The sequence below is a fragment of the Ochotona princeps genome, chromosome 19 (assembly GCF_030435755.1).
Source record: "Ochotona princeps isolate mOchPri1 chromosome 19, mOchPri1.hap1, whole genome shotgun sequence".
NCBI lineage: Eukaryota > Metazoa > Chordata > Mammalia > Lagomorpha > Ochotonidae > Ochotona > Ochotona princeps.
In genome coordinates this window covers 48715708-48844073 of record NC_080850.1, presented here as the reverse complement: position 1 = coordinate 48844073, position 128366 = coordinate 48715708, and the positions used below count along the sequence as shown (strand labels likewise).

General features: G+C 47.6%; 1 protein-coding gene and 1 pseudogene across 1 annotated transcript; both read left to right on the top strand.

The window, feature by feature from the left end:
* Nucleotides 1–21678: 21678 nt before the first annotated feature.
* Nucleotides 21679–74222, top strand: YTHDC2 (YTH N6-methyladenosine RNA binding protein C2). Its single transcript, XM_012927329.3, has 29 exons — nucleotides 21679–22036; nucleotides 22607–22697; nucleotides 27484–27680; nucleotides 28847–29046; nucleotides 32567–32733; nucleotides 33673–33775; nucleotides 34572–34728; nucleotides 37992–38099; nucleotides 39059–39207; nucleotides 40315–40450; nucleotides 43620–43746; nucleotides 43953–44018; nucleotides 45833–46011; nucleotides 46236–46332; nucleotides 46414–46501; nucleotides 46586–46666; nucleotides 48639–48721; nucleotides 50208–50313; nucleotides 51335–51454; nucleotides 51742–52014; nucleotides 55669–55795; nucleotides 57074–57279; nucleotides 57601–57796; nucleotides 62052–62161; nucleotides 64703–64995; nucleotides 69161–69338; nucleotides 71751–71954; nucleotides 72848–73030; nucleotides 74132–74222. Exons 1-29 carry the CDS (start codon nucleotides 21868–21870, stop codon nucleotides 74207–74209), a joined length of 4272 nt encoding a protein of 1423 aa, XP_012782783.3. The 5' UTR covers nucleotides 21679–21867; the 3' UTR covers nucleotides 74210–74222.
* On the top strand, nucleotides 25993–26121 carry LOC118760152 (U2 spliceosomal RNA; annotated as a pseudogene).
* Nucleotides 74223–128366: the final 54144 nt, after the last annotated feature.

The window sequence follows — 128366 nt, the reverse complement described above, 5'->3', positions numbered from 1 at the left end:
GAGATTTCCCACCGGTTTACTCCCCAGATGAAGGTAAGAGCAGGGCTGGGCCTGGCAGAAGTCAGGATTCTAGAACTCCATCTGGGTCACCACAGGGACGCCAGGGTCCCATGAAGTTGAACCATCCTCCACTACCTTCCAGAGCCATTAGCAGGGGGCTCAATCAGAAGTGGAGCAGCTGGGACTTGAACCAGTGTTCACACAGGATGCAGGCTTCGCAGTCGCTGGCCCAGAACATGGCTTTTCTAGAGTGTAGTGGCACAGATATCACATACTGAAGGTCAGTGTCACGGCTGTTCTGAAATGAGATCAACTCAATCACAGACTGCTGAGCCAATGTTGACACAGTCGCAAAGCTGTTAGTGCCAGAGGGAGGGAGAGGCTGTGCCAGTGGGCCGGCCTGGAGCTCCCCAGCAGTGTAGGAGCCCGCCTCCCCGCTCCTGCCAGCCTGGGGGAAGCTGTATCACTTCCAAACGGAAATTTCTGGCATTATCACTAATGGGCAGTAACTGTCAGTTGCTATAAGCCAAAGGAGACTGTAAACATCAATTAAACTCTAGCTAAATCCTGCCGCCTACCCAAAGCTCCAGTCCTGGGGTCTGTGAACGGGGCTCACAGAGGAATCAGAGACCTTCTTGCACCCAAATGAGGCTTTTCTCCAAATGTAAACATGAAGAATGAAGAACTGCAAGGGGACCCTGCCCCTGTCACATGACATGGTCTTGTTGGTGCCACAGGCCTGTGCCAGCTGGAGTTCCAGCTGGCCCCCGTGGCGCGCTGGCTGGACACTGGAAGGGAGCTGGAGGCAAGGAACTGAGCGGCTTTGATTGTTTTCGAAATCAACATCAACTTCGCAGGAAAGAACCTGTGTCCAATCTGAGACCAAGTCTAAAACACAGCATGTGGCCACCCCCCCGAGGTCCACCGCCCTCATGTGTCCAGCTCCAGAACCACATACAGCAGTTTGCCCAGCTCCATGGCTCACGGCCCGGGGAGCCCTCCCACAGGCACCAGCGGGCCCCTCTCATGAACAACCCCGGCAGCCTCCCAGAGTGTCGCCTGGGTATGCATGCGCTTCCAAGGTTATTTCTCAATTGCGCTGGGTTTCTCCCTGCTTCCGTAGAAAGCACATAGCGATGGGCTGACCAGTGCCACACGAAGGTCACCACTGTGAACAATTAAAAAACAAACTGCACACATCACATAGAAGGACCGAAAGATATTTTCTCATCCTTTCTGCAAACTAATTTTGTTCCCTAACCGTTTACTGGCTGACTCACTGACATATACATACACATATATATTTATGAATTTCTGAAAAATTCACACTCTAGTCTGTGTTTACACGCAATAAGTAACATTTTCCCAGAGAAAAAACATTCTCATGTGCACATGCTGACCATCTTGAACAAATTTCAGAGATGGGGGGGCAATGGAATTTTTAAAATATTTATTTAATTTTTTATTAGAAAGTCAGATTGATAGAAAGAATGAGAGACAGAAAGATCTTCCATGCGCTAGTTCATTCCCAAGTGGCCGCACAGCCAGAGCTGAGCCGATCCAAAGCCGGGAGCTTCTTCCAGGTCTCCCATGTGAGTGCAGGGTCCCAAGGCTTTGGGCCGTCCTCTACTGCTTTCCCAGGCCACAAGCAGGGAGCTGGATGGGAAGTGGGGCAGCCAGGATTGGAACTGGTGCCCATATGGGATCCCAGCAAGTGCGTGCAAGATGAGGACTTTAGCCACTAGGCTACCATGCCAGGTCCAGGGGCAATGGATTTTAAAGAAATGCATACACACAAAAAATGTGAATTCAGAATTATGTCAACAAACAGATTTTCACATTGATGAATTACACAAATGGAAAGGAAATGCCCTGGGCAGGGATCAGGTAGCAAGTCAAGCCCCAGTGTCCCTAATGAGTATTGGTTTCAGTCCTGGCTATTCTACTGCCAATCCACTTCTGCTAATGGCCTGCAAAAGCAGCAGCTGACCTGGCTGTCTGGGGCCTGCCCTCCATTTGGGAGCCCTAAATGAAGCCCTGGGTTCCTGGCTCACTGTTGACTTTCATAGCTATATGGAGAAGGAACCAGCACTTGGAAGATTTCTATCTCTGTCTTTCCTCCTCTGTCTGTAACTTGTTAAAAATAAATCTTTAAGAAAGAAAAGGGAAAAAAGATCCACCAGGGTTGCTGCAGAAAAATCAAGCAGTTTAAATATCACCCAAGAGGAAGAGTCAGCTGGCCCGAGCAGCCTGATAACCCGCAAGGCCTCTGCTTGTAGCAAATATTGATATTTCCGGGGACCTGCTGTTTATTTTAGAATTAGGCAAGCACACCGCACACATGCTGAACCCTTCAGGAGCCAGCTACCAGCCTAATTCTCAGCAGGATTCCTGGACAAACTACTGCTTCAGAGACGCGGGCCTCCCACGTCATCTCATCCTCACCGGCCAAGCCTGGCCCGGGGACCGCCACCCACCACTGAGGGCTGGCAGGGCTGGCAGGGCTGCCCGTCGCTCCATCGCCCACAAGCAGAGTGCAGGCGTCACACTTTCACTGATTTCCAAGAGAACTCCCCTCCTTTCCAGGTTGGCACAAACAGAAAAAGCATTTCAGAAAAGCTGCCGTCATTCCCTAAGGCAAAGGGATGGTATTTCCTCAGCTCACGGCCCCGTCCCTTCTCTCCGGGGCAGCTGGCATCCGCAGAACTGCCACTGTGGGAGGGGGTGAGGTGGCGTGGGGTGGGGGGCAGAAACAGGCTCACAGGCCATGCCCACTTCTGCTCCGATCTGAAAACCTCGAATGTCTATTTTCAACTTGATGTCTAGAAATGAAACTAACATACATCTTTTCCAAAGCGAATTTTACAATCCACACTTCTGAAATAAAGCAAACAGGGCCATGTACTCCTAAAACAGGAGATAAGTACGGTTCTCCACATCACATCTCCGGATGTCTGGCCTCACTCGGCACCTCCTGGTTTATGGAAGGGCTCTGGCCCTTTGCGCTCTCCACACCTGGGGGTGAGGTGGTATGAGAGGAGTCACACTGGGCACTGGGCACAGGTGGAGGCCGGGGCAGTGAATTCAAGGAGGGTGAGGAGGTTGCCTAGTGGATGGGTGGATTGCCCCAGCCTAGGTAGGAACGCACCTTCTCAGGGTCTGGGCCACCTCCCATGATCCTAGAGGAGTGGCCCTGCTCCCACGTTGCTCAGCACTCCATCACTGACCTGCCACAGAGCTGCTGAGAGGCCAGCATGGATCCCCGTGGCTGAGACGCATGAGTGGGGGTAAGGATGCCACCAAGGGGCAACACAAGCAGGACACGAGGGGAACTCATCCGTGGCCTCCCGGAATTTGCCACGCAGTGGAAAAGGCGAGTCCACTTGCAGTGGCGAAACCACAAGTCAATGTGACCCTCGGTGTGGCCTCAGACCTGCCCACTCTCTGGTTCTCGGAAGTCTTCTAGCAAGCTTCTTTCTGTTTGATTCTTTGAGCTACAACTTCTTTTCATGAGCACAATGCACTAGTGATTGTATAAAATCCTACACAAAAAGACATTAAAACACCTGTTGTGACTGTTCCTTTTTTTAAAAAAAAACAGATTTATTCATTTTTATTAGAAAGGCAGATTTTACAGAGTGATGGAGAAAGAGAAAAAAAATGTTTCATCTGCTTGTTCACTCCCCAGATGGCCGCAACAGTCACAGCTGAGCTGATCTAAAGTCAGGAACCAGGAGCTCCTTCCAGGTCCCCTAATCGGGGGCAGGGTCCCAAGGCTTTGGGCTATTCTCTGCTGCTTTCCCAGGCCACAAGCAGGGAGCTGGATGGAAAGAGGGGCAGCCGGGATATGAACCGGCGCCCATATGCAGCCCTGGTGCATGCAAGGCGAGGATTTAGCCACAAAGCCATCACGCTGGGCCCATGACAGTTTCATTTTTTTAAAATGTATTTATTTATTTTAAAATATGTATCTAATTTTTAAAATCTATTCATTTTTACTGGAAAGACTTAAAGACAGGAAACACAGCAGAGAGTGCCCCCATTTGCTGGTTTACTCCTCAGAGGGCCGCAACGGCCGGCCTTGTTCCGAAGCTTAGGACTCCTGGGTTGTGTGCGCAGGGCCTGAGGACCTGGACCTTCTTCTGCTGCTTTCCCAGGTCATCAGCAAGGAGCTGGGTAGCAACCGGAGCAGCCAGGACTTGAACTGGTATGCATGTGGGATGCCAGAAGAGCAGGCAAGATTAACCTACTATGCCATGGCCCTGAAAGTCTTCATCTTAAAAACAATCGGGAGGAGCTGGCACAGAGGCTGCCAACTGTGATGTTGGCATACTAGACCCCAGTTAGAGTCTCAGCTGTTCTGCTTCTGATCCAGCACCCCGCTAATGTGCCTGGGAAAGCAGCGGGAGTTGACCCAAGGTCTCGGGCACCTGCAGGCATGTGGGAGACCTGGTAGAGCAGTGGTCACGCTGGGGCCATCCTGGACCTTGAGAGTCTCCTGCACGGAAGAAAGCCAGCGGCCAGGCTATGGAAGGACACAGGCAGCCTACAGAGGGATTCTCACAGCAACAAACGCGGGCCTGCGGCCAGTGGCCAACAGTGGCCGGCCGAGTATCCAGTGGGCCATGCTGGGGGCAGAGTCTGCAGCGCTGGAGGGGGCCTTCGGGCAAATAAACATTGAATGCCAACAATGTGCTAGGCATGGAGCTGCATGCAGCCTTCTGGCAACCTTGCAAGAGACCCCAAATGGGGAGCACTTGGCCAGGCAGTCCCTGGGTGGCCCGTCCACAGACGTTAGATCAGACAGACTGGTGTTGTAAGCCACCAAGGTCTGGGTACTTGGCTGCGCTTCGCTAGATAAATACAAATGCGAAGGCAAGAGCACACCTCCCTCAACAGGGCAGTCAGAAAGTGTTGCTGGAGTAGGAGGTGGGAGAGCAGGATGAGGACCAACCCCCACAAACATGGGGGCCAGGCTGGCATGCGAAGGCCTGGCCAAGTAGCAGAGCACTTTCCTAGAGGAGGTGGGGTGGTCTCGGCTGCCAATTAACAGTGCTGCTCGAAGCAGTCGGTGTTCTCAGGATCCCGGGAGCCTGTCCCTGTGGACCTGGGGCAGCATGCTGTCGGTGCTGCAGAGGATGGAGCAAAGGGGGACGGGAGGGCAGACCCCAGAGCAGCCCCTGCTAAAGCTGACCTCCAGATTCCGAGGCAGCTCTCGGCTTGCCAAGCTCAACACACTAATGCAGAACGAGCACAACCTGACGGTACGAACGCTTACTCTATGGTGTGGGTGTGAGTAAAAAAAAAAAAAAACAGAAATTCCTATTTTTGTTATTAGGCAAACAACGTTTATGGTTTAGAGAAATGAGCACTTGTTATGCACATAAGAGAACACTGGCAGAAAAACTAAGACATAAAAATGCAGGGAAGCTACCCATCATTGCACCTGCTCCTCGAGGGACACGTGGGGGGCGTCCTGTAGGACCCTGCAGCCTGCTTGTGAGTACAAGGAGCTCCCAAAAAGGGCAGCCGAGATGCCCAGCACTACCACCTATGCCCTAAGATGAGCACTGCTTTTCTAAAATGTCACTTGTTTTTCTTCTTTTCTCTCCTCTTCCTTCTCGCTCCCTTTCAGCTGAGAGGGAGAGAGCGAAAGCAACCACTGGGTGATTCACATCCCATATACCAGTGGCTGCTCAGGGACAGCCACAGCTGGGCCTAGGCTGCAGGCACGGGGCTGGTGCTCAGTCCCAGCCTCCCCCACATGTGGCAGGATCCCGACAACTTCAACTACCACTGCTACTCTATAGCAGCAACCTAGAGCCAGGAACAGGAGTCAGATATTGTACCCCAGGACTCTGATATAGGATGAGATACCTTAACTGCTAGGACAAACATCTGCCCCTAGACTTAAACTTCTTTATTTGAATGAAGATTTATTTGAGAGGCAGAGCAACAGAGAGAGAGGGGAGCCGGAGAAACAAAGGGAAAGGCTCTGCAATCTGCTGGTTCACTCCCCAAATGGCCACAGCAGTCAGATCTGTGCCAGGAGCCCGGAAGCTGCATTTCCACAAGCATGGCACGTGCCAACCACTTGGGCCACCATCTGCTGCCTTCCTAGGCACACCAGCAGGAAGCTGGCTTGGAAGTGGAGGAGTCAGAATCTGTGCTAGCGTTCCAACACGGCATGCTGGTGTTTGCGAGCTGTGTCCCAATCCCCAAGCCACAGCACCAGCCCTGAACTCAGTCCACACGCTTTTTGAGATACCCCTGTATACTGGCTGGAACCATGAATGTCTTTTAAAGCTTGCTTCTCCTTCTCCACTACAAAGAGCCTGAGTGATGGCTTTAGGCCAATCTCAAAGAGGCAGAAAATAAATAGATCATAAGTGGTAGGAGGCTCCTCTTGCTTCCTAAGTCTAACGGCAGCTGCCAATGCATTCAAGTCCGTGGTCCTTCTGAGCAGCCATTTTACAGGCGTTCACTTGATGTCATCCTGCTCATTTTATTAGAAAAGGAAAAGAAAAGCTGGGGACTGCTCAATATGGGAAGAGTTCAGCATCTCCCAGTATGATGAGTAAGCTACAGCGTAAAAGAGGCATGTTAGGGTAATACCGGGCAGGAATTCCAGGGCTCCCTTCCCCACAAACCCTCATCAGCAACCACTTTAGTGGAGAGCAGCTTAATAATTCACAGTACAGACACTAACTGAATCTTCAGCTTCAAAATAAAACGTGTTTGGAGAAGTAAATTCTGTTTCCTTTTTAAAAGAGTTTTTATTTATTTGAAAGGTAGAGCAACAGAGAGAGGGAGAAATGGGCAGCAAGAAAGCTCCTCCCTCCCCCAGTTCGCTCTCCGCAGGGTTAGAGCAGCAGGTCTGGGTCAGGTGGAAGCTGGGGCCCCAAGCACTCGGGCGGTGTTCTGTGGACGCTCAGGCACAGTGGCAGGGAGCTGGGTCAGAACGGAGCAGCCAAAACTCAGGCCAGGACTCCCATAAGGGACACCCGTGTTGTATGTGGCAGCTTAATTCATGCACCGTAACGCCAGCCCTGAATTCTGAGTTTCGTTCCAAAAGTTTCTCCCGACTGACCTGAAGACAGAGGGCTCTGCCTCCCCGACCGCAGCACTGTTTCCACAGGGTTCCTCACACTTCCACTCAAGCAGCCACCCCAGATCCCAGACACCGTGGCCCAGAGCAACCTGCGTCTCCACAGCGAGTGCATGCTGAACAACCCGGAGTTGGTCACTTCACGGATCCCAATGCAAACGGGGGCATCACTTGAAGGCACTTTCCTGAATGGAAGCCTGCATTTGGCTCAGGGAAGAGGCCACTGGGCAGCTGAACCTCCCAGGAATTTCAACCTATTGATCCACAGCCAATACCCATTCAGTTTTACCCACTTTGAAGCATAGCTGGCTATGGGGCAGGCCGGGAGGCAAGCAGCAACCGCCTGAGTTAGGGTCTCGTGTATGCCTGTGGCTGTGAATGCGCATGTCTCCTGATCGAAGCCACCCGCAGGCAAAACGTGTTCCGGTGGGATGAGGTTTGAATGCCACACACCTAAGCAGGACAGAAGAGCCCAGGCTGACCCAGAGCTGCACCTTATTATTTTTAGGATGAATGAATGAATGAATGAATTTGTACATTTTTTGAAAGGCAGAGTGAGAGAGAGAGGGAGAGACTCAGCTCTTTCCTCCACTGGTTCACACTCCACTGGTTCACACTCCACTGGTTCACACTCTGCAATGGCCACTTCTGAGCCAGACTCAAGCAGGGGTCGGAGAGCTCCACCCAGGTGTCTGACATGGGTCGCAGTCACACATATACATGTGTGTATGTGTTCACATGTGTGTGTACAGCAGAGGGTCTCCGTCTGCAGGCTGTAGAGCAGGGGCTGTCGCAAGGGGACAGGTCACCTTCCTCCCACCCCAACCTCCCGCAGAGAGGCAAAGAACAGCATCTTAACTCCTCCCATACTGAAGAGCAAGCGTAGTGAACTAACACGGCCTCTCTCTCTCTCCAGAGCAAATCCTCTTTCTAGGCTCCACATATCGCATCAAAGCCAGGCTCATAAATAATCCCCCGGCATCTGTCACGTCCCTGCACTCTCCTCCTGAAATCCATTACCCTCGGCCATTCAGCTGCGCCGCCCCTACACCGTCCACTCCCAGCCCATCCCCTCGGCCCCAGCTCGAGGGGGCGGGACAGCGGGCAGCTCTGAGGGGCCTCGTCCCTCTGTGGGAGCATTGCAGCCTTGCTGGCTGCAGTTTGTGCCTCTCTGCCTCTGGTGAATGAAACCTGGCCAAGAACATCTCCGTGAGTCCTAACAGATGGAGCTGCCCTCTCGGGAAGGACACTGGCGGCAGAAAGGCTAATTTACACTTCTCTAACAAATAGCTGAGTCTGCTATGATCACAGCAGCTGAGCTCCATGCAAGGTCAGAGCCACCAGCAGCACAGTGGGCTGGTCCCCTCCGGCTTTGTCCACCAAGGCTGCCCACCCACGTGGCTGGCTGCAGAGCCCTGGGCTTGAGGGCAGGAGGTCCAGTTTGTGAACCCAGTTCTGCTCACTTAGCCTGCTAAAGTTCATCCATCTAAAGCTTTCCCCCGCCCCTTAAAAATTATTTCCATTTATTTGAAAGGCAGAGACCATACTCTATTGGTTCACTCCCTAAAGACCTACAGGAGCTGGGTCGGGTCAGGCACAAGTCAAAGGGTGGGACTTCCAGAAGCTGAGGTCTTCCGTGGGGGTGGCAGGGACCCGGCTGCTAGAGCCACTGCTCATTGCCTCTCAGGGTGTGCGTGAGCACAGGGCTGCATCGGGGGGACGAGTGAGCCCTGACTGCACTCTGTCACGGACAAGGCGTCCTAACTGCTACCCCAGACGCCTGTCCCTAAGGCTTTTCTTTCAACACCTCTACAATGTAAGCTACAGCTGTACATCACTCTATTTGTATACATTCTTCTCCTTTTTGTTTTTTTAGGATTTATTCATTTTTACTGGAAAGTCAGACTCACAGAGAGGAGACACATAAAGAAGATCACTCCTAAATAGCTGTAACAGCCAGAGCTGATTCAAAGCCAGGAGCTTCTTCCAGGTCTCTCACACGAGTGCAAGGTCCTAAGGGCTTGAGCCATCCTCCACTGCTTTCCCAGGTCATAAGCAGGGAGCTGGAAGTGGAGGAGCTGGGACTCGAACTGCTGCCCATATGGGATGCTGGTGTGGCAAGTAGATTAGACTGCATAATGCCGGGCCCTTCTCACTCTTAATTCATGACTTTATTCTCAAATACGAAGTATAAAGATAGAAAATCTTGCTACCCAGATTAGCAATGTGTATTTCCTATTTCTCGCTCATCTTTCCTTCACAGAATAAGCCATTGGGATGCTAACAGCAGTTCAACAGTCCAAGCCCCAGGGACAAGAGCCACCTGGCTGACTCCCAGGACGGAGGGGCACGTTGCCCTGATGTGCTGTGTGTGCACGCTGGGGGCCACGGCACGCAGAGAGAGTGCCCTTGCCTTCCGCTGCAGCCAAGGCCAGGCAGGGAAGGGCCGGTGGCAGGTGTCTGGCTGTGGACCACTGCCCCCTAGCGGACGTTGCTCAAAGCCAGTAGCTGAGAGAACACATCCTGAACCGGTGGGGAAACTGGTGGTCAGAGACACCTGGTGTCTCAGCCGACTGCTGGTGCCCACTCTCTTCGGGGCCTAGGGACCAGCTCCAGGGAAAGGGCAGAAGCAGCAGTGTTTCCCAGTTGGTGTGGCAAAAACTCCAGTCCATCACCACAGATCCTGGAGAGGCCAGTGGCCACAGTGCCGGCCCACTGTGCCAGGTCAGCACTGGCTTCACTGGCACTGACCCATGTGAGTGTATGTGTGAGGGGTCCTGGGGAGAAGGCCCAGGCGGTTAACGCAGCAGGGGCCCGCATGGCTGTCATGAGTTCAACAAGCGGCCATGGGCACCACGGTGCTCTGGCTGGACATCAGCTCTGCAGAGGATGCAGACAGTACTTCAAAATCATGAACAAAACAGTGCCCAAACTTTCCCTCTGTTTCTCAGATAAGTTTAGTCTATACTAGCATACATAAAAAAGTATTTCCTGGGCCCGGCGGCGTGGCCTAGCGGCTAAAGTCCTCGCCTTGAAAGCCCCGGGATCCCATATGGGTGCCGGTTCTAATCCCGGCAGCTCCACTTCCCATCCAGCTCCCTGCTTGTGGCCTGGGAAAGCAGTTGAGGACAGCCCAATGCATTGGGACACTGTACCCGCGTGGGAGACCCGGAAGAGGTTCCTGGTTCCCGGCTTCGGATCGGCGCGCACCGGCCCGTTGTGGCTCACTTGGGGAGTGAATCATCGGTTGGAAGATCTTCCTCTCTGTCTCTCCTCCTCTCTGTATATCTGACTTTGTAATAAAAATAAGTATTTAAAAAAAAAAAGTATTTCCTATTAGGTCTGGGGAGTCCAGGGGTATCCCAGCAGCAGAAAGATGTGTCAGGAGATCCCAGTAATTAAATGTGCACCAGCTACAGACTTTACCCAGAAGGCCTTGTGAGACATCAGAACCCGGTCTAAGTGCCAGTGAGCGGGCACTGCTGGGAGGGGACTGTGCTGAGCGCCTGCTTGGAACACTCAGGCCTTTAGACGCATTCTGGCAACTGGACGATACTTACTGTGCTGGCCAGCTCCAGGGAGCGTCCTTGGTCCAAGCCGTTCCAGGGTGGGGCTTCCGCTGCTGGTGCAGGGAGGGCCATGTGCCAGGGCACAGGGCTTCTGCCACACCCCAGCAGCTTCTGGGGGGCAGATCCACTCTGCAGCTCCAGGTTATGCAGGTCACTGGTGCCCGAGTCATGTTCCCAGCTTTCCCTGGTCACTGAGCAGGCACCTGGGTCCAGGAGCCAGAGAGAAGGCACAGGCATTTCAATCACTTAGCCTGGTGGTGGCGGCCAACAAGCCAAGATATGGAACCTCCTGGCCCCTGCATACCCACATGGTGCTCAAAGGAGGAGGAAGCAAGTGAGGGGTCGGCACGTCGGGATACACCTGGCATGGCCAGCCCGGGTGGATGGACTCTGACCTGTGGGTGGCTACAGAGAGCTCCTTGTGATTCCCAGTGAAATAGTTCGGCTGGGTGTTGGGCGAGGAAGAGGAGCAAGAAGGACAAGCATCACCCAGGCCTCACTCCGAAGCCCCAGTATGTGATTCTCCACATCCCAGCCACCTTGGAGGTCACATGGCACAGATACCAGAGCCACAAGGGGAAGATGCGTGGGTCCCTGGACCGTGTCTTACAGGACACGTGTCTGTTCATGCTGACTACTGCACGTTGACTTCTGCTAGGACAGAAATGTCCACTGCACATGGCTCCCCATAAGCTGGTGTGTTGATATCAGCCCCCGTTAACATCTTAACTACAGCACACCTAGCAGAAAGTGCTAAAAGTTGCAACACAATGGGGGGGGGGTGTCAGTCTGTGACACTGGCATCCTTTACGAGCAAGAGTTCGGGTCCCAGCCACTTCACTTCCAGCTCAGCCCCCGGCTACTGTGCCTGAGGAAGCAGTGGGAGATGGCTCAAACACTTGGGGCTCTGCTCCCCACATCCACGCAGGAGACCCAGCAGCAGTCCCTGGTATTTCACCATTCAGCAAACCACACGAGACAGGTGGCAACCTCGGATGTTTAGGAAACACATCTCAAACCTTGCTTCTCAGTGTGCTCGCACACAGCCTGGCATGGAAGCTGTCCCGCTGGCTAAACCTGGGACTTGAATCTACTTTCAAAGAGCCACCCAGGTTGGGTGGTAAGGCCTGCCCTGACGGGTGCCGCCAAGTCAGTAGGGCAGGCCTCCAGCGGGAACAAGGCCAGCATGGCCTCTGGCGGCCCTGGGCCCACCTGCCAGGCAGCAGTGGCAGTCAGTGTGCTGCGAGCTAGGCACCGCTCCAACGACTCACAGCTTTACCTAGTCAGTCCTGCCAACCGCCTACACACAGATGCAACGCTTCTCTTGCTGGCTTAATTGTGCAGACCTTGGCGTGGGGTAGTGGCTAATGGCTGGGTTTATAGTCACATCGCTTGGGTTCAAGCTGGCCACACATCACTTACCCAGCTCTTAATCTCTTTATCTTTGATATGCAGACAACAGGTGCTTCCAGGTTTGCCATGAGGACTGAAACACAGAGCACTGAAGACACTCCGGCAAATAGTGAGCAGGTCAAAAAACACTGGCAATCAAAACTCTCACATTTAAAAATTTATTTAAATTCATTTATTTGAGAAGCATAGAGAAGTCTCCCACGTACTGGTTCACTCTCAGATCCGTGGTGGCAGGGGCGGATCAGCACCGGAGCAGGGCTCCCCTTCTTGTATGGGGAAGCCAACTGAGTCATCACTGTGCCTTTGAGGGCACCCATCAGCCGGAAGCGGGAGCCAGAGCCAGAGACGCTGTAACACAAGGCAGGTATTCCAGCCGTGAGCACCCACAACCCATGACTTTATTGGTTTGGAATCCACGTTGGACAACTGAACGGTAAGTAAATATACACCTAAGTTGCACACTCAATTCTAGCTACTGAGAAGTACCTGCTACAGCCACTAATTATATATACATATATATATTTTATTTTATTTTATTTTTGATGATGTTCACATAGTTGAGAAGATGGAACCCATGTGGACCACTGACTAGGGTAGGAAAGGTTGAGGAATGGGAGGAAGTGAATGAGACTATTTTTTTTTCTTCCTGTATCTTGAAGAAGGGAGGAGAGAACGGGGGGCTGCTCCCAACAGCCTAACTGCGTCAGTACTTGGGAATGTGGGACGCCCACTCAATGTCATCCCAGGGTCCCCAGTTTGGAGTATGTTCTGAGGGTTCTGCCCAGGTGATTTTGGTAGTTCTGACGTGTTGTTGATTTCGTTGTTCCAAGGTTGAGGAAATTCTTCCAAGGTCCATTTACTGACAGCGTCCACCTTAAAGTCTCCATTCACCCAGATACTTGCTGTCAACACTTGGCCAGGAGACAATCACCAATTCTTACAAACGAATGACGCAGCACCAATCATGGCCTAGGATTTCACACAATGGTTTTGTACTTAACATTAGCATCACTGTAAAGAAACGTGAAGACAGTCAATTCACATTTCTCTGAGTATGGAATATTTTCTCATTTTCTTAACATCTATTTTTACATCTGCTTGAAAGGCAAAATTATCTATTTATCTATCTCTCTATCTAATCATTTCTCTCTCTAATCTGAGAGGTCTTCTATCTGCTGGTCCCCTTAAATGCTCACACCAAGCGGTCCTGCTTGAGTTCCCCACAAGCGCACAGGGCACAGCGTGTGAACCATCACCTGCCTTCTCCTGAGGACACATTAGCAGGAAGCTAGATCCGAAGTAACGCAGCCAGGACCCCACACCCAATACAAGATGCAACCATCTTAGCCACGGTGCCGCAACGTCTGCCTGTAGACATGCTCTCAGCTGGGCCTGATGGACTCTGCTCCCTGAGCGCCCACAAACAAGGAGACCTAAGGCCCACGGGGAGGGTGTGCTCCCCCAAGCAGCGGTGCTCAGACAGGTACGCCAAGCAGCACGCGCCTCCTACACTGTATTCCAAAAGACCAGGGCTATGCAGAAACAAAAATGCTTTCCAGAGCCGGAGAGAGGACTTCCAAGTCAAACACGTTAGCCACCTGTTTGCAAATGCCTCCAAAGGGACAGTAGGGTTAAGGGAGGATTCCATTTCCAAACTGTATAGCTAACAGGGACATGTTTCCAGGCATACCCACCCCATAAGCGATGATGAGAAGCGATGGTGGACGGGGCCCAGAGGTGCACAGGGATCAAGGGTGGGTGTTGTGGTTCAGGGTCACCTCCCACTGGGGAGACCTGCGCTGCCCGTTGGAGGGCCTCGTCGGAGTCCCACCTCTGCCTCCTGTCCAGCTCCCTGCCTGGCGGAGCACACCACGGGCAACTCGGGCACTTGGGTCCCGGCCTATCCTGCAGGAGGCCCAGAGCCGCGGCCTGGCCGAGTCGTGGCTGCTGACAGCGTTGGAGGAGCAAGCCAGCAGGTGGAAGGTTTTTGTGTGTGTCTGCCTCTCATTAAACGACAACAAAATTCGTGAACAGATTCGTGGTGACAACAGGCTGTGTGAAATTCATCCTACTATTCTGATATCTTGGGCTTTGAAATTGCCGTGCAAACTTGAAAACCTCTCTTGGAATGGCTTTATCATTCATTCTTGTTGTCGATCCAGCGTGGGCTGATGTCACCTCAGACTCACGTGGCCTCGCCGGACAACCTCAGTTTCCAGAATGACACCTGCCCCGTCATCATGCTTATCAGCGAGAAGGCCACTAGATGGGGCTGCTGGCCTTGTGCACCAGGCATTCAAGCCCTGCAGCGTTTCCCCGCCGGCCCGCCAGCCAGTCTCTGTCCCCCAGAGACCTTCTCGGGGGGCCTCTGTAGGTGTAACACGGGGGCCTTTTATGTCGGCGGTGCATTGACGGTTACGCAGCCTGTCTAGGCCGTACCAGAGCTTGCTGCAGAGCGAATTACGAACGGAGGCGGTAGGGTGGTAACGGTCAGCAAGTCAACCTGTGCAGTTGCTTTAACTGGAAGCCACAGTCCAGTGCTGGGGGCCCAAGATGACTTAAAGTGTGGCCGGGCTGCCCAGGGCTGGAAGACGAAAGCTTCCTGGCAAGGCAGTGTCCAGCTGGACGGCCTCCTTGCTAACAGGTGTAAGATGCCAGAGGCTGCCCTTGACATCTGGTGAAGTGAGGCAGGGCTGGAGCAGTTGGTCTTGTCACTGCACCGTGTCCTTTCATTTCCCAGACGTTAATGACCTCATCGGTCGCTAACGGTCCCTTCTGCTTCTAAAATGCCATTACGTCTTTGCCACAGTGGAAGTTTCGCTCACCCATGACCTTGGAGACAGCTGGCAGGGCAGAGCTTGCCCCTGCTCATGTGCTTCCTCACTCAGGACAGGGGACGGTCCCTCCTCCCTTGCTGCGGTATTTGGAGCACACGGGAGTCTCACTCGCAAACTCCTCCGCAGCTGTAGCATTTCCTGAAGGGACGCCAGAGGAGAGTGACGTGTTTGTGCTGCGGACATTCCTCTTTCTACACCCTGATTGAAGTGGAGCTCCTGGGAGGGATGTCCACTGCCAGACAACCACGTGCGAGTCGCTTGTTGGAGACTTCCAGCCACCTGTAATGAAAGGGCGTACCGACACAGGGGCGCATCCAGTGCCTCCAGCCCTGTGCCCCTGCGCCTGGAGGGACAGGGCAGTCGCTGCTGGAAGGGAAGCAGGAGGCAGGAGGAGGGATTGTTGGGGCAGGTGTGACGAGGCTGGCATCACACACAGCTCTGAAGGCCCTCACCTGGAGCCACGTGTTGAAGTCCGAACCTCCAGTGTGGTGTAGTTGAGGACAGAACCTCCTGAAAGAAGTTGGTATTAGATGAGGTTATGGGGTGGCACCAAGAAAAGGCCATGTGAGCACACTGCCAGCAGGTGGCAGAAGAGTCTGTTCCGGACACTGGGCTGGGACAGAACTGCCAAGAACAGACTCCCAGGCCACAGGGCTTTGTGCCAGCCTCAGCTGACTTTCAGTCACACGGTTCCCTTCCCTGTTGGTGTTAATCATGAGCCACTGTGCCAAATCCAACGTGAACCAACGTCCCCAGGACACCTGACAAGGGGGAGCTTTCCCACAGTACTCCTGTCTCGGAGGGCGCCAAGATGGCCGTTCTTCTGACGCTGTGGCTCTGGGTGATGCTGGATGCCCATTCAAACACAGCGGCCGCGTTTTCTGAAGCAATACCTCACTCAACCTATCGTGCATACGTAAGTGTGTTTGTGAATTGAATCTATGTGGAGGCTAGACTGTTCATGGCTTTTTTTTTTTAAAGATTTATTTATTTCATTACAAAGTCAGATATACAGCGAGGAGGAGAGACAGAGAGGAAGATCTTCCATCCGATGTTTCACTCCCCAAGTGAGCTGCAACGGGTCGGTGCGCGCCGATCCGAAGCCAGGAGCCAGGAACCTCTTCCGGGTCTCCCACGCGGGTGCAGGGTCCCAATGCATTGGGCCGTCCTCGACTGCTTTCCCAGGCCACAAGCAGGGAGCTGGATGGGAAGTGGAGCTGCCGGGATTAGAACTGGCGCCCATATGGGATCCCGGGGCTTTCAAGGCGAGGACTTTAGCCACTAGGCCACGCCGCCGGGCCCTGTTCATGGCTTTTTAAAAAATGTCTTTTCAGAATGCACAAACTGAAAAGAACTGGACCCACAGCACTCAGCTGTGCATGACCCACATTCAGTGACTTGTGAGTTTTGAAGAAAAGGGTCAATAAAAAGCAAAAGTATTTACAAACAGCTGAGCAGGCCGTGGGGGAAATTAAACCATTATTTTGTGGGATGGAAACACATCGTCAAACAGAACAAAAATGCTTCCAACCCTCCAACTACCCACAAGTCCATTTTGGCTGGGCTTTACAAACTGGAACCTTCGGAAAAATGAAAACAGTAATTAACGACCAATAACCTTTGTTGCTTGCAGATTTTTAAAAAAGGATTTATTTATTTAATTTGAAAAGCAGAATAGCAAAGATATATATGGAGACAAATATTCTGTTTGCTTACTTCCCAAAGAGCCACAACACCCAAGTCTGGGCCAGGCCAGACACGACCCAGGAACTTGACGCAGGTATCCTAGCTAGCTGGCTGGCAGGGACCCAAGGCTGGCAGCACCTGCCTCCCCAGGGGCGTTAGCAGGGAGCGCGAGTGGAGGTGGAGCAGCTGAGGTGCCAGTTGCCACTCCTGGTGATGCCAGCCTCTCAGATGGCAGCTCAAAGCGAGGCATCCCAACTCCAGCCCTTCGTGATTGAGTTTTGCACAGCTGGGATCTCCTGCCACATGTTCGTACAGAAGAAATAGGAAAAATACACACTAGTAGATGCTTCTCCTAGAGTCAATACAGAGCATCAGTTACTGCCTTCTCAACTTTATAATACGACAATTGCTGAGGTTACAGCAGTTCACCAGGCTTAGAGGCTGCCTGAAGACCTAGGACCACAAGCAAAAGGTAGCCTCTAGCACCCTCTTGTGGCCAATGTGCTAGTATGCATGAAGGTAAACATGCAAATCTGGAGTCGAACAAATTATCCCATTTTTGATGTACATGATATCGTAAAGTTGCTTCAAAACTTTTGCGGAAAATAGAGTCAAAAGATAATATTACTCTAGCGCAAATAATGTTGAAATCCATGCACAACTTTGACATGATTTGCAGTTTCTACTTGACACAGAGAACTCCATCCCATCTGCTGATTCATTGCTTGAATGTCAGAGCAGCTGTGCCTGGCCAGAGCCGGGAGTCAGGAGCTCCAGCCAGGTTCCCCAGGTGGGTGGCAGGGACCCCAGCCCCCCAGCCATCATGTACTGCCTCCCAGGGTGCGCATTAGCCGGAAGCTGGAGTCTGGAACCGGGGTTAGGGTCAAGCCCTGATTCTCATGCTGTGAGACTTGAATGCACTGCTGGGCTCAAGGCCTGCGCCTCCCTTCTATGGAGCAGGCAACAGTTCAGGAAGTAATTTTCTAATTCTTCAAGCCTTGGGTAGTGGGACAAATTTCATAGATTCAGAATGAGCAGGGCTTAACATTTCTGTAATTAATCTTGATGAAGGCAGCGTCCCCTGGTTGTAGTCCTGCTTTAAAGTTCAGGGGGACCTGCGGGGTGTGGAGGCATCAGGGAGAGAGAGGAAGGGACTCTGTCCCTGCTGTAGCTAGCCACCAATTCCCACTGTGTCCCTGGGTCTCCTGAACCACCCGGGGCCGTCCTTCTGTCCTTCCCTACGAGAGTTTTAATGATTCCCTGGAATGTTACCATGTGACTTCTCCCTCTTTCCAATTCTAGAAAACTGAAACCAACTCAAGACCCTGTTTCTTCCCAGAACCCGTGGACTCAAACGCCCTCGCTCAGAATGGGGTGAGGCAGGGGCCACAGCCACTGGGCTGGCAAGGGATGCAGAGGCAATGCCCATGGCAGCAGTAGCAAACGCGCGGTGGGTCACATGTAGGGGCTGCCCCTCTGGCACGTGGGCCTTGCAGTTGAGGAGGGGCTGCCCAGCTGTTTGCAGAGCCAGGGACCTGCGGAGACGTTGGAGCTGCAGAAGCCATTCTCTTGGGTGTCTCTTCTGGTGGGGACCAGCCTGACCCCCGCCTCACCACACTAGCCAGAAACCCCTCAGTTACCAGTGGCTGTGTACCAAACCCCACCTGAGCCGTGGCAACCTAGAGTCTGCATTGCAGCACAATACCATAAAGTGGTGCCACGAAATAGGAAAAGACTAAAATAAGGAACGGGATGCAGAGCTCATTGGCGCGTCAGTTCCAGTCCAGGGGCCTTCAGTCCTGGGTAGTCCCCTAGGCTGGACACCCTCAGCTGCACCAAGGCTGTGTCTTGGCCTTATTGCCAGGAACAAGTTCATGGAAAGAACACAGGAGAGCAGCACCAACAGTAGCCGAGCCAACAGGTAGGGGGTGCTCAGGGACCCTGTCCTCTGGGCCCTCCAGGCCAGCTGCCCACGGGTGAGAGCCCTGGTGTGTGCAGCTGACAGTGAGCCTTGCTGAAGGACAAGTACCTCTGAGGAGCAGACACAGTCGATCTTGACTCCCCCTTCTGATGACTGTTGTCGCAAGAGTACTGTCTGTGCCTGGTCCTCGAGACATGTTGGCGAAGTCTTCTTCAGAAACGGGGCAGCTCCCTTGTCCCAGCTCCTCGTGCTGCAACTCTGTGCCACAGCTGTCCCCTCCCTCCTCTCCTGTCGGGTCACGGCCCTTCCCGCCCACCGGGCTCACCGAGGAGCGCTGCAGCCTCGTGGCTGTTTCTCCTCTCTCTTCCGGTTTCACTGTCTTGTGGCCATGAGGAATGGGGCACATGCACACGGAGGGACCAGCAAGGCAGAGCAGGTTTCCAGCAGCCAGGAGGGGTCCTGAAAGGGCTGCCTGCCTTCTGTGTGTTGCTAAAGCAGGAAGGTCATACGCTCAGGTGTATGCTAATGAGGTATTCCATGGGAACCAATCAGGGGACTGACATCAGAGTAAACCATTTTATTTTATTTAAGATTTATTTTATTTTTATTGCAAAGTCAGATATACACACAGGTCTCAGCCTGGCGCGGTGGCCTAGTGGCTAAAGTCCTCACCTTGAATGCGCTGGGATCCCATATGGGCGCCGGATCTAATCCCGGCAGCCCTGTCTCCCATCCAGCTCCCTGCTTGTGGCCTGGGAAAGCAGTCGAGGACAGCCCAGAGCCTTGGGGTCCTGTACCCACATGGGAGACCTGGAGGAAGTTCCTGGCTCCTGGCGCAGCACTGGCCGTTGATGTCACTTGGGGAGTGAATCATCGGACGGAAGATCTTCCTCTCCTCTCTGTATATCTGACTTTCCAATAAAAATAAAAAAAGTCTCAAAAAAAAAAAAAAAAAAGACGAAGTTCTTCGTGCTCAGACAGGTCCCAGATACACCTGAAGGGTTGGATTGTAAGCGTTTCTGCTCACTGTCTCAGGTCTGCCAGGAGGTTGTCAGTGCCCCCCCCCCGCCCCGCTTCACCACAAAGCAGGGCCGGAAATGCGGTGACTGTGGGAGAACAGTGGGCTTACGTGCTCAGGGTGCAAAGCAGTCCCCAAGGCTGTCCATCCTTCACACGCCCGGGCCACATGAGAATTAGTTTCCTTTGCTGTGTACCCTGAGGTAAAGTCAGACAGACTACAGAACTAGTTCAAATTAAGGAGTAGGTAGCTTTCTCCCAGTTGAATCATATTGCCTAATTAGTGCTGGAAATAATTTTATTATTATGTTTATTTAGAAAATTTCTAATATGTAAAGAATTTTTATATAAAAAGGAAGTCAATGAAACCTACCAAAACTTACTTTTAGGAAGTAAGATAAGATTTTTTTCCCCTTAAAGATAGATTTATTTATTTATTTATTTATTTGAAAGGCAGATTTACAGAGAGAGGAGAGACAGAAAAATCTTCCATCTGCTGGTTCACTCTCCCAGTGTTCACAATGGCTGGAGCAGAGCCAATCCGAAGCCAGGAGCTTCTTCCAGGTCTCCCACGCGGGTCTCAATGCATTGGGCCGTCCTCAACTACTTTCCCAGGACACAAGCAGGAAGTTGGATGGGAACTGGAGTAGGTGAGACACAAACTGACACGTATTTGGGATCCCAGGGGACGCAAGGTGAGGATTTAGCCACTGAGTCATTGCACCGGGCCCAGGAAGTGAGATTTAAATTTACACATTTCCACTGGCAATTTCTTTTTTGGTTGTTGTTTTAAAGAAAAAAATATATTTCTTTACATTTGAGTAACTGAGTCAGAGACACAGAAAGAGATCTCTCACCTTGTTCTTCCACAAACGTGCATAACCATCACGGGGTCCAGCTCTCCCCTGTATGGCAGTGACCCCGGAGTCAGCACCTGTGGCTCCTCAGGGTGTGTTAGCAGGAAGCCGGGTGAAAGTAAGCCAAGGCATGAACCCAGGCACTGTAAATGGGACACAGGGATCATAAGTGGCAAATCAACTGAAGGCCTACCACTCCCTTCAGTCTCCAAAACAAATAAAACTCCTAGTATCCATGCAAGTGTGTCTCTAGGGTGTGCTCTTTTTAGCGCCCAAATTATCATTATTTCTAGATCTAAGACTTCCTTGTAAGAACCCTAAAGAAGATGAGGTGGCAATTGCTCTCTGCTGCCGATTGCCAAGCCCATTGTATACAGATGCCAGGGGTTACACGGTTTGTTTTACACCTGCGTCAGTAAAGGCTATTACTGCTTTCTGTGGCATCCTTTCTTGGTAAATCTTGTTCTGGAAACCAGTCAACTCCACCCTCCTGCCTATCTATAGATCCTCCTGGGATCTATTTCTGCTTCTAACTTTCAGTAGTCAGCCAAGGACGTAAGGCGCTCAAGGATTATGATGGAAAGCTTCCAAGAACAGAGATGGCCAATCCTAATCCCAGATTTTAAGATATTTATTGTATAAATACCAAATAATATTTGTTTTCTGCCTACTCAGTTCCGGGTGCTAATCAGACCACAAACAAGGGAGGAGTGAACAAGTTTCCTGCTTTTAAGAGCGCTAACAAGTGGCCCTGAGTGAGGGAGGCATCCGTGGACGTTCTGGGCAGGGGGCAGCTCTGCGGCTGGCGCTGGGCTTGGTTTGCTGTGCTCAGCCACGCCTGGTGCGCAGCCACCCACGGACAGACCAGACGGAGGTCCGGGCTCGGCGACTCTGGGCATTTAGCAGGTGACCTGCCAGGTGGGCGATTAGTCCCATTCCCATCCCATTAAAGAAAAATTCCTCGTTTTTGTCAGAACTGGTCATGCTGTCTTCTCTACTGTGACTGGAGTGTCAACTCCGTGAGGGCAGGACGCTAGTAGACCTCCTCAGAGCATAGCGGAAGCCGGCGGCAGCAGCCATGACAGGCTTTCTGAGCGAACTTACACTCCCAAGGCTGTAAATCCGTGGGGAGCGAGGCCTGACCAGCGAGGCCAGCCGGGCAGTGAAGCCTGACCAGCGAGGCCCGACGAGCGAGCCAGTGAGTCCTCCCGCGGGCGCCGCGGCTGTGACGTCAACATCGCGCGCCCCGCCGCGCCGCGGCTGAGGTGGCGGCGGTACCGGCGCCTTGGCCTTCGCGGCTGCTGTGGCGACCGGCGGCTTTCCCGAGAGCCGGGCCCAGCGCAGCCGCCTGCGGAGCCGTCAGGCCCCGGCGGAGGCCCCGAGGCCCGCGGTGCCCGTTCCCGGCTGCCAGCCAGCCAGCCTGGCGGCTCCGGGCCGAGGAGAAGCGCCCCTCAGGGCCATGTCCCGGCCGAGCAGCGTCTCCCCGCGGCCGCCGGCTCCCGGAGGTGGCGGCGGCGGCCCGGCGGGCGGCGGCCGGGCCAAGGGGCTGAAGGACATTCGCATCGACGAGGAAGTGAAGATCGCCGTCAACATCGCGCTGGAACGCTTCCGCTATGGGGACCAGAGAGGTGAGGCTCCCGCCGCCGGGCGCGGGGAGGCGGGTCTCCCGCGGGGGCCGAGCCTTCTGCCCTGTCCCGAGGAAGCGTTGAAGGACTTGGGCGCTGTGAAAACAAACAGAAAGCTCTGCGTGCACGGACGGACGGATGGGCTTTTCTTGCACCAGTTCCACTCCGGAAGTGTGTTCCCAGAGAGGCAGGAGGCGGTTGGGGAGCGTCACGCCCCGATCTCGTGTTGGGCCCCAGGTGTAGACCCCCTACTCGGGGTCACCTGCGACCCGCGCCCAGGCGGCCAGGGAGCGAGCCCGGGGGACGCCCAGCCCCCCGTGGAGAAGGGAAACGGAGTCACCGGTCACCCAGCTGACCCCAAGGGGAGTGACAGGCCCAGCATCAGCGGCCACTTCTAGGAATTAACGTTTAATTCTGGTGGGCGTTATTATTGGGTTAATACCTACTTGTTGCAGAAAACGTAAATTTGTGTTTTTTTCTCTGCCTTGTATCTGTGTGTACACTGCTTGAAAGAAAATTGCCTGTGTACACTGATACTACCATGTTGTTGTTGTTTTCTTTTTTCCGATATAGAAATGGAATTTCCTTCTTCTTTGACCAGTACTGAGAGAGCCTTTATCCACCGACTGAGCCAGTCTCTGGGTTTGGTGTCTAAAAGTAAAGGGTAAGCTGATAGCTTTCGTATTTAAAAGAACTGTTTACCAAAAAGAGGTGTGGCAGAGAGACCTGTTTTTAACTGTATTTAAATAGTTATTACCGTTTGTCATCACATTCTTAATGATCTTGCATGTAGAGGAACTGATGAGGTCTCCCAAATTCAGCTCTTTCTTCCTAGGTACCCCGTTATTATTCCAAGCTTAAAAAAAAGAGAACATGGGAGAAAAATTTTCCACCATTCTTTTAGGTTCACTGGCTGAGACCCTATAAACTTGGCTGATAAAAGAGATTGCAAAGCAAAAGCAAATTTATCAAAATGTGCATTGGTCACACAGGAAAAAGCTGAATGATGCCTAATTCAACTCTGGGGCTTGCGGAACGACAGTGAAGACTGCTACACGTGTAGGAAGTGACAAGATAGAGGAGAAGCGCTTTGGGCGTGTAGGTGTGGCAGTTTGTGCTTGGGCAAGTGGCTGCGAAGGAGTTCTAGCCAGGTGCCCTCTGGGCTCTGGGAGGAGAACTCTCCGCTTCCTCTTGAAGAGGGTGAGGACACAGTTTTTTCTTGAGTCTTTTTCTCAGTTGCCCTTGAAGTAATCCTTACTGCCAGAGTGACATGTTTAGGGTTGAAGCTTTGAACCCATTCAAAGGTAGAATGTAAGATGCAAGAAAAAAGTTGGAGTTGATTGCTTATGAGAAAAATTTTTCATTCTTAAGTCCTCAGAGCTTGCCTTCCAGGGTGTGCGTTCGCAGGAAGCTGGAGTGGAAGCAGAGGAGCTGGCGTCCTAACTGGTCCTCGGAGGGGGATGTGGGTATCCCGCGTGGCAAACCACTGGGCCAGTGCCCCTACCCGAGTGTTTTCATTGTTGATGGGAGCAAAATCCCTTTCTGGTGAGCTGATGTGTGAAAGATAACAGTCGAATTATTTAGAGAACGTCTTTTCTTGAATGCTACTGTACCACAATGGTCAGCTTTAGAATGTATGTTTTGATGTTTTCTTTCCTACCAAGTTAGTAACTGGACAGTTAGGATTACAGAGGAGAAGCCTGAGCTGGTGCTTCGTTGCTTGGGGGTCGTTGACTCGGACTATCCAGACTAACGAATGCTCACACTCCATCGCTTGGGAATTCCGATGATGGGATCCATGTAGTGCTGTTGATACTTATGTTTTAAATTGGCAAATATTAGAATATATTTATGGGGTGTGTTGTGATGTTTTCACGCATGTGCATGTTATGGAATTTGAGTCATTGGAAAGTCCATCACTTCAAATGTGTATTTTTTTGGTGAAAACATTTTAAATTTGATTTTGTAGTTGGTTATTTATTTAATTTTATTATTGCTATTTTGAAATATACCCTACTGCGCAATGCAACACCGGACCTCAGTCTTTCTGATTAACTTTAAATCCACTGATCACTGTCTTCTGTATTGATTTTTTTAAAAAAAGATTTATTTATTTTTATTGCAAAGTCAGATATACAGAGAAGAGGAGAGACAGAGAGGAAGATCTTCTGTTCACTGATTCACTTCCCAAGCAGCCACAGTAGCTGGAGCTGCACTGACCCGAAGCCAGGAGCCCGGAGCCTCCTCTGGTCTCCCAGGCGGGTGTAGGATGCCAAGGCCTTGGGCCATCCTCGACTGCCTCGCCATGTTGTATTACACAGCAGAGCAGATCTCTAGCTGGCTTGCATCCAGCCCTCTGCCAACGTGCCAGGGGAAGGTGGCCCCTGTGCTCCCCATCCCCCCGTGCCCCATCTCTCTGTGCCTCCGTCCCCCATCCCCCTGGGAGACCCGCATGAAGCTCCTGGCTTTGGCTTGGTCATTTGGAGAGTGAACCAGTGGATGGAGCTTCCGTGTGTGTCCCTGTCTTTATTTCTGTCTGTAAACTCTGCCTTTAAAATAAGTAAAACAAATCTTACACACTATGTTGGATGCTCCATCCTCACAGTGATGAGGTGACTGACCCACAGTTTGTTCATCTGATACAGAAGTGAGCACTGGTAGCCACAAGCAGAATTTTGTACTAAAACAGAAACTGTCAGGTTGTTGCTGTCTTCTTATCTTGCCTTCTGTGTTGAAACTGAATTCATGAAATTTTAAAAGGTGCTGCCCCTGCTTAGTGTGAGTTGGTTTTCCGTGTACAGGCTACATTATTCTTAAGCAACCCGTGTAAAGGTTTTAGTTTGATCCTTTACTTTAGTTGGTACCTTGTTGAGAAAAGAGAATGTATCTTGCTATATTTTATAATCCCAGCTTCTAAAGTACCTGGCATACAGTAAGTGCTTAATATATGCTGAATGAATGAAAAGACAATTAGTTCAAAGGTAAAATTTTGCAAAGCCTTCCTGAAATAATTTTTAAGGAAAGCCCTTGGAGCCTGGATGATGGACTGTTGGCTAAATCTTTGCCTTGCATGCTTTCATGTGCCCATATGGGCACCAGTTTGTGTCCTGGCTACTCTGCTTGCAGCCAGTTCCCTGCCTGTGGCCTGGGAAAGCAGTCGAGAATGGCCCGAAGTAGAGGATGGGTTGTTGCTGCCTGTAACACTGGCAACCGGTATTGGAGCAGTTGTACTTCCAGTGCAGCTCCTTGCTATGTGTCTTCGAAAGCAGTCGAAGCAGATCCAAGTCCTTGGCCCCTGCACCCACGTGGGAGACACAGATGGAGTTCCAGGCAGCTGGCATGGGACTGACCCAGGCCATCTGGGTAATAAACAGCAGATGGAAGCTCTCAATCTCCCTCTCTCCCTTTCACATTACTAAAGAAAATCTTAATAAGTCAGTAACTTTACTTCCCTAACACTGTATACTGGTTGATAAAAAAGATCTCTAATATTTCTGTTTGTTCTGAAAGCTTTTTCTTTTTTTTTATATTTATTTTATCTTTGTTTTAAAGGCAGATTTACAGAAAGGAGGATAGACAGATCTGTCTGCTGATTCACACCCCACGTGGCCCCAACAGCTGGAGCTGAGCTGATCCTAAGCCAGGAGCCAGGAGCTTCTTCTGGGTCTCCTATGTGGGTACAGGGTCCCAAGGCCTTGGGCTGTGCTTGACTGCTTTCCCAGACCACAGGCAGGGAGCTGGATGGGAAGTGGAGCAGCCAGGACTCAAACTGGCGCCCATATGGGATCCCGGCAGATACAAGTCAAGAATTTAGCTACTACTAGGCTGTTGTACATGGCCCAAAATGGTTTGTTTCTAATTGTACAGCTCCTTAATTGAAAAGTTTTTGAGGCTGAATGCCAGCTTCCTGACTTTTGCAGTGGTGTTTTTTTTTTTTTTCTCTCTATTTTACACTACACATTGCTTCTCGGCCTTTTGGCTAAGATCAGGTGTAGTATCTATTTTACACTACACCACTTGCCTGCTGTAGTTAACATTTTCTAAGGGAAAAGGCACTGAAGTAGGATGAATGATTGAATGTAACAATTGTTTTGAGGCTTCAAAAATATCTACGGGGAAGAAACCTAGTACAGAGAATGTCTCTAGAATCCTGTAGTTCTAACTTGCCATAGAAATAACCAAGATTATGTTATAACCAAGGTTATGTTTCAGCTATTTTATCTTTGTAGCATCATTAATTAAGAACCACTCCGTAGCTGTTCAGGAGTGACAACGTGTAAAGCTTATAGTTCATTATAACATAGTTTCTAAGAAAGTATAAATCTTAATAAATTGAAGATTTCACTTAAAAGATTTAAATAGCTAAAGCTGTGTAGGTATATCCTTAATATCAATCATGATGAAGATGCCGACAAAATTCTAATTTAATGAACAGTATAAAATCATACATGTAATTTTCACTGTCTTTATGAGTGTTGCTTATTTCTGTAAGTGTCATAGTGACTAACGAATAGTAAAGCATTTTATGAAGTATTCTGGATAAAGTTTGCGAGGCGATCATTTGTCCTGATTGTGGTAGCTTTCAGTGGCGGAGAGGATCCCTGACGGAGCCTGTGCGGCGTTTGCGGGGTCTTGTCTACGTGTGAGTGTCCTTGGGATAGGAGCTACTATCTTAGTTGCAGAAACGTGAAGGAATTTGTGCCTGCCTGCCCAGCTAGCAAGGAGGGGAGCTGGGATTCGGACCCAGAGCCGTGTGCCTGCGGAGCCGAGTTCCTACCCGCTGCTAGGTTACAGACATGGACCAGCTGAAGGAACAAATACACTTACACCCGACACCGGGAGTGATTACAGATCATCACTGTCTTAGAATTCAGGGGTCAAACCGGAAGCTCTGAAAGATTTATTTCACTTGAAAAAAAAATGTGTGTAAGAAGAGTGAGCATTAATTCAGATTTACATATTTTTGGTCCAGCCAGAACACTTGGCTGTCTTACGAGGTTTTCGTGGGTGCGACGTTCCCAGCTCTGTGGAGGCATGTAGGGGACATCGGTCAGAGCAGTGAGCCGCACCACTGTTCCCTAACCTACTCTTCAGGTTCTGCAGCTCAGGAGGTTTCTTCCCCTCTATGCTTCCCAGTGCGTATTAACTTGGGGTGATGTTTCACCCACCATGAAGTCTGCTCAAGACAGAATGTAACTTTGTGGGTAAGTAGACCTTTTGCTGATTTTAAAATTGGATTTACAGCAGTTTGAAATTTAAATTGGAGATAGTCTTGCAGTTATTTGAGTCACAAACCTTGCTGTCCTGAATATTTTGGGATTTTCATCTTATTACAAAGCATTTTGTTTTTTTTTTCATTGTTTAGAGACATATTTCCTAAATGGGCATATACTATCTGTGAAAAAGTTGACTATATATATAGTAAATAAATGATTTTTATTAATATTCAGAAAGGGAGCAAATAGATACCTAACTGTGAAGAAGAGAGATGGATCAGAAACCACTCATGCCATGATGACGTGTAATTTGACCCATCATACAAAACATGCTGTTAGGAGCCTGATTCAGAGATTTCCTGTCACCAACAAGGAGCGGACTGAACTTCTGCCTAAGACAGAAAGAGGAAATGTGTTTGCGGTTGAAGCTGGTATGTATTTTCTGGGGAGCATTTTTATTTGCCTTATTATTTGATTGTTCTTTTCCATTTTAGTCTTGTGTTTAAAACCTGAGATGATAGAAGTTTTGTCAGTTTGAATAGTGACAAATGACTAAGAAAGAGTTAGAAAACACAGCAGTAAGGCAGGTTACAGAGTTGAAACAGTTTGGTTTTTAAAGTGTTATAACAATAGCTGATGTCTGTTAAGCACTTAGCATGTGCCAGGGAACGCGTTAGCGTTATTGCAGAGCTCCCAGCAGCAGTCGTGGCACGGTGGAGTGCTCCGTTCCACAGACGCAGAGACTGGGCTGGGGACGCGGTGCTGGGCTCCAGGCCTCTCCCTCGGCTGGTAAGATAGGGGTGACGCTGACCCTGAGCCCGGGCTCTGTGTGGGACCCAGTGCCCAGGCCTGCAGTGAGGCGTGAATGGGGCTTTCCTCCTGGTAAGGGATGGGGCAGACTCTGTTGCTCTAAATTGCTCAAAGGTGGATAAACAGATACATTATAAAATGAAATTGTATTTGTACTATTTAGAAAGGTAAGTTCCCTAATGAGAAGTTTGTTTTATTGATCATGTGATTGATTTGCTCAATTACTCTGTTAGAAAGCAGCTTATTCTGGATGTCACGCAAACATATTTTCAACTAGATGAAGATTACAAAGTGTGTCAAGCTTCTTTTTTCTTTGTGGATGTTGAGTCTTAGGAACTTGTATTTATACATGCCACTTAGTTTGATCACCTAGTCTTACATGTATAACTTGACATTTGTGCATGATTTTTCCTTTTTAAAAAATATATTTTCATATTATATATAACAGTTATTATATGCATAAATTTCCTGCTGTAAGGTTTTGGTACTCTGTGACATTAATAGAAACTTACAGCAGGCTTGAAAATCATTTAGATGATCAAAATTGTGTTTAAAACAAATTTAAGTTATTGAATGATTCATTTTTGTTCATTCCCCATCAGAAATCCTGTGAAGGTTTACTTTCTAGAATAGCAAGTGTGGTAGGTAGTGCAGTAATTGAGGCCTGCTGGCTCACATCTAGACTGAGAAGAAATATTTAAAAGTACATCAGAAACTACAGGTGCTTATTTTTAATGCTTTTTTTCAGTGTTAGTCATAAATTTTGTTCTTTTTTTCATTTTCAAAGAAAACCGAGAAATGAGCAAGACGAGTGGACGGCTCAACAACGGCATCCCTCAGGTCCCAGGGAAGAGAGGAGAATCGGAGTTTGACTCTTTCAGACAGTCTTTGCCAGTGTTTGAGAAGCAAGAAGAAATTGTGAAAATAATAAAGGAAAACAAAGTAGTTTTGATTGTGGGAGAAACTGGATCTGGAAAGACGACTCAGGTTTGCTTCTTGTTGTTTATACAAGAAATTTGAAATATGTTGAGATTTTGTGCAATTTGTATTACATGTATTTTTAAAAATACAGAAAAGAAAATATCTGGTTAGTCTAATGGCTATTTCAGAAATAGATTACTACAGGAGAACATTTTGAGAGTTTGTAGAAAGCAAGTGGCTTTGGGCTTTATTTAAACAGAAACAAAGATGGTTGGGATTCCTGTAGGAACATAGGATGGTCTTGGCCCAGGCTCTGGTTGCCTGTCTTTCTAGCTGTGAAGTTAAGGATGCTTATACCCTCTGAGCCTGAGTCTGTCACGAAGGATCACAGCCTGTAAAGGCGATGTTAGAGACCTCTACAGTGTCTGTTGGTGTTTCACACTTAGGAGCCGAGGCTAAAGTAAAAGCAGTAGCAACAAAAATATTAGTTTAAGGCCTGTCACGATGCGTCAGTTGGCTAATCCTTTCCCTGCAAGCACCGGATCCCATGGGGTGCTGGTTTGTGTCCCAGTTGCTCTGCTTCCCACCCAGCTCCCTGCTTGTGGCCTGGGAGGCAGCGGAGGATGGCCATGGCTTTGGGACCCTGCACACCCACCTGAGAGACCTGCAGGAAGCTCCTCGCTTGGCTTTATGGGCTCAACTGCCACCCTTGCAGCCATTTGGAGAGTGAACCAGCAGATGAACGATTTCTCTGTCTCTCCTTTCTTTGTAAATCTGATTTCAAATAAAAATAAATATTTAAATAAATATTTAAAGCATGGGATAATGTTCATTTTCACTTAACAGAAACTGGATGCTTTCCCCTATATACCTAGAAATACACTGATTTTTGAAAGATCTGCGTAGAATTCTTGTGCCATTTTGTAATGATAGAAAGGTATATTTCTTTTTTTTTAAAGATTTATTTATTTTATTACAAAGTCAGATATACAGAGAGGAGAGACAGAGAGGAAGATCTTCCGTCCGATGATTCACTCCACAAGTGAGCCTCAATGGGCCGGTGCGCGCCGATCCATAGCTAGGAACCAGGAACCTCTTCCGGGTCTCCCACGCGGGTGCAGGGTCCCAATGCATTGGGCCGTCCTCGACTGCTTTCCCAGGCCACAAGCAGGGAGCTGGATGGGAAGTGGAGCTGCCGGGATTAGAACCGGCGCCCATATGGGATCCCGGGGCTTTCAAGGCGAGGACTTTAGCCGCTAGGCCACGCCGCCGGGCCCAGAAAGGTACATTTCTGATGGTGACTGTGCTCCCTCCCCCTCTTTACAAGGATGGTCTAATTCCAGCCTCTCAACCCTAGGATATGGTAGACCCTCTGATTTTTTTTTAAAGATTTAATTTTAATTGGAAAGCTAGGTTTACAGAGAGAAGGAGAGACAGAGAGGAAAATCTTGTATGTGCTGGTCCACTCCCCAAACGGCCATTATGGCCGGTGCTGAGCTGATTTGAATCCAGGAGCCAGGAGCTTTTCGGGGTCTCCCACATGGGTGCAGAGTCCCAAGGCTTTGGGCCGTCCTCGACTGCTTTCCCAGGCCACATGCAGGGAGCTGGAAAGGAACTGGGTCCGCCTGGATACAAATCAACGCCCAAAAGGGATTCTGGTGAGATATAAACTGGTGCCCACATAGGGTTCTGGTGGATGCAAGGTGAGGATTTACCCACTAATTCCTGTGCTGGGCCCATGTTATCCCTTACGTGTAAGGAATGAAAATTAGAGTTCATGGATGTAGTTTCTTATATTGTATCTTACTATTTCTTTCCTCCTTTTTGAAAGTCTTTCAATAGGGCAAATTCCAAGAAGGAATTTCCAAGATTAAGGAAATTTAATAGCTGTTTTAACTAGGTACTGTTTAATAATTCTGAACAGTTTCATATACAGTATTGAAAGTTCTTATTTTCCTAAAACTTGGGCAAAATAAATATTACTGTATTTTTGCCTTTATCTACCTGATAAGCAAACAGTGTTTAAATTTAAATTTCCTTTCCGGTGTAGTGGCCTAGCGGCTAAAGTCCTCGCCTTGAACCTGCTGGGATCCCATATGGGCACTGGTTCTAATCCTGGCAGCCCTGCTTCCCATCCAGCTCCCTGCTTATGGCCTGGAAAGCAGTCAAGGACAACCCAAAGCCTTGGGACCCTGCACCCATGTGGGAGACCTGAAAGTGGATCTGGGCTCCTGGCTTTGTATCAGCTAGGCACAGGCCATTGTGGTCACTTAGGAAGTGAATTATCAGGCGGAAGATATTTCTCTGTCTCTCTCCCTCTCTGTATATATCTGACTTTGCAATAAAAAGAAATATAATCTAAAAAAAAAATTTAGATTTCCTTGATTCTTAACTAGAGTTGAGTATATTTTTTGCTTATTATGCATTTGTTTATCTTCAGTTGAGTTTCTTATTTATATTCATTTTTTGGCTAAATTATTTTGAATTGACTTTTTAGAACGTGTTAGCATTCATATCTGTTGTTAAGAATATTAAAAATAATTTCTCCAAGTTTTTGTTTGCTTTTAGCTTTGTTTATGGTGCCTTTTTTGGTACTTTTATATTTTTATTTAGTCAGTTACATTTGTGTTTAGGCTTTTGTTCATGCTAAGCATTTTCTATCCCCAGATTTAAAAAAAAAATCAACGTTTTTGTTCTTGTTTTTAATTATTTTCTTGATTCCTTATTTATTTGAAATGCAGAATAACAATAACAACAACAATAACAAAAAAAGACAGTGGCTTCCTTCTAGCCTATTTTCCTTCTCTAAAGAACTTTAAAATAAGTTTTGAGGGGCTGATGCTGTGGTGTGGCAGGCTAAGCCTCTGTGACACCAGCAGCCCATGTGGGCACCCATTTGTCTACCTGCTGCTCTGCTTCCTGCCCAGCCCTTGCTTGTGGCCTGGGAAAGCAGCAGATGATTCAAGTCCTGGGTCATGCACCCATGAGGGAGACACAGAAGAAGCTCCTGGCTCCTGGCCTCGAATGGGCTCAGCCCTGGCTGTTGTGGGCATCAGGGGAGTGAACTACTGGATGGAAGATCTTTCTCTCGCCTCTCTATAAATATTCCTTTCTAGTAAAAATAGGTAAATCAGTAAAAACCCCGTATTTTTCTTTTAAAAAATATCTGTTTGTTTGAAAGATCAGAGAGAGAGAGAAAATTTGTATTGTCATTTTGTTGACTTAATGGAAGAATTTGGAGAGATTTAATTACTATCATTCCTGCCCAAAAATGTGGCATTTTTCTTTATATATTCAGGAATTCTTACATATTTTGCAGCTGCTTTTGCTGTCTTCATATAGGACTTAATTATCTCTTTATAAAATTGATTTGAAATAGTTTAGGTTTTATTATGAACAGTATCTTTTAGTTGCATTTCCTACATGATTATTGCCAATTACACAGGAGTTGTTGATTTTATGATTATTTATGTTTGAACATGTCACAGAATTTTTTTAGTTTTAATGCTTTTCACTTGATTCACTAGGATTTTTACGAGTATGTAGGTTGTAGCTATGTCATGGTATTTTAATACTTTTTTTCCAGATTCCTCAGTTTCTTTTAGATGATTGCTTTAAAAATGGTATTCCCTGCCGTATTTTCTGTACTCAGCCACGGCGATTAGCAGCGATTGCTGTGGCTGAGAGAGTTGCCGCTGAGAGAAGAGAAAGGATTGGTCAGACGATTGGTTATCAGATCCGACTAGAAAGCAGGTACTAGCATCCTCTAGCCTGGATTTTGTTGTCCTGTTTCGAAAAGGATATGTTTCTCTCGATTAAAAAGTAGAAAGTGTGTTATTTGAAATGTCAGATAATCATTTTGCTCACAGTAGGTCGCCATCAAGATGTCATGCCTAACCTTAGTGCAGTTTCAGTCCCTCAGCGCAGTCACATTCCATGCAGGCTGTCTCGTCTCCGTGGTCTCAGTCTCCCCTCTGCAGTGAGCTCGTCAGAGCATCGGAGCTCAGGGCGAGGGGCATCTCCAGGGGTCAGTGGACCCTCGTGGCTGATCTGCTGTCATTAATGCAGCTTGCGTATCGCTCTTACAATGCTTGGTTCAAAACAGTTTCACGTTGGAGAGTATAGATTTTGAATATGGCCAATTATACGTTCCTAATCTGAAATGCTCTTTTAAATGCCAGATTTTGCAGTGTTTCAGGTTTTTGACTTTTGATTTAGAGTGCTTGGCCTACAGCAGTGCTAGTAGTACCTTTTTGACTTGTATTACTATTTCTCTGTTCTCAGTAGTGAGTTAAAAAACTGATTCCTCTGAGGTGTTTTCCCCCCCAAACAAAAAAGTTTTTTTTAATAGAAAAGCCTACTTGAGGTTTTTAATCAGATATATCACTCAGTTAATAAAAAGTTGTTATTAGTAACTATGAGGTTATCAGGCTTGAAATGCATGTGAGGGCATTTTGAAAGTTCATGGAAAATGGAATTGAAATAATTTTTTATTTGACACAAAAAAATAGGATATCCATTGTTTATAATGCACATTTCTATTAACCTGTTGAAGACCTGTTGAAGACCCTTTGAATTTCACATAACTTTACTAATAAATTTATTAGAGTATATATAAAGACCATCATTTATTGTGCTTATATTTCAAGTACATAAAACGTGTAATTGTGTATTTGTTACTTTGTTGAAAAGGGTTTCGCCAAAGACACTGCTGACGTTCTGCACCAATGGGGTGTTGCTCCGCACCCTGATGGCCGGGGACAGCACTCTGTCCACTGTGACACATGTTATTGTGGTAAGGGCACTGAGAATTTAGCCTACGTAAATCCTGTTGTTGAAGATTTCAATATATAATTACATTTTTAGAATAGGGTAAAAATAAAAATCAGTTTATTCTTTTGAACAGGCTGTTATGGTCAACTTACTTTTTGTATAATTATTTGAAATGACCATATTAAAAAAATGACTGGAAAGAAATTAAGTGGGTAGTTAGAAAGTGTGCTTTTCCTGTGAAAGTGATGCATGTGCTTGGAGATTTAGAAATTCTATCTTTATGACTACTTATCTCCTTCCATGTCATGCGGTTCCCCCTGCGGTAGTATAATTTATAGTCATTTAAATGCTGGCTAATGCATTGTAGATGAAATAAGTAGATGCGTGACCTTTTTAGCAAAGAAGTCAATGCTTCTATCCCATTTGTATAAGAAAAAAATTCAGTTTTATAATCTTATAATAAGTAAATCTGGAGACTTACCAAACCAAAGGTGCGTTTAAGCCCTGATGCTAACAGAAGTGTGTTCCATTTGAGCTTGTTTACAGCAAAACAGCAAAACAGGCTTCTACTAATTCATAATTTGTGTGAATTTGTGAGGATTTACATTCTGTGGGGAAAAAGGCAGCACTTTGTCACCCACAGTAGGCTCTTGTAATGTCAGCATTTCTGAATTGCACCTAATTAGTTTTCACTAATGTTGATAAGCCTTGTCCACATTTAGCTTAAGTTAATGTACAACCCAGCAATGTCATTATTTGAAAGACTCAGTCGTCCATAATGTTTAACAGCTGCCTGGTTTTATTTCCGTTTACTGCAGGACGAAGTGCATGAGAGGGATCGATTTAGTGATTTTTTACTTACCAAGTTAAGAGACTTGCTGCAGAAACATCCAGCTTTGAAACTCATTCTCTCAAGTGCCGCCTTGGATGTCAATCTCTTCATCAGATATTTCGGGAGTTGTCCAGTGATACATAGTAAGCTGGTCATGCTTTTCTTCATTCTGTCAGGTGGAGTGTCCTGAAGCAGAGAGTGAGTGTGTGTTCTGAGATAGATCTGCAGCCGAGCTCGCTGTGTGCAGCGTCCCCGGTTCTCGCATTGTAGTCATGAGTGTGCTTGGTTTGGACCTGTGTTTCTCCTGTAGCCTCTTCCCGCTGTGGTTGAGATTCCTTGGAAAAGTGGTCTGCATTCCCGTGTTTACTTCCTATTCAGTTAGGAATATACTGAGACTTAATTTTTCTGTGTGTCCTTTGATAAAAACTCATTTTTCCATCAATTCTTAAACTGGAAAGTCTTCTTTCAAATTGTTGCGTTTATTTCAGGGGAACAGTATTTACCTAAAGAAGCACATTTATAAGGGAATAGTTCACAGTTCTCTCCGTCCTTACTGTGCTACGTCTGTTTTCCTGATAAGAATATTAAAATCATTGTATATCTCATATTTATCATGTTCATGCTCAGTACACATATATGTGACTTGTACAAACTGAATTTACAAAAATGAGCATATATGTCATTGTTTTTCTCCAGTGGCTCTAGGTTTTGTGCATTTGTTTTTATTTTTTTTTGAAAGATTTGTTTATTCTCATTGTAAAGTCAGATATATATAGAAGAGCAGAGACAGAGAGGAAGATCTTCTGTCTGTTGATTCATTCCCCAAGTGGCCGCAATGGCCGGAGCTGAGCTGATCTGAAGCCAGGAGCCAGGAGCTTCTTCCTGGTCTCCCACGCGGGTGCAGGGTCCCAAGGTTTTGGACCGTCCTTGGCTGCTTTCCCAGACCGCAGGCAGGGGGCTGGATGGGAAGTGGGGTTGCCAGGGCACAAACGAGCCCATGTGGGATCCCGGGGCATGCAAGATGAGGGCTTTAGCTGCTAGGCTACCATGCCGGGACCTTGTTCATTTATTTTAAGCAGCTGTTTTAGTATTTCATAGGATGGAGGTACTATGATTTACTTAACTATTTATCTCTTTTGGAGATTTATGTTTGCTCTAGAACAGTCCCCTCCCTACTATAAGCAATATTGCAATGAAAATCATTATACATATATCTTATATTCTGTTATATAGTATATTAGATTTATTAGATTCTCAGATTCACAGTGAGTATTCTTGAATGATTAGGCTCATATTACAACCATTACTTGAAAGCTTATTTTGGCAACACTCTTGCCAGTCACTTTTTCTTTTCAGCTTTTCTTGTCCCAAAGAGTGACATCACTATCCTTCTGCATTTGCCGGCCAGACACCTGAGAACTGTAGTTTGCCTTCTTTGTCCTTCTCCTGTGCAGTGAATTCTGGGGGTCTCGCTCCCGCTTCGACAGTCTGTCTGCTGTGCGGTGAATTCTGGGGGTCTCCCTCCCGCTTCGACAGTCTGTCTGCTGTGCGGTGAATTCCGGGGGTCTCGCTCCCGCTTCGACAGTCTGTCTGCTGTGCGGTGAATTCCGGGGATCTCCCTCCCGCTTCGACAGTCTGTCTGCTGTGCGGTGAATTCCGGGGGTCTCGCTCCCGCTTCGACAGTCTGTCTGCTGTGCGGTGAATTCCGGGGATCTCCCTCCTGCTTCGACAGTCTGGTTTTACTGTCACTGATCTCTCTCAGTGCCTTTTCTCCTGAACTGGTGCAGTGGCTCCTTCCTGTAGGAGACGTCCATCCCTCTGTCCTCAGTATTCCAAGTACAGCTGTGGCCCTTCCCAGAGTGAGCCTGAGGCTTGGAATGGCTTTATTTCGACGACAGGCATAAGCCCTCAACATAGCATTTGTTGCTTTGGCCCGTTTGGAGCTTCAGTCGCCTTCCACTTGCTGCTCCCACCATTCCCCAGCATGTTGCGTTTTCATTTCTTGGAAGTATCAAGCGTCTTCCCACCGTAGGGTCATTGCTCATGCTGTTTTTCCTTCTTTGAAATCTCCCTCCTTTTATATATTCTAGTTTTTTTTTTTTTATCACATTCTTTTAAAAAAGACTTATTTATTTATTTGAAAGAGATCTCGTGTGAGAGAGAAAAGAATGGAGAGACAGAAACGCAGACAGCAGAGCTCTCTCTCCATCTGTCGGCTCCCTGGCCAGACGGCCACAGCTGAGAGGCACCAGGCTGCGCCCTGCTTTCTCATGGGGCAGAATCTTATCGCTGCTTTTCCAGGCACATGAGCAGGAAGTGGTGGAGGTGGGGCAGCCGGACTCTGCCTGGCACTCGGACTACTCTGCTGTGTTACGGCATTGGTCCTTGCTCATTCTCTGCTCGCAGTCACATCCTCTGTATGGCTTATGTTTTTTCTTACAGAACTCTCATACGAATTTTGCAACTCTACTTTTCTATTCTGGACTGCTGAATTAATGTTCATCTTCCTTAGTCATTTACCTCAACCAGGCAGGAGATAGCTCTGTTGTTACTTAACATTGTGTTCCTGGTGCCCAGTGTGATGCCAGACAGATAATAAGTGGATAGCACAGACTGAAAAAGAGCAAAGCAAAGACTTATTTTACTTGAAAAAGAGAGTTACAGAGAGAAGCATAGAGACACAGAGGGAGGAAGATATTCCATCCACTGGTTCAGTCCCCTGTGATTACAACAAAGCCTAGAGCCTGGAGATCCATCCAGGTTTCCCATGGGGGTGACGGGTCCACATGCTTGGGTTATCTGCTGCTTTCCTGAGCTCCTTGACACAGAACAGACTCAGAAGTGGAACCAGGACTTGAACTGGTACTCTCGTGGGAGGTTGCTGTTGCAGGCAGTGGTTTAACTCTTGCTATAATACTGGCCCAAAGTCGTATTTTTTTTTTTTAATTTACTTACTTATGGAAAGGCAGATTTAGAGGGAAGGAGAGACAGAAAGATTTTCCATCCACTGGTTCATTCCGTAAATGACCCTAGTGGCCACAACAACCAGAGCTGATCTGAAGTAAGGACCCAGGAGCTTTTTCTGTTTCCCATACAGTGCAGGGTCCTGAGGCTCTGGGTCATCCTCCTCTGCTTTCCCAGGCCACAAGTAGGGAGCTGGAAAGGAAGTGGAGCAGCCAGGACATGAACCTGTGTCCTTAGGGGGTCCTGTTGCTTGCAAGGAGGAGGATTAGCTAATCAAGCCATTGCACTGGGCCCACACAAAATTGTATTTCCAAAGTACAACATGAAAATAGTGAAATTTGAAGCTGTGTTTTTGGCTATTATACTCAGGTCCATGAGCTTGAGTCCATGTTTTTTTGTGTAAATTAGCTCAAGATACAAATAAATTATTTCTGTTATTTAGTACAAGGAAGACCTTTTGAAGTAAAAGAAATGTTTCTGGAAGATATTTTAAGAACTACTGGATATACAAACAAGGAGATGTTAAAGTATAAAAAAGAAAAACAGCGAGGTAAGCTTTTTAGTTAAAACAAATAAACCAAGATTCCCATCGTGGCTTTTTGTAGTGTTCCGGGGAAGGTGTACTTTGGGTCTCTTCCTGTTGTGTGTAATTGTACGACATATTGTGAGTTGTCCAGATTAACCCTTGGGAATCTGATTTATGTCTAGAAGTTGCAGTGTACTCAGAGGAGCTGCAGGATTCCAGAATGGCGGGTTTTAGTGTTTCCTACCTAGGGATGAAGCCATCATTTTAAGGAAAGTAGAGTCGAGAAAGTAAAAATAGTAGCATGTGAGCAGTAAGTGGCTTTCACAGAAATGTCCACGTCAGAGGATTGCGTGTGTGCTGTATTTGCTTGTTTATTTGTTATTCAAGAGAGCGCCTCATACCTGCTGGTCCATTAGCCAAATGTCTGCAATAGTTAGTGTTAGGCCAGACTGAAATCTGTGACTTGGAAATGCAGTCCTGTCTGCTGTGGGAGTGGCCGGAATGCAACCGCCTCCCGAGGGTGCTCCTGGGCGTCTAGCTCAGGCCCTCTGCCAGCGGACCCAGGTGTCTACACCTGTGTGGTCACTGCTAGCCAGGGGCCTGCATCCCTGTGTCTGTACCTCAAATGTGTCACTGTCTCATAGTGGCTTCTACATCTCAGCTTTTAAATTAGGCTAACATTCCTTTCACGTCATTGTTAGCACTTGATTTAAACAATATAGGTACAAATGAATTTCAAATGCTGGCCTTCTTAGAAGCAAATTCCTTACTTGAATATGAATTAAAATTTGTAAGCAATTTCATGTGTCCTTATGTTCAGCATAACAGATTTATTGAATGTTCTTAATGTATTTTATTGAAAGGATCTGTAGAATGAGTCCAGTTTTAAGTAATGTCAGACTCACTTTGATTTTTTTAAACGAGGGATACTTGTCAAAAAGGAAGGAATTGATGCATTGGTTTTTCCTCCGGGGTTAATTTAGAAGAGAAGCAGCAGAGCACACTTACAGAATGGTATGCAGCTCAGGAGCATCCTTTCAAGGCCGAGTCGCAGCGACAGCGAAGCGTGCCGCCCGTGACGGAGGAGTACGAGCTCCTGGACGACGGGGGCGACGCCGTCTTCAGTCAGCTGGTGAGACTTGGATAGCTTCCCGCTGACCGGCGCTCAAGACTGGAGTTCAAGGAACATTGATGAAATTACATAACTCGAGGAGACTTCTAGTTTACCTTAGATTATAACAGATTTTTTTTCTGAACTTTATGTGTTTTTAGAAAAATAATTTTATAACTATCCTTGAGTTTGAGAGTAGTGCAGTAATTTTGCAATGGTTTATGAATTTTTAAATTTCATTTTCAAGTTATGAAAGAATTGTAAAAATACTGCTAGAATGTTATTATTTAGTATAAAAGTTATTATTTAGTATTGGAAGGCCCATTTGGGGCAGTAGGGTTCTAACCTGTAGATGAGTGGTTCTTAGGCCTGACGGCACGTTCCAGCACCTGAGGAGCTTCAAAGCCACTTGGGGGCCTGCTGGCTGAACCCTCACCTTGCATGCACTGGGATCCCACACGGGTGCCGCCTCATGTCCCATCTGTTCCACTTGCCATTCAGCTCCCTGCGTGTGGCCTGGGAAAGTAGTTGAGGGCGGCCCACAGCCTCGGGACCCTGCACCCGCGTGGGAGACCCTCTGGGATTCTGTTTCCTAGCTTCAGATTGGCTCAGCTTTGGCCATTGTGGCCACTTGGGGAATGAACCAGTGTATGGAAGATCTTTATCTCTGTCTCTGCTTGTCTCTGTAAATCTTTTCACGAGAACTAAACAAACCTTTTTTTTAAGCACCGTGAAATTTGGGCTCACAGCACCAGAGTTTGTGTTGTGCTTTCTCTGGCTGGGACCCGGAGTCGGATTTTACAAGGTACAGGCGATGCTTTATTCGAGGTGCAGTTCCCTGTGAGAGACGGCCAGTGGTGCTGGCCCGTTCAGCAGCATCTGTCTGAAGCACAGTTAGCTGACACTGCAACCAGGTCTAGCCCTTGGTCAGCAGGCTCGCTCCCATAAAGGGTGAATACATGACAAGGCTGGTGTTCTGAGCAGTACTGTTGGTGACAAAATGAGAAACTTCTATTCAAAGCTTTTGCTGTGGTATGATATGGTGAATACTTCTGTGATTGTTGAACATTCTTTGCAAGCAAATGTTAAGCTATAATCTTTGCTTTGTATTTATTTTTTAAATTAAAGACAGAGAAAGATGTGAACTGCCTTGAGCCATGGTTAATAAAAGAAATGGATGCTTGTCTTTCTGACATCTGGCTGCATAAAGACGTTGATGCTTTTGCTCAGGTTTTCCACCTTATTTTAACTGAAAATGTTAGTGGTAAGTTTATTTAATTTCTTATTACTCTTGTAATTATTTGGAAAAAGTATAATTTAATGCAAAATATATGTACTGTATTTTTTGAAAATGGCAATAATTTGTTCTTTGGGAGTACTTAGTTCATATGTACAAATTACATCCTATAAATACATTGTGTTAATTAGGGATTTGTAACCACTTATCTCCAGAGTAGTTACATGAAGTCTAGGAGGTCTATGGCAAAAATAGTTCATGTGTTTGTGTTTTATACACACACACACACACACACACACCCCCCTACGTATCTACATACACACACTTACATATTCCTGTACACCCAGTGGTACACATACACAGCCATACACACACACACATACGCCTACATATGACGCAGAGTACACACATGCCTGTACATACAGTCACACACATCTGCATATCCATATACACGTACATATGGTCACACACATATACATACCTATGCCTACATATGACGCAGGGTACACACACATGTACGTACAGTCACACAATCTGCATATCCATGCATATACACGTACACATAGTCATACACATGTGCCTATATGTTTACACACAACACACACATATACACTCACATATATACACATACACATGTACACAAACCAGTATATCTACACATACATATACATGTACATATAGTTATACACACATACATATACACGTACATATAGTTATACACACATACATATACACGTACATATAGTTATACACACATACATATACACGTACATATAGTTATACACACACATACATATACACGTACATATAGTTATACACACATACATATACATGTACATATAGTCATACATACATATACACGTACATATAGTCATACACACATACATATACATGTACATATAGTCATACACACATATACATGTACATATAGTCATACACACATACATATACATGTACATATAGTCATACACACATACATATACATGTACATATAGTCATACACACATACATATACACGTACATATAGTCATACACACATACATATACACGTACATATAGTTATACGCACACATACATATACATGTACATATAGTTATACACATATACACGTACATATAGTTATACACACATACATATACACGTACATATAGTTATACACACATACATATATATGTACATATAGTTATACACACACATACACACCCATATATATATATGTGTTCTATTCCCTTTCATTAAAACAGTCTCTTAGATTCTCAAAATTTGTAATTTCAAAGGGAAGAAAAATTGTTAATAACTTTTGCTCTAGATTACTTATGTAACCAATAATAACAGTAGTTCTGTGTGCCCAACTTCTTCCCATGTACCATCTGCGTATTTTTTGTCAAGTGTTTTATTTTAGTGATGAATGATAGGATTTTGTTAGTTGATTTGAGAGGATAGCAACAATCAGAGGTGAGGGTGAGAATCCTGAGGGCTTCTAGGCAAAAGGCAGAATGGAAGAGGACAGAAGGGCAGTCTGAGAAGGATTTAGACGCCACGTAATGTGTTTCCTCACCTTAACCCCTCAGCATTTGTATCACTATAGTTAGTATTGATCACTTGGGAATCACTGTGCGCTGAAATCAATTATTAATCAATCTGGAAACATCTTTTTCAGTCAATTTCTGATATTCTGTACTTGTCTTATGCTCATTTCCCCGGCTCTAATTTTTGATTTTCTTTGCAGGGTACTTTCTTTTTTCCTTCTTTCTTCCTCCCCGCCTTTCCTCCCTCCCCCCACTTAACCTTTCTTTCCTTCTTTCCTCCCTCCTTCCCTCCCTCCCTTCCCTCCCTTCCTTGCTGCCTCCCTCCTACCCTCTCCCCTTCCTCCTTTACCCTTCCCTCCTTCCCTCCTCCCCCTTCCGCCTCCCTGCTTCCCCCTCCCTCCTTCTCTCCCTCCCTCCCTTCCTGCCCCCTCCTACCCTCTCCCCTTCCCCCCCACTCCTTTTTCTCCCTCCCTCCCTCCCTTCCTTCCTGCCCCCTCCTACCCTCTCCTTCCTTCCTCCCTCCCTCCCTCCCTCCCTCTCGTCATGTATACACTTATTGCCTGTGTGGATCTCATCTAACCTGGCTTTTGTCTAACTGATTGATTTGTTTGAAAGGCAGAGAGTGATTGAGCCCTTGTGCTTGTTCTCTCCCCAGATGCCTGTAGTGGTTGGGGCTGGGCCAGGCCAGAGGGAACTGAACCTTAGTATTCTGTGTGGTTAGCAAGGTTCCAAGGATCCAACTGATTGCACCATTCATTACCTTTTGCCTTCCAAGGAATGTATTAGCAGGATGCTGGGCTCTGGACCTGGTACTAGGAGTGGGGATGTGAGCATTCCAGGCAGTGTCTTCCCATCCAGCTCCCTGCTGTCCCTCCTGGGAAAGCAGTGGGAAGCAGTGCCAGCACTTGAGCCCTTGCCACCCCCGTGGGAGACCTGGAGAGCATCTGCACCTGAGCCTGGCCGCGCTGTGACTGCTGGAGGCGTTTGGGAGACCTTGCTCTATCAGTCTCCGTGTGTCTGTGTGTGTGTCATGCTGCCATTCAAACAAAAAAAAAAAGTACGATGATAGGTAATGGAAGTTGGAGTTGAGTGAAGAGTAGTGGTAGGGAAAGCAGAAATAATGAAATAGTACACATTTCAAAAGGTGATGAGAACAGTCTTCTCAGAAGAAGATAGTCTCATTAAGCACTTTGAAAAGTAGTGACTTGGAATAGTGGGGGATTAAAAGCAGATTAGTAAGTATTGAACTTGAACTTTGCTTTCAAAGCTTTGAGGGAGGGATTTGTTACTAGTTATTGGTAAAGTTAACTGTTCAGTTCTCTAATTGTGTCCTGTCACTTGGTGGTCGGGATGACGCGTAGATTGGGGAGGAATATTAAGGGTCCTGTGAGTTATGACCTTTCCTTTTGCATTTTAGCAACTTTTTGTTTCTTCTGCCTTCCAGCTGCTACCAATCCCTGTTCTGTCTTTTGTCCTGTGAGGTGTATCAGTAACAGGCTTGCTGGCATGGCCCAAGTTGAGGGTTACTCAATGCTGTTATCATGTGAAGTGAGGAAGCAAGTCCTGGGTTAATTCTCCCAACATTCAGTTTTACTATTTACATTTTATAAAAATGATTTCTTAGATAATTTGGAAATTCAGTGGTTTGATTTCTCTGTTTGTTTTAGTTGATTATAGACACAGTGAAACCAGCGCCACAGCCCTGATGGTAGCTGCAGGGCGAGGCTTCGCGGGTCAAGTGGAGCAGCTGATTAGCATGGGAGCCAATGTCCACAGCAGGGCCTCCAATGGCTGGTAATTGTAACTTCAGACTTCATCCTCTCTGTGGGTGTGTTTGTATGGCTACACACCTTTTCTGATCTTTTTGTTTGTCTTTATAGTAAAAACTTTGTGTGATAGTTTGTGCATCTCTAATGGCTGAATGAATAACTGACTGCTTTGCTTTATAATTTTGAGAACAGTGTTTCTCTGTCTTACCCTGAAATTTTGACTTTTGACAGGATGGCTTTAGATTGGGCTAAACACTTTGGGCAGACTGAAATTGTGGACCTTCTGGAATCTTACAGGTAAAACTGTACTATTTCAAATTAATCCAGTTTCTTTTTTTTTTTTTTGAAATAATTTATTCATTAATTACATTGTATTATGTGACACAGTTTCATAGGTACTGGGATTCTCCCCCACTTACCCCAAACCCTCCCCCCATGGTGGATTCCTCCATCCTGATGCATAACCACAGCTTAAGTTCCGTTGGGATTCCCTCATTGCAAGCATATACCATACATACAGTCCAGCATCCTATTGTCCAGTCAAGTTCAACGGCCTCTTAGGGAGGCCCTCTCTGGTTTGAAGGCAGAGCCAGCAGAATGTCATCCTGATCAATTAGAAGCTCCAACATACCATCAGCAGCAAACCAGGTACAATGAGGCAGGTGCAGAGTCCACTGATTGACATATTCCATCATAGAGTCTCCCCTTGTCCAGTATTTCACTGCCAACATATAGCTGAGGTGGTTGATTGATCTACTCCATCTTCCATCTTTTCTTGGTTAATGTTCTGATTCCTCCATTTTGATTGAGGGAGTCCCCAAAGAAACTTTGAGGTGTTCCCAGACCAGGTTCCTACATGTACTAGCAAGCACAGTGCCCGCCACAGTCCATCACCCCGATCAGCTGGTGGTTGCAACTGCTGGGTTAGTTCTATTCTCAGCCCCGACCTCCACTGGAACCAATGAGTACTGCAGCCCATCCTGGTTCTGGCCATCACACACTCATCCTTCACTTAAACCAGTGGGAGGTGTCCTGGTTGGGTGCTGCGTTCCTAACTGGCACAGGCAGCCTCGCCTTGGCATTTTGTAATCCAGTTTCTTTTTAAAAAAGCTTAGTTGTGGGGCTGGTGCAGCTGTGACATAGTAAGCTAATTCTCCACCTGCATTGCCAGCATCCCCTGTGGGCCCCAGTTTGTGTCCCTGCTGCTTAACTTCTGATCCAGTTTCCTGCTTGTGGGGTGGAAGATGGTGGAGAATGGCTCAGGTTTACTAGCCACTGCTCCCGTCGGGGCGACCTGGAGGAAGTTCCTGGCTCCTGGCTTCAGATCAGCTCAACTCTGGCCGTTGTGGTTATTTGGGGAGTGAAGCAGTGGATGGAAGCTCTCTCTCCTTCCCTCTCTGTCTCTCCTTCTCTCTGTAAGTCTACCTTTCAAAACAAACAAAAATTTTAGTTAAGTAAATCAATAAACAGGGGCTGTTTGTAGTCTTACGGAATTCTTTTTGTAACTCTAAAGTGGTTTTTGATTTTTTATATTTAATAAGAGCTACTGTTTTATGGTTTTGTTATTTTATGTTTTATTTAGAAAATCAGAAGTTAGTAGATGTAACAAATGTATTTCTCTGAATTTCGTAACTCACTAAAATGAAGTAATATTGAAGTTATAATCTGCCAAAATGGAAGATGATATTTTAACTGATCAAAGATGGAGGATACAATGGCAACTATTGGCCTTTAAAAGTTAATATTTTTAGTTACTGTTTTTTTTAAAGATTTATTATTTGGAAGGAAGAGTTACAGAGGGAAGGAGAGACAGAGATCTTCCATCCATTGGTCCACTCCCCAAGTGACTGCAATGGCCGGAGCTGATCTGATCTGAAGCCAGGAGCCAGGAACCTTGCTTGGGTCTCCCATGTGGGTGCTGGGACCCAAGGAATTGAGCCACCCTCTGGTGCTTTCCCAGGCCACGATCAGGGAACTGGATCTGAAGTGGAGCAGCTGGTACACAAACTGGTGTCACGGGGGGTGGCTTAGTGTGCTGTGCCATGGTGCTAGTGCCAAGGTAATCTTTTTAGTGAAAATAGATCTGAGTTTTTTTTTTTTTTTTTTTTAAGTGCTTCATTGGAATTTGGAAATCTAGATGAAAGTTCTCTGGTTCAAACAAATGGCAGTGACCTGAGTGCTGAGGACAGAGAGCTGTTGAAGGCTTATCATCATAGTTTTGATGATGAAAAAGTGGACTTGGATTTGATCACGCATCTTCTGTACAATATCTGCCATAGCTGCGATGCTGGTAAGTACTCTCACAAAGCTGAAGTAAAATGCATTTGAATTTAGAAGTTGCTTGCTTTGTACCAGCTTTATATATTACACTGATAGTAATACATAAATAATCACGTTAAGTAGTAGCTTATGGTGATTTACCAGTGAAAACTTGTCAGAATTCTTTATAGTTAGTTCTCTTGATTGTCTCTGACTTCACAGTGAAATTTAATGTAAAAATTATTCTTCCCCAAGGTGCAGTGTTAATTTTCCTGCCTGGATATGATGAACTTGTTGGACTGAGGGATCGCATTCTGTTTGATGACAAGCGATTTGCTGATAATGCACATAGGTAAAAGTTAAAATTCTGTACATGTTGCTTAAGGGAATGGCCAGGTACTATGGCTTATCTTTTTCTCTGAATTATTTACAGATACCAGGTCTTTATGCTGCATTCAAATATGCAGACATCTGATCAGAAAAAGGTATTAAAAAATCCACCTGCAGGTGTTCGAAAAATAGTAAGTTTTGTAAAATCTTATTTTCGTTTTTATTACTCACTGGTTCTGTTTCTGTATTAAGAATACAATGCTGTCTTGTCGCAGATCCTTGCCACCAACATTGCCGAGACCAGCATCACAGTCAATGACGTTGTCTTTGTTATTGATTCTGGTAAGGTGAAAGAGGTAGGCATGGATCACACACTCGTACCATCCAGCGGGTGCTTTTGCAGAAGCAGCATTCACTTTTCTGTATTAGTACTATTTATTGGAAAGGCAGATTTACAGAGAAACACCCACAACAGTGAGTTACTTCAGCAGAAGCCGAGAGCCAGGAACTTGGTCTACCCGTGTCTTGTAGGATCCCATGTGCTGGGCCGTCCCCTGGGCCCTCCAGGCGTCAGCAGCAAGCTGGATTGGATGCTAAGTGGTCAGGACTTGAACCAGCAGTCCAGTATGCAGCGTGGGCGTCCCAGATGGCCATTTAACTGGGTACAAGTCCCAGTGCTCACTCCAGGCTGCTTTGTGTGTGGGTGCAGCCCCTCCTGTAGGGCCCCTGGTTGCTCGCCTACCGTGGGTGCTCTGGGAAGCCGGGAGCTCGCTGGAGGCAGCACAGGCATGCGTGTGCCAGGGAGCAGCAGGGGAATGGGGCTCCCTACCTGCACGCTTACCTAGTTATCTGCTGCCTGCACTCTGCAGTTTGAACGCATTGAGCAATTAAAATGAACACAATTACTGAACCCAGAATACTTACTAATTGACTCTTTACGAGAACAATTTGCCAGCCCCTTCATAAAAAATAAGAGGATTTATTACTCTTAAATATTCGGATGTCAGAAATTCAGTGCCCTTTATTTTTTGTGCTCATTCACAAATAATCAAAAAGTGATAGAAGTAATTTATTTATCAAGGTGAGAGATATTTATGTTATAGAAATTAATATGTAACCTGTTTAGTGGACATAATCATGATTTTAATTGCTGTAATTTCAATGGAATTTTTAGGATTATCTTACAGAGAAATACAGTTTTTAAATAAAATTCAGTTATAGTGTTTGTAACTGGTATCCCTTAAGGATACCTGATACATTTTTTGGTAATTAAACAGTATAAAATTAAAGCTGATTGGTGAGCCAGTCATGCTTCAGATTTTATTACTCTACATGATGTAAGGTGATGAGGGAGTTTTAACTATCTGAGAAGTTAATCCATCTAGCTGTTCTTTACCCAGTAAAGCACAGTTTAAACATGGTGGTTCTGCCAAAACTCATTTTACATGCAAAAAATGACAAATGTAGCATTTTATTTTAAAAAAGCAACGTATTTTAGAAATTCTTTAATTAAGCTATTATGAGAACACATTGTTATTTGCCCTGTAGTTATTTAAAAAAAAATTTAAACAAGATTTTATTTATTTTTATTGGAAAGTTAGATATACACAGAGGAGGAGAGACAGAGAGGAAGATCTTCCATCTGTTGATTCACTCCCCAAGTGACCACAATGGCTGGCGCTGCGCCGATCTGAAGCCAGGAACCAGGAACCTGCTCCAGATCTCCCACGCGGGTGCAGGGTTCCAAGGCTTTGAGCTGTCCTCGACTGCTGCCCTAGGCCACAAGCAGGGAGCTGGATGGGAAGTGGGGTCTCTGGAGTTAGAAGTGGTGTCCATATGGGATCCTGGTGTGCACATGGCAGGAGCTTTAGCCGCTAGACTGTTGCACTGGGCCTGAAAAATCTGTATTTTGGTAACTCAGTACTATGTTGTGGTCAGGCGGCATTTTAAATTAAACTTGGTCTGTTAAGATGTTGGTAACAAGCCTGCATCATAGTACAGTGTTCAGATGCCACTTGTGACATGGGCATATATGCGTGCTGGCACAAGTCCCAGCTGGTGAGCAGTGAGTGGCCCCAGTCCCTGCGCTTCTGTCACCCGGATGGAGTTCCTGACTCTTGACTTGCACCTGTCCCGGACCTGGTATTGATAGCCTTTGGGGAGTGAACGAGCGGGTGGAAGATGTGTCCCTGATTCTCTGTCTCTCTGTTTATTCTTTGTTTCTTTGCCTTTCAAATAAGTAAACCTTTAAAAACATAAGATAATGTTTTGTTATTTCCTTGTAAGAATGCCCTATGTGTTAACACAAAGATGATTTAAATATTGCAGAAATCATTTGATGCGCTGAATTTCGTTACAATGTTGAAAATGGTGTGGATTTCCAAGGCTAGTGCCATACAGCGAAAAGGCAGGTAAGGTAGCTTCAATTTGCATTCTTTTAATTGCTTGTAAAATGGAAACATTTTCATGTTTCATTGTGTATGCCATTACATATGAAATGTTAATTTTTATTAGCTTTTTCATATTATTTTTGCAAAGCAGGTCATTATAATACTTTTTAAAAACCGAATTTAGGTCACAAGTAGACAGCTTGCTAATCTATCCTAAGAAGCTTAAAAAGCAGAAGCAAAAATTCTAAACCTTTGACAAATAATTTTTTTTATACTAAAAAAGCTCTTTTAAAATCAAATAATAATAATAAACAATAATCCTATTAAAATGGATAAAGGGCCTAAATGGGCAGTTTACTAAAATAAAAAATGTACTTGTCCTATTAATACAATAGTCTCACATAGGCCATCTCTTAAATACCATAACTAATGCAAATGAGTGAAATAAATTTTTTTTGACATGATGAAGCTGCCACAGTTCATGCAACATAGTCGCAAAAATACAGTCAGTAGGCTTTGCCATTTTGCTAATGGCTGGAGATTGGTGTGACTTCAACTTTCTTTTTCTACCCAGATTTTAAATCCCTTTGACAGTTGATTCCGTTTCTCATAATTTGTTCAGAGTGCGCTTGTACACATGCAGAAATATGTGTGTGTTTAGAAGGTTCTTTGCAGTTTTGTTTGTTGTAGTCATGACAGGTCTGGGAGTGGTGAGGTGATTGGACTGAGTGGTGCCATGTGGAGGCAGAGTAGACACCTGTTCCAAGGAAAGATGGAGAGCTGTGTGTTATAATACAGTTGTAATACTTTGATCTGTGCTGCAAATGAGTAATGCTTCCGCAGCGTCAGCCGATCTGAGACTTACGGAGGAAGAACTGTGGAGAGACGTTTCTGAAAGGCACAGGGAAGCATGGCAGAGGCCTGCTGGCAGGAGTGAGCGGGAGAGTCGCTGCAGTTTGTTGAGATGGCACCGATGGTGGGAAATCTCAGACACAGTGTGCAGGGTTACAGTTAGCTTTGCCTCTCGGGCTTGTGAACTGAGATCTGGGGTGGGTCTGTCCTGCTCAGTGCAGCCTTGCCTCTTGCTGATTGAGTAACATGGGTGCTATTACTTGGGTGATGATGAGATGATCCCTTAGGGTTGTATAATGTGTGGTTTACAAACTTGATAAGTGAGTTTGAACGTGATGTGATGTTTGATATCAGGTCAATAAAATTGTTTGAACTTAAGATTTCCATTTATTTATGTTACTTGTTTTGATTTTTACCATAACATTAGTGGGTATGTCAGGTAAGTGTCACTTATTAGTCTAGGCTGTAAATGAGATAACTGCCCTAGACAGGCCAATTGCCTTCTAGAAGGATTAGGGAGAGGAAAAGTAAGGATTCAAGCTAAAATGCCTGTTCCTGGTTCACCTTTCTGTCTTCTGAATCACATTGCTTCTGTGATTTCCGTGGAATGGCTTCATTCTACTCTTCAGTCTTAATCATCTGTTTTATTTTTAAGAGCGGGACGATGTAGACCTGGAATTTGTTTTCGTCTATTCAGTAGACTGCGATTCCAGAATATGTTGGAATTTCAGACTCCAGAACTTCTGAGAATGCCACTACAGGTAGAGGTTTTTTTTTAAATTCTTAAAGTCATTTTCTTGTGCACGAGGGAGAGGGCCCGTTTCTGTTTGCTACCATTGGACTTTAAGCATTTAGTGTGGCAGTTGGGTGCCTGTGTGCCATGTTGTGTAAGTGGCTCAACTTGTTCAGGTTATTGCTGGTGCAGCCCCTGGGGGGCAGTGGGGACGGCAGGCAGGGCTGGGTCCTGCTGCCCTGGTGGAGCCCCGGGCTGGGCTCCTGACGTGGCCCAGCCAGTCCTGGTGGTTGTGCACATTCATAGTCATGGTTATCCTCGTTGTATAAGAATTCATTGTAATCAGAAGCTCTGGTAGTCTCTGTAAGCTTTTGTGTGATTCCTTTCACAGATGGAAGTCAATAGTATGTTCTTACTTTTTCGAAACGTTGTACTGTTTTTGTTGTAGGGTTTTTTTGACCCCGAGTACGGCAGCAACCTCAATTCTTGTCTCGCAGGGAAGAAGAATTTTCGTGCGGACACAGTTTAGTTTTAAAGCAAGATTTATTAGAGAAGTTGAGAAAGGAGACTCCCATCCTAGTGACGGGAGGGGGCTCTGAGACCCTCTGCCACAGTGGCAGGAGGGCAAGTGAAAAAGACCCGTGTCAATGGTGGGGAAGCATCTTTTAAAGGTTCCCCTCAAAGATGTTTCTCCATAAACAAAAGAGAATTCCTGGTTTCCATGGTGCCTGGCCCTGGGCCAAAAGACCAGAAAGGTGTCACTGGCCAACTTCCTTGGTCCCTTTCTAGTGATAAGGAGTCCAGTCTGAAGCCCTCCCCCTTGGCAATGGCCAGAGACAGAATCGGGCTGAGGCTTCAGGTGGGGAATTGATATGTTAATGTCGCATGTTTCTGATAAGATACGCACTTGTCTTGGGAGTGCTCTGGTGAATCCAAGACATGATGGGGAAAATACCCCTTTATATTTGAGAAAAAAAAATGACTTGGGGACCCAGAATGCCCTATCTGTCTACTACCCAGTCTAACTCCTCTCCCATTTTGATTCCTAGGAACTTTGTTTACACACCAAGCTGTTAGCCCCGGTTAACTGTGCCGTTGCTGATTTCCTTATGAAAGCTCCTGAGCCGCCACCCGCTCTCATTGTAAGAAATGCTGTACAAATGCTGAAGGTGGGTGTCTTAATAGTTTTAACTTTTTTAGCTTTTTGTATTTGACATTTTAACTAAATGAATATATATAACTTATTAGTACTTAGATTGGCGGGTACTCTAAATAAATAATACTGTTAAAGCAATTAACAAAAGTTAACAGTTCTTTTATGTCAGTATAAAATATTTGAAGCAAAATATTTTTAAGAGATATACAACAAAAGGTCTATACATCTGTATTTTTTTACTTAACGAATTTTTGAGTATGGTTTGTGTGACAGCCCTTGGTCCTCTGTCGTTCTGTTTAGACCATAGATGCCATGGACGCCTGGGAGGATCTGACGGAACTTGGCTATCACCTGGCCGACTTGCCTGTAGAACCGCATCTTGGTAAAATGGTGCTGTGCGCTGTTGTGTTGAAGTGTCTGGACCCCATCCTTACCATCGCGTGCACTCTGGCCTACCGAGACCCTTTCGTGCTGCCCGCCCAGGCCTCCCAGAAGCGCGCAGCCATGCTGTGCAGGAAGCGCTTCACCGCAGGCACCTTCAGTGACCACATGGCGCTCCTCAGGGCCTTCCAGGTATGGCTGCCTCCGGAGCGAGCACATCGAAGCAGGATTCTGGGCGAGGTGTAGCAATGGATAGAATTATAATGATTTCTGTTAGTTGGTAATCATTACTTTTATTTCTGAGATAACATTTTATATTATTGTTATTCATTGTTATCATTACAGTCAAAAGTTAAATGTTCCATTAAATAAAGTATCCAACAGATAAGAGGTGAGACGGCTGTAGTTCAGCAGGAATGTAGGCAAGGACTGAAAATGATAATCAAGTACACAGATGTCTGCTTGCTCATATGTGTCACAGTAGCTCAGGAAAAACCTTTCCTGATCACGTCTCGGCTCTGTTTGCTCATATGTGTCACAGTAGCTCAGGAAAAACCTTTCCTGATCACGTCTCGGCTCTGCTTGCTCATATGTGTCACAGTAGCTCAGGAAAAACCTTTCCTGATCACGTCTCGGCTCTGCTTGCTCATATGTGTCACAGTAGCTCAGGAAAAACCTTTCCTGATCACGTCTCGGCTCTGCTTGCTCATATGTGTCACAGTAGCTCAGGAAAAACCTTTCCTGATCACGTCTCGGCTCTGCTTGCTCATATGTGTCACAGTAGCTCAGGAAAAACCTTTCCTGATCACGTCTCGGCTCTGCTTGCTCATATGTGTCACAGTAGCTCAGGAAAAACCTTTCCTGATCACGTCTCGGCTCTGCTTGCTCATATGTGTCACAGTAGCTCAGGAAAAACCTTTCCTGATCACGTCTCGGCTCTGCTTGCTCATATGTGTCACAGTAGCTCAGGAAAAACCTTTCCTGATCACGTCTCGGCTCTGCTTGCTCATATGTGTCACAGTAGCTCAGGAAAAACCTTTCCTGATCACGTCTCGGCTCTGCTTGCTCATATGTGTCACAGTAGCTCAGGAAAAACCTTTCCTGATCACGTCTCGGCTCTGCTTGCTCATATGTGTCACAGTAGCTCAGGAAAAACCTTTCCTGATCACGTCTCGGCTCTGCTTGCTCATATGTGTCACAGTAGCTCAGGAAAAACCTTTCCTGATCACGTCTCGGCTCTGCTTGCTCATATGTGTCACAGTAGCTCAGGAAAAACCTTTCCTGATCACGTCTCGGCTCTGCTTGCTCATATGTGTCACAGTAGCTCAGGAAAAACCTTTCCTGATCACGTCTCGGCTCTGCTTGCTCATATGTGTCACAGTAGCTCAGGAAAAACCTTTCCTGATCACGTCTCGGCTCTGCTTGCTCATATGTGTCACAGTAGCTCAGGAAAAACCTTTCCTGATCACGTCTCGGCTCTGCTTGCTCATATGTGTCACAGTAGCTCAGGAAAAACCTTTCCTGATCACGTCTCGGCTCTGCTTGCTCATATGTGTCACAGTAGCTCAGGAAAAACCTTTCCTGATCACGTCTCGGCTCTGCTTGCTCATATGTGTCACAGTAGCTCAGGAAAAACCTTTCCTGATCACGTCTCGGCTCTGCTTGCTCATATGTGTCACAGTAGCTCAGGAAAAACCTTTCCTGATCACGTCTCGGCCTTTCGGCTGAGATAAGTGTAGTATCATTCTTACAGTTTAAAAATATTTCCTGATGTTAATGTGTTAAACGAGTCAGTTTTTCTTTGCATTATTTCCCCTCATTTCCTCCTTGTATGAATTTGTGTATTTATATATTTATATGTAATACTTATGTTTCTTTTTTTTTCTTTAACTCATATATTGGATGAAGAATGCTCATTTTATTTACAACATTTTATTTTATTTATTTATTTATTTATATACAACGTTTTATTTGAATGTTGTATATTATTTAAAACGTACAAAACAAAGGTTGGAAGAAATTTTTTAAAATTTATTATCTGTTGATTTTTAAAATTTTTTATTTACTTTAAAATTTAAAAAATATACATAGGCAAGGAGCACCATGAGCTGGGTGACTTCCCCGATGCCCGCATGTACTGGCTGGGCCTGGGCTGAAGCCAGGAGTTCAGGTCGAGTCCTTCTCCTAGGCAGCGGACACCTTGTTTGCTGAGCCTGTCTGCCTCCTCCCTGGGGCTGCAGCGGCAGGCGCTGGAGTGAGGTGCTGGGGACAGTCACTAAACCAGGAACTCCAAAACAGAGTGCAGACCTGCCCTGTGTGTTTTTTAGGGTGCATGTTTTTGTTTGCTGCCCCAGGCACTAGGCTGAGATTAGAGGTCAAACTCTCAAGATACTGAGAAATTGAGGAGAGAGATTAAAGGGAAGAGATAAGAAAAGTAGGACTCTGAAAAGAAATAAAATGTAATTTAGAGATTCAGATGTGTGGGAAATAATTATTTCTTGAAAAGATAGACATTTTTGTCTTAAATAAATTCTATTGAATGTAGGTTATACCTGTACAATTTTTAAAAATTCGCTTTGTGCAGTAGATACTCTTTCAGGCATGTAGGATTTTTCTAACGTTTAAAAACTTTATTTGAAAGAGACTGGATGCCAGGAACCAGGAGCCTCCTCCGGGTCTCCCACGCAAGTGCAGGGTCCCAAGGCTTTGGGCCGTCCTCGACTGCTTTCCCAGACCAGAAGCAGGGAGCCTGATGGGAAGTGGAGCTGCCGGTATTAGAACCAGCGCCCATATGGGATCCTGGTGTGTGCAAGGCAAGGACTTTAGCCACTAGGCTACTGTGGCAGGCCCCATACATACATAATTTAAAAAGGAATAATTACATGTTGTTTTACGTGTGCTGCGGAACAGTGGCTGTTTCTTTGTTGTTGGGTGTATTAGGTGCTGTTTGTTAGGGTTCTGCAGGTGAAGGATTACCAGTGGGAGATGTAGAGTAGATTTCCTGTCTGCTCTTTGCTCTTCCGTTGCTTCTAAAACAGAGAGGACAATTACTGCTTTGGTCTTCCAGTTATACTCTAAAGCCAGAAAATTGATTTTCAAAGGGAGCCTTTTATGCTGCATAGCGCTCATTTCTAGAAGTGCCATTTTCCACTCGCAGATTCGGAGCTTGGTAAGTCATGTTTGGAGAGCCAGAAAGGTGGAAGTCTTAGATACAAGTGGATTCATTTGGCTTAGTTGAAAACCTGCCACACTTCTGTGGAATAAAATTAGCAGGTGCATCTGAGAAGGTAGATATTTTGTATAAACTGATCATTTAGGTTATTTGACATTTAGTTCTCATTGGTATTTTATAAACCTAATGATTTTATAGTGTTTGAGTATAAATTGGCGATAAATTTTTAATTTATTTGATAGAAAGAAATGGAGACAGAGAAGAGAAAGGGAGAGAACATGCAAACCTTTGCTCCCATTTGTGGATTCACTGCTAAAGTTCTGTGGGCTTGGGGTCTGAAGCCGGAGCCAAGAACCCCGTTTAGTTCTCTTACAGTGGGTGAGGGGAGCCCCCACTTCAGCTGTCCTGCCTCCCAGCATCTGCGTTTGTTGGAAGCTGGAGGCGGGGACTGCGCCAGGGCTGTGAGCCACACTCTGATGGTAGATGCATGATGCCGCATGCCTGCCCTCAGGGTCAGTTGTGTTTATCATAAAGCGATATGTTTTATGGAATAATTAGGATCAGGAGACTTGACCGTGAGTGATTACTGTGGAGGTTTTCAGTTACTTTGTCGCTTCCTTGAGAATTAATTGATTGAAAGCACGTCTAGTTATGTGACTCTTGTGTTTTTATAGGCATGGCAGAAAGCGCGAAGTGATGGCTGGGAACGTGCCTTTTGTGAGAAGAATTTTCTTTCACAAGCTACCATGGAAATAATTATAGGCATGAGGACACAGTTGCTTGGTCAGCTTAGAGCATCAGGTAAAACCTTTCCCCAGGGACCTCTGCACACTGCCCGCATGCTCCTGTGTGGCTGTCGCAGCGTAGTTGATGCTGTCCCCTGGGATGTTTCTGACTCGTTCCGTCTCACGTTCATGAACTCATTTGTAGACTTTGACATGATCTCCACGTTGGTTTGTTGAGAGAAAGTGTGTTGAAAATTCTGTGATCGAGAGTGTATGAACAGAACTGATTCCCCTTTGATACTGTTGGCAGGGGAAATTTATGTTTTTTTGGTGAAGATAAAGTTAGATCTTACTATTATACTTTATTAATATCAGTTAATGAAATAGTATATGATAGTTTTGTGAAATGGGAATTACATAAGTTTAAGCTGATGCGAATTGTTTTTTGTTTTTAGAATCTTAAAACAACTGATAATTGAAAATGCTTAGATTTTTTTAACGATTTATTTTGTTTATTAGAAAGAATATGGAGAGAAGGATAGACAGAAAGAGATGATCCATTCTCTGGTTTGCTCCAAAATGTCCGCAGTAGGCAGGGCCCAGATAGGCTGAAGCCGGGAGCTCCCTGCGGCGGAGGCCCAGGACCTCGGTCGTTTCCCGCTCTTCCCAGGCACCCTCCCGCGAGCTGCAGCAGACCGAGAAACCAAACCTCAGACCAGCACTCTTAATCTGATGCAGGCGTGTCACGTGGCAGCTTAAGGCGCTGCGCCACAGCACTGGCCCTAACACTCAGTTTTTTTCCCAAGAGGATTCCATGGTGTTATTTCCTTTTAAGCTTGCTTTTTTGAATTATTGTTATTATTTTTATTAATTTTAGTAGCGTAATGTGTTAAAGAAAAAAAGATAGTAGAGCCTGATTTTGTGAGTTAGCTGAAGTGCCAGAAGCGTAGAAGAAATGGACTGGGGGAGTTAGAAGTTGTCTTCAACGTGAAGATTTTAAAATTCAAACAAAATTGCTAGATATTTACTTACCTCCAGAGTTAATGTCAGAGCCAGAATGTTACTAACAATGGGTTAGGTATCCAGCTGTGACCTTAATGTGTTTCTGACAGTTTTTGAAGTGTATTGCAATCATGTGTTTGTCAAAGATCCCTTGAGTCTCCTGCAAATCTCGTAATGACCCTGAGTGAATCTAAACTCAGAATTCTGTATGTCAGAGTTTGCAGAGCAGATTCCGTTAGTTACTGTGGAATGGGAATAGCACGGAGCATCCTGGGTTACACAGCGTTGGTCCGAATGTGGAAGCATCCTCTGTACTGTAGCAGACGTTGGTGTGGTTTCTCCTCCTCTCCAGGCTTTGTCAGAGCACGAGGTGGTGGGGACATCCGCGATGTTAACACCAATTCCGAGAACTGGGCTGTTGTTAAAGCCGCGTTGGTGGCAGGCATGTATCCTAATTTAGTCCATGTGGACAGAGAGAATGTAGTGTTGACAGGGCCAAAGGAGAAAAAAGTACGCTTTCATCCCACTTCAGTTCTCAGCCAGCCTCAATATAAAAAGGTAAAACATTTTTAATAACTCTCAGGCCTTGAGGTGAAATTAGTTTAGGTGGTTGAAGGTCAACAAGAATGTTCTAGCTATCTTCCTTCTTTAAGACATTAATTGGTCATATGTGTGTAATCAAAACATTGGGACAAAATTTTGAATCTTAATAGGTAGAAGAAATTAAGTTGGAAAAATTCTGAAGATTTTATTCTAAGTTTGTGAATGATGATTTGCCTTAATTTGTGCCTGGATCCTAAGTTATATCACCTATTTCAGTGAATGACTTCCCACTAGATTTAGTGGTAAATGAAGTTTTGTGATTTATTTTTCTCATAGATTCCTCCAGCCAATGGTCAGACAGGAGCAATTCAGGCCCTGCCCACCGACTGGCTCATTTATGATGAGATGACCAGAGCCCATAGAATAGCCAACATCAGGTGCTGCTCGGCAGTGACCCCGGTCACCGTGCTGGTGTTCTGCGGCCCCGCCAGGCTGGCGAGCAACGCCCTTCAGGAACCCTCGTCCTTCAGAGGTAAAGGGGTTGACAGTAAGAAGCAGATGAAAACTGCTTGGCACGAACGTTTTACTGAGCCAAACCAGTTGTGAAATTACAGGAATTTAGATAATAGCATGCTTTGATGCAGTAAAACCACCAGAAATGTCAAGAACTACTGTTGTGTTTTTTGTTTTTTTAAAGGAAGATTTATTTATTTGAAAGGGAGTTAAAGTGGGTGAGAGAAAGAAAGGGAAAAAGAAGAAGGGAGGGAGCAAGTGAGGAAGGGAAGGAGAAAGAGAGAGAGGAATCTCTGTGCTGGTTCACTCCTCAAGTGGCCACAGCAGCCAGGGTTGGGCAGCCAGAACCAGGAGCCAGGAACTTCATCCAGGTCTCCTGTGTGGGAGATAGGAACTTCTTCTTCTTCTTTCAATATTTCTTTATTTTTATTGGAAAGTCAGATATACAGAGAGGAGGAGAGACAGAAGAATCTGTCCATTGCTTTACTCCCCAAGTGGCCGCAGCGGGGAACTGGACTGGAGTAGAGCAGCTGGTGCTGCAGGCAGTGCCGCAAAGCTGGCCCCTAGGACTCTGCTGTCCTTTAAATGGATTTTCTTTGAAGATATATTTTATTTTATTGGAAAGTCAGATATACAGAGAGGAGAGACATTTGGCCACAACGGCTGGAGCTGGGCCGAAGCCAGGGGTTAGGAACCTCCTCCAGGTCTCCTATGTGGGTGCAGGGTCCCAAAGCTTTGGGCCACCCTCAACTGCTTTCCCAGGCCACAAGTAGGGAGCTGGATGGAAAGCGGGGCCACCGGTATTAGAACTGGTGCCCATATGGGATCCTGGTGTGCATGCAAGGTGAGGACTTTAACCACTAGGCTACCACTCCGGGCCCTTAAGTTGATTTTTTAAGGTAACTTGACATCTACAGTTGACTTGTAGTGCATGACTTGTTTGACTGAATGTACTGACTTCCAGTCCTAGCCATGTTGTTGCAAATGACAGGATTGTCTGCTTTTCTGTCTGAGTAGTGTTCCATGGTGCGTGTACCCCACTTTCTGTATCTGTTCATCAGCCAATGAACTTTGAGGTTGTTTCCACTTCTGATTTATGTTTTAAAGGACTGTTTCAGATGAAGGACTTTGTGTTGCTGAAAAAACAAGGAGAGGAGGCAGGAGAGCCTCTTCCGTTGTTTTTACGACAGATAATGATGGCTGAGAAAGAGGGTCGTGTTGGCTGATACGAGCAGCAGGAGGTACAGAATTGTGGAGCTGCTAGCGACGGGGCTGAACGTGGTGGTGAGGAGAGGGGGCAGTCAGATATGCCCCGCAGATGGGGCTGGAGTCACTGGCAATGGGGGAGCGGGATGTTCAGGCGAGCAGTTGAGTTCTGTTTTGAACATTTGTTTCCCTTCTAAGATCTGCTTATTCATTTGAAAGGGAGATAGAGAGATGTTTATATCTGCTGATCTGCTCCCAAGTGGCTGGGGTGGTTTGGTCTGCACCAAGCCAAGGCTGGGAGCCCTGCACTCCATCCAGGCGGTCAGGGCCCAAGTACCTGAGCAATGCAACTTGAACAACGGAAAGTAGGAGATGAGACAGACACAAGGTCAAGGCTACAAAAAGGGCTGCCAGAGGGAAACCCCCTTCTCTGACAGAGGAGCTGACCGATAAAGTCCCTCACCTCGACCTTTTGTTGAACTGCTCGATGTGGCAGGAATCGGTGTGGCACAGATGTTGGGGAAGGGAGGTTTAAGAAATGGCCAGTCAGCCTGTTGATTGTTAGTTGAGATAATGGAGAAGATGGGACTGAAAACTGTGTATTGTGTTTGGCAGTGGCTGTCATCCATGACCTTGATGAGCAGTTCTCGGTGGGAGGCTGGGCTCAGAGTGGGTGTTGGCGTGGAGAGGGTTGGAGTACCCCATGCAGGGTAGCTCACGGTGCTGGACAGGGCAGGGGCGCTGGCCTGTGGACTCATTCAGTATACATTTCCTGGTGTAAAGTTCTGGCAAGTGGGAATTACTTGTTCTAGTTTTGTCTCTGTACCCATTTTACTGAGCACTTTCCCATTATATGCGCCATTTGTTAGACTGTGCATTTTGTTTCAGAATCCTGCATGATTGCATATGGAATTTGGCATGTGTAACACAGTGTGACAATTCTGCATTTGTATTGTTCTTTCGTGTTTAGTACTTTCATCTATTCACAGGTTCTAGTATCTGATATTGGAAAATCTGCCTTGCTGGTATTGAACTGTTTCTAGGAGTTTTTGTTCATTTGAAAGGCAGTTACATGCAGACAGGGAGAGACAGATAAATAATCTTTTCTCACAAGGGTTCACTCCTTCAGGGCAACAGCTAGGCCTGGCATCCGCCAAAGCCACGTGCCTGGAACTCATCTACGTCTCCTGCTTGGATGACAGGGCCGAGCACTTAGGCCTGCTGCTGCTGCTCGCCCAGGTATAGAAGGGCTGAATCGGAAGTGGAGCAGCTGTAACTTGAACCAGCTCTCCCATATGCAAGGCTGGTATTGTCAGTGGTGGGCTAACTTGGCTATTCCACAATGATTCCCTCTGTCTTAACCTGTCTGTCTCCAGGCAACAAATCTTTGTGATTTCAATTTAGTATTTGTTTCCAGGAAATGTAGTGTGTTTTATTCAGCTACATGTTCTCCATGAAATTTAACAGTATCTTCTGTATCTTTTTTTTTAAGATTTTAATTTTGGGGCCTGGTGTGTTAGCCTAGTGGCTCAAGTCCTCACCTTACATGTGCTGGGATCCCGTCTGGATGCCAGTTCATATCCTGGCTGCTCCACTTGCCTTCCAGCTCCCTGCAGTCAAGGACGGCCCAAAGCCTTAGGACCTGCATCCACATGGGAGACGTGGAAGAAGCTCCTGGTTCCTAGCTTTGGATCAGCTCAGCTCTGGTCGTTGCAGCCACTTGGGGAGTGACCAGCAGATGGAAGATCTCTCTCTATCTCTCTCTTTTCTCTTTGTAAATCTGCCTTTCCAATAAATAAATAAATCTTTTTTAAAAATTCCTTTTTGAGAAAGATACTGTTTGGTGCACAGTGCAGCCTGTGCTGGGCCCTCCTGTGCTCGACTCAGCGCTGCATCACTGTTCTCTCCTGCTGAGGGACAAGTCAGTCGTGGATCACTCCCAGAAAAACAAACACCTTGTGGGGAAGGGGCTGAGTGTGGGATCGCCTCCAGACGAGAACGAAGAGACGGCTCACTGGCCTGCACAGTCCTCCTGAACTGGGAAGCAGATCACTCCCTCAGCGCTGAGCCAGGGTGGAAGTGAGGTCACCACTGCAGATGCCCAAGCCAGCCAGCTGCTTTAATACATTGAGTGCTGGTTGTTTAAAAAAAAAATTATTTTTATTTATTTTAAAGACCAACGTGTACAAGTACGAGAGGAGAGAGAGAAATCTCTTCCTTCCATTAGTTCATTCCCCAAATGGCCAATGGCTGCGGCAGGGCCGGGCTTTTTCTGCGTCTCCCATGTGGGTGCTGCTTTCCAGGCACATTAGCAGGGAGCTAGATCGGGAGTGTAGCAGCTGAGACCTTGAACTTGCCCATGTGGGATTGGTGTGTCTTAGGCAGAGGCTTCACCTACTTTGCCACATGCTTGCCCCTTTAGTTTTCTTAATTTTTTTCTCAGTTACTATTTAAAGACTGAGCTTTAATGTTTAAATTCCTCTTGTTTTGTTTTGTTGTATCATGGTTAGGTTTTGTCTTAAGATCTTATTTTCTGGGCCCAGCACAGTGGCCTAGCGGCTAAAGTCCTCACCTTGAACATGCAAGGATCCCATATGGGCGCCAGTTCCAATCCTGGCAGCTCCACTTCCCTTCCAGCTCCCCTGCCTGTGGCCTGGGAAAGCAGTTAAGGACGGCCCAAAGCCTTGGGACCCTGCAGCTGTGTGGGAGACCCGGAGGAAATTTCTGGTCCCTGGCTTTGGATCGGCACAACACCGGCTATTGTGGCTCACTTGGGGAGTGAATCGACAGACAGAAGATCTTCCTCTCTGTCCCTCCTCCTCTCTGTTTATCTGACTTTGCAATAAAAATAAATAAATCTTAAAAAAAAAAGAAAAAAAAATAAGAAAAAAGATCTTATTTTCTGTCTTTAAGTATTGAGATGCAATTTATAATCTGTTGGGTTTCAAGAACATTGAGCATATATTATTGGCATATCGGGAGGATTTCTGTAAATAAAGAACCTGTTCTGCTCATGTTAGAGCTGTGATGTGGGATGGTCAGAGTGTTCACTGTGTGTGTTGTGACAGCAGATGGCATTCCCAACGACAGCAGTGACAGTGAGATGGAAGACAGAACTACTGCTCACCTGGCAGCCCTGAAGCTTGATGAGTGGCTCAGCTTCAGGTTAGAGCCGGAGGTAAGCGAGGTTCTTAGCAGCTGATAGTTTTTTTCTTTCAGCTAGTATGAATTAATTATGGTAAAGTTTTTTATTTAATATTGAACCCTCAGTATTAGAAAATGTTGCTTGCTTTTCAGTTTTTTTAGGATCTTTATGCATGTGTATCATAACAAATGACTTGAACAACTAAGGCACAGCTCAGTATTTTTTTAAAGATTTATTTAGCTCATCCGTGATCACATCTGTTTCAATATTAATTCTCCAGAATAATAGAACCAATGGGAGACATGAAGGTACTTTAGAAGTGTGTACAAAGTGTGCATTAGTTTTGAATTTCATATTCTCATGAATTGGTTGATATACATGCTGTGTGAGTGTATGTTTCTTTGTATTATAAACTGAGTTGTGATAAGGAGCTGGCTCATGCAGCTGTGGAAGCTGAGAAGGACAAGCTGGAAGCAGAGGACGGCCACTGGTAGGATTCCAGTCAGCCTTCAAGGTCCTGAGAAGGAGAGCTGACGGCCGGTTCAGGTTCTGTATGGCTTTAAGCTTGAACTTGAAGGCAGAGAATGGACCTCCCTGTGGAGAGTTCATTGCTCATTCTTGTGTTGTATTCAGGCTGTTGTGCAGGAGGCAGGGAGTGTGTCTTGATCTGCAGACTCAGAGGTTCCGCTCATCCAGAAATGCTCATTGACACACCAGGAGATTGTCTGACCAAATACCCAGGCACCCCTGGCCAGCAGGGGTGGCACGTAAACCTGACGAGGGCGGCATAACCGGACATTAGTGATGATGGGGGGTTTGAACAGGTCACATTCCCAATTCACTATCTTTTGTCCCATTACCCAAATGGAGATGTGTTTCTGACTCCATGCTCCAACTTTAATAGCTGTGTTGATTATTTTGGGCAGTGGGGCAGACCTTATTAAAACAGTTGTTCTTATTAGTTGTTCTGAAATCTGTTAGTTTTGCCTGATTCTCCTCCAAGTCTGTGACACACTTGTCTCTGGTACTGCTCTGGAAATGCCTGTTGTCCTTCCATGTTGCTGGAGTTGACGTCTTTGTTATCAGCAGCTCGAGGAACTATAAAGTAGCTCATTATCCAGTAGAACTGAGGCCTTCTGATTATAACCAAAGATGTTTCAGCAGTAAGAAAGGGCTTATTTATTTATTTGAAAGACAGAGTGACACAAAAAGAAAGAAACTACGGAAGTCTGGGACAGCTGCAGAGACGCCCCTTCCGTAAGCTGGTTCATCTCCCAAAGGGCCACCTGAGGACGGGAGCCAGGAGCCAGGAGCCGGGTTACGTGGGCAGCAGTGACTCAGCGGTCGGTCACCGCCTCCCAGGACTTAGGCCAGCACTCAGGTGGGATGGGGGGGTCCCAGGTGACTTAAGCACATTAGAGTTGCTTTCGTCCATTTAGGGTGCTGCAACAGAACCCCTCTTTTTGACCATTATAAAGAACTGCATTTTCTCCTCCCATTTCTAGAATCTGGGTAGGAGGCCTCAGCTGAGGGTAGCTCTTCCTTCATTCTGGTTTCATATACCTCCTAAATTGGGAAAAAGCAGTGTTTTTCAAATTAAAGTTTTCTTGATAAAATCTTCTACATCTTTAGCTCTTGTTTGTTTTTGTTTTCTTTTAGAGATTTGTTTTGAAAGTCTTGAGTTACAAAGAGAAACAGAGATCTTCCATCTGCTGGTTCCCTCCCCACATGGCCTTAATGGCCAGTGCTCGGTCAGGCTGGGCCTGGAGTCTGAGCTTCATCTTGATCTCCTCTGTGGTTTGCAGGTGCCCAAACCTGGGCCGTCTCCCATCTTAGGCTGCTTTTTCCAGCTTTACCCACTGGGGCAGTGACACCCCCTGTCCTTACTTTTATAGGTGGTTCTGTACCCATCTGGGCTTGTGGGAAGACAAGCTGTTAGTAGTAGACATGGGCTAGGGTGGTTTTGTTGAACTGGTACCTCCCCAAGTGGAGGCTTAATACACTGTACCACAGCACCTGTTCCTGTACTTCTATATAAGATGTATTCATTTGAAGAGCGAGTCACACCTGCACACACACACACATTCCGTCAGCTGGTTGACCTCCCCAGATGACTGCCAAGAGCAGGGCTGGGTCAGACTAAAAGCCAGGAGCCAGGAGCTTCTTCAGGGTGTCCCACGTGGATGCAAGGGTACAAACACTTGGACCATCTTCAGTTTTTTCCCCAGGCGCGTTAGTAGGAAACAGGACCGGAAGCGTAGCTGCTGGGACTCGACTGGTGTCTGTATGGAATTCCAGTGTCAAGGTGCTGACCTGATGTATTTTTATTTATCTGCCTTGCTGGAAAGATGGTAGTATTACTCACATTACCGTTAAGTATTGTTCACTGTCTCTAATTAGACTGTTTTGTTTGATTTTTGTCTCTCATGCCTATGTAATAATGTGAATTGAAAGTTTTATTTCATCCATGCAATAGGAGATGGTTGCAGACCTTCACTAACAAGCAGGTGTCATGCATTTGTGCTCCACATTTTGCTTACAGTTTTTTGATCTGAGGAAAATGTTTTATTGCAGGCAGCCAGCTTATTGCTGCAGCTCAGACAGAAGTGGCATAGCTTGTTTCTACGCCGTATGAGAGCCCCGTCTAAGCCCTGGTCCCAAGTTGATGAGGCCACCATCAGAGCCATCATAGCTGTGTTAAGCACGGAGGAGCAGTCTGCGGGCTTGCAGCAGCCCTCGGGGATTGGCCAGAGGCCCCGGCCCATGTCTTCAGAAGAGCTGCCTCTGGCATCCTCATGGAGGTCAAATAATAGCAGGAAAAGTGCAGCTGATGCTGAATTTGCTGATGACTCAACTACTGCAGAAAGGTAAATTTATAACATTTTATCAAAATAGAGATTTTCTCCTGGAAGCTCATGAGTCATGCAGTCAAGTGCTTTTATAGTATTTAGAATTACTTTCTTATAATCAAAGATTTAAAAAGGTAGTAACAGCGTGACAGGCATTTTTTACTTATAAGATATGACTTTTGTATGTATCAGGTGATGTGACATTTAAGCTACTTAATGAATTCCTTAAGGCCATTCTTTGTCAGGAAAACTCAAAGTGTTGTATTTCCAGAATTTACAAAATTTGGGTCTTTTAGAAAGATAGCAGTGTTTTAAAGTTGTGTATTTTAGTTTCTGTTAGATCCTTTGCAGCGAGAAGTCCTGGCTGTTTCTGTTGAAGGAACAACTTTGCACTAACTGTTCCTGTGTACAGTACTACCAGCTGGCCTTCTTCCAGAAGGGCGCTCTGTTCACACATGTGGTGGCACATGGAATGCCTCTTGTTCTTGGAATGAGGGCTGTGTCAGTATACAAGATAGATAGAGCTTTCCTTGAATTTGCGTTTTATGGAAGGGAGTTATATTTTAACTGAAAAACAGAGTAACTGCTGCAGAACAGTATTAGTGTTACAGTTAAGCCAAGTTCTGTTCGTTCTAGTATTTTATAAGTAGCCTTTGGTGGCCATGGTCGAGAAGACGTGGAGTTCACGTGGGTTGATTGGGGCTGGAATAGAATGAGGATACTTGGGAAGGTTTAGTTTGAGAGAAGTTACCGTCTTTGTGGAATTACTTCTTGGAGAGAAGGATCCTGAGATGGCACCCTACCATCTACCCTACCGGTTAAATGATGATTTTTTTTTTAAGACTTACTTATTTTTATTGCAAACTCAGATATATATATATAGAGAGAGAGAGAGAGAGAGAGAGGAGGAGAGACAGAGAGGAAAATCTTCCGTTCGCTGATATACTCCCCAAGTGACTGCAATGGCTGGAGCTGCGCTGATCCAAAGCCAGGAGCCTGTACCTCTTCTGGTTCTCCCACATGGTAGCAGGGTCCCAAGGCTTTGGGCTGTCCTCTACTGCTTTTCTCAGGCTACAGGCAGGGAGCTGGAAGGAAAGTGGGGTTGCTGGGATTAGAACCAGTGCCCTTATGGGATCCCGACACATTCAAGGTGAGGACTTTAGCCAGTAGGCTACCATGCTGGGTCCGGATGATGAGTTCTTTTAATAAAAGCTTTATTTACTACAGAAACTGTGAAAATAGCAATTTCCCATGTCTTATCCTAAAGTTAAGCCTTTAGGATAATTTAGGATAATACATTTTCTAAATAGAAATGTGTTAACAGAGGAGAAAAACACCTTTTCTCTGTGTGAGTTAAGATAGCTTTGCTCTTGTTAAGAAGTGTGTGTTTGTGTACAGTGACTTCTCCTGGAGAGCCCTACGTGAGAGAGGGAAAAGCCAGAACAGAGCTCTGAGCAGAAGACGCATTTGGAAGCCATGGAACTACTCATTTAGTTCTATTGGCAGTATCATTTTAATTTTAGTGAAATTGTCCTCATTCAGTCTGTTAGGTGTAAGTACAAGAATGGTTGTAAGTAGGTAACACATTGATGCTCATCATTGTCAGAAAGCTCCTGAGGGGCGGTTGGTTAGTGTCCCTGTTGAGATGCCACGTCGCTGTCCGGGTCCTGGCCTGAGTCCCGGCGACTCTGCTTCTGGCCCAGTGTCTGAAGTGCCTCCTGAGAGGTGACAGGTGGTAGCTTCGCGCTGAGCCCCTGCAGTCCGTGTGAGAAGCCCCAGGACAGTTGTGGCTCCTGCTTTGTTGCTAGCATTTGGGAACTGAGCCAGCAGACAGAAGATCTCTTTCAAATAAAATGAAAATAAATGGAATTTTAAAAATTCCTGGAAAACTGCCTTTACACTTACCAGTTTATTAAGGATTCAAATGTGTGTTTGTTAATATTCTATTATTATTAATATCTTTAGATTTTAACCATTTTTTATTTTATTCGTGAAAAAATCCTAAATTTAAGATATTTATTTAGGGCCCAGCGTGGTAACCTAGAGACTAAAGCCTTTGTCTTGCACGTGCCAGGATCCCATATGGGCGCTGGTTCTGATCCCGGCTGCTCTGCTTCCCATCCAGCTCCCTGCTTGTGCCCTGGGAAAGCAGGCGAGGACGGCCCAAAGCCTTGGGACCCTGCACCTGTGTGGGAGACCTGGAAGAAGCTCCTGGCTCCTGGCTTCAGATCGGCTCAGTTCTAATCATTGTGAACACTTGGGGAGTGAATCATCAAATGAAAGATCTTCCTCTTTGCCTCTCCTCTTCTCTGTATATCTGACTGTCCAATAAAGAATATTAAAAAAAGATACTTATTTAAAGAAAAGCGATTTGGGGAGATAACTAACTTCCTTTTTTTTTTTTTTTTAATATTTATTTATTTTTATTGGAAAGGCAGAAAGGAGGAGAGACAGGAAGAAAGATCTTCCCATTCGATGATTCACTCCCCAAGTGGCTGCAACAGCTGGAGCTGAGCCAATCTGAAGCCAGGAGCCAGGAGCTTCTTCCAGGTCTCCCACACGGGTGCAGAGTCCCGAGGCTTTGGGCCGTCCTCGACTGCTTTCCCAGGCCACAAGCAGAGAGCTGGATGGGAAGTGGGGCAGCCAAGATTATAACCGGCGCCCATATGGGATTCTGGTGCATACAATGTGAGGACTTCAGCCAGTAGGCTACTGTGCCGGGCCCAACCTCCTTTCTTTTATCTTGAAGACAGAGTAATTATAACAACAAGAATATGGAAGCTTGTCAGTTATTGAAGACTCATCATTCTTTATTTATAATTATTATAAATATTGTGAAACAGTAAAAAGTAAATAATATAGTGAACTCCATAGCCCAAATTTATCATTTACCAGGATTTTCACCTAAAATAACTTTTTTTCATTCTTCCTTTTTGTTCTTGTTTGTATATTTCAAGTAAATCCTTATACTCTGTCCTTTTACTGTCCCATGGTCAAATGTGCATTTCTTAAAAACCAGGATTTTTTTTTCTCTATAATGAACACAGTATAGTCACTAATCCCAGTAAAATGGTCATTTTCCTAGTTGTGCCAAACTATTGTTTGAGTAGCGTGCAGGAAGAACCCCACATCGTGTTGGGTGTTGTGATCTGAGGTGGTTCCTCTGGGTTCTTGAAGAAACTAGGTCATTGGGACGGTTCTCCATCTGCTCCTCCAGTGTCACTTGCGCCTCTGTTTCATGTTTTTTGTAAACTGACATCTGCCAAGGCCTGTTCCGAGTCATTGTTTTGACAGGAGTATTTTGTAGGTGATGTTTTGAACCTAATACGACACATTGCAGAAACTGGTCAGGCTTTGTTATGTCACAAACACGTGTGCATTTTAAAAAAATTATAAAATTGCTGATTGTCATTTTTGCGACATTTGTTCAGAGAATTTAAGAAACAGAATTATAGTTTTAAGAATCATTATTTTTGGTGTAAGTATTTTCATTTAATGAATTAATGATATAGAAATTGAGATAAGATAACGTTTTCAGGATTAGTTAATAGTAAATTTTGTATGATTCTTCTGGAAATCTGTATTTCCTGACTGTTTTAATATTCTTTCCTCTTTGCCACACTGAATTTTTTAGTATACTTTTATAATCTATCTTACTTGAAATCTGCAGCCTTTTCTCATTCTTGTGAATTAAAAAAGAATAATAGTTTTTTATTCTGTTTGAAAGAGAGATTTTCTTTCTGTTGGGTCTCCCACCAGATCCTCATGACAGACAGGGCCGGGCCAGGCCAGGGTGTCCCGCTGAGGTTTCTGGGTTCTGTGTACTTGAACCCTGTGGCCTCCCAGGATGCCCGGAAGCCGGAAGCTACATTGAGCACGGTGGCTGGGACTCACTCGCTGTGTGCACTCGAGTGTGGAGCACGGCAATCCAGGCAGCATTTTAACTGCTACTCCAATGCTTGCCCCACGTTTTTGTGGATTTTGAAAATGTGTTTTTGCTTGCTCTTTCTTAAGAGTGTCCTTATGGATCAGCTGTTTCTTGCCTGTATATGTCACAGAATAATGAAATGCCCTGTTTAAATGCTATTCTGTAAATCATGTCTTTGGGACTTTAGGTTTAAACAGTGTTCACTTGTTTTATCAATGTATTTAGTTGGTTTTGGCTTTGTGCTTCTTGCCCCAGAGTGTTGATGAAGTCTCCGTCTTCAGCTTTACACCCACCGCACAAGTACAAGGACAGAGGCATTCTGCACCCCAAGCGGAGCGCCGACGACCGATCGGACCAGTCTTCTGTGAAGTCTACAGACAGCAGCAGCTACCCGAGCCCGTGTGCCAGTCCTTCTCCTCCCTCCTCGGGAAAGGTGAAGTATTTCCAGCCAGCACGTGCAGCACATCTGATCTGACACATCCTACTTTTCCAATTGTGGTCTCTGTTGGATAAGTGAATTGAAACTGGTAAACGTAAGAGACTTGGAGTAAATTTTACTTTTTTTGTTTGCCAAGTATTTCTAGTCAATATCACTTGAAGTGTTTTATTATTATTATTTTTTAAAGATTTGCTTGCTTATTTGAAAGGCAGAGTGATAAAGAGACAGATACTCCATCTGCTGGGTTACTCCCCCCATTGCTGCAGTGGCTGGGGCTGGTCCGGCCAAACACAGGAGCTGGGAACTCCGTCTAGTTCTCACATGGCGGGCAGGGCAGGTGGCACAGGCCCTAGCATGTGGGCTGTCTTTTCCCAGGCTGTTAGCGAGGAGTTGCTTTGGTGCAGAGCAGTTGGGACTCAAACATGTGCTCTGTAATGGGATGCCATTATCATAAATGGTGCCTAATCCTGCCTGTCACAACATGGCTACAACCTGGCTCCCTGTTTGGAGTTTTTAAAAACTAATACATCATGGGCCTGGCGCGGTAGCCGAGCAGCTAAAGTCCTCACTTTGCATGCTCCAGGATCCCATATGGTCGCTGGTTCTAATCCTGGTGACCCCACTTCCCCCGCTTCCCTTCCAGCTCCCTGCCTGTGGCCTGGGAAAACAGAAGAGGATTACCCAAATTCTTGGGACCCTGCACCCACATGAGAGACTGAGAAGGGGCTCCAGGCTACTAGCTTTGGTCAGCTCAACTCTGGCTGTTGTGGCCACTTGGGGAGTGAATCAGCGGAAGGAAGATCTTTCATTCTCTTCTCTCTGTATATCTGTCTTTCCAATAAAAATAAATAAATCTTAAAAAAAAAAACCCTATTACATCAATTCTCTAATGACATGTAACTGGGTATTTTATTATTTATTTAGAATCTTTTTGGTTACAATAAATAAATAAATTTTGGTGCAGAATTTCTTTGCATTGTTAATTCATTTCTTAATTCAGCAGTTATATTCAAATATGAAAGACATAGAATCAGAAGAGTAAGAAATGCTGATAGGGAATTGAAAACTGGGTTGGAAATCTGTAAGCGATGATTGCGTAAGTTCAGAATATGTTGAAATACCTTTTGCATTTACTATGAGTGTTTTGTTTAGCTACCTAGTGTGTTTTGGTGAAAATGCCTGCCAGAACATTTCACTTTGGAAAAGAAAGTTTTGTGGATATGCATTCTTGGATTTGGAGATTTTTTGCTTTATTTTTAGACATTTGTATTAAACATACATGCACAGTAAACTTTACCAGCTTTTAGTATACAGTTTAGTGATTAAAAATGTTTATTTATTTGAGAGGCAGAGAGAAAGGGTAAGATCTTCCATCTTCCAAGTACCCTCAGCAGCTCAGGCCTGCAGCCTGGAGCCCCAGAACTCGAGCCGGCCCATGCTGCTCCCGGGGTGCAGAGAGCAGAAAGCTGGAGCTGGGCGTGCAGCTAGGACTGGAGGAGAGGTGTGGGTGTCCCAGTTGTGGTCTTGGCTAGGCCAAGCATTACCCTGCTCAACCCACTTCATGAAGTTTGGCAAATGCATGCAGCCTTGTACGGAGTATTTTCTTCACTCCTGGTTGCTGTTAACTGCTGATCTGTCTCTGTTTTTAGATTTTTTCAGTTGATTGTAAATGGAGTCATGTGTATGTAGCTTTTTGTGTCTGGTTCATTTTCCTTAATGAATTACTACTGAAATGTATCCGTATTGTGGAATTCATTATTAACTACTTTTGTTCCGTGGAATGGTACACCACTGTTGGTCCATTCACCAGCTGGGACAGTGGATCATTTCTACTTTTCCACTAGAATACAGCTGTTAGAATGTTGTAGATTTCTGTCGAGCACAGAGCTTTGATCAAATGTGTTTTCTGTTTTTGGGCAAATGCCTAGGAGTGGAACTGTTTGTGAAGTAAATGTTTCAATGTAAATGAAACTGCTGTTTCCCAAAATAGCTGTATTGGTTTTTATTCCCTTTAATAATCTGTAAGAGCTCCGTTGTGTCCATATTGTTGACAGTTCTCGGCATTGTTAGCCTTAGATTTCAGCTGTTTTATTAAATACATATTAGGGTACTTTATTGAAATATATTCTGAAGATATGTTTGGATAATGGATCAAAGTTGATAATTCAGTGTCCTTTATTGAAAAGGTATTTTTTGATGCTTTGAAAATGAGTACTTAATTTTTTTCTCTCTAACATAATTCTGATTGAGTCTTATATTAATATTGGTTTTCAGGCATTACAGAACAATCTGCATTTCTTGGATATTTGGTAAAATAGTCTGGGTTATGTGTTTTGTGAAAATATGGAGATGGTTGATTTTGAAAGACAAAATCACCTTTCAGGAATGTGTGCATTCTATTTTTAGGGCTCAAAATCTCCTTCTCCAAGACCAAACATGCCCGTCCGGTACTTCATAATGAAGAGCAGCAATTTGAGAAACCTTGAAATTTCTCAGCAGAAAGGCATCTGGTCTACAACCCCCAGTAATGAGCGCAAGCTGAATCGAGCCTTTTGGGAAAGCAGTATCGTATACTTGGTATTTTCTGTTCAAGGATCTGGACATTTCCAGGTAAACCTTCCTGAAATTATGAAATAGGGTTGTTCTAGCCATGTTAGATCATGTGGACAGAAGCCAGATGAAGAAAGCTGGCTTTCTGTTGTGTTAGAATGCAAGAATGCAGGGCCGGTGCTGTACAGCGTAACTGGCTAATCCTTTACCTTGCAGCATTGGCATCCCATCTCAGTACTGGTTCATGTCTTGGCTGCGCCACTTCCCATCCAGCTCCCTGCTTGTGGCCTGGGAAAGCAGTAGAGGACAGCCCAAAGCCTTGGGACCTTGCACCCATGTGGGAGACCTGGAATAAGCTCCCGACTCTTGGCTTTGGATTGGCTTAGCTCCAGCCATTTTGGCTGTTTGGGGAGTGAACCAGTGGATGGAGGAAGGACATCTTCCATTCCCTTACTTCCTGCCTGCCTGGCTGCAGGGACCCGCAGTGAGCCTGGCCAAACCTCAGCAGCAGCAGCTTCTGGCAGGGGTCCATGGAGTGGCAGACCAGTGCTGATGGGCTGCTGGTGTCACAGGTGCTGGGTTTATGTGCTGTGCCACAGCCCAGCCTCTTAACAAATCTTGACTTAATGTATATTTAAATTTACAAAAAAATGAGTTCATTATTTGAGAATGCAATTTTTTGAGATAGTTTTAAAGATTTGATTATATCTATTGTGTAATAAGTGTGCACTTAAATTATTTTGAGCTATGCTAATATTTGAAATCATGTTATAAGGCTAGACTTACTTCTTTTTCTAAGATCTGTTAATAAACCTTTTAACAAAAATTGTAATAAATACCTTATTGTACAATTTGTTAAGTATGCATTACTTTGATATTACATCTTTACCTTCGGTAAATTAGGAGTTGGAGAGCAGCTCAGCCTCCTTGCTCTTTTCTCCGTGTGTCTGCAGGGCTTCTCCAGGATGTCCTCAGAGATAGGGAGGGAGAAGAGCCAGGACTGGGGCTCAGCTGGCCTCGGAGGAGTGTTCAAGGTGGAGTGGATCCGCAAGGAAAGCCTTCCCTTCCAGTCCGCACACCACTTACTCAACCCTTGGAACGACAACAAGAAAGTCCAGATAAGCAGGGACGGGCAGGTAAACAGCACAGCATCACAGTGTTTCCCTTTGCTTTGTATGTGTGCAGTGCTTTGAGGAGCAAACGTAAGAGTGCAAGTTGTCCGTTCTGTGCTCCTGGGAGACAGTGGTTCCAGCTTGTGAAAGAGCTCAGAAAAAAGCTGCTTGCAGATGTATTGTACAGCTCATTGCTGTAGCATTTGTTGAGTTGGCATCTCTGGTAGTTTATCTGTAAATCCTTCCAATCACTCATGGAAGCTTCTGTTTGAGTACAGAATTCCTCTGTGATTTAGAGCGTCTTAAGATGACAACAGTGTTGAACTTGTTGTAGCTTTAGTTACTGTAAAGAACAATCTTTTTATATTCTAGTGTCTTGTGTTATTTCTGTCCTACCTTGCTTTCCCAGAGTTACTTAATGCATTTTAAACTAGTTAAGGTGGTTAAGAATTAACATATTGAGAAAGTACTGTACCAGATGCCTCTTTGTGGTATAATTTAGTTCTTATGAATGAAATGAATTATTTGAATGGTTTCTGCAGGAGAAAAAGACCCAGAGCTAAGTTTGCGCAGGGTCACTCACACATCTCCTGAGTGAGCAGTGTGGCTCAAGGCACCATGGGAAGATGGCGTTCCATGGCGTTTCCACTTCTGCAAGAATACTTGTATTTTTATTCTATAACCATGATTTTCAATATAAATTTAAATAATTCCTAAAATGAGAATGCAGAGTTACACATGATAGCTTCTTTTGGGGAAAGTGAAAAGAAACCTAAATATTTAATATGTTAAGTTTCAGAGCAAACCTTTGGAAGTCCAGGTTGAGTGCTAAATCTTCATTAAAAATGAAGTGCATTGTTTCCACTTAGAAAAAAATCTGGAAGATATCTGTGGAAATGCCAGTTTCCTGATTTTTGCATATTAACTGATTTTTAAGTCAGAAAGTCAACTCTATGCATTTTAAAACAATAAGTTATAGTAATACATACCACACAATTTTAGCATGTTTCGGTGGAAAAAATGTAATTCAAAGTGATTTTCTTATGTTTTTATTAGTATAGATTTTAGTGATTGTAAGAATTTTAATATGATTAATATATTTATTGTGAGCTTTGCTTTGTCCAGGAACTAGAACCTCAGGTTGGTGAACAGTTGCTCCAGCTGTGGGAACGCCTTCCGTTAGGAGAAAAACCCGCTGACTGACCCTCAGGTTATAGCATATTTGACGTTAATGCTGACGTTATTGGTGGTTTTCAGGATCCCCTCAGGTTTTTCACCCTTTTGTCCCTTCTGTTTTCCTTTGCAGAACAACTGGTTGTGGAGAACATCACTGCTGTCTGTAACTGCTGAATGAACTGCCTTCCAAAGCCAAGACAAGGCTGCGTGTCACAAACGGCTTTTCTGGGTTAGCGTGTTGCTTTCCAACAACCATCTTCAGATTTCAGAGGAAAGGATCATTTAAATTTCTATGATCATAGAGAATGATTATGTAATGCTTGTTAATTGTATGTGTTTTGTAAAGAATAGTTTTATTATTTGATAGAACAGCTTTGAAATTAAACATTTCATTTCCATAAACCCTGAATTACAATTCTTTTTGATGACTTTTTGATGCCAAGGAAAGTGTTTACTTTTAAGAAAGGCTTGAATACATCAGTACATCTAAGCACCATCGTAGGAGAAAACTCAAGATTTAGTATTTAAAAAACCAATCAAATTCCAAAGATCGCACTTTCAAAAATAGAGTGTGTTGATTAAGGGATATTCAAGTAGCAACTTCTTTAGAGACACACAACAAAGGGGAGGGATGTTTGATTATGAGATGCAAGTAAATTGAAGAAAGGCAGAAAGTTCCTCCTTGCCTTTGCTTTGTCCTGGTCCCATTGCTTCTAAGCTGATGTATCCCACATCGTCACCAACTCCTCGTCACAGCCTGCACGGCCTCTCAGAGGAGCACTCATAATTACTATACTTTGGTTTTGGCTACAGAAACTTGATTTAGATAAATTAGAATTTTAGTAAGTTCTTGCAGTTTAAAAATCTCAGTCACCAAGCTGATGGCTTGGACTGAGTGTCTTCCAGGCTAACGCCCGCGAGCACCATCATTCTAAATGCCTTCTTCCATTCTGCAGGACCTTTTCTCCAATATACACGTTCAGGCAGAATTTTCTCATTGTGTTTACATTTGTGGTTTAATAAATAAATAATTGTTTTGTAACCCCGTACTTGTGACAAGTCTTATACATGGTCATCTCAGAATTATTTGGCTTCATATTTTCACCATGACAATCTGTAAATTTTCTTTAGAGACTTTTGGAAGGGAAAACAGAAGTACAGGGGAAAGAACTGTCTTGATGACTGAACTAAGTAGAGCAGGCTTCATATCACTTCTTATGGTACATGTGAGTCATCGTTACAGGAAAGCAAACATGAATCTCACTTAAAGACACAAAGGAAACTCTGGTTCTGTGTTTCAGAGCAGAGTGGAAATCATGGGCCGGTGTAAAAGCCCACGCACCCTCTCCTCTCCCTGGGAAGCCTGCCAGCGCCCAGGGCAGAGTCGGCTCTGGTTGTTAGCGTTACTGAGGTTTGCTTGTTTTAGACTTTGGGACATACCTGGAAATTGAGCCTGTGTGAATTATGTTCCATTTCTGTATATTACAAAACTTTTCTTGTTAGAGCAACTTGTGTTTTCCTGATAATGTATGTATACTTTTTTTTAGGTATATATTCACAGTGTTCTAAATTTGGAAGGACTTTAAAACATAAAACTTGTTTTAATATTCATCTGTTTTCTAATATCTAGCCCTACATGTAAATTATGGATTTGTTAGTATTTAAAATGAATATAATTTGAATGTAATTAAAATGCTGTTTTTGGATGATACAGTCTTTATGCTTATTAGCTGGAATTCTATTAAATTACTCAGATGTTGTCATTTCTGATACTGTATAATAGATCTATAGGGATGATGATCAGTCATATCTCCAACAATACTGATGAATTTCAGATACTTGGACGAGTTGATACAGAAGGTGGTGGTTTCATGTCAGTATCCCCTCTCTCCACATAGCACAGTTGTCAAGCTGTGTGTTTATTATTGATAAGATATGCAGACGTGGGAAACATAAATTGTATCAAAATATTTCTGCATATCATGAAAAGTGCCTTGTACTTTTCCTTAACATTAACTATTTCAACATTTTTATATGTTTGTAACCTTATACATAAGGCTCTTTTCTAAATATACAGGACAAAGTAATTTATAATTTGATGTTTAATACTGCTTTTTCTAGAGTATTCAGTGCTGTGACGTGGTTCAGATTTTGTTTCAGCTGGTGGAACTATGGAGAGCCTGGAACACCTGCTATTTGCCAAATAACAGCTCAGGTATTTCTTTTAAAAATTGATACTATCTTAGACCCTTGATTTACATGTCCTTTTATCTCTGTGGGGAAATTTAATATTTCCACTATTTAGAACAATTTGTTGTCTTTTGTTGAATTTATTTAATATTTGCAGTGACATACTGAGATATATCAGTTGGAACTCTTGCTGTCTGTGGTTAGTAATTTTACCTATTGTAGTATGGAACAAGTAAATTGATGTGTAGACCAAGTTGGAAGACGTTTGAGAGGCAGACAGTTACTGAATACTTCATGTGAAGTTGTATTCTTCCATATATTTAAGAATGGGTAATTCCATCCCAAACCCCAAAGATTGTTTGCTTGCTTGAAAGGCAGAGTTAGAGATAACAGAAATCCTCTGTCCACTGGTGCATTTCCCAGTGGTCACAACAACTGAAACTTCATTCATCTGAAACCAGGAGCCAGAAACTTCCTCTAGGTCTCCTATGTGGGTTCTGGGACCTAAGCACTTGGATCATCCAACACTGCTTTCCCAGCTGCAATGGCAGGGAGCTGGATTGGAGTAGAGTAGGCAGGACTTGAACCAGCGCCCACATGGAATGCTGGCACTGTGGGTGGAGGTTTTACCACAGCACCAGCCCCAGACTATTTTAAGTGGAAGAAATTGTAATAATCTGATATTAATTTTAGAAAAGCTAGGGGCTGACACCATGGTTTAGTAGGTTAAGCCTTCGTCTGTGGCACTGGCATCCCATTGGCACCAGTTGGAGTCCTAGTTGCTCCCCTTCTGATCCAGCTCCCTGCTAATGTGTCTGAGGAAGCAGTAAAAGATGGCCCTAAACCGTGGGCCCTTGCAACCACCTGTGGGACCCAGAAGAAGCTCCTGGCTCCTGGCCTCAGACTGGCCCAGCTCCAGCCATTGTTTCCCTTTGTGGGAGTGAACCAGTGGATGGCATATCTCTGTCTCTTCTCTCTGTAACTCTGCCTTTCAAATTAAAGTAAATACATAAGGGAATAAATAAACGTTTTAAAAAGTTTAGAAAAACTGAATGACTATATTCATAACAGACAAATGATATTTTAGAACAAATAATATAGCCAGGGATTTTAGTGTAGTAATGCCAATGGATATAGTAATGCTTAGAGCTTACATAAGTAATAAAGGAATTTAAGAATATGTTAGGTAGGGCCTGGCACAGTAGCCTAGCAGCTAAAATCCTTGCCTTGCAAGTGCTGGAATCCCATATGGGTGCCAGCTCTAATCCCGGCAGCCCCGCTTCCCATCCAGCTCCCTGCTTGTGGCCTGGGAAAGCAGTTGAGGACGGCCCAAAGCCTTGATCCCCTGCACCTGCGTGGGAGAGACGGAGGAGGCTCCTGGCTCCTGGCTTCGGATTGATGCAGCTTTGGTCATTGCGGCCACTTGGGGAGTGAATCAGCAGACAGAAGATCTTCCTCTCTGTCTCTCCTCCTCACTGTATATCTAACTTTCCAATAAAAAAATAGAATAAATCTTTTTAAAAAAGAATGCATTAGATAAAAATTAATAGAAAGCAAAGAAAAGTAATTTCAGAATTATACTCAGATTTCAGTAACTGCTCACTGCTTGAAGTGCAGACATAATTCTGTCCAGGATGGAGTAGGCCTGGACACTGTTGGCTGTGTTGACTGAGTTAGCTTTTATAGACCATAATACCCAAAGTCAGCCCAACACATGCTCCTTTCAGTTGTACCCAAAACATGTACAATGATAGGCCAAATTATGGCCCATAAAACAATGTTTGTTAGTAAACTTAAGAGAATTCCAGTCATACAAAGCACGTTCTCTGATTGCCATGAACTTCGATGAGATATTAGTAACATCCTGCCTCAGATGAGCTACTGATAGCAGTGGTCACCACTAGTCCGTTGGTGAGTTCCAGAACGGGCTCTCATTGGATCAGCTGGTCGTGTGCTTGTCTGTACCAGCCGGTGTGCTAACTGGCAGGATCTGTGTCCGGTGACCTCAGCCCACACATGGGCCAAGAGTAGAAGAGAAATAATTACCCCGTGAGTGTTAAGATCATATCATCATAACAGTGATTTGTAAGCAAGCAAAATGATTAGCTAGCAACTACAAAGAGACTAGAAATAATTAATGACTTTAGTTAAGGTGACAGGATATAAAATGAACTAATTCTACATAGTAGAAGCAAATAACTGGAAACTGAATAACACCATTTAAGGAGTGTAAAATAAATACCAAACACCTAGGACCAACTGACAAAAGCATACCCTTTAAGATGTACACACTTACAAGTACCCAGTGTTGCTTAGACAAAGATGACCTAGAGAAACAAAGTGTTTTTTGTGAAGTGGAGGACTGTATTACTAACATGTCAGTTCTGTGCAAAATCTACACATGACCCCAATTGTAAGCCAAACTCAGAGTTTATATGGAAATGCAGAGGATCTGGCATAGCCAAAACCACTGAAAAAGCGTGGCTTTGGAAGGCTCACACTTCCTGATTTCAACCTATAAACTGTAGTATATAAGACAGCTGGGTACTGGCTTGATGATAAACAAAAACATCCATGAAAGACAGTGAAGAGTGCCAGAAATAACGCAGTATGTACGGATAACTGAAGAACACAAGGCATTGTGAAGGGGAAGTATACCCCTTTCGCACAGTGAGACAGTGGGCTAGTCATTGACCTTAGGTCCACCTGTCAAACAGCATTCAAAAGTTAGCTGCTAATGGATCATAGCTCTAAATGTGAGAGTGAAAACTAGAGAATTTCTGGAAGAAAATGGGAAAAATCTCTTTCCTTGTTGTGGGCTCATTCAGTTGCTGTAACTAAACATCGTGGACTAGGTAACTTAGAAATGACAGACACTTGTTTCTCACCATTCTGGAGACAGGCCAGGGCAAATTTGGGTGCCAGTAGTTGTGACTGGTGAAGACCTGCCTGGGCTTGAGGTGGCTCTGTCTGTCGTGTCTTGCACAGAGGAAGTGTCAAGGATACTGTATAGGACCTCTTTTTTTCTTTTCAATTTTTATTTTAGATGATGCTGACATAATTGATCAGGGTGTCAGGGTCAAGGGTCAGGGAAAAGTGGGTGTGATCCTTGTTTCTGAGTTTATGATTTCTTTTTCCTGTATCTGAGGGGAGACCAGGAGAGAAACCACACCTAGCCTTCCAGCCGCCACAGCACCCAGGGATGGGAATAGCTACCCAATGTCGACACAGGACAGGACCTCTTTTTACAAGGGTATTAATCCCATTCATGGCGACTCTCTCTTCACCTCGTCGCCTCCCGCAGACGCCACTTGCCAGTGTTGTCACATTGAGAACAGGCTTGGACAGCCTGATTGGTGGTGGCCATGAGCACTCATTCTTAACACAGATTTCTTAAAGCCTTGGGACCCTGTGCCTGCGTGGGAGGCCTGAAGGAAGCTCCTGGCTCCTGGCTTTGGATTGGCTCAGCTCCAGCCATTGCTGTCACTTGGGGAGTGAATCAGTGGATGGAAGATCTTTCTCTCTGTCTCTCCTTTCTGTAAATCTGCCCTTCTAATAAAAATAAAAGAAATTTAAAACATTTCTTTTTGATAGGGTGGGAAGGGTCGAGGTTTTGGGGGAAGTGGGTGAGACTGTTGCTCCCACATTTCCTTTTTCTTCTTCCTATGTCTGAGGGAAGGGGGAGATAAGTGGGAAAGTCATACCCAGCCTCCCAACTGCCTCAGTACCCAGGGGTAGGGAACAGCCACCCCATGTCATTCCGAGGTCCCCGGTGTGGGGCATGCTCTGAAGGTTCTGCTTAAGTGGTTTCGATAGTTCTGAAATGCTATTGATTTTGCTGATCCAAGGATGAGGAAATCCTTCCAAGGTCCATTGGCTGATAATATAGGGCACCTTAGAGTCTCCATCCATCCAGAAATTTGCTGTTAAGCTTGGCTGGGGTAGTTGATCAGCTTGTTCTGCCCTCCTTCCTCTGCTGTGGTACCAGGTGTCCTCTGCAGGCTCCAACGGACTGCCAAATTCTCCATGTGCATCTGGGTGTGCCGTTCACTGCTCCATGTAAGCCGCTCAGGAGGACCAGCTCTGACAACATGCACTCCTCGGTGTAAACACAGATCCTATGATTCTCATGGTTTGAGTTCTGAGTCCAGTGGTTTGCTCGGGGGTTTCCCCAAAGAAACCTCTTCTGAAGTTCTCCTAACCTGACTTGTGTGTGTGCATGCCATATGGAGTCTGGCTCTGTCTGTCACCCACATCAGTGTGTACAAGTACCCAGAATGGGGAACGCCACCTGATGTCATCCCAGGGCTTAAACAAATCTGTGTTTAGAATGAGTGCTCATGGCCACCGTGAATTAGGCTGTCCAAGCCTGTTCTCTGTGATGACACCGGCAGGTGGCGCCTGTGGGAGGTGGCTAGGTGAGGGGAGAGCAGTCATGAGTGGCATTGCTGCGCTGGTACACACTGGTACTTGCAAGTGCTAGGTCAGTTCTGTCCCCAACCCCGTCGCTTATGCAAACCAGTGGACACTGCAGCCCAGTGCAGCCCTGCCCACCACACTTGGCCCTCACATACTCCAGTGAGAGTTCCTGCGTAGCCAGAGCGACCCTCAATGACCCCCACTAGGCCCACTCCCTACCCTGGTTCCTGTGTTTGCCAGTATGTGCAGCATACGTCCCAGTCAGCTCTCATCCACATCAATGGCATTGAAGCCTAGCTCAACTCAACTGACGCTACTGTCCAGCCCACACTTATGCTGGCAGGTGTCAGCGCCTGTCTGGCCAGGCCTATCCCCAGCTCTGGTTCTCATGCTCACCAGTGGGAGTTGCAGTCTATCAGAGGTGCACCCAGTTTCCTTACTGGGCCTACTCCCAGTCGCGGATCTTGCACTGTCCAGGTTGTCTGTGCAGGATTTGCCCCTAGTGCCGGCACTTGTCAGCTGATGCTGCATCAAAGCCCAGTCAGCCTGCACTCTGGCTTATGCCTGCACCCATGGGTACTGTTCGCCCAGCCTGGCTCTCCCCCATCCTAGTTCACATGCAGGCCAACAGGTGTTGAAGTCCTTCCAGGTCTGGCCTGCCCACAGTTCAGCTCTCACATTCACCATAGTGAATAGTGGCCCAGCAGGGCGGCCTGCACTGCACCCCTACGAGGGTCACCCTTCTTCTCCCTCCTCCCCGGGCCTCGTGTGTGCTCGTTGGTGCTGCGGCTCAGTCTGGCCTGGCTTGCCTTACTTTGATATTTGCTAGTGGGTGCTGTAGCCTGACCCAGCCCAGTCTGCCCTTAGTTCCAGTTCATGCTCAAGGGTGCTACAGCCTAGTCCAGCCCAACCAGCCCCCAGTCCCAGCCTGTCCTGCACCCTGTCCTGGTTTTTGGATCTACCAGTGGGTGTTATGAATTGGCCCATCCTGGCCCAGCCTCAGACCTGATCCACACACATGCTGGTGGGTTCTGTAACCTGGCTGGGTCTGGGCTGCTCTTAGCCTTGGTTCTTCGGCTCACCTGCAGGGACTGCAACCTGACAAAAGGAATTCGCCAAGCTTCTCTGTCAGGTCTCCTCTTAGTGGCAGATCCAAAAACCAGGACAGGTACACAGCGGTCGGTCCTTGGCCCAGACTGACCTAGACCACCTTCTGTCCTGGCAGGAACAGTGGCCTTGGCCAACTGGCCCACACCCATTCCGGTTCTTACTGTTGGGTGCTATAACCCAACCATACCTGGTCCATGTCCAAACAGTTCCCCCATGGTTCAGGGGGCACTGAGACCTATCCCAGCCTGTACTACACACATTCTGGCTCTTGGGAGCACCAGCAGGTGCTGGAGTCTAGTCCAGTCTGGCACCCTCCAGACCCAGTCCATACCCATGCTAAGGAACACTGCAGTCGTGTCCAGCCCAGATCGCTGCCCCCATTCCGGCTTTGCACTCACCAGTGGGAACCACAACCCAGCTAGGACTTCTCCTTAGTTCCCCAATCAGGCTTGTTCCAGCCACAGAACTTGTGTATGCCAGTGGTTGCTCTGACCCAGCTCAGCATAGCCCATCTCCTGTCTTGGCCTTTGCCATTGGATGCTGCAGCTTGACCTGGCCTGGCCCCAGTCCCATCTCTCACTGGCAGGTGCTGCAGCATAGCCCTACCCAGTCGCTCTCATCCCTGGATCATGCAAACCAATAGGTATGAGAACCTAGCCTGGTATGACCTGCACTCCAGCCTGGCTCCTGCACGTGCCAGTCAGCTAAGATTATCCTGGGCCTGCCCGGTATGTCCCCTTCCAGAACCAACCCAGTAATATTATTTCAACCCCAAACAGCCTGTATCTCATGCAATAAGATATTGTGAAGTAACCAATGAACCAACAATCGATATGAGTCAGATTGCTTATGATCTACATCAAAGAATTATAAAACCTAATATACTTGTAAGGCCCTGCGCTACTCGGAAATGGGGAGGGAGAGCAGAGAAATCTTACATCACCCCAGAAGGTGTGAAGAAGACGGGAAGTGAAACCTGTTAGGATCATAACTGGTAACTCATAGACAACAGACTCGAATCAGCATTAGACAATAGCAGAACTACAAAGGCATATGGGGGGAATCAGGAGCAATCCTAACAACCTCTTAACAGGAGGTCATATGCATAGAGTGGGGGGGGGAACCCCAGAGTGGAACGGGTGGACGGGAGGAGGCTTGTATCCCAACCCTGAAGACTCCCAGATCCTCACCGAGACAGGTTTTCTATCTGCCGGTTCACTCCTCAAATGGCTGCAACAGCCAAAGCTGAGCTGATCTGAAGCTTGGAGCCAGGAGCTTCTTCCAGATCCCCATGTGGGTACAGAGCCCAAGGACTTGAGCCATCCTCTGTTGCTTTCCCAGGCTGTTAGCAGGGAGTTGCACTGGAAGTGGAGCAGCTGGGACATGAACTAATTTGAGCCCATTTGGGATGCTGGTAGTAGCAGATGGCCCAAATCTTTTGATTTTTTGTGCTGAGTTTCTGCATGATATCTTGGTGGTATTTAATAAATATTTGTTAAAGACATTAACAAAGAGCAATAGAAGGAAATAACATTAGGAAAATCCAGTATTAAGTGCTACCTTCCTAACACATGGACATGGTTATTTGTTCACCCTTATATACAGACAAGAAATTTACCTAGTCTCTGTTATGTGATTATTATTATTATTATTATTATTTTATGATACAGTTCCATAGGCCTTGGGATTTTCTTTACCCTCTCTCCAAATTCCCTCATATTATCTTATGTATATAAAATATAAATAACATATAATTATATATACTGTACTTATTTAAATTAGTTATATAAACCATAATTATTAAATAACTCATAATAAAATTATGAGTTATATAATTATATAATTATTATAGATAATGATATATCTAACCATTATATAATTACATAAAACACACATAATTATATCATATAATATATAATATATAATTATTGCATAACATACTTATTTTTATAGTACTCCACTAAGTTCCCCTATATTATTACTATAGTATAGTTCTTTAAAGATTTATTTATTTTTGTTGTAAAGGCAGATATACAGAGAGTAGGAGAGACAGGAAGATCTTCTGTCCGATGATTCACTCCCCAAGTGAGCGCAATGGCCGGTTCTGTGCCGATCCGAAGCTAGGAACCAGGAACCTCTTTCCGGGTCTCCCACGCGGGTGCAGGGTCCCAAAGCATTGAGCCGTCCTCGACTGCTTTCCCAGGCCACAAGCAGGGAGCTGGATGGGAAGTGGAGCTGCTGGGATTAGAACCGGCACCCATATGGGATCCCGGGGCGTTCAAGGTGAGGACTTTAGCCGCTCGGCCACGGCGTCGGGCTCCAACTATAGTATAGTTCTTCATACACAGTCTTATGTCCATCATTGCGGGCATGGACAATGGCAGAGTTTAGCATCCTATTGTCAAGATGTAGTTAACAATTTCTTTGGGAATCCATCTGTAATCTGGAAGTAGAGATGCATACTGCATTGTATCCTCACATCTGAATATGATAGTCTCTATTACACAGTTACTATACATCCCCTTAAATGAAAAGCCACAAAACAAAATCAGCAACAGGAAGAAAAAAAAGAAATTAACAACACCATGAAGTTAAATAACATGCTACTGAATGACTAGTGTGTCGCTGGAGAAATGAAAAAGAACATCCAGAATCTTCTTGAAGAAAATGCTGCTGTATGCTCTGAGTCAGTGAAGGATTTAATGAGAAAGAGTTTTGACGAGATGAAACTAAAAAAAAAAAAATTCAAATCAAAATCCATGAGAAACAGTTTCCGCTGATCTTTGTTGGTGAGATGTGTCTTTTGTAGGCAGCAAATAGATGGGTTTTGTTTTTTTAAATCCAGTCTACTAATCTATGACATTTGATTGATTAGTTTAAGCTGTTTACATTCAGGGTTAATACCAAATAGGCGGTAATTTGATGCTGTCATTTTAGCAATAGGTTGTTCATTGATTTAGTCTTCTGTTGTTATTTTCTGGGATGTCCTTCACACTTGCCTTTGGTTTTGGTGGGCGCTATTCCTCTTCTCTGTCAAGAGAACATCTTTAGGTATCCTTTGTAGGACAGGTTTGGAAGAGGCATATTCTGCACCCAGAAGGTGCAGAAAGAGAAGCTGGGTTTAAGAAGGACTATAGTATTTTAGTAATGTGGGGGAAAATCTGTTGAGTGGTGGGAATCTGGTGAGGAGGGAGAATTCCAGTCTCTAGGAAATTGTACCATAACATTCAAAAATTCAAAATAAAATTGAAAAAAAAGTATTTAACGAAATTGTAAGAGAAAGTTTTCCAAATCTAGAGAAGGAATTGGGAAACAACATCAGGAAGGGCACAGAACTCCCAACAGAATTGACCAAAAGCGGTTTTCACCCCGACACATGATAATCAAGCTCTCTTCAATCAAACACAGGGAAAAGATCCTTAAATGTGCACATGAAAAAAATCAGCTGACATATAAAGGAATGCCAATTAAACTCACAGGAGACCTCTCACAGGAAACGCCACAGGCAAGAAGAGAACGGAGCAACGTATTCCAGATTCTAAAAGAAAAATTTGTCATCCCAGGATAACATACTAGCAAAGCTTCATTTGTCTTTGAAAATGAAATAAAGTTCTTCCACAGTAAAGAAAAATTAAAAAATTTTAAACGGATCTTAAAATTATGTAGTATTTTTCGTTCATAGTAACGGCCATATATGTCAATAAATTTAATCTTCAGCACATTCTTCCTGGAATTGCAATCATCTGGAAACAAAGCACCCAGCAAGCGGTGTCCTTGCTGCCCAGTAGAAAGCAGAAGGACTTGGCTTGTGCTGGGGAGGGTGCGGCCTTCCCTCCCTCCCGTGCTAATCCAGTCAAGGGGTTTGGGTAACGGTTGCTTTTAAAGACATTGCTTCCTGATGATGTAGGATTGCTTTTCATCGTCCTAAGAATACAAGTGTGTACATATAGTATATTACACGTACCAGTGTTCATACAGTGGGGAGGGTTGAGGAAGGTCATGTATTCTCTAAAGTTAAAGTTTGTTTCTGAAGTTTTTGGAAGTGTAGGCTTCTGTAGTTTTCGTCAGGTTCCTCAGGAGCTCCACAGTCCGCTGAAAGTTAAGAAATATGTGGAAATGTTTATGTAATCCCTTTCCCCTTGTGGAAGTTGACTCATCCTGTTTAATTGTTGCTGGTATTCCTCTTCTGTCCACTAGATGGCGGTGGTGTATGTATTGTCAAACACCAGTCATGTGCTTTATGGAACTACCTCACCGGCTTGAGCAGTATGTTTTCAAGATCATTTTAGGGGGACATTAGTTGATGTTCAGACATTAGTTATTTCCTTCTCCATGTTTTATAGGCAAGGAACCATGTTCCTAAAAATTTATGGGAGAGCTCTGACTAGAGAAGGACTGAAGAGTGATGGGAAGAGGGAGAGATGCTTGGGGTTAGGCCTGTCCTTCAGTCCCAACACCCCTGTGTGCCCAAGGGACTCGAGGCTCTTGTGGCCCTGAGATGCGTGCTCATGCTGATGGCTTCAAACTCTGTCCGTCAGGGAAGAGCTTGCACAAGAAGCCCGCCTCAGTGATGTAAGCCTCACCCTCACCCTCACCCTTTGCTGGGTGGACTTAGATATTTGTTAAACTTAGGCACAAAATTGTGTGTTCAGAGCCCATGGTAGCCCTACAGGCACACAAGAAATAGGTGTTTGGTTTCTCCAGACAAGAAAGTCATGGAAGAGTGGCTGGACAGGCTCTTAGGAGCAGAGATCTTTCTCAGTGTGTTTAAATCATGGGCTGGGCCAGGCGGAAGTCCATTCAGACTCTGTCGGCAGGGTTGGCAGGACTCTAACGTGTGTGCTGCCCCAGGGTGTGCATGGCTGGAGGCTTAAGGGAAAGGGGAGGGGCCAGGACCTAACAAGCCCTCCAGCCTGGGCTGTGGACACCCTAAGACTTTAAGATTTATTTATCATTTTTGGAAAGTCAGATTTACAGAGAGAAGGAGAGACAGAGAGAAAGACCTTCTGTCTGCTGAATCACTCCTTAACTCCCGCAATGTCCAGAGCTGAGCCGATCCGAAGCCAGGAGCCAGGCGCTTCCTCCAGGTCTCCTACGCACGTGCAGGGTCCCAAGGCTTTGGGCCGCCCTTGACTGCTTTCCCAGGCCACAAGCAGGGAGCTGGATGGGAAGTGGAACAGTTGGGATTAGCACCGGTACCCATATGGGATTCTGGTGGATGCAAGGTGAGGACTTTAGCCTCTAGGCTATCGTGCTGGGCCCCATTCCAAGTGTTTAAACTCACTTCCCCACACGCCTGTCCCTTCAGTGCTCTCTCTTTTTGATCGTATCACAGCCCTTTGGAGGCACTGGCATTTTTATTACATGTGTATTTAGTGTTTTAAGCAGTATCATAAAGGCCTGTTCTTTACTGCATGTCTTCGTTTCTGTGGTAAACGCTGTGAGGTGCCAACCACCTGCCTCGTTAGCATGGAGGGACTTCTCATTCACACAAACCTTGGGGGTCAGATGCTGGTGGGGTGGCCGCAGCTGAAGAGAGCTGCCCTGCCCCTTCGCAACCCTTCCCAGGGACTGGCTCCTGTTCAGCCCAAACGGCCCAGGCTTCTTGCTGGGACTGGAGACGACGCTGAAGGGCCAGCCCAGCTTGAGGACTCCGTGGAGGGGCAGAGGCCTCTGGTGAGGTGGCTCGTCGGCTCATCTTTGCTGCCTGATTCTGCTTCCTGTGCTCGTGTTTCCAGGTCCAGTCGGTCATCGTTGAACAGTGGGGATGCCTTCAGAGAAACGTGTCAGAAGACTGTTCAAAATACTGCAGGTACGGCTGCGGCCCCGAAGGCACGCTGACGCACCCCTCGTGGGAAACAGTAAGGAGATTTCTCAGGAAGTCTACAAATACATTTAGCTATGAGCCAGCTACGGTACTCCTGGAAATACATTCAAGGGAAGTGGAATTGCATGTGGAAGACATGTGTGCACTCCCCTGATCACGGCAGCTCAGCTCCTAACAGCGCCGAAGCCGCATCAGCCTGGATGTCCGTCAGCTGACGGGCTAAAGAAACTATGAGATAGGGCCCGGCAGCATGGCCGAGCGGCTAAAGTCCTCACCTTGAACACGCCGGGATCCCATATGGGCGCCGGTTCTAATCCTGGCAGCTCCACTTCCCATCCAGCTGCCTGCTTGTGGCCTGGGAAAGCAGTCGAGGACGGCCCAAAGCTTTGGGACCCTGCACCCACGTGGGAGACCTGGAGGAGGTTCCAGGTTCCCGGCATCGGATCGGCGCGCACCAGCCGTTGCGGCTCACTTGGGGAGTGAATCATCATCGGATGGAAGATCTTCCTCTCTGTCTCTCCTCCTCTCTGTATATCCGGCTTTCCAATAATAATAAAAATCTAAAAAAAAAAAAAAGAAAAGAAACTATGAGATAAATAATTATTGCTTATGTTGAATGAGAATTCTGACAGTTTCTCTGAGTTTTAAGGAATTTTATAACCGTTCTTTTGAACTCTTTTTCAGGCATTTCATCGAGCTTCCTTCTTTCACAGTCAGCGTTCTGTTCCTCCTGGGGGTCGTGGTGTCTTCCTTCTGCCAGTTCCTCGGTTGTTGTGTATCTGGTTCCCGTCTCTTCTGGAGCAGAGGCCTCAGGGGCCCGTGCAGCGCGTCGGCCTCACCCTGGAGCCCTGACAGCGTGTGCTGGATGCGCCATGGAGCCTGGCCCTCATTTGGACAGTGTCCCAAGTGGTTCTCAAAACGGGCAAGGTGGGGCCTCTGGCTGCGGCCGTGGCGGGGCACTGAGCCGGCAGGTATGTTCACGGTCCCTGACATGTTTCTCTGAGTGAAAAAGGATATATCTGAAGAGATGAAAGATGGAAAAAATAAAATAGAGCTTGCTCAGACAACAGAAAGCTAAAGCAAGAAAATGAAGACCAATTGAATGAAAGCTGCTTCGTAGTAGCAGGAAAAAATTAAATTTGAAACAGCTGAAAATGGGAATATGACATGAGCTGTGTAAAAAACATCATGGAAGATAGAGCGGAAAATAGTTGAGATCAATTAGTAAGGCAATGATAGACAAGGCTGGAAAGGAAGACCGGCTTCGGAGGCCCAGTGAGGCCTCGCCGACACTCCTGAAGAGGCCAAATGCATTCCAAGACTTTCCACCTAATTTAGTTCTAGCAGAGTAGCCATATTTGAATCTATATTTAACATCTCACATTATTCAAATATATGTAACAAGGGATTCCTGGCCAAAAAATTAAACAACAACAACTCTAGCAGTGGGAAATGGAGGTTGTCGAAGAGACTCTAAAGCAAATAGTTTGATGATAAAATAGGCGCAACAAGAAGGTAATTCGGAAGATGTGGCGCTGCTGCACACTGCTGTGCCTGGCGGGGCAGGCGTTTGGTCTCAGCCTGGACACAGAGCCGCTTGCTTGGCAGTGGTTCTAGTGTTACTTCCCTAATGTTAGAGTTTCATGGCATTTGTTTTCTGCAGCCTGAACGTGTGTTTAATCAAATGAGGAGAGGAATTAGTGAAGCACATCGGGGCTTTCCCCAAGGTCTTCACAGTGCAGAGTTGATGAGCAGTGAAATCTCCATGGAAATTTTCGTCAGAGGGTCCAGCGCGGTAGCCTAGTAGTTAAATCCCTGCCTTGTATAAGCTGGGATTCCGAATGGGTGCTGGTTTGTATCCTGGCTGCTCTACTTCCCTTCCAGTTCCCTGCTTGTGGTCTGGGAAAGCAGTGGAGGATGACCCAAAGCCTTGGGACCCTGCACCTGTGGGGAGACCTGAAGGAAGCTCCTGGTTCCTGGCTTCAGATTGGCTCAGCTCCAGCCGTTTTGGCCATTTGGGTAGCGAATCGGCAGACAGAAGAGCGTTCTCTCTGTTTATCTGCCTTTCCAATAAAGTGCATACATACACACACATATAAGTAAGTAAATAAATCTTAAAAGAGAGGAAATCTTGGTCAGAAATGGTAGGATTTCTGGCGCATGCTTCATGCTTGCCGCCCGCCGTGGACCTCTGGGCTTCACACCCAGTGCTGACCTGTGCCTTCGCTGTTGGCTGATTTGTGCAACATGGCGCATATCTGGAAAAACACTCCTGTTTTGCCTTTGTGAAGCGCAGATAACGTGTACCTCATAAACTTGTGAGGATTAGATAAGATATCACAGAAAACACCTGCTTTAGGGTTTCAAAAAGAGAAGGCGTTCCAACAATATGCTCTTATTTCTTATATAATGATAAGGGCTCATAGTTAATGAAATATGATAATACCACAGAAAACCTTCAGTGAGGGGGTTTTGTCCTTCCCCGGCTGTAACCTCCTGGTAACCTCTGTCATATTATTCCGTAGTCTAAAAATGAGCCCAGGATAGCATTCAGCTGGACGCCTTACGGCTGGAAAGAGTTGGAAATTTTATTTTGCTTCACATAATGGCCCCCGGGCACACAGGCGCGTCCTACATCATTGGCAACGAATTAATCAACTGCATGGAGTACTTGCCCTACACATCCTTTGGGCATTTTTAACAGATTTTAACTTCATGATAATTAATAACTGAATAATTGGTTCCAAGAGACTGTTATGTGTTATGGAAGGAGAAGCAGAAACAGTGAGAACTGTGTGTCTCCAGGAAGGGCTTGCGATTGAATGTGGGAGAAGCTGCGCGAGCGGCTTGGCCCTGGCTGACTGTGAGCGCGGCAGTCACCCTCTGGCCCTGGCTGACTGTGAGCGCGGCAGTCACCCTCTGGCCCTGGCTGACTGTGAGCGCGGCAGTCACCCTCTGGCCCTGGCTGACTGTGAGCGCGGCAGTCACCCTCTGGCCCTGGCTGACTGTGAGCGCGGCAGTCACCCTCTGGCCCTGGAGTCCCGCCCCACCGTCAGCAGTGAAGTAGTGCTTTATTCCTGCAGTAATTCAGGTTACTAATTAGTGGGTGTGCTCTGCATCCACACAGAATCACGTCAACCTTTTCAGGAAAGGGGTATGCACAGATGGGCTGGAAAAGCTTTTGCCGAACGCCTCCCTTTCCTGAGTTCCTCCCAGTCATCCGCTTTCTGTTAGGAGGGACTGTGCAGTCGGAATCTCCGGTCTCAGGAAGGCCCTCGGCATTTGTATAGCTTTGGGCACACGGACATAACAGGTAAGAAGCCGGACCACACGGGAGATTGCGCGTTAAACTGCCTGGGATTGCTACCGTCCAGGGGTTGGGAATCCTTACCGATGGGGGATTCCTGGTGGTTGTGCAGAGGAGCGTCAGGGGCCCGCGGGGAGCTGTCCCGGGGAGCCCGGGCACCGCTGAGTTCCTTGGGAGATGGAAAAGCGATGCCGACATGTATGAAGGGCCTTCTTAGTGGGTGTTGGGTTTTGCCCTTTCCTGTTTTATAGTACACTTGTTGCATGTGACCGGAGCCAGGTGAAAAGCTTGCGGTCCACACTGCCCTCCCAGAGCTCCAGCGCCTCAGAGGAAACTGGGATGACTGTGTCTGAGTTGAGACTGAGCCTTCCTGGAGCCCACGAGCCCCGTCGGGTTTCCCAGCTCAGCACACGCTGCCACAGGTCACCGAGATGTGTCCCACAACCACTATTTTACTTCCTCCTTTCTCTCTGGTCAGTTTTGCTCCGTTAACCCCAGGACGTGACCCAGACAGCTCTCCATGCGCTTTCCCTTTCACTGTCACTCGAGTGACCACAGACAACAGGAGATGGTGGCCCCTGGCCAGCTTGCAGCCACTGCTGCTGGGGTTCCACCTGTTCCCACTGGCCCCGGCGTGTCTCCAGCTTTCTCTGACACCTTGCCTGCACGGGGCGCACTGTTGCTTCCGATTCGTCTGGTGGGCCTCTGAGCACAACTTACCCCTGGCGGACTCAGACACTGCAGGTACTGTCTAACCTGAACACACTCGTTTCTGTGTGTGTGTGTGTGTGTGTGTGTGTGTGTGTGTGTGTGTGTGTGTGATGTACTTCTTTTTGAACATTGATCACATTGTGGTCATTTTTAAAGTCACCTACTTATCTGAAAGAATGACAGACACACACACAGAAGATAATATTTATTTGAGGGAGAGAGATCAACAGATCTGCCATTTCCTTCTCCCCCAAATTGCCCCACATGCGTGGCAGGAATCCGATGACTGTGTCACCACTGCTTCCTCCCAGGGCCCCGGGCAGCAAGCAGCTGGGCTCAGGAGCTGGGTATTGCACTCAATATAGGATGCAGATGTCTTAACTGGTGTTTTAATTGCTAGGGCAAATACCCACTTAGCAAGGAAGCTAAGAGAAAAATTCTGAGAGCTTTTGGAGAAAGTGAATACATGGATTTCCTGTTGAGGAACAAGAATAAAATCAACACTAAACCTCGTTTACCCAGAGGAGCTGCAGGACCTCAGTGAGACAAAGCTTCCCCTCTGGCTCCCCGATGCCCCTGGTACAAGCAGGAAGGGAAGTCTGAGGCCACAGGGCACTTCCCAGGTGTGGAGGGCATGCCGGCACAGCCCCGGAACCTCTGGCCTGGCTGCTTGCCTGTCCTTCAAGTTGTGTGAGAAGGAGAGTACATGACTGTAGGGTGAAACAATGGCCCCTACCCAGGAAATGAGCATTCCTTGGGTGAGCGGAGACGGGCCTAGCGCCCTGGATGTCTCTCTGGATGTCTGACCCTCTCGGACGGCTTCCTCACAGTCCTGCTCTCCTTCTGAAGTGAGATGGTTGCTCAGCGGGTACCACTTCACCTTAAAAGACATGAGCTTTGACATGAGCCTCTACTCTCAGAAAACACGAAATCAGAAAAACAAAGTAAATGAAATAAACCGCCTAATCAGATTTAAAGCATAAAATGGCCGTAGGTAAGATAGCACGAAGAGAAATAAATAATCCTGAAACCACATGGTCCTTGACACCCATAGAGAACGGGCTGCATTACTAAGGCTTTGGGGCAGTTTGGGGAACGCGGGACCCGTGCCACTGAGTGAGTGCTTTGTGAATGCGGAGGAATCTGCTTGGGAAGCTGCTTCCATTCTGCACTCAGGAAACAGCTCTGGCGTTAGGAGTCAGGCCTTTGAAAACCAAAGCCTTTTCCCACACAAGTGTCTTGTTCTACCCATTCGTGTTGGCAGAGTGATGCTCAGAGTCCAAATGCTGAAAAGCCACAGTTTTCCCCCAAAATGAGCCATGCAAATTAACCTTGCTTGCATGGGACCCATCGTCCTCTGGGTGTCTTTAATTATATCGTGGATAGGACCAGGAGAGGAGGGAGAGTGGTTTCATGTTCCTTTTTTCATCACTCACCCTCTTTCTGAAGCATTGCCATATTTGGAGTTTAGGGGAGAGCTGAGTCAGTCCCCCAAGTTTACTTCCGGCTGGTTGGTGTAGGAACCCTGTACATGCCTGCCTTCCTCCCGCATAGGAGTTCTAGAAGCAGAGCAAGCAGCAGACAAAACCCCCAGCAATACTGCCATCAGGGACAGAAAGCTGCCTTATAGCTGGCTAAGTTAGGAAAGTTGGTAGTGTTTTTCCAATTCAACCAAACATGGACATTGCGTCCGGCGCTGGGCTGGGTGCTTGCACACAGAGGTCATGCCATATGCCGTGGGTTGGGCTCAGGGTTTCAGTGGAGAACTAACCAATGCTCTAAACCATTTGTGGGTGAAATTGCTGCCCAACGCTGAGAGAAAGCACAGCACTCCCAGTGAGTGGTTTGTTTAAAACCGAACTGATGCTGTCCCCAGTGCTTCCTATTCCAGCTCAGACTGTGTTGTCTGTCATTATCTGGAAACCCACATGCAGTCTGGGGTCTGGGAACTTGACATTGAGACTCATTTTAAATATAAACTGCAGGGACACCAGAACTGACCTGCCTTTGTCAAAAATCCCATTCGTCACATTGACTCAGCGAAAAAGTTTGCAGCCAGTCATTCCTTCTTGTGATTTACAAGCCGCTTTAAGACTCCAGGAAAGAACAGCCGAGTGTGTGCATGCATGAAATGAGATTTAGGACAGGCGGCCAAGTGCGTCCCTGAAGCTTCACTCTGAGGCTGCTGTCTGCAGGAGAGGCGCACGGTGGGGGGGGGGGGGGTGGGAGACGGGCTGCGGGGCTGGCGGAAGGCTGGAACTCAGCCCCATGGAGGCTGCAGGGCGAGACTCGCTTCCTCCTGGTGTAAGTGAAGTGAAGTGGGCATTCAGGGGCAGTGGAGTCACTGACGGGGCAGGGACTTCAGTGTGAAAGCCCATGGACACTGTAGGCCGCAAGCTGTTTTCTCAGGGCAGGACAGACTAAACAGTCTCTTGTCTGTGGGAATCCATGCTGGCCTAAGACACTGTAAACGGGCCATGAGGATCCGAGGTCCCCGGCGCTGGGGAGTCGCGGAGACAGGGTGAAGGGCGTGCTCCTTCCCAGCAGCAGCCTGATTGTCATTTATAATTTTATCTCAACAGCAAAGACGTAAATGTACCTGTTGATAATGGGACTAAAGTTCCATTTAGTAGCTCTTCAGTGACATAACTGAGGAAAGAAAGCCTCCAAGGTTGAATAGGAGAAAATTAAAAAAATATATATATAGAAGGAATATTTGCCCCCAGCAGTCAGCAAATGTATACAGCTGGAGCTGTTAAATGAGAAGCGTTGATAAAGTGGATTGCTCTCATTCAGCCTGATGGGACCGCGGGGCTAGAGGGAGAAAAGGGGACGTGCTGGCTCAGGGGACTACAGGCAAGAGGACGCGTTCACACTTGGTCTCTGCCATTTCTAGTTCAGCTTGCTTGGCAGTTGGCTTGCAAGACAGACTACTGAGAAAAAGACACTTTTCTAATTTCCTCAAACTTGAAGCACACCAAGGGACTTTTGGGGACACTTGCCCCCAAAGAACAGCTGCCAGCTGAGGGAGTGTGCAACGAGGGAGAAGCAGCATGCTGATCCTTCTCGGAGCCCAAGTCTGCCCAGTCTCTGAGAGGATTGCCAAGGACAGGAAGCTCTGTGCCCACCTGGCACTTTGGTTCTAGGGTAAGGAATGATTTGTGAATTGTGCCTGTGTGTGCCAGAGACCTCACCGAAGTAAGCCCGATGGGATGGCAGCTTTAGGTCCCGACGGCCAAGCTCTGCTTTCCCACTTGCCCTTGACTGATGTCCAGGCAAGACATCAGGGTCAGTGTCCTCAGAGGATGACAGGGGAGCTGGCCAAGGCTCTAGCTGAAGAATCTGCTCTTGGCTGTGGGGTTGGGAGGTGAGCGAGGGCGAGTCACCCATGCCAAGCAGCTGAAGGCAAAGACTTCCAGGGGCCAAGGAAGCTGGTGGGCAGTGCCAGGCCTGCCAGAAATGATTTTTTCTTCTTAATAAAAAAATTCACTTGAAGGGCAGAAGCAGTCATAGATCTTCCCTCTTCTGGATTGTTCCCTGAATGCCCACAGCACGTGGGGCTGGACCAAATCTGGGTCCAGCGTGGGTGGCAGAGACTCCATGGCCTGAGCATCTGCTGCCACGTCCAGGAAACTGCATTGGGATCTGAACCCAGGTGCCCTGAAATGGGACGTGGCCACCTAAGCTGGTGCTCCTCACGCCTGCTGCACACCTCTCCCTGGCTCCAACTTGTGCCCAGGCTGCCCAGGTGCCCCGGCTGTGCAGGGAGGTGGAAGAGGACCCAGATCCCAGGTCGTTCACTCCACTGCCCTGAGCACATCCAAGGGCAGGCCTGGGGTGGTAAGAAACTCAGAAGACCTGGGTAGAGGTCTGGCTACGTCCCTCCCCCAAGGACCCCTGCAGTGGGGACTGCAAGCCGTGGGGACTGCCTTACAGTCTTTGAAATAGGTGAGTCACCTCAAACGCCAGTTCCACGCCTGGGCCAGCCCAGCTGCAGATTGGAGCCGGGTGCTTTCCTGGCCGCTAGCCGGCAGCTGCTCCTGTGCGGCAGCAGAACAGCTGTAGAGCAGAGTTGGTCCAGTGCCTTTCTCTGCCCAATGCAGGCATTCTCAGCCAAGTGCGGGTGACTGCGGGTGAACCAACCACGCTGGCATTCTCAGGGTAGACATCTAGCTTCCACAGTCCTGAGAAAGAAATTCCCGTCGTATAACCCTCCCACCTCATGCAATTTTTTAAGTGGAAGCTGGAAATGACTAGGGCACATTTGTTCCTTGTGAATTTTCTTGAATCTTTTAGGGCTGGGGAAGCCATGGGCAAGATTTATGTCTTAAAGGTAGATGAGTTCCCTCCGTTGTTTGCCCATGCTCTTAGGTATAAATCCACCTCTGTTAAATAACAAAGTGCTTTTGTTTTTATTTCCACGCTGCATGCTCGTCTTTCCCATGAGGTGGCCGAAGAGGTGACTGTGGGAGGGTGGCAGCCACTGTCCTCCCTCCCTGTGAAATGCAAAGCTGAAGTCAGGGGATTGTTGTCCTGCTTTTCTGAGGCAGGGTGGAGTGCAGCGCCCAGGGAGATGCCCTAGCTGCCAGCTGGCCAACAGCTCTTCCTCGGAGCAGTGGTATATCCAGTGCGCAGTGCTTGCTGGGGCAGAAACGGACGACCATGTCCTGAGTGTCTCTCAAGGTCTCTGCATGTCTGTGAGAAGAGGCCCACGTGACCTTCGTTTGGTCTGTCTGCCACTGATGTGTGCCTGGATTCAGCCCTTGAAGACGAGCCAGCGTCTCCCTCCAGAACCAAGGCAGCGGTGCACCGTCGCACATCCCACTGGTTTTGCAGGTGTCACTTGGCCCTCTTTGCATGGCTGGATGCTGGAAACTGGGACTCAACACTGGCACAGAGAATGTGCACATCGTGCCGCCTGCTGTTGCTATGGGCAACCAAGAGTAAGCTCTTCCATGAGCTCAGTGTCCTCTTGAGGGCTCCAGGAGTGAATGATGGCAAGCTGAGACTCAAAGAGGGAACACCATTAGTGGAAACTTGGGGTGCAGGTCTCAGAAAAGGGGTCTGTGCCCCCTCCCTTCTGTGGGTTTTCCTTGTTGACTCTCTTCCTCTGGTCCTGGTCTTCACTCAGGGCTCAGGATTGTCGCTGACCTTGGTATCTCTTTACTAGAAAGACACGTTACATAAAAGAGGCTCTGGGTGAGTACTGTGCTTGCTGATTTCGACCTGCCTCAAGCCTCCTGTGCCTTCCGGCTATAAATAAGGCCTTGAAGGATGCCCAGTGTGATGTCTAGGAGTTCTCAGTCAATAGGAAAGTATAATTTAAAAGCTCTACCAGCCTAGTAAGATTAATGTGCAGTATTTTTATGAATCGCTCATTATAGATGTCAACTTAGTAAAAAATCACCCTCGGTGCTGTATAATAGCTACGAAGTTCTTCCCTAGGCAAATGTATGATGTGTTCTAGTATGTTCTAGTTTCTTGGATTATGTAGAACGTTGGCTTTGGCCAAATACTTGGAGTCAGTGTGAGGAGAGATACATGTATGTCGGGAAATGTTTTTTACCTGAGATATTTGACTGGAATGATGGCAAGTTTGATGGAAGATAATGAAGAAGGATGATGAGCTAAGGCAGGTTTAACTCTTGTGCTCAAGCTGAGCCCCGTGTGAGGAGGAGTGAGGGGTTGGCAGCAGATCCTCGGAGTGCAAAGACATGGCAGGGATGGCACACTTCCTGGCACCTGGGGACGCTCACCTTCCAAAGCCGCTGGCATGGTACCGCACAGCATGGCCCAGGACAATGGCACTGAAGCTTCTGTGTGAGCCAAGTCCCTGTCCCTGTCTGACAGCATCTCGCTGTATCTTGTGGAAAATACACATCTGTTTTCCAAGCCTGTGGCAAGAGTCCTTTAAGATTGCATTTCACATTTCTTCTTTTTTTTTCCTCTGCTTAATATTTATAGGCCATAAATGTATAAATGGTTTTGTTTTTTTTAAAGAAAATTAAAAAAAAAATTTAATCTATAGGACTGAGCACTGTAGCTCAATGACTAAATCTTCACCTTGCAAGCATGGGAATCCCGTATTGGTGCCTGCTCGTGTCCCGGCTGCTCCACTTCCTATCCAGCTCCCTGCTTGTGGCCAGGGAAAGCAGTGTGGGATGGTCTTGGGACCCTGTGTCTGCATGAAAGACCCAGAAGAAGCTCCTGGCTCCTGGCTTTGGATTGGCTCAGTTCTGGCTATTCTGGCCATTTGGGGAGTGAACCAGAGAATGGAAGATCTTTCTCTCTGTAAGTCTGCCTTTCCACTAAAAATAAATGAATCTTAGAAAAAAAGAAAAAAAGAAATGTAATTATACAGAAGTTCTTCTTCCGTGCAAAACACTTAGAAACAAAGTATATGAGATTGACAAGAAACTGTATTTTGAAAAAAATTGTGTTTCTTTTGCTTCCAAATAAGCTTTTATGTCACAATTTATTTAAAGGTTTATTTATTTATCTCTATTGGAAAATCAGATATATACAGAGAGGAGGAGAGACAGAGAGGAAGATCTTCCATCCACTGGTTCACTCCCCAAGTAGCTGCAATGGCTGGATCTGAGCCAATCTAAAGCCAGGAGCCTGAAGCCTCTTCTGGGTCTCCCACGTGGGTGCAGGGTCCCAATGCATTGGGCCGTCCTCGACTGCTTTCCCGGGCCACAAGCAGGGAGCTGGATGGGAAGTGGGGCCACTGGGATTAGAACCATCAGCTATATGGGATCCCAGCACATGCAATGTGAGGACTTTAGTCACCAGGGTAGCACACCAGGTCCCAGATAAACCTTGCATTTCAGTTTTTCTCTTAAATGTCTGTGAAGCACCCTGTGTTTCTGGGGCGTGGTGTTTGATTTCTATCCATAGCTTCAGCGTGTGAGGGTCAGACCCTGGTAGCTGGCGCAGTCACTGGCTCACTTCTCACCTTGCTTTGTGTGGGGATGCTCAGGATCCTATCTTCCACCTGTTTTGAACCGTGAGTTTAGCTGCTGTACTTGGCCTGTGAGGAGGTGTTCACCTCACTGACGGCCCCTCTCCGTCCCTCAGCCCGAGCTCTGGCAGCCACTGTACCAATTCTTCCTTCATGGCTGCTCATCGCCTGTGCCTTTCCACACAGGCGCGAGACTACAGGGCGGTTCCCCCATGCTCTGGCACCCACGCGTGTTCTGTGTTCATCCAGTTTTGTGCTGAGCGCCAGCCCTCACCTCGGCACACTGTCACTTCGCTGTGTAGGAATGTCTTTGGGTGGCCTTGTTTTTGCCTGCCTCCTGGACATGCTCCAGAAGCCCTGAAGTCCTTCTCTGTTGAGTCCAGCTGTTAGCCGCTTTGAAACGCAGCTGCAAACATGCTGAGACTTCTTTCACAAGAGGTGGCCATCTGCCTTCTAAACTGTGGCAGTGACAGCCCGTGTGTCAGGCAAGTGGCTTCCTGGCACCCGCGGAAGGGGTGATGCGCCTTCTCTCTGCTTCTCTCAGGACACTTGGTTTTGCCATGTAAGAACCCCCAGGCTGCCATGCCCTCAGGAGCCCAGGACATACAGGTGTTTAGAGTGAGGCAACAGCAGCTGGCATTTGCTGTCAGACAGGTAGGTGACCCCACCTCCAGGTGGTTTTAGTCCTGGTGGTTGCATCATTTTTGAGGTCAGGGTGCAGACGGGTGGGGGGAGGGCTGGACCCAGGGCTTTCCCAGAATTCAGCTACTTTTTTTCCATGTGCATCAGATGTGCCTTCTCATGATGCCCACAGCTAGGAGAATGTGATGGCCCTGACGGTGCACGTGGGTGTGGACACATGAGGTGGGAAAAAGCTTAAGGGACCAGAGCGTGTGCACACCTGCTGTCTCTTTCAGAAAACTGCCTTCAGACCTCTTCCTGCTCAGCCTACACCTATGGCTGTGGGAAAGCGGTGCCCAGGGAGCCACACCTGCAGCCTGCATGGAGGGCCGGAGTCATCAGGATCAGGTCACAGCCTGCACCTTGGAGCTGTGTCACTGAGACGCTGTCGGGGACAGAGTGGACTGTGGCTGCCCAGGCCACGTGGGAGGGCACGTCTGCAGGCAGGTGAGGCGAGGAGGGCTGCTCTGAAGCAGGTGAGGGGTGCGGGTTTGCAGGCCTTGGCGGGGCTCCAGGTGACGGGTGTGGCTCTGGTGCGCTCTGCACAGAGGAGCCCAAGCAGGAAGCTGCCTCCTGTCACCCAGGAGGTGTCGCCCGTCTCTTCTGTGGGGGACACACACTACTCCGGGCACTAGACCCAGGAAACCCCCATTAAAATCTGTCTAGCAGCAAATGTCAGGGCCGCGTTAGCAAACAGTTGGGAGATTTCCTCTTAAGCTCTGAAATAATCTGACCCTAATGAATATGTGCTTTAGGGTTTTCAGTGCACACTGTTGATCTCCTTCTCGGTAAGCCCTTAGAGGCACAGAAAGAGGTAACAGGATGGTGGTAAAGCCCTTACGTAAAGGGACTCTAAGGACATTGTTTTTATAAGCTGGCATGGCGACACCATCGGGAACCTGAGTCTAAGTCTGCAGAGGGGATTTGGAAAATGGCATGTGATGCCTGAATTCCAACTTGCCACTTCCCACACCCCGGGGAATAATCACTTTCTTTAAAGCAGAAAATACTAGGTGGTTATTTCTACTGTGAGCTGTTTGGCTGCCATAAAATGTATGTCATGTCACAGCCATCCCCCAGGTGATGTCTGGGCTGTGAGAAGCCGCCGGGGTGGGTTTGTGAGGGAGTGGGGCCCCTTGCTGGCTCTGCCCACGTGCCCGCACCTTGCTCTCTGCCTAGGACCCAGCATTCACACCTGTCTTGCTCAGTTCTCCCTGCCCTGCATTCTAACAGGGCCCTTTCTATAGGAACTCAACTAACCACATAGTATTTGAGAGTCATGTGATAAACACTTTGTGATTTACAGAATTTTGTTTTTTAACTCTTTCAGACAAGATCTTAGTGATAATGTTCCAACTTGAAATATGTAATAAATTCTTAGTGTTGCAATGTCCTTCCTGGGCTTTGCCTACACCACACCATGAACCCGAGTGCTATGAGGAGCAGGGCTAAGTCCTGGGCTGACGAAAGCTTTGCCGGGGTCGCCCACCTTCAAGACCTTGTGTAATCTGAATTATGTATCAAAGACTGTCATACGGCTTGGGGAACTAAGCTCCCACATGGGAACTCTTGTGGGCCACACTGAAATGGCCGTCTCCGTCTCCATCCCTGTCTGCTTCTGTAGGGTGATGCTTTCTTAAGGTGGTCTGTCGCCATTGGCATCATCTGCATCACTATATACTGAGGCTTTAGAACACAGTGTGCAGCTGCTGCAAAAGAAACAGGAGGAAGGAGAGAGGAAGTGGCTTGATCCAAGTCTGGAGTGAGGCCCGGGAGATGGTGCCTCTCAAGCCTCCACACTGTGGACCCCGACACAGCACAGGCACGCTCCACGGTGCTCTCCGTCTCCACACTGTGGACCCTGATGCTCTGGGGGTGCTCTCCGTCTCCGCATTGTGGACCCTGATGCTCTGGGGGTGCTCTCCATCTCCACACTGTGGACCCCGACACAGCACAGGCACGCTCCATGGTGGTCTCTGTCTCCAAGAGAACCAGAGCATCATCTGTTAAAGAAAAGCAAACACCTTCAGAGTTTTGATGTGGAATGGCAAGGCATTGGAATAAATTTTATAGCAGCCAAAACAGTAGAATTAACTATACATAATCTATTACACACACAAACATTTTAAATTATAGGGAATAAAGTTCATTTTGACAGATAAGTGTTAAAATTAATAATTAATAATTTAAACAAAATTAAAGTTGCATACATTAGTTAACGTAACTCAACATCCTTAATTTGATATAATACATTTATTTTCTTGCTGTCTTGCAATCTGCTAAAGCACCATACCTAAACTGTTTTATAAAACTGATACACTGAAATTTACTTTATAGCTTTCACTAATGTTCTGATTGCAGTGGTGACTCTCTGGTGCCGACCTCCGGCTGCAGACTTGGGGCTGAGGGCATAAGGAGCGGGTGCTGTGGAGAGCCGGGGGCCAGGAGCAGGGTTCTCGCCTGACCACCCTGCATGAGGGCTCACGTGGGAGGCAGGCTGGATGGGAAGCTGAGTTGGCTTCTGGGCAAGATGTTTTTGGAATTTTTGTTTCTCACAGCCTACATTTCCATGAAGTTTTGGCTGATTTCTGGAACGACACTGTTTTGTAAGTGACCATGGTTGTTGTAAAGCTAAATGCAGCATACATGTTAGGAACACATGCTCATTATAGTTCTCTGAAGCATGCACTTAGGGATTTAGTTTGGCATTGGGATGCCATGTGAGGAATGCTCCTGAGGCATCCACGAGGGGCTTCAGGCAGTGCTGTTGCTGTTGGGGTGTTCTGTCCAGGGATAGGGCCTCACGCAGCATGTGGTTCAGGGGCCTGGGTGTCCAGGGCTGCCGGTGGCCGAGAGGGGCTGTGTGTTAGGCTGAGCTGCTCTTCCAGCTCTGGAGCTCCCTGAGAGGTGGCTGACTTGTGTCCCTGGCACCAAGTCCTCCAGAGGTGGCCTCTGAAGCCCCGAGATTCGTGGGAGCCCCAAGATCCCCCAGGCACAGGGCGGTCAGCTCTCTGCTGCCCAGGCTCTGGCTTGGTTTGAAAATTTGGATTGGAGCATATGTCATCCATCGTTCCTCTCCGTGACCACTAGTCAGAACTGTATGCTTATGGGAGCTATTTCCTCCGTGACCTAATGACTTATTACCCGTGGATCCATGAGAACACATCCAGCATGCTTATATACATCTGCCTTTTGCGACATCACGTGCACGTTTTAGGAAAAGTCCCAAGTGTGAAACTATTGTGAGCCAATCTGCACCTTGCCTCTGTTCTTTTTCTTTTTAAAAAGATTTGTTTTTATTGGAAAGGCAGATTTATAGAGAGAAGGAGAGACAAAGAAAATGTCTCATCTGCTGGTTCACTTCCCGGATAGCCACAACAGCCTGAGCTGGGCCAATCTGAAGCAGGAAGTAGGAGCTTCTTCCAGGTCTTCCATGCAGGTTCAGGAGCCCAAACATTTGAGTCTCCCTCCACTGCTTTCCCAAGACGTAAGGTAGGGAGTGAGATGGGAGGTAGAGCTGCTGGGACACAAATCAGTGCCCAAATGGGAATGCTGGTGCCCGCAGGTAGAGAATCAGCTAGCTGTTCTTACCTCTGTTCTTATCTAAGAGAATCTCCTGTTTGCTGCTGATATGGGGAGTGTGGGGACCACGAGAAGCAACACTTACCCTTGCGCCGTCCTTCTTCCCTGTTCTATGCTTTTCTCTGCTCATTGTTATTCACTCCTTGGAAAAGTGGGAGGTATTTTGCTCTCGGTGACTTTGAAGTTTTGACAAAAACCTGATTCAGTTGATCAATTCAGGAGATATAAAAGACATCTGCAGTAGCTAGAGTTTGTTTAATGTGACTCTTTCACAGAAATTCTGTGCATGCTACTAAATATTGATAAGCAGGATTTTAAAAAAGATGTATTTAAGTGAAATGCAGAGAGAGGGAGAGACAGAGAAGGATCTCACATCTGCTGGTTTATTCCCCAGATGGCTGCAACAGCTGGGACTGGGCCTGGCTGATGCCAGGAGCCAAGAGCTCTGCCTGGTCTCCCACATGGGTGGGAGGGACCCAAGCACCTGGGCCATTTTTTGTTCCCTTCCTAGCTGTATTAGCAGGGAGCTGGATAGGAAGAGGAGCAGCCAGAACCAGAACAGCTTAATCCACTGTGCCGCCCACTAATCTTTATCGGTATCTTAAAGGATGGAGACAGCCATTTTAGGATTAGGAAGAGGGTTCTAACATGCTTCCTTAGACAGCATGCCACAAAACATGCACAGTTCCACTATGTTGATAAATCCTGCTAATTATAAAAGCAGGTTATAGGGCCTGGTATAATAACGTAGTGGTTAAAGTCCTTGCCTCAAGCGTGCCCCGGGATCCCATATGGGCACCGGTTCTAATCCGGAGGCCCCACTTCCCATCCAACTCCCTGCCTGTGGCCTGGGAAAGCAATTGAGGATGGCCCAAAGCCTTGGAACACTGCACTCATATGGGAGACCCAGAAGAGGCTCTTGGTTCCTGGCTTTGGATTGGCTCAATTCCAGCCATTGTGGCCACTTGGGGAGTGACTCATCAGATAGAAGATCTTCCTCTCTGTCTCTCCTCTCTCTGTATATCTGTTTTTTCAATAAAAATAAATATATTTTTTAAAAAAGCAAGTTATAAAAATCAAAATAATGGACACCAATATAAGGAAATGAACATTTTTGTAGTGAATACGTAGTTTGTGTAATCAGAAAATTAAATGTTACTGATAAAGAACTTAACCTATGAAAAGACACGTGGGAGCTATTTAGGGAGAAGAAGTGGGAGGAAAACCTTATTAGGAAGCGAGTATTCACTGGCGGAGAATAGGAGGATGTTTTTCTCCAGACCCAGAGAGCATCACAGATCCATGGAAACAGGAGTTTTTTTCGCTTTGGTGGAAAAGAACCTTGTGAGGCATTGCCCAGGGGTACAGACTTGCATTTGCAAGAAGCTGTAAAGGTTTGAGCAAGATTTTTTTTTTAATCTCCAGAGTCACAGGTTTCACTATGGATCAGCTCTGCACCCATGGAGAGCCTGTAACAGGTGAACGCCACGGGTACCTGGGACTCCAGTGTCCCAGCGAATGTGGGCTAGGCACCACAACGGCACAGGCTTCTTCCCATCTCCGGGGCCCTCCTGCTGGGGGCCGGTCAGCCTCCATCGGAATGCCCACCCCTTTCCTGTGTCCAGACTCTCACGCAGGACCTGTGTTCTTTGGATGGCACCCATCTTACTCATCCTCTGCCAGGGCAAGTCTTGTCAGAATTGTCACAACCCCTTGGTACCATGTCCCTTATATGGGATCATCAAAGCAAATCTAATGCTATACATTAGGGGAAACTGTGGAGCGATCATGTTCATAGATGGATATGGTTTTGTCCCTGTCATCTGATGGCAGCGGGGATGATGAGGGTCCCAGGCTTTTCTGCCACTTGCTGAATGCGTCCCCTGCAGGATTCCAGCGGCTCATTGTCTCTGAAGCCCAGATCACCATCCAGAGAGTGAGCCCCAGTGGATAGCAGGCCTCTGAAGGGGCATGCTGCCTCATGAGCCCATTGCCATTGCGTGGGAACCCTGATCCTGGGCCCTTCACTCCCCTCTTCCTGGAGGAGTCATGATGTTCTGTGACTTAGTTGGCTGGGAAGCCTGCCTGTCTGCTGAAACTCCTTGTTGACTCCTCAGAACAATAGTCCCAAGCCCTCTGAAAAGTTCTGGAAAATTCTGGAGAAAATGAGGTGAAAGGGCCCTGGGCTGGTCCTAGACAGAGTTTTGTGTTGGTCTCAATGTTAGAGGGGCAATAGCATCCCATTTAACCATGCATCTGCCTTCTGCATGTGATCCGATAGAATTAACGTCAAGAAGCAAATTGAGGGCTTGGCACCAAGCAAGCAGTTTAAAATTGCTGGTTTCTGGGCCCGGCGGCGTGGCCTAGCGGCTAAAGTCCTTGCCTTGAAAGCCCCGGGATCCCATATGGGCGCCGGTTCTAATCCTGGCAGCTCCACTTCTCATCCAGCTCCCTGTTTGTGGCCTGGGAAAGCAGTCGAGGATGGCCCAAAGCTTTGGGACACTGCACCCGCGTGGGAGACCTGGAAGAGGTTCCTGGTTCCCGGCTTCGGATCGGCGCGTACCAGCCATTGCGGCTCACTTGGGGAGTGAATCATCGGATGGAAGATCTTCCTCTCTGTCTCTCCTCCTCTGTGTATATTTGGCTGTAATAAAGTGAATAAAATCTTAAAAAAAAAATAAATTGCAGGTTTCTCTCTTCCTGGTCTTTGACCAGAAAGGACGCTTTAGAGACTAGCAGGCAATTCTTTTTTTTTTTTTCCCCAGCAAGGATGATATTCTAATGAGTCGTGATGACCCAATAGCCTGGCTTCATTTGGGAGCTGGTCAGCCTAGACCAGACGCCAGCAGGAGGCTGTGCCAAACCACAAGCAATGCCTTGTACCCCGAGTACCCCGGGGCCAAGCCCCTGGGTGCCGTTCCTTTAGAGCTGTGTTCCGGAGCTGGATTCAGTTCTTATACAGGCCACCTACCGGCAGTTTCAAGGGCAGCCGCACGTTGTAATGGAACCTTCCAGCAGCTGGCAGGCATGTGTGGCTCCTCATAGCTGATGTAGCTGTGGAAGAAGCTCAGGCTTACGTGGATTAACTGGTGGGCAGCATGGTCTCCAACCTTCTGACTTCCCAGAAGCTGTTCCTGTAACTTCCTACCCAGCTTACTGCAGTGCGTGCCTTTTTCAGACAGAGGGTGGTGGCTTGACTCAGCCAGGACAGGCGTTTGTGGTGGGGAGCGGGTGTCTCCTTGGTGCCCTGCCGGCTAGAAGACACGCGGTCTCCCTCTATCCTTGTGCTGCCCTCGGGGCGCAGACTGTGTGAGAATCTTGTTGGAGAGCGTCCTCACACGCTCAGCCTTGGCCTTCAGGTGGGATGAGCTTGTCCAGCTTCTAAGCGGTTGGGTGGTTACGGCTTCCCCAGTTCAGCACCTACCTCCCCCTCAGGTTCCAACCGTGTGAGACTGCATGATGCGTTGCTGCTGCGCGGTGACCAGCGCTGGTGCATCACCCTGGGGAGGTCGGCCCTTCTTGTGAGCAGGTCCCAGCGCACACACCCACACAGCGCTGACAGAAGCAACAGCGTGTGTGACTCTGCAGTCTTAAAGCAGCTGGGTGCTTTCTGATCAACACTGTGCTGAGGGCTTGCGGGACGCAGTCGCAGCATTGCCTTTTCGGGACTGCAGAGTCGCTCCTCTGCCACTCCTGTCAAGAAGAGTGTGGAAGGAGCTGAGGAAGACATCGTTACAGAGGGCTGCGTGTGCACGTTGACGCACACGGCGGCGCGCTGAGCGCTTCCTCAACATCTCCCGCCCCTTCCGGCTCCATGCTGGCTGCCTTCCTCCTCGCGTGCCTTGCCTCCGTGTCGTCGAGCTCCTCCCAGATGCCTTTCCTCTGCAGCTTCTCCCACCGCCACAGCTGTGTTTCCTTGTGTAACGTCTCCTCAGGAAGGCTCCCGGAGAGCCTTCCCTGCTCTGCTCCTCTCTGTCCCGGCACTGCCCCCTCGCACGCGGGGCACATGTACTCACTTCTCAGCATGCTTTGTTGAATGAATGAGTCTTCCTACGTTGTCATAGCTATAGTTAAAATTCCCATCTTCCACACTCTTAGTTTTTTTTTTTTTTAGATTTATTTATTTATTGGAAAGGGAGAATGGCAGAGAAAGACACACATAGACACAGAAGTCTTCCACCCTCTGATTCACTCTTCAAATGGCTGCCACCGTGTGGGGCCAGGGGCTGAAGGACTTGCGCCATTCTCTGCTGCTTTTCTAGGCACATCAGCAGGAGCTGGAGGGAAGTGGAGCAGCTGGGCTGGAGTCTGGGAGGGGATGCTGGCCTAACAGTGGCAGCTTAACCCGCTGAGCCATACTGCCAGAGCCTGTCATCAAGCTGCCACGAAGATGCCGACAGAGGATAAACTTTCAGATCTGATCATCCATGAAACATTTAATCTCATGGACACGAAAATGAACAGCGACACGGAAAAGGCCCTGAAAGACAAGCTTGAAGACACCTGTTTTGAATGGCTTGGGGCGAACAGAATCATTGCAAAAAAGCGTTGTCATTGGGTCTAAAATCCTAGGGAAAGAAGATGAGAGCAAGACGTCCATTTCCGTCAGCTTTTCTGTTTTGGACACCAGACTAGCTTGTAAAGTCAGGAAGTACAGACAGCAACAAAACCAGAAGACAACCCTAGGTGCTGCTGCTAGCTTCAGCAGTGCCAAGGTGCTTCAGAGGGTTCATGAAAGTGAAATCAAAAGGTGAGTTTATCTGGGTGCACAGCATCTTGAAGCCCACCCCCCACTCCGCTGCCAGCCGCCTCAGAGGAAGGCGTGGGGGCCGTGGGGGCAGTCTGTGGGGAGGACCCCGCGGCAGTGCTCCCCAGCTCCCCTCAGAGGAAGGCGTGGGGGCCGTGGGGGCAGTCTGTGGGGAGGACCCCGCGGCAGTGCTCCCCAGCTCCCCTCAGAGGAAGGCGTGGGGGCAGTTTGTGGGGAGGACCCCGCGGCAGTGCTCCCCAGCTCCCCTCAGAGGAAGGCGTGGGGGCCGTGGGGGCAGTCTGTGGGGAGGACCCCGCGGCAGTGCTCCCCAGCTCCCCTCAGAGGAAGGCGTGGGGGCAGTTTGTGGGGAGGACCCCGCGGCAGTGCTCCCCAGCTCCCCTCAGAGGAAGGCGTGGGGGCCGTGGGGGCAGTCTGTGGGGAGGACCCTGTGGCAGTGCTCCCCAGCTCCCCTCAGAACCCCGCGGCAGTGCTCCCCATCTCCCCTCAGAGGAAGGCGTGTGGGCAGTCCTGTGGGGAGGACCCCGCGGCAGTGCTCCCCAGCTCCCCTCAGAGGAAGGCGTGGGGGCCGTGGGGGCAGTCTGTGGGGAGGACCCTGTGGCAGTGCTCCCCAGCTCCCCTCAGAACCCCGCGGCAGTGCTCCCCAGCTCCCCTCAGAGGAAGGCGTGTGGGCAGTCCTGTGGGGAGGACCCCGCTGCAGTGCTCCCCAGCTCCCCTCAGAGGAAGGCGTGGGGGCTGTGGGGGCAGTCTGTGGGGAGGACCCTGTGGCAGTGCTCCCCAGCTCCCCTCAGAGGAAGGCGTGTGGGCAGTCCTGTGGGGAGGACCCCGTGGCAGTGCTCCCCATCTCCCCTCAGAGGAAGGCGTGGGGGCTGTGGGGGCAGTCTGTGGGGAGGACCCCGCGGCAGTGCTCCCCATCTCCCCTCAGAGGGGGCAGTCTGTGGGGAGGACCCCGCGGCAGTGCTCCCCATCTCCCCTCAGAGGGGGCAGTCTGTGGGGAGGACCCCGCGGCAGTGCTCCCCATCTCCCCTGCTTGTTCCTTTGGGCACAGATTGCCCTAGGTGTTTACAGAAGCTCAGATTCATTTCTACTGGTGTTTGAGTCAGTTCCCCAGTGGACGCTCTCTGAGTTCTGTTTATAGCCTTGGAACTCCAGTCACAGGGAATGAGTGGGGGTGGGAGAGGGACAGGCCTCTCCCTAGGGGCCCTGGGACGCAGGAAACCAGGGCACCCGCAGGCCTGCGCTGGGCAAGGCCTCCGCAGGCAGGCCTCGCTCGTCCACGTTCTCGTGAGGCTGGGAGCCTGCCTGACCGGCTGGCAGGTGCTGGAGGCGCCAGGGACGGGGAGCCCTGGAGCTGGCCACTGGCTCTGCTGCTCCACTGTGGATGTCCCTGCTAGCCCTGCCTGGCCCGGAAAGCACCCCGCTGTTTCTGAGAGGAAAACCGGCTTTTAAAGTGGGAAATGCAGCCACACAGGACAGTCCTCACTTGTCTGACACACACACAGAAAGAGAGAGCGAGAACATGGAGTTTCAAAGCTCAGAGTTTTGGGTGAAGAAGTTTCCTTGCTGTTTGTGGCAGCTCAGCAGCTCGACTGAAAGGGGTCTGAAATCTGATGGAGTTAAGGCTGAACACCCGTGCTCCCCAGCCTGGGCTAGCCCTGAGCTCTCCAGAGGGGAGGGGGATGCCTTGGGAGCACACAGAGCAGAGTCTGTGTTACAGAGAGAAAGAGACAGAGAAGTGGGGTCATGGCCCAGCAGGAAGCTGGCCCTGGCCTTAGAATCTAATTTGTCACAACTTGGACGGGAGGACGGCGAGATCGCCTCGAGCCTGGGCTGGGCTGGCAGCAGCTGGCAGCACTTGGGCTAATCTTGCCAGGCCAAGGCTGATTTTCTGTCAGGAAAACCTGGACATTTGGAAGATTGACAAGAAACAGAGCATGGGTGGTTCCTTGTCGTTCAGAGGATTTTAACAGGTGCAGGCCACCTGCTGGTGGAGTGGCCTTGCTTCAATCAGCACAGCATGGCCTGGGCATTCTGACACTTTAGCTGTGGCCTCTCAAGGTCTGCCCTGCTTGACTGGTTGGTCACACAGTAGGCTGCTTCCTTCTCAGCACTTCTAGCACAAGGCAGAAGGGGGCGAACACCGAGCGTCCCCAGGTGGAAGGTGGGCAGGCCTGGCTGCGTCCCACCGCCTTGTAGGCAGGGCAGCAGCCAGGCGAGGGCTGTGATCGCTTCTACGAATATGTCCGTAGCCCGAACGCACACGGCCACCACTGCCTCCACCTTCAGAACCAGGACTCTCCTGAGTGGGGGAAGTGGCCTCGCCCAGACTGTGCTGAGGGTCCGGGGGTCCACGTGGCTCAGTTGTGCCTGCTTCAGCGTGGCGCCTGTGCTCAGTCAGGGCGTGTTTCATCCCCTGCGGCAGGGAGACAGGGCCAGGGGCAGGGCCCGGGCGGCCACAGGCTGGGAGCTGAGACTCCAGGCAGGACGGCTGTGCAGAGCCAGTGCAAAGACGTGGTTCCCTGCACGACCCACGGGCCTGGTGAGGATGACATGGCGGCTAGTGCTGGCAGAAGGCTTCTCCAGTAAGTAGTCCTTATCCTCCTTGCCCCTCCCCAGCGTGCCACGTTTTACAAGGGTCACGCTCACGCATGCCTACTCTTCCTCCTCGCTCTGAAGAGCCTGAGGGTTTTCCACTCATGACTCAGAAGCCCCAACCCGCAGGCCTGGGTGCTGTGAGAGGGGTGCGTGTGGAGCTGCCCTGCCCAGAAGCTGTTTGCAATTCTGGATGCCAGCTCACACAGCCTCAGCACCCGAGCACTGTGGCTCTTGTCATGCAGTCACAGGGACCCTGGTGCCACTTGATCTGGCATTGCCACCCTTAGGTTGAGGAAACTTCAATCTCATGCCAGTTGGGGTGCAGCACATCCCGCTTCTTGTACACCTCAGGAGATGGGAACATCCTTGAGGGTGGAGAAAAACATGGGGCGTCCCGAGAGCCTCGGGGCACAACAGCTCGCTCATGCAGGAGGACTGTGCAATGGCAGGCTCCGTCCTGGGAGCCCTGGGATCCCATCTTGCACTCGGCTTTCCTTGGCCAAGGGTGACACTAAGGCGGTAGGGATGGAGTAGTTTTGAGGGGTGTCATTGTCATAAGTTCATGGGAGAATCGCATTAAGAGGGGCTCATGTTGAGGTACAGTGAGTGAAGCCTTCGAATATGTGACTCCCTTGTAGTCACTGCATCAAGTCCTGGCTGTTCTACTTCTCATCCACCTCCCTGTTAACGTATCTGGGAGGCCCCGGCTGTTGAAGCCGTCTGGGAGTGAGCCAGCAGATGGGGACTCTCTTCCATGCTATACCTTGGCTTTACTAAATCAATCTTTACAAAGAAAGCGGGATGACAAGGTACGGCTATTTTGGTACATAACATTTTCTGAAACACATGTATATGGTAGGCATTTTCCAACAACTGTTTGAAGACCCCTTTATTTAGTATTATTTATGTTTGAGAAAGTCAGTTTTTCATAAGAACCATGTTTGTATTTTCCCATTCCCCCTCCCCAATGTAACCACTGGTACCTGGTGAGAGCTGAAATGCTGCCTGGAGTGTGCTCTGCTGAGGGGGCTGAGCAGGCTCATTGGAAGCGGCGCCTGTGAGTGACTGGTGCTTTTCAGAGGGGGAGCCTGACGGAGGAGAGCGGTGTCTCCAGGGTGTCTGTGCCGTGAAGGTCGTGAAGGTCGTGTGGGTCAAGGTGGGGGTGTCTGCGGTGTAGCGCGCAGTCACCGAGAGGGCGGTGCTCCGAGACGGCAGGACCCTGGACCCTGACGTTGTTGGTGAATTCCTCTTCTTGAAACGCAGCCCTCTACAGTCTGGGTCCCTCCTGCGCTGTGGTACTGGTGGTCCCCTCTGCCAAGTCCTTCCCCATTGGCTCGGGCTATGTCCCTAGACCCCTGTGGTCCTCTCTATCCCTCCTGGGCCGTGGCACCTGCGGTCTGCCCCTCTGCCGGGGCCCCTCCCCACAAGCTTGGACTGCGTCCCTTGACCCCCATGGTCATCTCTGTCCCTCCTGGGCAGTGGCACCTGCGGTCTGCCCCTCTGCCGGGGCCCCTCCCCACCGGCTTGGGCTGCTCCCTTCTTTCTTTACTTTTTATCACTCCCTTTCCTTTGTAGATGCCCTTCTTGGGCAGGTGCTAATCTTCACTTATTTTCTTTTTTGTACAATCTAAATTTTGATTGATTTAATAAATTGTTTTATTTCATGGGATTACCTATATTTCTAAAAAGATGATCTATTTGAAAGACAGAGTGCCATGGAGAGGGGGTGGAGTGTATAATAGAGAGAATGGCCTTAACTGCCAGAGCTAGGACATCCGCATCTAAGGCAGGAATTCTCCACAGTTCTCCGTCGGTAGGAGGGGCCCAAGTACTTGGGCCGTCCTCTGCTTGCACGGGTGCATTAGCCACGGGCTGGATCAGAATAGAGCTGAGATCTGAATGATGTCACAAGCTGACTTGACCCACTGCGCCACAGTGCTGGCTTCTATCTGTCCATCTAGTTTTATCTCTCGTTATGTTTCCGGCTGGCCGGGCACTGGAACCCTTTTCAGGCATTTCAGATTTAGTCTGTATTAGGATCTTCTCTGGATAACTTCAGTGTTTCTTTGGCACGTCATTGTTGCTTGCTCCTTAGGGTTCTTGTGTCCCTGCACATTTGAGGTAACAATGACGTCTTCGTAGTTGGTGGAAAAGCTTTCATTGGGAAAGATGTTTTTCTCCATTCAGAGATAAGGGCGGTGTCAGCTGCCTTGGCTAAAGTGAATGATTAGGCAGGCAGGGTGGTGAGGCTGAGAAAACATCCAACCAGTCCTGCAGGCGATCTACCCCCACCTCACACTCAGTGGGGCAGCGCTGCCCGTGAGGTGCCACATTTCATGGCTTAGGTTCCTGTGCCAGCTTCTATGCCTTCCTTGTTTGCCAGGGATGGGGAGCATCCTGCCTACCTATGCTGTGGGCCAAGTAAGGCCCAGGAAATCACAGGGTCTGGACCTGCCATGGAAACCACAGACTTGAAGTTCCCTAAATCTGCAGCAGGCTAGTTTGTGCAGCTGTCGTTGTTTATGACCTCTGACCGGTGTTGTGCATATCAAGCGGCTGTGGGCAGAACAGAATGCTCTCCCCTTGAGAGCACCGCTGAGCCTCTGCTTCCTCCTGCCGGAGACGGAGACGCTGGCCTGGCAGTCAGGAAGAGCTTGGGATTCTTTGCCCCACACAGCCTCTCCTGGCTCTGCCTCCCAGCTCTGGTGGGCACATTCAACCCAGTGGGCAAAGGGTGGAGCCTCAGCCGGGCACTGGGATCTTGGCGCTGCTGTTGAGCACAGGAGCGCTTCGCTGTGGCCGCCCGCTGCAAGCTGCCTCACCCTCTCCCAGAACAGAAGCTGCCCACTTACTTCTTACTCTTTCTCTCACGTGTTTCCGTGTTTTTCTGTCTGCCTCTGCTTTTCCCTCCTATGACAGCCCCTTCGCATGTCACGCCCTCATCTGTCCCCAGCAGCACCTGGCCTCCCTGTGGCTGGCGTCAGAGCCCAGGTCGCCTTCCTGCTCCTCGGTACACTGCACCAACCCTGTTCCTGAGGCTTGTCTGCCCGTCCTGCCCCTGCGGCTGACGTCTGGCGTGTTGTCCCTCCATGAACCTCACCTGTGGGCCTTTTATGGTTGTGTCCTGCTCTTCATGCTGGGGAGATGTTCGCATCCCTCCCCCTCCCAAGACTCACGGTTAGGGTTAGGCTCATGGTTCTGCTTCTCTGACCATCTCGACCTAACTCCACCTTCCTGTTTTCTGAATGATGCTCCAAGAGTGAATTTGAGTCCCTGCCCTGCCCCGCCCCGCCCCGGAAGCCTCAGAGACCCTGCCACCTTGGGTCCCCTTTTGTGTCCTTCTCAGTCACTCTCAGTATGTCAGCTGCACATAACAGCTCTAAGTTGTGGGCTCTGTTAGAAGCATGTCACACATGGCACTTGCAGGACCATGAGCCTTCTAAGGGCAGAAAAAGTCTTGGTAGTATTTAAAAGGGACTTACTTTTATTTATGCAGGTAACGGATGCCATCAGAGGAGCAGTGTGCGTTGCCATGGCTGCATCCGCCTCCCCAGGGGTTTCCCGCCTGCCCCTGTTCCAGCACCCGTCCCCTGTTTGAGCTTTGGAGCTCTCAGGGATAACCTGCCTGTGCCTGTCTGCCTGCTTTCTGCTTCCTCTGGTGCAGCGGTACCAGTTTTCGCATTCACCAGTTTTCTTTGGCTTAGGGACCTTGTGACTGTTGGGCAAGTTAGTCGCTTCGTCTGTGCCTTGGTCACTTCACCCGTTAGACGGCGAGGCTTTGGTCCTGGAACCAGCAAAAGAAGGAAGAACATGGGCAAAGTGCAAGTACTGTGTGCATGTTAAATAGCAGATAATTAAAAATCATTTACAGCAGCTTATTCTGTGCTTTATTATCATACATTAGCAAGCAGCCCTTGGCCGGTTGGGCCCAGCTAGCTGCTGCTCTATTTTCTTCTTTGCTTCATAGGAAAAGTACTTGGAAGAGTTGCCTCCTCTGGATGTCCCGTGCTTAGCTGGTCAGACTATAGCTTTGATCTGCACCTGTTTGGGGAAGCGGCTCTTGTCACACTCACCAAGTTCATGTGATGCCACATCTGAGTCCATCGCAGAGTCTCTGCTTGGCCCAGCTACCTCTCCACGGAGGCTGATGGAGTGCGTCAGGCTCCAGTGTGCTGTAGGCCTCTCCCTGGCCTCCAGCCTGCTTCTCATTCTTGTGGCTGGCTCCTGCGTCTCCTCCCGGGCCGTCCTCCAGGACACAGACTCTCTCTCATCCTCTTCTTTGTTCACGTTCTCATCCTGTGTGACCCTTGATGCTGCTGAATCCTCAGCTTTGCATTTCCTTGTGCATCGCGCTGATGGCACGGTGTGGAAAGCCCTGGGATGCACTATGCCTGTCCTCCGACTTGAGCCTCCCCCATGAAGGCCAAGGCCGTCCAGTGTAGGCCAGGCTTGGAGTCTTGCTGCTTGGCACGCTCGCCTTCCTAGCTAGCCAGTGAATGTAGAGGTGGGATGGAGAGACCAAGGAAACAGCAGACATTCCAGGATTCCACAGAAAGCCATCGTGCAGGGCCTTGACGTCAGAGCGTGTGCGGGGCAGTGCTGAGACTTGGTTCTTGCTTCATGAGGCTGGGAGACATGGGAGTTCTGTGCCCGGTGGGAGAGAGCTGCTCCACAGCCAACTGCATCTGGACTTTCTGGAAAATAGTAACGTGTGTGGGCATGTGGTAGAGCAGGTAAGTTCCCGCATGGGATTCAAAGCCTATCTTGGAGTGCCTGATTCAAGTCCTGACTATGCTGCTTCTAATTCAGCTTTCTGCTCATGTGCCCCCTGGAAGATGAGAGGTGATGGCGCAAGGACCTGAGCCTCTGCCACCCACAGGGAGACCCTGCCACCCAGAGGGAAACCCTGCCTCCCATAGGGAGACCCTGCCACCCACGAGGGAGACCCTGCCACCTACGAGGGAGACTCTGCCACCCACAGGGAGACCCTGCCACCCACAGGGAGACCCTGCCACCCATAGGGAGACCCTACTACCCACGAGGGAGACCCTGCCACCTACGAGGGAGACCCTGTCACTCATATGGGCTCCAGGTTTCTGCCCAGCTCAGCACTGGCTGTTCAGGTATCTGCAGAGTGAACCAGTGACTAGAAATCTCTCTCCATCAATCCCTTTCTGTTTCTGACTTCCACCTAAAATGGAAATAAAGATTGAAACAGAAATGTTGACATCTATAAGAGACATTCCAGAATCTTAGTGACTATATCTCAAAGGGATGGGATGGTTGCCAGCGTAACCTGTGGGCAGGATGATGGGTAGGCCAAGGTGGCTGCGCTTGTGCCAAGCTGTGTATTTATTTACAGTTGTGAAATGAGTCCTAAATTAATTTCATCCCCAAATCCGGCTATTTGTTACAACCTCATCTATTAAGTATGGACAGTGGCTTCGTCCATGGATCTGAAAGGTCAGCAGCTCACACGAGGCTGTTTGACAGCTGGCTGCTTATGCTAGTGCTTCTTGTGAAAGAACTGCTGAGTGTGTTTACCAGTCCACACCCAACTTTCCTAGGCGAGCCAAACTCCGACGGACAGTGATTGTGTTCCTATGTAGTTGAAAATTATGTGGAAAACTTCATTTTATGCTAGCTTCTATTCTGCAAAGATGTTTATTTACTTTATACAGATTTATTTATTTGAAAGAAAAGGCAGCACAGAGGGAGAGGCACACACAGAGAAATCTTCTATGCCCTAATTCGCACTCCAGATGTCTATAACAGCTGGAACTGGGCCAGGCTGCCACGTGGGTAGCAGGGGCCCAAGCCCTTGGACCATTTTCTGCTGCTTTGTTAGGTGTGTCAGCATGGAGCTGGGTCGGGAGTGGAGCAGCCAGATTCAAATTGGTGCCCGTATGGCCTGCCAGCACGGCAGGAAGTGCCTCGCCTGCTGGGCCACAACACCAGCCCCTGAACTTCACCTTTGGTAGCAGATCCTGGGTTACACAGCTGTGGGCTTGAACTTGCTGCTTGGCTCGCATTCTCTTGACCCCAGGGTCGAGTGTCTGCCTCTGTGAAATGACTTCTCTGGCTGCTGTGACTCTGGGCTTGGCTGCTTATGTGCCTTCCCTCTGTAGTGGTTCTGAATGAGCTCTCCTTGTGTGGGGGTGAGAGCTCCCAGAGTCTCCGTCCTCCACACTACCTTTTGTATCTAGAGATAACTACCTAAACCAAAGCTTTAGGGTTCTGGTTGCTATTGTTTCCCTCCTGGGAAAGCATTTGTCGGCATCAAGGACTCAGGGTTTGTGGTCTCTCATATCTGTCTTATTCCGTTTCAACCTCTGACGATGAGGTGCTCTCTGCACACGCCACTCCATCAGGTCCGTGTTGACAACACAGGTGTTGGGAGGATGGGGAACAGTGCAGGAGCTGGGCAAACTGCTTAGTGCTTCTCCCTGTGGGTGCTGGAAACTTTTGATCTTTGGAACTGAAATGCAGAAATAACAGTGCTGGCTCAAGGTCATTCTTTGTAAATAGCTGTGCTGTATTTGTACTATATTTGGACACTTTCTGTATTGAAAGGCTCAGAACCCTCGGCTATGTGACTCCTCTTTTGCCCTCGAAGAAAAAGGTCTCAACATTTTAAATGGAAACGGCAAGTCTATTATGTAGGAAGTAGGGTTGCAATGCGCAGTGTCATTTTGACAACAGAAAGCCAGAAAACTCCTGCTTGGAGACCCGCCTGCCTCCCCTGTTCTCAGCACTAAATAAATAATGCATTTTTCAAAGCCTGTGTCTTTGGATACAAACCTACTTTTTGGTAAAGAAGAAAGGCATTTATACTCTGCTACTGGCATTTGGGCTGGTTCTGTTTTCCCCCCCAGTTCTGAAACTGCCATCAATTAGGCATTTCTCATGACAGATTGGAAACCAGAAGGCAGCTTTATGAATTCAGATGGAGAGATTTGAGCTAAAAATGCCTCCAAAACATTTCTTTGCACATTTTCTTTAGGATTTACACAGCCTATCAATTTTCTGATGCAGTGTCCTGTGGGCTGTTTACAGCTGAGCAGCCTCGGCTCTGGCTCCCCACTCCTTTGTTTCAATACGCTCTGCTCCCCAGTAGGTAGGGTGCCTTGAGTGTGGTTTTCTGTGACCTGATTCCCACACTTTCTCTTTGGCTTCTAGTTGCTAGCTTCTTAGGCATGAATGTGTATGGGAGATCTGTGGTCAGTTTTTAACTTGGTGGCACCAGCTGGGTTCTTGCTAAGTCTTTGGACATGGAAAAGACACATTTCCTTTTATGGTTGGATGCCACTTTTTGGGTTTGGGTGGGTGGGTGGAGCGCCTTTTTAGGGGTGTTGGTTTTGAAATAGAGATCTGGAAGCTCTCAGGGTCAATCTGGTGAGGCAGTGCTCATGTTGGAGATGTCGGGTAAGTGCCAGTTGGATGCCTTGCCCCCAAGACCCTCTTCCTGTTCTGTAAGAGATCAGAAGGGGATTGGGGAGCTGACCCTGTGGACTGACCTGGGGTCAGTTCCTTGGGGACTAGTGGTGGACTTGCTGCTTTGTCTCTGCTCCTGCTCTCCATGTGGGAGACTGGGATGGAGTTCCTGGCTCCTAGCTTTGGACTGGCTCAGGCTGGCCTTCATGAACATCTGGGAAAATGAACAAGCAGATAGAATATCAATCTATCTCTCTGTCATTCTACTTGTCATATTAATAAGCAAATATATATTTTAAAAATAAATTTTTAAAATTTATTAAATTATGTGGGCACCATGGTGTCGTAGGCTAAGCCTCCCCCTATAGTGTTAGCATCCCATATGGGTTCCGGTTCATGTCTTGTCTGCTCCATTTCCAATACAGCTACCTTCTGACCTGGGAAAGTAGTAGGGGATGACTCTAGTCTTGGGGCTCTGCACTCATGTGGGAGGCCCAAAGGAAACTCCTGGTTTCTGGCTTTGGGTCAGTTCTTCTCCAGCCATTGTGGCTGGTTGAGGAGTGGACCAGCAGATGGCCAATCTCTCTGTCTCTTCTCTCTGTAACTATGCCTTTCTGATAAAAATAATAAAAAACAATCTGAGTGACAGAACTCTGGAAAAGGCTGACTTCCTCGTCTCGGACAGTCTTCTGTGACAGTCACATCCCTGGTAGGGAGAAATAGGCTTGGAGACTTGGGGCGGAGGCCCTGGAAGCCCCAGACTCCTCTGGGCTCTCAGCACAGCAGGGCAGCCATTCCCCCTGGGGAGAGGACAGAGTCTTCCTGTCTGCAGGACAGCAATGGCCCTCCAAAGGACCCAGGCTACCTCTCAGGGTGACTTAGCCAGGGGAAAGACAGGAGGGATTCCATATAGAAAGAGCTGCAGTGCCGGTCAAAGACTAGAGGAGGCACGAGCATGTGGCACAGTGGGTTAAAGGCAGCAAACCATGTTGGAGTGCCTGGGGTCCAGTCCCTCTGCCCACTGTGCTGATGACTCAAGTTTTGAGTTCCTGCCAGTCTTGTGGGAAGCTTGGGTGGAGTTCCTGCCTCCTGGCCTGAGCCTGAACCAGCCCTGTCTATTACGGGCACTTGGGGTGTGAACCAGCAGATGGAGGATCTCTTGCTCTCTTTGTCTCTCTCTCATTCTCTCATTCTCTCACTTCCTCTCTTTCTGCCTTTAAAATAAGTAGACTTAAGGAAAAAAAATTGGAAGAGTGTGTCTGGCCAGGAATCCTAAAGATACTGGAGTTAGAGGGATGGAATTTATTCAAAAGGCTTGGTTACACACACACACACACACACACACACACACACATACACACACACAGGGAGAGAGAGAGAGAGCGAGCGCTCCCATGGTTTACTTTTGAAATGACCACAGTGGCTGCAGTTGGGCTCGGCTGAAGCCAGGAGCCTGGAGCTCCATCTGGGGGCCCTGTTTGGGTCTCCCGTGTGGGTGGACGTGGGAACTCTATCTGGGTGTCCCGCATGGGTGCAAGGGCTCCATCCAGGTCACCTGTGTGGGTTGCTGGAGTGCCATCCGAGTCTTCCATGTGCGTTTCCAATGCTGTTTTTCCCTGCATTAGCAGGGAGCTGGATTGGAAGCGGAGCAACTGGAATGTGAACCATTGCTCACATGGGATGCCAACGTTGCAGGTGGCAGCATAACCCACACCATCATAGCACTGGCCCCAGTTACGCTGCTTGAGATGATGAATTATGAATGAAGTGACTGTGCTGAGAGGCACAGAAGCTACAATGAACTGGTTAGCAGGCTCGGGGAGGGCAAGACCCCGAGTGCAGTGTGGATATGGCACGATTGGAAAAGGTCAAAATGTGTGCACTTATTTAAAAATGTATGGTATTTGTAATATGTACTAAATATATGGTTATACAAATTATAAGAAAATATCTTAAATGAGATTAAGCAGTATCTTAGCATTTTATTATAATTATTAGAAGATAACTTAGTAGATTTATAATATGTGATTCTATTAGGGTTATATAATAATTAACATACTATGCATTTGATAACAACACAATTGTCATTATAAATAATTATGCCAAATTTGTGTAACAAAGGTAAGGAAGCAATAATGTAAGGCTGAACTCTGCAGTAAAATATTTTTGCCTAAATCTAACAATGCAAAAACACAGTTTAGCGTGAAGCATGAAGTGCCACTTTGCGGCATTTGGAGGCTTGCGAAAGGTGGTGAGGATTTAGAGGAGCTCAATCAACATTGACTCTGTTGGGAAGTGTAATGGTGACATCTAAGAATTTTGAATCAGCAAATGGCAGAGTGAGACAAGGAGGCAAGTGCTGGAAGGAACACCTGTTGCCAGTGCTGTTTGATCCTGGAGGTGGCGGCGTTCTGTGCGTCTGGTTCGCCTGTCTGTGCATCTTGCATAGTGACGGAGAGTGGCTCATTCAGTGGACTCCGTGTCTTCTCAGCACGAGCACAGTAGACCGGTGGCGCCACGTGACCCTCTGAACCCCGGACTGAGCACAGGCTGCTTCAGGCACGTGACAGTTGTGTGACTTTGAAATCACGTTTCCTCACCAGCTTCAAAGTGCTTTCCATGTGGGAAATACAGCATAGTGACAAAGGTGTCAAGCTCCAGGGATTCTGTTGTTGTTTTGAAGATTTATTTATTTTTAATTGAAAAGGCAGCTTTACAGAGAGAAGACAAAAAAAATCTTTTGTCCACTGGTTCATTCTCCAAGTGGCTGCAATCACTGGACCTGAGCTGGTCGGAAGCCGGCAGCCAGGAACCTCACCCACCCATGCCCTGCTCTCTCCTCTGAGTTACTGCACATGCGGATGCACTTCTCCATTTGGTTATTCCTTGAGGTTGGCAGATTGAGGGAGAAGAAGGATGGGGCCCAGGCTGACCAGTGCCTGCAAAGGGCCAAGCAGAGCCGATTCCAGGTCTTGTAGGTAGGACGGGCTGTGCCACTGCTGTGGTCATCGCCTTGGCCTTTGCCGGGCAGCAGGAGCTGGGGAAGATGGATGCTGCTGGGTAACATGGCTGGGCACCCGCCACCACAATTCACCCAAAGTGGGACAGGGCTTGTTGCTCCACGTTGTGCCCCTCACCTCCTCCCCACACACGTGCGCTAGACCCCTAGGTCCTCCTGCCGCTGGGCTCTTGTGTGGCCTCAGGGTCCTGACGGTACCTTGGTTGCCCTGAGCCTCAAAGCAGGGAGCTTCCTTCCACTTCTCCTGTTTCTCACTCACCAGAGCCCCCTGGTCTCCCCAGGGTGCTGAAAGGGTTGGGTCCTGGTGGAACTGGGAACAGCCAGCAATTCCTGCTCCTGCCTTCCCTTTTGAGAGCTGCAGGGCACTTGGCGGAGTGATGGAGCATAGAGAACTTGAGCTCTTTAGGGACCAGGTTTCTGCGTGAGTGCTGGCCTCATTGCTCAGCTTGGGTCAGCACCGAGCATGTTCACGAGTGAGCCTGGCAGAACACAGCAAGCACGATAGCCACCAGGAGCTCTTCCGGGTCTCCCACGCGGGTGCAGGGTCTCAAGGCTTTGGGCCGTCCTCCACTGTTTTCCCAAGCCACAAGCAGGGAGCTGGATGGGAAGTAGAATGGGTACCAGTATGAAACTGGGCTGGAACCGGTACCCATGAAGGATCCTGGTACATGCAAGGTGAGGACTTTAGCTACTAGGCTACTACTCCAGGCCCAAACCTATGTTTTTGTTTTTTGTTTTTTTAAGAACATTTATTTGTTTATTTACTTGAAAATCAGAGTCACAGAGGGAAAGGGAGGGAGGGAGGAAAGGAAGGAGGAAGAGAGAGAGAGAGAGAGAGAGAGAGAGAGAGAGAGACTGAACTTTGATCTGCTGGTTCACTTCCCAGATGGCTGCCATGCCTGTGGCTGGACCAGGCCAAAACCAGAAGCCTGGAGCTTTGTCCAGGTCTCCCATGTGGGTGCTGGGTCCTAAGCACTTGGAGCATTTTCCACTGTATTCCCAGGCCATCAGCAGGGAGCTGGATTGGAAGTGGAGCACCCAATACTTGAACTGGTGGTCACATGGGATGCCTGGGTTGCAGGTGGTGGCTTTTTTTTTTTAAATTTTATTTTTGGTGATGTTTTACATAGTTGATCAGGGTGGGAAGGGTTGAGGCTCAGGGAAAAGTGGGTGAGGCCATTGTTTATACATTTTCTTTTTCTTCTTCCTGTATCTGGGGGAGGAGAACATACAAGGGGAGAAACCATGCCCAGCCTCCCAACCAACTCAGAGTCTGGGGATGGGGAACAGCCACCTGATGTCATCCCAGGGTCCCCTTGGTACAGCACGTCCTGAGGGTTCTGGTCAAGTGGTTTCAATAGTTCTGAGACGCTGTTGGTATCACCAGTCCAAGGATGAGGAAATCCTTCTGAGGTCGACTGACTGGCATAGTCCACCTCCAACTCTCCATTCACCCCGAAGTTTGCTGTCAAGCTTCACTGGAATAGTTGATCAATTTGTTTTGCCTTCCTTCCTCTGCAAACCAATGGGTGCTGCGGTCCAGCCCAGCCTTGCCCAACACACGACTTAGCCCTTACGTACACAGGGGAGCTGCAGCCCAAAGAGACTCCCAACAATCCCCACTGGGTTGTGCCCCGCCCCCCAGCTCTGGTTCCTGTGCCTACCAGCATGTGCAGTGGACTGGTCTAGTTGGTCCTACATCCCGTTCATACCTCGTGTACATCATTGGGCACTGAAGCCTAAATCAACCCACCTGACTCTACCCTCTAGCCTGCCCTCATGGCTGTGGGTGCCACCACCTATCAAGCCAGTCCCACCCCCAGTCCTGGTTCTCATGCTCACCAGTGGGAATTGCAGCCCAATCCGAGAAGTATCCACAGCCTCCCCACTGGACCCACTCCCTGTCCTGGATCTTGTACTCTCCAGGTGGTTCTGTAGTCTAGCTCAACAGGACTTGTCCCCAGTCCCAGCAATTGCCAGCTGATGCTGTGGCAAGCCCAACCTTCCTGTACTTACTCTGGCATGGCCTGTCTCACCTCAGCATTTGCCAACTGGTGCCTGGCCTGGCCCAGTCTGCCCCTGTTCCAGCTCATACTGTGGGGTGCTGCTGCCCAACCCATTGCAGTCAGCCCCCAGTCCTGGTCCTAATGTGAACTGGCTGGTGCTGTGGCCTTACCTGGTTTGTCCTGGCAGATGGCAGCTTTACCTGCTATACAACCATGCGGGCCCCAAACCCATCTTATGTGCAGTACACATAGCACTGCTTAACCAGCATGCCTGTTTTACATGTAGCACACACTGAACACATTGCTTAGAAAGGGTGCCTTACATTTAGCAGCAAACCAAAGGTTAATTTATCGCTGTTTAAGTTTTACTGTTCCCTGGGGCTTTATTTCAAGTTAGTGCATCTACTTTTAATCATGTCACAATTATCGGAGAGAACAAATTAAATCATCTTTTCATTGGGAGTGTTCCAGTGATGCTTCTCATTTCAAAACACGCCTGTGGGAAACACAGCTTTTCTTACTTTGGATCTGCGGTATCAGAGAGTGAAGGGGCTAGTACCTGTTACTTTTGTAAAGTTGTTTTTTGTGTTGCCTGTGGAAAGCCGCAGCCTAATGCTATGGTCAGTGACTTGGGCTTGAAGCCCAGCTGTGTTTCTCTGGGCAAGTTGCTCAACCTCTGTAGTGTGCAGTGCTCCTCTGTTAGGGCGTGGAAACAGCCCAGCCCTGCCAGGTCTCTCCAAGAACTAAAAGTGGAGGCACACGTCAGGTATCTCAAGCAATGTCTGGTTCTTGCCCTGGATTCCCTTAAATCCGGTCTCTCAGACTCCTGCCCTGGGTGTCCAGAGGACAGGAGAAGCAGGTGCTTTACTCTGTCGGAAGGTGTGCAGGCCCGGTGGGGCAGAGGATACAGGGAGGAGCTGGGGCTTCTGTGACTCATGACTCAGCACTGCTGGGGGTCAGTAATCAGGCCCTCCCTGCTTGCTAAGCTGGCCAACACTTCCCTGGCAGATTCTCCCCTGCGCTGGCTGGGTGTCTTCTCAGCCAATCAGACCCATGTCAGGTGGCGCAGGTTGAGAGCTGAGGCCCACAAGACCCTCCCACAACCCGGACCTCCAGGGCCCCGGACTGGTCCGTTTCCACACCCCACCCCCGGGCTGTAAATCCAGGTTGCCATGGCTTGCAAGGAATGCATTTACCCTTTTGTTATGAAGGATGTTGCAGGGGGCACAGGTGGGGGTGCCTAGGAAAAGCCGGAAAGCTCTCCCAGCAATCTCATCTTCAGCTACATCCCCTCGCACTGCCAGCTGGAAGGACCCCTCCTACCCTGTCTTCTGGGGCTTCATGAAGGCTTTGCTAGGGGGTGTGGTGGATCTTGTTGGCCACAGCTGACTGACTCCCCTCCCAGGGGGTTGGAGCTACACATCCTCCCTGTCTGGTCTTGACTCGGTCTTGCTGGGGAGCAGTTCTGGTCTGAGCCAGCTAGCAGGCATTGCATCAGCCAGTGAGACACTCTTGTCCCTCTGGAAACTGCCTAGGGTTTTAGGAGCTTCCTGCTTGGAAACAAGAAAAAAGACCCAAGACACATCCAGAAATGCATGGTAGGGAAGTGCTTAAGGGAATGAAGCTGCTGTTTAATTTTTATTGGAAAGGCAAATTTACAGAGAGAAAAACAGATATGTGGAGATATCTTCTGTCAGCTGGTTTACTCCCCAAGCAGCTGCAACGGAGCTGAGTCAATTTCAAGCCAGGAGCCAGGAGCTTCTTCCAGGTCTCCCACATGGGTAGAGTCCCAAGGCTTGGGACCATCCTCTACTGCTTTTCCCAGGCCACAAACAGGGAGGTGGATGGGAAGTGGAACAGTCGGACATGAACCAGCGCCCATATGGGTTCCTCGTGCTTGCAAATTGAGGATTTAGAAACTGAGCCTTTGTGCCAGGCCCAATCACTTACATGTATTAGCTCCTTTAGCTTTTATCCAACCGTGTAGGGTAGGAACCATAACTGACCTGATTTTTCACATAAGAAAACAGGTTAAATAACGTGGGGAGAGTCCTCCTTGTCTAGCTGTGGATTTACACCCACTGCTGGGAAGTAAATTGTTCCCCTGAGCGGGCTTATGCGCTGGTCTTTTTCACATCCATTGCCCTGGATCAATTGCCCTGGGCCCACCTTTGCTTCCCAGGTAAGGCCAGGCTCCTTGCTCTCAGAACTGCCCCCCACCCTCCTCTGGATACCCCAAAGCCTGGTGTTTATAACCTGGGCATTTCAGGGTCAGCATGGAAAGCTCTGACCCTGGGGCAGGCCAGGTGGTCTGAGTGTAAAGTCCTATTTGAAGGCTTTAAGCCCATTTGGAAGATTAAGATGGATTTACTGAACCAAAGAGGATTGTGGCTTAGCTCCCCTCCCTGAGGGCTAAGGCAGAGGCTTCCAGGAGAGCTGCGAGGATGACCCACCGGAATGGGAATGGGGAGAGACAGGGAGGGAAGGGCTAGTGCTTCACACCTGCCAGTGGGAGGAGTGGGGCCTGCACTGGCCGGTTCACTAACAGGGTCTTGGAAGTGGAAGCCTGCGTGGCATCGAGGGAGGAGGGGAGCCTGACCCTCGTGGCTGCCTGGGTTGACAGGCTGCCCTCTCTTGTGACCTGAATTGTATGCATACTCTGGTTGGTGGGTGGAATGAAGCACATGAACTTGGCTGATGCTCTTGCCTTCCAGCCTGATCAGCTGGGTTGTAGCTACCTGTGGACGTCAGGAGAGGTGCTTTGACTTGTGTAGGGCACCCTGGAATGACCTGCCCTTGCTTCCATGGACGTGCTGGGACACCATCATAAACACCTTGGCCCTGATGCCTTACTGGGAATTGCAGAGTCATCCTCTGCTGTGGGAGAGGGGCCCTGGGAAACCGCCCCAGGAAGGTGTTTTCCGGAGGGTGAGACTTCTGTTAGCAGGTGCACGGGTAGGCTGTGGAGTTCCTGCTGAAGGCACGGCAGTTACTAAATTCAGCTCAAAATGCCTCTTGTCAGGAATAAAGTGAGAAAACGTGTCCTAGGGGTTTACTTTGCCACCACAGGATGTGACACAAACACCTGTGAAGTCTTATTTTTATTTAGCTTTGCCTGGCTCATGTGTAATGAAAGTGCTTGCAGTACAATGTTCTGGCGGTGAGTGATGGTGTGTCCCTGACAACTGGACCCTTTGGAATTTGTGTACCTGATGTCCCGGCATCCTTAAGTTTGGCACAAGGAAAAAGATATGGGAGGGTTATGTCACAGCACAGTAGGTTAAGCTGCCATTCAATGTGGGCGGCCCCTACCAGAGTTTTTGTTTAAGTCCTGGCTGTTCTGCTTCCAATCCAGCTCCCTGCTAATGTACCAGGGAGGGCAGCAGATGATGGCTGAACGCTTGGGGGCGCCTGCACTCATGGGGAGACCATGCTGGGCGTTCAGGCTCCTGGCTCTGGCCTGGCCCAGCCTAGGGGATGATGAAGCAGAGACTGGAAGGTCTCTCTGTCTTTCACTCCCTCATTTAGTACATGAATAAACGTATCTTAAAGAAAAAAGATAAGGATGTTGTTAGTATGGGAAATTTATATAACGGATGGATTTTTAAAAATAAGATTTGTTTATTATTTATTTGAACGTCAGAGTTAAAAGGCACGAAGGAGAATCAGAGAGAGATTTTTCCATCCACTGGCTCACTCCCCAAAGGGCCACATTGGCTGGCTGGGGCTGAGCCCATCTAAAGCCAGGAGCCAGGAGCTTCTTCTGGGCCTCCCATGTGGGGGGCAGGGGCCCAACCACTGGGCTGTCTTCTGCTGTTTTCCCAGGCCCCTTATCAGAGCTAGCTTGAGAATCAGCTGGGACACTAAGCAGCACCCATGTAGGCTGCTGGGGTGTACGTGGTGAATTAACTCGCTGTGCCACAACACTAACCCACAGGTTTCAGAAGACTGTCGGGGGTCCTTGCAGGTTGTCAGGTGAGCCCCTCATTGTAAATGTGAAGTCATTAACGTGTTTGTAAAAGTGATTTTTTTCAGTCAGAAATGAAGTGAACATGCATTTTTTATTTCATACAGCTCCTTAACTCATCAAAGAGCAAATGAGATAATGATACTGGTTCAAAGAACATTTAAGCTAGGGTGTTTAAAAGCATTTATGAAAGAACTGTTAGAATAAGGCTGGTGACTTAGTTGAAACACTGCTGGGTGTAGGCCAGCCACAGCTTTTTGGAGTTTCTCTTCCACTGAGCAGAGATCTGTCTGTTAAGTACATTCTCTGGCCGGGCCTTGGCTGGGTCATAAGCAGCATGTTCTATTCTCAGTTTCTGGTGGCTCTAGACCCCTTACAATCCTGAAAGGATTAACCAGGCACCTATTTTGCCCCAATATTCACTGGAATGTTCTCTCTTTTTCCCATAAAGACAATGGACCCAATTCATGTTTGTGACCTGTGGGCAGGCTGCATCTGGCCATGCTTCCCCCCTCACAGTGGGTCGCTGGCTGTGCCACTGTGGAGGACTGGACGTGTCCTTGGCCTTGGCAATGGCCACTTCGCAAGGAGTTCTGGGTTGTCACCTGCAGGAGCAGGTGCGTGGCATCAGCATAAACCTTCTGTTGGAGTAAGCATCCTAATTTTAACATTTTATTGTGGGAAGCTAAGGGGGCATTTGCCAGAAGGGGTGTTACGTAAATGCTGTAGTGACAGCTTAGGGATTGGGGGCCCAGGCAGCTGATTTGATGAAATCAGAGGCCTGCTGGTGAGCCTGCCATGCAGCCAGCTTCTGTTTGCTGCCAGGGAGGCTGTGGCAAAGCACACGTGTAGTGCTGCTGCAGGCCCTGGACATGGCTGTTGTTCAGTAATGAAGATAAGTGAGCTGCTATGACTGATCGTGGATCAGATGCTGGGTTAGGAGGCCCTGGGCTCATGGGAAGCAGCAGGGCCCTCCACCTGCCGGAGTGCTCCAAGTTAGGGACAGAGAGAGGTCTATAATCAGTAACAGGGCTGGATCACTCTTCCCATGTTCAAAGAACATCTGAGACTGCCAGGGCTGTGGTGGCAAAGGAGCGAGGAGCCCAAGAGGCCTCCAGCAGGGACTGCAGATCCTTCCCTTGTCAGACTTTGGTCCCCAGGAGATCTGCTGGGCACCAGGGTATTGCCGCTTGAGCCTAAATGGGGCCAGCATGCAGTGACGAAGCCCCGCAGTGACTGCCGATGGGCCTAAAGGCTACACTGAAGGGTGAGGTCATTCTCCTGGGGCAAGGGTGAGGTTTGAGGGTCTGTCTGTGAAGCTGTGACCAAGGAAATTGGCAGCACAAGCCACCCTTTGGTTACCTTGGTTTTTGAGAGAGGCAGTCTCTGGGGATGTCTTCCTGTCCCAAGTATTCTTGTGGTAAGGATGCAGTGTCTGGAGAGCTGCACCAAGTCCGCTACAGACAGACACATGTGACTGTGACCGCAGTGTCCATCCCCAGAGCCTCTTGGAGCTGGCTGTTATTGCAGAGCTAGGAAGGAGAAACAAGGCCAGCGCCAGGAGCCATGGTCACACACCAGCCCCAGAGTGGGGGTTGTTGGGGGCT

What these genes read in the sequence shown, in the direction of transcription:
- YTHDC2 (XM_012927329.3), top strand. Translation starts at nt 21,868, where the DNA reads ATGTCCCGGCCGAGCAGCGTCTCCCCGCGGCCGCCGGCTCCCGGAGGT. An exon ending in CTGTGACACATGTTATTGTG is followed by an intron (nt 33,776 to 34,571) that starts GTAAGGGCACTG and finishes CGTTTACTGCAG; the next exon opens with GACGAAGTGCATGAGAGGGA. An exon ending in TGGTCAGCTTAGAGCATCAG is followed by an intron (nt 55,796 to 57,073) that starts GTAAAACCTTTC and finishes CCTCCTCTCCAG; the next exon opens with GCTTTGTCAGAGCACGAGGT.